This window comes from Tachypleus tridentatus, chromosome 8 (genome assembly GCF_004210375.1).
Source record: "Tachypleus tridentatus isolate NWPU-2018 chromosome 8, ASM421037v1, whole genome shotgun sequence".
NCBI classification, from domain to species: domain Eukaryota; kingdom Metazoa; phylum Arthropoda; class Merostomata; order Xiphosura; family Limulidae; genus Tachypleus; species Tachypleus tridentatus.
In genome coordinates this window covers 103573076-103681961 of record NC_134832.1, presented here as the reverse complement: position 1 = coordinate 103681961, position 108886 = coordinate 103573076, and the positions used below count along the sequence as shown (strand labels likewise).

The 108886-nt window shown below is 33.4% G+C and overlaps 2 protein-coding genes and 1 long non-coding RNA gene across 4 annotated transcripts; 1 reads left to right on the top strand and 2 right to left on the bottom strand.

Moving 5' to 3' along the window:
• Positions 1–15697: 15697 nt before the first annotated feature.
• Positions 15698–69606, bottom strand: LOC143223103 (voltage-gated potassium channel subunit beta-2-like). Of its 2 annotated transcripts, none has more exons than XM_076450551.1 (16): positions 69451–69606; positions 51458–51590; positions 38007–38132; positions 36152–36195; positions 35650–35687; positions 29226–29305; positions 27928–27972; positions 27234–27278; positions 27067–27110; positions 23228–23314; positions 21760–21845; positions 21044–21164; positions 20523–20614; positions 18907–19033; positions 18444–18532; positions 15698–17746 (listed from the first exon to the last, which is right to left on the bottom strand). In XM_076450551.1, exons 2-16 carry the CDS (start codon positions 51505–51507, stop codon positions 17660–17662), a joined length of 1161 nt encoding a protein of 386 aa, XP_076306666.1. In that variant the 5' UTR covers positions 51508–51590; positions 69451–69606; the 3' UTR covers positions 15698–17659. The 2 variants fall into 2 exon arrangements, with proteins under 2 accessions (XP_076306666.1, XP_076306667.1); XM_076450552.1 differs by having other exon boundaries at positions 38007–38126.
• A 25443-nt stretch (positions 69607–95049) lies between these two features.
• Positions 95050–98403, bottom strand: LOC143223102 (uncharacterized). Its single transcript, XR_013012657.1, has 3 exons — positions 98328–98403; positions 96392–96521; positions 95050–95696 (listed from the first exon to the last, which is right to left on the bottom strand). It is a non-coding gene; the product is annotated as an uncharacterized LOC143223102 (long non-coding RNA).
• Positions 98404–99334: 931 nt separating this feature from the next.
• LOC143223101 (uncharacterized) lies at positions 99335–106073 on the top strand. The gene is made up of 4 exons (XM_076450550.1): positions 99335–99456; positions 100626–101479; positions 103854–104002; positions 105704–106073. The coding sequence occupies exons 2-4, from the start codon at positions 100629–100631 to the stop codon at positions 105835–105837; spliced, it is 1134 nt and encodes a 377-aa protein (XP_076306665.1). The 5' UTR covers positions 99335–99456; positions 100626–100628; the 3' UTR covers positions 105838–106073.
• The last annotated feature ends 2813 nt before the right edge of the window (positions 106074–108886 follow it).

The window sequence follows — 108886 nt, the reverse complement described above, 5'->3', positions numbered from 1 at the left end:
CTGGTATCTTGTGTAGAATGTCATTTACATGCATTTAATTATTCTCCTAATGGAACCACACAAGATTAAAACAGAAGTCTGAACCATACTGGAAGATTATGAGCTCTTACCGACCCGGCAATATTCTTGTTTATACAAGCTTTAGTTCGCAGTCATCATTTATTATGTTATTTTCTGTGTTCAGTATCCCCGCATATATATACATACACACAATATATATATATATATTATTTAATTCCCAGTAATATTTTCGAGCATCAATTACACTAAAACAAATATATATATATATATACACTATGGAAGCCATAACTTGTCTGTATAATTAACGTAGCATTTACTTACGTCATTCACATATGTAAAAACACTCTTCAGCTTGTTAAGATAATTAAAATTTGTCATTTTTGTGAATTGATAACACCTTAAGAAAATTAAATAAGCCCAGTAGAGCTTTCAATTACCAGTTACGAGCCTTTAAAATATTTACTTTCTGGTATTTATCCTATTGGAGTCTTCTATTGGCAAGCTGAAGTGAATCAAGTCCGAAGTAAGTCCCGCAATAACCGGAGATTCGTCAGAGTTGTCCAGAAAGTTTGTTATTTAACAGGTAGCAACTAGTATAACACAAACAAACATCAGGTTTTAGCAAATAGCAAAAACTTAACTGGTTCAAAATAAAGAAGTAGAAGTCAGAGTAACTATAAGTAAAGTTATAATGACAATTTTTACAAAATGAAACAGTTAAATACTAACAAATTTAGATCGATATAGATATAGAAGTAAAATACTTTCAGACAAAGCTACACACCTTCAACGTCCAAATACACTGCTGGCCAATAAGCATAGAGAAAAAATATGCATTTTGCGTTGTTAGATTCAACCACTTATTAGTGTAGAGCTTCGAAAGATGAAAATAAGAAAAGGGAAAATAAAAACTTAATAAAAGGTCCTGCCATGATAATGACTACACAGAATCATGATCGTAAGAAACTTACAGAAGTAAAAATAAGCTTGAAGGTGCATAGTTGAAATAATATTATACAAGTCATTTTAACAGTCATGGCTATGATGCATTCCATGGCTTAGTACACTCAATGTTATTTTACTCACCAAGATTAGGTCAGGATCAAAATCCAGTTAGAACTTCACGGATGAGCTACTTCAGTCACTTCCAAATTCTGTTTGATCAGGAGTTCAAGTTAAAATGAGCTTTATACCTTTAAAAAATGAATTATTAGACGACTAGATGCTGAAACACAGAATCTATCCTATGGGAGTAAAATTACTTTTTTAAAACAATAGTGAGATTCAACGGCATCAGGCACTACTAATTATTTTCTTACTTGACATCTAAGTGTGCACCTTCAGACTTTCTGTAAATATTATGTTAATCTTTGGTTCTCTGCAGGAAAAGTATACATGAGCTACAGCAAAGTAAAGGAGACAAGTAATAGGAAAATTAATTAAAGGGGAAAAAATATATAACCAGATAATTAAATTAACATTGCTCGCGGTACAATGGAAATGCGTTGCTGTTCGTTTCTTAGTACAGTCGTGCGTTACTTTGCATTCGTAACATTCAGCATATCCAAGATAAAATAATAATAATTAAACCATCTTAGAATGTGTCTAACCTGTAATTAAATTTCATTCACTGAAGGTATCTTATGTGCTTAATTGAATTTACTTCTATCAGCACATTTCATTGGCACTTAAATATCTCAAGGTTTAGGAAGTAATGACTTTTTAGTTATTTCGGTCAGCGCTCAGCATAATAATCTAGTGATCAACTGAATTTTACTCAATAGAGCAAGCAAATGAATCTTGGGTAGGTCTTGGAGATAGTTCTAATATTAAGTGACCTTCTATGTTGTTCACGTAAGCGTATCTCCATCATAACACCATCGTTTGTATAAAGGCTCTCCATTACTGCAGCTATGTTTATGATAATGCCGTCAATACTGAGAGCTGAGCCACTTGTGCAGAGGAGTTGGACGATGCAACTCATTGCAGTCAGTTTAGATCTTTTTAGTGATGCCAAGGTGATTAATTCTCATATATCTAGTCTCAGAAACGTGTTTTAGCTTTATATATATATATATATATATATATATTTTTTTTTTCGAATCCAGTTACATATTATTCTATAGTGAACTGGAACTGTACCATCAGCACACTTGTTCTTCCATTCAGAATTTACCTCTAAATTGAAACTTATAGGTTATACAGAATTTTTTAGATAATTGCATAAAGAATTCACTTCAGGATTTTTGTACAAAAATATCATGGTTCTAATCAGAATATGTGTGCTCTTTAAGTTAAAGAAAATTTAATAAAGAAAGTACGAGTGTTCTTTGCTATATGAATTATTCGTTAATTTACAAATCTGTTGAAATTTCATAAACATAAAATGCATGAAAAACTATTCAAGAAAAATATGGAATTTGGTAGATCTTAAAGACCTTGTCTGAAGTTACAGAAAGTTAAACAAAATCTTAACTTTTGGAATAAATGTGAGGTCTTTAAAACCATTCCAAAAAGTTTTGTGCTTTAAAACGGATAAATTCAGATAGGCCTTGTAATCTGCTAGGAAAGTAGAGAAAACCCAAAAATAAATCTTAGCAGCTGAAGTTAAATTTAAAGGAAAGTATGTAAGCTTTAGGAAACCAAGTGTAAATAAAGTCTCAAGGAATCTTTAAGTCTAGCATATTTCTTTCATTTATGAAGTGATGATTAGAAATAATAATAATGTTTTCAAAACTAGACTGGTGCATTTAGAAAAAAGTTTTTTTAAATAAAAAAGAACTAAATTAAGAGATGCTTTTGTTAATAATAACGTATTACATAAGTTGTCGGATTATAGTTTAACTGGTCCAAAGAAGAAAGTGTTAGTTAGAAGATTTACTTAGTTCACTAAGGATCTGAATTATTTATTTCTAATTATTTTTTAAAATTTTGTTGAATAATTTTTAACATTTTTGAAGTTTATATGAAATCTAAAATTAACTTTAATAATGTCATAAACCATATTAGTAACGTTGGGTTAACGTTATTACAAGCTTATCCTGCTAACCAAAAAACGTGGAATTTGAGAAGTAAAGAAGATGAAAATTTGAGTAATAATAAAAATGTTGTAATTACTAAACCAGATTAGGATGTAAGTTTGTTATTTGGAACATGAATGAGTGTAATAAAAATCTATGACATCTAAAATGACACAAACAAGTTTATACGAATTGAAAAAGTTAACGTTAGAACAAGAGAGATATTTATTGCAAAAATGAATGATAAAATCACTGAAGAAACATATCAAGAAATCGGACATAAAGGAATCTTTCATGGACTTAAAAAAATCGCAAAGAAAAAATGTCCTGTGATGCTTATTATGTCAAATAAATATTGAATGAAATATTCACTATATGACCAGAAGTTTAAGTAATAGAGAATCATTATTTATAAGCATTCCTTAAAAGATGAAACACAATGAATGTCTGTACTGATTTAGTTTATGGCGATAAGAATGTTGTTCGTGACATGCCCAGAGAGGGAGTATTTTTAGGAAGTTGATGAAGAAAACAACAACTAGAGAAATACATTTCATTTTCAAAAATAGAAAACTCAAAAAGGGAGATGCGAAGAGCATGGGATAGAGTCTAACCCTAATTAAGGTAAACATCCTTCTTTGCCATTTTAAGAAGAAATGAACTTGAAAATGTCGGGTTTCTTTCAAGCTCCTTTTTTATAATAGATGTGTGAAAGGCTCTTCTATAATTTTTGAGAAATCAGAGCAGTTTTTAAGAATGTCGAAATAGTTAGAATTCAAATGTAAAGTTTACTATGGAGATCCAACAAGAACCGATGTTACCTGTTTAGGATAATGCTGTTAAAGATAAATATTTAAACAACTTTTATCTGGTATTTTTATTAACCTATTTGTACTGGCTCATATTTTAATTGGATTGTTTTATTCCAAACAAATTTTTAAAAACTCTGTTGAATTTTTAACATACAAGGTGTATCACTTAGCTAAGAATTCACAAGTGTAGTTTCCATACCTAAAACTTTAACTATCAATGGTTTACATGGAATGGAAATAAAAACAACAACAACAACTGAACAGTTAAATCAATAAGGTTTACACACAAATTAGGCTTATGAGTATCTTTGAACATAAAAATGATAAAGAACTCAACCCGTCTATTGTAAGTTACCAGTATCAATGCTCCTGGTGTCGAAGATGTTAATATTTAATTGTTTTGAAAAAAAAGAGAAAAATCTATTTAAAAATTATATATCTATGCATTTCATCCAGCTTCCTGTTGTTGTGTAGCTGTTGAAGCAGAACTTTGATTTTTCTCAATTTGTATCAACTCTAGTTACGTCAGGTTGTATGTAGTTCAAGGGGAAAATCCACCAGTTCCTAAAAGTTACTCAGAGCTGAAGCAAGTTTCATAAAACAGACCGTCTAAGTGAATATCACGAAAAATCATTACAGCCTAATTGGTTTTCAGTGTGCAGTGAATTTGTGAAACGGCAAGAATTTCACTGTTATAGGCTTAGCTTGGTCACGTGGCAGCCACCAGATACAAACGACTGTTGATGTCTTAAGCTAGTGGAACGGAAACACGATCACTTAACTTTATTAGTACACTGGTGTTTATGCTAAAAAAAGAAACGCTGCTACAGACTTTTCATTCTAACAAAAGCTGAAAGACTTTCAAAGGATTAAAAATAAGGAAGTTAAAACAAACCAACAAAAATAATACATTTCTTTCTTGTGCCATTAAGTGATTACAGGATTAGTGTTACTTATACTAAAACAAAATTAAAAAAAACACAAAAGACAATCCAAAAGACACACGTCTTACCTCAGTCTGTTATTATTATAAAATTTTGTAATCTGAAGGAAATATACGCTATTGAAATCTATTTTTTTAAATATAATGTTCCTTAAAGTGTTTTTCAAATTAAGGTAATCACATTTATCAGGTCCATAAATCTTACGTAAGTGTAACGTGAGGTATTAGGCTCTCTTTTAATACGAAAGATAATAAAGTAACATCAGTATAAAAAATGTCAGATAATATTTGTCTTATATTAATAACTAATTTTGCTTTTCTTAGGGCTTTTATCCCACTGTCTCACTCTCAGTGGTTTTACTTTTGTTGTTGTTTTTGTTAAAACTACTCGCTCATGACGTTTTGAAGTGCAACCTTTGATACTTTAAAATGAAGCAAAATAACAGACATTTTTATTCCGAAGTTTTTCTTTCCTACACACCTTACAAGGTTGTTGTCGAGATGCACAGAAATCAGACAAAGCATTACCAGACGTAGTGACATGGACTGTAACGATGTATTGAGACCCCAAAGTTTTTAATGTAACAGATTAAATCACTGTATAATGAATACAGCAAAAGTATGTACAGAGAAGGAATGGATGAGCTTCACATATTAGTAAGCAGGTATACTTGTAGGAAAGAAATTAAAAGATAATGTTAGTCAAACTTTGGACAAAACTATTTAATTTAGTCATCATTCAACTTTATTATCCTACATCCGATAATGAAGAATTGGAAATCTAATGCTTTGTCAAGATGATGAGGAATTTCTGTTGTCACCACATTCAGAAGAATATGTTATAATAATGGATGATTTTAATGCAATGGTAGGTGAAGGTGGAAATAGTGCACTAGTTGAATTATATAGGTTTGCAGAACAACATGAAAATACGTTAGTGCCGTTTTATAAACACAAAAGGTTAAAGAGAATTAAAACTTGGTGTATGCGTGTCTATACTTGAGGTCACCAGATGGTGAAAGGATAGTGACTAGTTCTCAGCCAAATTACATTTAAAAAACTTTATTCCAATAGTTAGAACTTATATAGGTTTAGACTACGGCTAAATTACACATCCCGATATGAAAAATTAGACTAAAAACTGAATAGAAATAACCCACACATGGAAAATGGGGTTTAGAATAATTTTAAAAAAACAAGAGAAAAATGTCAAAGACTTTGTAATGGAAAACAAAACCAATTTGAAATATTCATAAGGAAAAGCTTGTAAACAATGATGTTGTGGATTAGTGAATTAATTTCAAAAATATATTCTAGGAAGTAGAAAGAGCAGAAGAATGAATAAAAACAAACTATAAATGAATGACAAACCCTAAAAACATAGGGACAGAAATAACATCAGTAAGGAGGAGAACAGAAATACAGGGAAGATAATAAAAAAATCACGTCTTTTGTAAAGTAAATCATGGAGTATTTGAAGAAATAATGACCAAAGGGGTAGAAGAGAGGTAAAAGAGCTACAGACATACAATGATACATTTATGTATACTTCACAACTTTTTGAAGAGATTTTGACAAGACGAATCACAAGATTGTAGTGGATATCCTATAACTGATTGGGGTAGATTTATCAAATATCGGAATCCCGAAGAATTTATACTAAAGTCAGGAATCAGTAGTTCATATTGACGGAGAACTAAGCAATTGGTTTACAGTTAAGAGAGACGTACGGGAATAATATGTGTTGTTACTGACTTTGCATAATTTGCGTACAAATTGGCTGGTGAGAGAAGTACTTATTGATACAGAAGTGATGAAGGTTAAGGGAAAAAGAATGCATGATAATAAGAATAGTACAGCACCTATGAGAGAACCTGAGGAAGAAATAGAATTGTTATTTGACAGGCTTGTTTAGAAAGGGAAACTGAGGGCTGAAAATAAATATCAGTTTAACTAAAACAATGGTACTTTCATGATATAAATATTAGTTTAACTAAAACAATGGTACTTTCATGATATAAATATTAGTTTAACTAAAACAATGGTACTTTCATGATATAAATATTAATTTAACTAAAACAATGGTACTTTCATGATATAAATATTAGTTTAACTAAAACAATGGTACTTTCATGATATAAATATTAGTTTAACTAAAACAATGGTACTTTCATGATATAAATATTAGTTTAACTAAAACAATGGTACTTTCATGATATAAATATTAGTTTAACTAAAACAATGGTACTTTCATGATGAGACAACATACATCAAGTCCTGTTCTACAACGCGGGAAAAACATGAATCTTATATGTTAAAACAAAATGAATGTTATAAGCATTTGAAATGTGGTGTTATAGATGAATGACGAATATCAGCCACGTGGAAAGTAAAACTAATAAAAGAACTACTGCAATGTGTAAAGGCAAAAAAAAACAACAACTGTTAAATAGAAACATAAGGTATTTTATTTTAGCCAAGTGATTACATATAAGAGAAAGTTTGATGGGTACACTTGAAAAACGCAAGTGACGCGAAGGTGGACTGGTTTAGCTCAGATACATCAGGAAATGGATTGGAAATAAGAAGCTTGAAATAGAAAGGTTGGTACGGACAGTGATAAATCCAGAACAATGAAAAACCACAATCATAGTCTGGTGTTTGTCTACTTTCTTACTGCAAAGACACATCGGACTATCTGCTGAGCCCACCGAGGGGAATCGAGTCCCTGAATTTAGCGTTGTAAATCCGTAGACTTACCGCTGTACTAGCGGGGTGGCTCATAATTTGGAAAGACAACAAAGCTCATGTTAGATAGAATGTGAAAGCTATTGTATATGGGAATATGATAATATATTGAGGAATGACAATGTTTGCACTCTATAGATAACATAATAGAATAGATATTTGTAACCCAATAAAGAAATGAAAAATCAAGTTAATATAAACTAAATGCATCACCATAAGAAGAATATTAAAAGTCAAAATTGTGATATTTTTCGAACAGCTTAAACATTTTTACAAGTTTTTAAAAATACTATTCTGAGCATTTATTTGATTAACAGAAGAAACTTCCACAGTTTTAAAAAAACAGGCATTTTTTATTGTGTTCCAATTCGTCATATTTTTAATGGGTTGGTATGCTGGTGGGTCAGCGGTAAATTTATGGAGATACTAGAAGAAAAGCTATAAAAGTTTGGTTTTAGTTTGTATTTATTGGTACAAAGAGAAATATATTTAAAAAAACACGATAAAAGCTAAGGAAGATAGAACGGAAGATGTTTTGTAGTTTGAGCCCATAAGGCACACCTGAAAAATATATTTATATTTTTTAATTTCGTGAGTGCTGAGTGCGGCTTAATGATTGGCGTCCTCCGACTGTGAACCCAAAAGATAACGGTTCGCGGCTGGTTACCACAAAGTTATATTTTGCATATTGTAGACATTAAGGCAGGACGTTGACAGTTATATCTCACTATTACTTTCCACAAGAGTAATCTAATTCTTCTAAAGAAATTACTTTCTTTCTTTTAATAATAACATTTCCTTTGTATGTTTTTTACTTTTATTACTGTATGTAATAAAATCATAACACTTATTTCTCAGTTTTAGTCTTGATGACGAGAAACCCACTTAAAATAAAAATGTATCTCAGAACGGCTGGTATGGGTATTAACACTAACATTTCTTAACCTCAAGATCATTAGAACTGATATGCAATTCAAAACAGAAATCCACAGAAAAATCACTTATACTGGATTAAAAATCCCTGTACTCAGCACGTAAAACAAGACAAAAACTCAACATTTTAAGAAACCAAATAAACACAGCCACAAAACTATGCTCACCTGATAAAATTAATGATGAAATCAACAAAATAAAACAACACTTCATCAAAATCAACACATTTCCTACAAAAAATGTGGAACAAATTATACACACACACCTAAACCAACAATAAATCCCAAGATACAATAAACTACAAAACCTTATACTACTACATACCATATGTTCCCGACATCAGCGAAGAAAATAAACAACATTTGGATAAACTTATAACAAAACACAACATTCCAGTAAACACCAAATTTATTAAAAAAACAGATACAAAACTAAAGTCCATAATATGTAAAAACTACACTGACAAACACAACACCAACATAATTTATAAAATACATTGTAACAACTGCCACCACTTTTATATTGGAGAAACAAGCTGAGAAATGGAAATGAGATTCAAAGAACACGAAATAAACACCTTCACACGTTTTTTGAAAACTGTAAATCAAATAAACACAAACACAACCATAGAAAACACCCAAATACTGAGTAGGGAAACAAATATAAACAAACGCAAAATCAAAGAAGCTCTACTTATACAGCAACTAAAACCAAAATTAAACCAATATAAAGGAATACCTTTACACCTATAGTAATTAATAACCAGACTTCCAAGAGCAACGCCAACAACAGTCCCGTACCCATTTATACTCTCGTCCCTAAGACGGTCAGTTGCAAATACTCAGTTTTAGTCTGTTGTTTATCCTACCAAAACTTTATGTGCTTATTTTTGTTAACATTTTTTGGTGAAATAACATCTAAACTGGAATGTTTGGTTGCTTACTTAAAAATACAATAAATGACCTTCTGACAGTGAAGTAGCAAGAAGACAAAGTTTTCAATCACTTTAGAAAATACCAGTCATAGTGGAGAAGTAATGTAGTTTTAGAACTTTAAAACTCGAACTTAAAGAGCTGGAAAACCTAAAGCAACAACAAAAACAAGACAACAATCTAAATTAACAATTTCTTACTTTCGTTAAAAATATATCATTTTGTTGATTGAACTATAACACATTATAACCACATTTATACATATATGTATCTATTGTTTATATAAGACTCCTACCAGTGTCTAAGGGTAAATCTCAGACCTTACAAGACTAAAATTCTTGTTTAGATACTCGCGGTTTACAGAACTCACATAGACCATTGTACACCTATACGCCTAACAATAAAACACTTAATGCAATTATTCAAAGTTTTCATTCCCAGTGTTCCTAGTATATATGATATTTATATTTTTTATTCATGAGGTTAGATTCTAGAGCAAAAACATACAATGAGCTATTTTCAATCTGTCAATCGTGGAGAATCAAATGTCGAATTTTACTGTAGCAAGTTCGTAAACTTAAAGTTGACTACCCAAGTCACAATGGGATATACTCGCATTGCCTATAATAGAGATCAATCCCGGAATTTTGGCGTTAATAGTCCCTTAGCTGACCGCTGGTTCATATATTTTTCTTTTCGTCAAAGGTCTGACCGAGGCCTAGAGGTTAATGTGTTAGGGTATGTATTGACAACTCTGGGGTTTGAGACGGGTGTTGCTCAACACACTCCGCATATTCAGCTGTGGGCGCGTTATAAAAACAACAGTCATCCTGTTAGTCGGTTCAAGGAGTCATTCAAATTCCTTATTCTAAAGAGTGGGTGCTGACTGGCTGTTTTCTCTCTGATCAGTGGCTAAAGATTTAGGACAATTCTTACTGAAACCCAGTGATTTTTTTACTTGTTCGTTTAGCCTACTTGCGCATAAGATGCCATCTAGGTCTAATACACAAAATTATTTTCGTGAAAAATAAATAAATAATAAATCGATTTCTAGGCGTTTTCTCTTCTGGATATAGACTCGCAAAAGCCGATACTCGCTGATCTTGTGTGTGTGTGTGTGTGTGTGTGTGTGTTCTGATTCAGTCTAAGACTTCGCTGGTTTACTAATATAAGTAGATAGTAAGTGACACTTTGAGTTACCTCCAAAAGATACGAAAAATGAGTGCACATGAACATCATCTGTGCATACATATATTTTGAATTTAATTTTTAAAAGGAAATTTTTCTTTAGGAGGTTTCACTTTGTAATTATATTTACAAAATTTTGATGGTTGCAGTGAAAAATTAATAAATTAAATATAATTTGGTAAAGGTTTTGATTCAAAGTAAAAGTGAAAACAGAGATATAGAAAGAAAACTGTATCTAAATAAACGCATATTTTACTTAACTCTACAGTATTAAATGTCTTATATATATATATATACACACACATACAGAATGAAGATAGGATCAATCCGATATACTTTGTGATATAAGAGAAATAAAGTGACAATCTACACAGGAAATGATGAGATGAAAATGTTATTTATAGGATAAAACCTATACAAGCAGTAAAGAGTGTATCAGAAAAAAATATACACTAAACCACGCTTAATTTCGCACACTTCAGAACATGTACACATCAGATCATTTAGTTGTCGAATACGTTACCACTATTCTTCAAATGAAAAATAAAGCGAAAAATGTAAACACTAACAGTACAGTTTCTTTCCAATGAAGAATACATTATTAGATAAATACGCTTTATGAGATTAAGTTCATAAGATTATCATTAAAACGCATTAAATCAACTAATTTTGACAATTACAATATTTGTTTGATAGATTTTTACCTTTCTATTTGTTTATTGTAAAAAACAAATTATAGCCCTAACGTTGTTGATGTCGAAATTTTTGTAATATAATCCAGAAATAATTGTTCTAACAAGACATAGATCTAAAATTTTTACAAAGTAAATTTGTGAAGTCATATGCAAATAGATTTTAACACTATACCATACACCATTCAATTTTATCACTTGCTAACAAATACATAAAAAACAATAAGTACCTTCTACGTCATTGCTAAATTTCATGAGATTATTTTTCACACACTCATGTCCTGAACTCGAAACAAATGTTGACCTGAACATATGAATATATTATTAAAATGATAATAACAACATCTTGTATAAAATGGCGCATAATAACTTTCGATTAAAGACAAACGATTTTAAAAATAAAAGAAATTCAATAATTTTCAACTTCACACACATTCTTAAAATACATATTAGCTCACAAGTTGTATTCAAATCGTTTGTGCTTCATTCAAATCCAACATGGAAACAGTTATCCGCTACATTTAGAAGAGAGAGAAAACCGTGAATGATGTTCTGTGAAATTGCTTTAAGCTAACACAAATGTTTCATTTAACACTGGGAAATAAACAACGGTGTTGTCACGGAAACGTTATACGCGAAATCATAGGTCTAACACTAAGTATAACAAATACATTTCAAAATAATTATGACTGGCTTTTATTTTATCATATAACAATTAACCACATAATAATTTAACCACAGGCCAGTTGCCACAATAATCTTTGCTTGTTACTGGCCATCTATGGACGGTTAGTAAAGTTTTCAATGCGTGTTGAAACAAAACAAAAAAAACATGAAATTTCTATAACAAGCTGGGCTTTATATTTTAAATTCATAACTTGGCCATTTATTGAGGATAAATAAATGCCACTTTTCAGAAACGTTTAAACCACGTTAAATAACAAATCACAGGTTTCGATACTTGGAAAACATTAAACTCTCTTAGTTCATGAGGGAAGATTTCAAATCAGTGGTACAAAGAAGAAAAATGAAAACAGGTAGTTTATCAATATTTACAATGGCGACATTTATATCGAAAGATGCAATGCGTCCTTTGTTAAATTTCTCTAACAATTAAAAAACATACTGTTAGCAAAATATGCAAAACCTGTTAGACATCTTTCAGTAATAAAATTAAAAAAGGCACTTGATCAGATCCAATTGAGCAAAAAAGCATTTGATATCGCATTGTTTGTACTAACAGAAAAAACTCGAATGCATTATTCACGTGTTTTTTTGTTAAATGTTGCTGTTTCACAGTTATAACGATGAATATCTAATTGCAGACAATGCGATTATTTCTTAATTATTTAATTTAGAATATGATATTATCGGTTTCTTTTTACTTATTTTTCTATGCACTAAATGTTTACTTTATTGTAATTAGTTGTAAATGTCCGAACTTGCACTGAGCTGGAAACTCAAACTTCTTACCGAATAGGCTTATAAAAAACAAAACGCAACTATCAAAAACATCCTTCCACGCCATTTACTTTTCAGTGATGTCATACTTTTTATTTTGCAAATAAAAACCATAACAATGAAAATCATGCAAAACAGTTTAATATGTATTCATCTTGCAACGCTTCAAACTTACAACGCATACACTATTGTTATACGCTTGGCAATAATATTAAGGCGAATAAAAGTAGGGTACTCTTTAAACTAGTAAAACTGTCATTCATTAAAAACAGATTAATATAAGTATATTAAAAAACCTATGCATTTCATAGCACAAATAACATAGTATAGAATAATAGTGCATGCTCATCTCGTTATTGCTTCTCGTGATTAGAGCATTCTTTTGCTGTATAGACGTAGTTGAATGAGCGATTTGATGATGGTCTGTGTGAGAAAGATGAATACTTATTAAAGCATGGTTTACTTTATTCTAGTTTTTGTGTTTTTGTTTTCATTTAATATATATATTAAGACTTCCGTCATACGAGTCCGTTTGTTCAAATGATGCTACTTTAAACAATACCACATCATGTTTAAGTCCGTTTCTCAACAATACCGAATCTTCTTCACGTGATTTTCAACAATGTTGCATTGCTTACGTGCATTACAACTTAAACTACCGTCTTCTGTTTTTAAACTCAGTTCACGGTGGGCAACACAAGTTTTATTAGGAGTATGTCGTGTTAAAGTAGCCTTTATTTTGTGCTTATTTTCTCTAAAATTTCACAATACAAGACTGCATAATACTGTATGCATGTCCATAATATCGTATCTTATAATTCATCATTTCAGTCTTTGAATTTGCGCATGCGCCGTTGTTTTAAACTGTACGACCTGACGAAGAGCGCTAGTTCGAAACGTCATCATTCTTTTAATAATAATAACAAACTTGGCAATTGCTCAACCTCTTGTTTAATTTTGTTATTTTGTCGCCTATGCGGTTCTAACTATATTTGTCTTTGTTAAAAAGTCTTCCTGTTTGACTAAATGCTGACTGAAATAACAACAAAGAGTTTATATAGTATTCTAAAGCTACGTTTAAGCGTTAATAATAATGTCTCTACCTAAACGATGCGAAAAAAAAGAACATTTCAAAATTAAAGTACTACATAATCTAGAAACGAATAACAATTGCGAAGCCTTTATCAGCTTGGTTTAAACTGCATGTTATATCAATAGAAATAAATACGCTTGGCTATATAGTAGACGTATTAGCTTGCTAATAATAGCGTTTCTGTCAATACTATTCCTGTTACACAATCTTTCAATAACAGCATTAACCTATCAATAATAGTATTTATCCTGCTAGTATTAAATATCGTTTCCAATAATACTATTATTCTAGCAATATTATTCTTAACAATATTACTATCAGCCTACCGATCACAGTATTGGCTTGTCAGTAAGAGCATTACCCTACAAATAACAACAACATCTTATCAGTAATTGTAACACAGAAGATAAATACGTGCTGATTGTCTTTTAAACAAATAGTGCAATATTACCTGTAAAAATACATTCTAGAAATATCTATGTAATCGCATCGTTAAACGTCATTTTTTTAGCTTTACGTATTGCCTCAACTAACCTAACAGTTCTCTGTCGCCGTTAAACTCAGTACATTTATAGTACTTACGATTTATTTGAGATGCTGGCAAAAGAATTAGAATAACGTTATTGCATGCACTAAAAATATATTTTAGCAACGAATATTTTATGTATAATATATACATACAAGACGTCCCGAGTCTGACTTTCCGCAGCTAAGTCAAGGCAGCAGATATGCAAACTAAAACCTACTTTCTTTAATACGTAACGGTCAGCGAACCACTGACGCTCAGTACGATGTGTCAATTTTATATTATTGAGGCTCAAAATATCCGCAACTTGTCTCCGTTACTTTAACGCAACGGATATTTGCTTTTTGACTGCTTTTATTATCTTAGTAGCAAAAGGGTACTGTATGACAAATGAATAAAAAATAAAATAAGTAGATTATTCACAAAGACACACATATACTCCAACCCACAACTGGTACCAACAAAAGTGTTATTTTAAAACACCGTATACCGTAGATAATAACAGCTAATTTGGTTAGATCTGGGTTTCCTGCATCTCATGAGAACCTATACACTAACTATAATAACTAACCACGTAACAAAGAAATAACATCGTCCCAGTAGAACTGATAAAATAACATCGTCCCAGTAGAACTGATAAAATAACATCGTCCTAGTGTGATTGATAAAACTTTTTCTTGATAATAATCAGGTTCAAAGGATCTTGATTCACAAACTCTAATTTCTTAAGAACTTATATAGCTTGCTACGTAAACCCAGTTATAGCTAGGTTCTATGATTTTTCTAAAAATACACAATATTTTCACCAAAATGCTTGGTGCAGTGGTTGTTTTAAAAGCCTATACAATGATTCTCCAAAGCCGGTCTAGTAGCTGTACAAAGTAATTCTGAAAATCTATATAGCGAATCTGAAAAGCTGGTCTTTTAGTAATCCATGTTTCTTTTGAAAACGTATACAACCAATCTGAAGAGCTAGTCGTTTAGTACACCGTGTTTCTTTTGAAAAAACTATACAACGAATCTCAGGTGCTGAGCTAGTAGCAGTCCATAATTATTTTAAGAACGTATGTTGCTATTATTGAGAGAGCTTGTATAGTAGAGTCTGTAGTCTTTCTGAGAGCTTCAACAGTTATTGTTAAAAGGTGGTTTAATAATAACCTGTAGTTTTTTGATAACTTATACAACGATTCTCAACAGCAGGTCTAGTAGCGATAAGTAATTCTCCTGAAAACCTATACAACAATTCTCAACAGCAGGTCTAGTAGCAATAACTGTTTGTTTCTGAAAACCTATAGAACGATTTTCGAGATATTGTCAAAAGCAGTCTGTGGTTTTTATTAAACTAGATTATGAGTCTTCATTAGTTGTTACAGTGGTTCTTAATAACTTTTATTGTGACACTTAGGTTTCATGGCTCTTGTAAATATTTATACAGTGAGTTGCAAGAACTGGTTTGGTAGCAATCAAGTTATATATTTGTCAAAGAATCTAAATAATAATTTTAAATAGCTGGTCTGCTAGTAACCAGGTTGCATTAACCAATAAAATATATTTTTTTAAAAACTGGTCTGGTTAAAACAGCTTCCACGGTTCTCCTGAGAACCAGTACCATTCTGTTAAAGATGAATACGGATGGAGTAATTTGCAAAGGCAACTAGAAAATATTATTAATTACATCTAAGCTTATAATGTAATTCTAAAGTTGACAAATTTGTGCTTTACTACTTCAGAAGTTGGACTCAACCCTACGTTAATAGTGAATTAAGGGAACCTGAATTTATTTTCTAATAAAACTACGATAAAGTATTCAAGACAAGATGAAGTACTATAGAAAATCAGAAACAATGTATTAATATTATTTGAACTCTAAGCTTATGTAACGTTTCATAGAGACCTTAAAATTGAAGGCCTACGGTTTTCTGAGACTCTGTAGTTTGTTCATTATATAAGTAATAAAAACTTTTAATATCTACACGATTGCACTGGTTTCGACACTCCCATGAACTCATAAATAGTTAGCTACACAATTAAGATCATTACCTAATTGTTTGCTAGAATATACAAGAAGGGTAAAATATAAAATTCGTCATTTAAGCAGTTCCTATTACCTCTAATGAGTGCTTTACTTGAAAATGTTATAAAAGATTTCCAAGGCTGGTTTCAGTTGAGTTACTTTCTGACATCCTTGTTTAATATTTCATGTAGTTTGCAAATGGAATTAGTATGTAAAAACACTGTATTCCGTAAGAATAATGATTGATTTTACTATGGGTAAAATTTACTTTCATGCAGTTGATGAAATTAAACATTTTATCTGTATTGGAAGTTAATACATTTTTCTGTTCACTAACCATTGCATGACTGTGATGTATCTTTTAAAGAAGTGCTTTGATTCTGTGGTCAAAAATTAAATTAAGGTATTACGATTAAAATGCTACTTCCTATTTGATAACGTACAATTTCTAGTTGAAGTACGTGGCCTTAAGGAATTTGTAAAAATCTCAATTTGAAAATTCCGTTAAACAGCTACTGAACAATAGTTGAAGAATTAGAAAGAGATTAAGATACTTTTCTAAGATATTCATTCTACAAGATAACAGTTTGTTACTGAAAGACAAACTTGGTATTGAAATAGAGCTACCCTTACGTTCTAGTTCTAACCAGCAGATGAAAAGTTTTGAAAGTAAACAATCACAATGATTTGTTACCATCAGAAAATAAAACATTTCTGCAGCACAGAAAAACAATCTCTTCAGTTAGAATAAAAGATGGAACAAGATGCTTGTTAGACCATAAAATATTATATCCGAATAAAGTTTAAAAGACTCTTTTATGTTCACTCAAATTCTTTCTTTATAAAGCGTCAACTGCATAAGTGTCTGGAACTAAAGTTAATGTGCTTTTGTGATTTTATCGCTGGTACCATCTAATTTTAGCCTAATCCTGAAATAGACAAAGCTATTTGGAGATAAAACGTTATATAGAAAATAATAAGACATTACAGAGTCAGTAACGCCCACGATCGTTTGATGCATCCACATTAGCAAAGTGGTTAAGTCTATGTCTCCTCTCTAGCTTATAAAGCTACCATATATTATTACTCTAAGTTACTGGATGGAGCAAGCATTAAGAAGTCCATCTAACAGTCCATGACCCCCCAGACGATGGAGTTGTGGATCTTCGATCGAATTACTCCTTTCCCTTTCCCCTGCTCCTCCACCAGGAATGTCCTCCTCCAGCAAGTCTTGCCTGAGACCCTTACCTCCGCAAGGATCCCTGGGCAGCCCTAGTCACCTGGTCACTGGCTGCCGAATAGGCTTATTGCTAAGGATCCTTTCAATTTCATTCACAACATTTGTGTTCAGTCGAGGCAACACCTATTAATAAAAGAAATTCTATCGAAATGTTTTATGTGAAAAAAATCATAAACAACGTAACAAATAAAATAATATTTAAAAATAGATATTTATTTTCTTTCTTGCCAAACCTTTCCCACTCTTTGATTTGAATTATCATAAAAATTAGTTAACGTGAAATACAAGGTAAGTTACAATAGAACGAACAATGACATACCTGTATACTTTCAAAAACCACATCATTGTCATTAATTTAGTCACAAGTTATTCAAGTAGCAAGACCAGGTACAAAAACACATCTCTTCAATACACATTCAAGTATCATATGGTCATCATTACCTTTGTTGCGAGTTACTTAAGCAGAATATATTATTTTAAGTCAATAAAAGTTCATGTTCATTTTTATAGCATGTCAGTTTTAAGCTCGAGACAAGGAAACAGCGCCACTTACTAAAAGCTATACCTAACTTACTACCTTCTTCACAACAGCGGGAGGTTTCACAAAACAGATTCTTTATAAAATTACATTTTTGTAAATATTTTAGGTCTAATTCATCCAGAGAGCGCCACTATACACTATACCTAACTATATATGAAAAATGATATAGCTATGTAAGATTATTTTTTAATATTTTCTCCAAACAAATATATTACTCTGAACTGCTTCTTGTAACATAAATAAATTATACCAAAGAGATATGTTTAGATAACCTCTTACCTGCAAGGCATGAAGATGATCAAATAGTTGTCCCACAGAAGAGGCTCCAACAAGAACACAGTGGACACAGTCATTCTTAAGGCACCACGCTGAAACACATTTAAATATTAAACCTTTCTCTGAGAATTAAATATCTCATTGTTATTTCCGCTTAAATTCAACTATCAAATAATTTTATTACATCATTCTCCGTTTCCTGGTTGAGGCCTTTGAGTAATTCAACAAATCTTATGAATAAAAATGAAATCTACGAAGGGAAATGATGTATTATCTTATTATTTATATATTTCTAAAATTGAATATAAAAAAGGTTCACCATAAAGATCTAGACATTTTGGCCATATCAAGTTTTGAGACAATCGGTCTTCTCAACTGTCATTTCTCAGAAATGTTATTTGTAATAAGTGCCCCTGCAGAGTGGTAAAAATGTAATTTAGTGAGATATCAATTACTGAAAGCTTACCTATGTATAACTGTGTTAATGTACAACCTAATTTTTCCACCAGGAAAGAGAGTTGGTGAATTTTAGCCTGATGTCGAGGACTGCGATTCTCGTCTGATGCAGTTTTGTCGGAGGTCCCTGAATAGTTCTGTTGATTAGAAGTTAAAAACATTTAGTACTACCTTAATGTGTTGGCCAACAATTTAATATTTTTCACTTTCTAATCCTTAAATACACAGGACACTGTATAATATTGTAGATTGAGAACAAGTTATGTTCAAGAGTGACGCTAGGGGGTTCTGGAATGGGCAGTGCACCTAAAACTTTCACTATGGCTGACATATATGCATGCTTCTTAGCAGTTTAAAAATCATATTATCAATTAAACACATATCGCTGTATGGTAGCCCCACAAAAGACCACCCTCCAAGGGAGAGAAACAGAAGAGCCAATCTGCTGGATTTGTTCTTTGTTCGCTTATTGCAAAAATGTCTTCATTAAATAATCGTGAAAATAAATATACACGATACTTACGCAGATAGGTTATCTAAATTATTCTTAGGTTTAATATATTATTTACATTTCACTTGTTAACTTTTCATGAGTGTAAATTTAAGTAAAACGTAATAAAAGTAAATCCTCAACTCCTCACGAAATACGGGAAGGATGATGTGTGCCTTCTTCATAACACTGAATAACAAATATAAAAATTAAGTTAGTAAATTCTGAAGTCCTCACGACAGGGGTTGTACACTATACCTAACCATAAACTAAATAAATTTATAACCACTGTTATAAAATAATGGTATTCACTGCTCTTTGTTCTCTATTAATAAATTATATGATCTCAAGTTCGTTTGGGGTAGTTTTACATCTTCATAGTTCATGGCGTTTCAGTTCAGTACAGAGTATGGAAATCAGATAAAGCAAACCTGGTATGGACTTTACTTGCTTAAATTAAAAGTGTTGATAAGGTACAGAGGTATTCTGGACTACTTATTTCCAGAACAGTTCTAGTACCTGGGATGACTCTACAAGAGCCACCTCAAGACGTGAAGAGTCTTCCAATAAACATATCATACATTATAAATGAAGGTAAAGTCCGGTGGGTATACAGGACGCTACCCTCGGTCAACCTCTTACTCCTCCTCTTTCCATCATGTCCTCGTTAGGCTAACGCAAAGTGACAAATAACACAAGCCTGTGTGAAACAATTATGTACATATTTAGAAGCTAATTCATCAACCAGCTGCATTGTAATTCACATCGCAGATCAACAGATACGGAAGTGATCTAACCACCTTACAGCAGCGGTGTTACAAATTCCGAGTACACTTTTAGATTGCCATGAAAACATAATATACTCACTGATAGAGTTCCATGGAAGTAACTGAGCATTATATTTACTACAGTTAACCCTCTGTGATAGCAGTTCAGGTTAAAACTTCGTGAAAGCATGACAGGTTGGATAATTAGATCTTGCACACTTCCATAAGAGTAAATTACCATGAAATTTATTCTAAAATATATCCCGTGCGAAAAGGTAAGTCCAAATAAAGACCTAACAACAGATGAATGCAACATGTGCACCAACTGACTGGCACGTGTTCGTGATACCAGATTAATATTTTACTTACCCTGATAGATCCTCGCGAAATCAGATGAATCCCTTCATCAAATCTTCCACTCAACCCAAAAGCCTGAGGAGACCAAGTCATAGTGCCGACACCTGGTGTCAAGAAATATTAACATAATAAAGCTAGAAAAGTTTATAAAACAATTATATTGATATTTTGCTTAAAACAAAACAAAAAATTGCATGTTTAACTAATATTACAGTAACATATAGTTTTTAGTAATCAATTCGTATGCATGCCACGGACGTGCTGTATGTGAACTCTATACTAATCAAATGCTTCATATATATAAAATATCTTATGCAGGTCACATGCTGCTCAACTGACTCTTCATAAACCTGTCTTAGACAAAAAATTTGATAAACTTTAGATGCTGGCAGATTTTATACTTTTACACGCTGGGTTGTTAAATTATGGCTATACTGATTAACAATCATGTATTGTACTGGGAAGTCTTGTATAAAACGTGTCATTGAATTCTATAAATTGATCTTATATACCTATTCATGTGCTACACTGACCAATCTTATGGAAAAGCTCCGGATGAGAGAGTTCAACTTTATCTCTTTGGAACATATGGTACTCTGTCTCTTCCATGACAGGAGGAATCTGGTTAAATTGACGAGCAACTGTGTACGCTTCCTGAAGGCAGAGAAAACGTCTTTTGTATATTCTATTATCCTTTAATAATAAACCTAATTCTTAACGTCAAGAGATATGTTCAATGCTTGAAAAGTCACCCGTTTTGGTCAATGATCCCCTGTCCTTTTAATGATTTCTCCACGTTACTAATTCTCTTTATATCTATATTGTTAGCAATGTTTAAACCCCTTTCAAATTAAATAAATTTGTTCTATGTCAATAACTGAAGCTTATACGTCATTAAAGTACTTAATGTGATTAATTATAACTATCTAATTAATATAACTGTTTTGTAATTTCCTTTAACTGTTTGTCAGTGCTGGCATCTTTGTCTTTCTGTGTTCATTTATCGGATGGAGATATTTACAATTACAACATCAACAGTTAAAATAAATGTTTTTATTGCTTGAGACGTTAAACCTCTATAAATTTACCATTCTTTAAGGTTTTTAGGAAAATTCAATGTATAGTAAAAATATATCACTTTAATAAAACGTAATGTATATAAAGAAAGAGAATGAAATTAGATGAAAAAACACACATGTATGTGAGAATAAAGAAGGACATTCCAAGGTTTGCTTAAATCTGATCTCACCATTACTTCCATTGCTGCCCATCGAGATGTACCCCAGTACAGTGCCATCCCTTGATGAATACAGTATGTGCAAGCTCGAACAATCTCTAGAAACAAACACAAAAGTAAAATGTTTATATACTCATTCTATCTGAGAAACCAGAACTTTCAAGAGTTGGTTATACCACTGACAAACAGGGTGTTAACTTCTCAAACATCTTCTAGCAAACACAAGAAAATTACCTAAACCATCCAAACTTTGGATATTGTTTTAAGAGCTATTGTTCAGAACAGTGTTACATTATAGTTACAAGATATGCCGGAACTGCTATTGCTAAAACTATTGTTGTTTAAGACACTATGACAACAAGTTTCATTCCAGAACTGCTAATATTCTAGACACTATTATGATGTGGTTATAAGTTTAAAGCCAAAGAAAATATTGTTTAAAACCATTGTTTTTCCATAAAAGTCTAGAACGTAAACTGCTTTTGTTAAATACTCCATTTTAGTTACTTTTCTTTGGAGTGAATTTCAGGGTTGTTTTATCCAATGGGCAAAAGGGGCATTTATACAAAAACCTATGCTGTCAGGAGAACCACTTCACTTTGCAAATATAATAACAAGTAATAAAATATGAAATGTGTAATAAAATAACAATACTAAACCTTTGTTTGGAGAAATATATATATATATGTGCATTAATATGGATTCTGTTTAACGCAATCTTGAGTTTGTTACAATATATGGTTATAAACGTAAATAAAATAAAGACCTATGGCTCCAGAATGTAACGTTATTTACTCAATATTTCTCTATTACAACTTCGACAAGACCTATCAATTTCCAACCAGTTCACTAATAAGTTCAGTTTATCAATTTCTATGTTTTTTAAAAAGTGAGACTAAATGGGAGGGTAGTTTATAAGAAGTTTAAGAATGCAGGAACTGTTGTATTGCATAATATAGACACGAAATGTTGGTCAAACAATTCTATATAAACCAAACGAGGCCAACAGTGTTTTAGCATTCTCCCAAAGTTTCACAAGGCACATAAAATTAACATATTTTAACAGCCGACCAGTTTCTCACGTGACACATACTAGCTAGATTTAGGTGTTTACTAACTAGACACACACACACACTATAGGTCAAATATTTCTCGTAGTCTACCTATCTTCCATGAAGGAAATGGGGCCATTGTAATTCATGTGAAGAAGTGAACAACTTTGATTACTGTTATACTTGCTTTCCATTTGACATAGATGACGGTATTGACCAGAGTGTCTCTAGATACCTCTGAACACATGTGGTCAACATTGCTTTCTAATCTTCTTATCTTCCTTAAGATACATTGGTTCAGTTTTGTTTTTGTTTATAGTTTGCATACATTCCTTGGAACACACATGGCCAACTTTGATCAATAACATTTGTACCTTTTATGAAATACAAGTGACTATCTTTATTCATAATTTAACAAAGCTTCTTACCTTCCATGGGACACATGGAGTCTGCCTTGTTCACCAAAAGAATGTCCACGTAATTCAACTGTAGCCTTTCTAGTGAAGCTTGAAGCCCTGTGGTTAGATAACATAACCATTTGTGTCACTGTACTTTAAAACAGTAAAGAATGAATTAAAGACATACAGCCTGTAAGACCGTATAAGGTAAAGAAAGAAGAAAAGATTTCATTTACAAATATATTTCAATATGGAATCATAATATCATAAACATTAGGTTACAAACTTTATAAAAATGAGCAAATAAAAAATCAACAAACTGAAACACATATTTATGTTTTTTTTATCATCTCATAGTTTCAATATTTATCGTTTAAGGTTAAATGGAGATGGAAACATGTCTCAAATATCAAGTGAGAATGATCACATTTTCTACATGTCCTAAAATTGCATTAATAAGTTCAAAGTAACATATTTTACAGTTTTTATATAAAGCTATTCTCAAAAGATTTAAAACTCTAGTCCTCAAGTACACCCTCTGTTTAGAAGATTATACGTGTCAAAAGCTTAGTGGAATGATATACTAACCAGTCTGAGAGAAAAAGTATCAAATAAGGTAACTGGAAGGATGTACTAACCAGTCTGAGAGAAAAGGTATCAAATAAGCGAAGTGGTAGGATGTACTAACCAGTCTGAGAAAAAGTATCAAATAAGCTAAGTAAAAAGATGTACTAACCAGTCTGAGAGAAAAGGTATCAAATAAACTAAGTGGAGGGTGTACTAATCAGTCTGAGAGAAAAAAAAAGTACTAAATAAGGTAAGTGGAAGGAAGTACTAACCAGTCTGAGACAAAAAGTATCAAATAAGCTAAGTGAAAGGATGTACTAACCAGTCTGAGAGAAAATAAGTATCAAATAAGCTGAGTGGAAGGGTGTAGTAACCAATTTAAGAGAAAAAAAGTATTAAATAAGTTAAGTGGAAGGATGTACTAACCAGTCTGAAAGAAACTAAGCACAGGAAAATGTCAATCAACTCAAACAGGAAGAGGAAGGTGGCAAAACAAGTATGGTGAAGGAAGGTACTAAAACGAATTGAGTGGGGAAAGATATCATATATGTAAAGGAAAGTTCTAATTATGTTGGGTTAGGATAGGTTTTAACAAAAAGTACTAACAATATTGAGTGAAAGAGGATATCAACAAAATTTATTAAAGAAAGAATCATATGTATTGATTGCATGAGTGAAAAAAAAAGTCAAAACAAATTGGGTAAAGGAAGGTATTTAAACCAACTAGAAGAAGAAAAGTACAGAAGTAAAGAAGATGGATAATGGTGCAAGAAATAAGCTGGCTAATATACTAAACTAGTTACAGCATAATATTAAACCTAGCGAAGTGGAGAAAGATACTAAACGATGTTCAGCGACGGAATATATTATTGATGAGGGAAGTTATTAACATACGTTTACTGGGATAATGTAAAAATGAAATTAAGTGAAGCAAGTTTACTGAAAGAAGAAAAGTAGTAAACAAACTAAGTGAAAAAAAACTAAGTCAGGTGAATAAAGATATTAAAACAGAGAAGAGGGAAACACTAAATAAGTTAGGTGAAGAGAGATATTAAAACAAAGTAGAGGGAAATATTAAGTCAGGTGAAGGGTGATATTTAAACAGAATAAAGGGAAATACTAAGTCAGGTGAAGGGTGATATTTAAACAGAATAAAGGGAAATACTAAGATGAAGAGATATTAAAACAAAGTAGAGGGAAATACTAAGTCAGGTGAAGGGTGATATTTAAACAGAGTAAAGGGAAATACTAAGGTGAAGAGATATTAAAACAAAGTAGAGGGAAATACTAAGTCAGGTGAAGGGTGATATTTAAACAGAGTAAAGGGAAATACTAAGGTGAAGAGATATTAAAAGAAAGTAGAGGGAAATACTAAGTCAGGTGAAGAGTGATATTTAAACAGAGTAAAGGAAATACTAAGGTGAAGAGATATTAAAACAAAGTAGAGGGAAATACTAAGTCAGGTGAAGGGTGATATTTAAACAGGGTAAAGGGAAATACTAAGGTGAAGATATATTTAAACAAAGTAGAGGGAAATACTAAGTCAGGTGAAGGGTGATATTTAAACAGAATAAAGGGAAATACTAAGTCAGGTGAAGGGTGATATTTAAACAGAATAAAGGGAAATACTAAGATGAAGAGATATTAAAACAAAGTAGAGGGAAATACTAAGTCAGGTGAAGGGTGATATTTAAACAGAGTAAAGGGAAATACTAAGGTGAAGAGATATTAAAACAAAGTAGAGGGAAATACTAAGTCAGGTGAAGGGTGATATTTAAACAGAATAAAGGGAAATACTAAGGTGAAGAGATATTAAAACAAAGTAGAAGGAAATAGTAAGTCAGGTGAAGGGTGATATTTAAACAGAGTAAAGGGAAATACTAAGGTGAAGAGATATTAAAACAAAGTAGAGGGAAATACTAAGTCAGGTGAAGAGTGATATTTAAACAGAGTAAAGGGAAATACTAAGGTAAAGAGATATTAAAACAAAGTAGAGGGAAATACTAAGACAGATGAAGGGTGATATTTAAACAGAATAAAGGGAAATACTAAGATGAAGAGATATTAAAACAAAGTAGAGGGAAATACTAAGTCAGGTGAAGGGTGATATTTAAACAGAGTGAAGGGAAATACTAAGGTGAAGATATATTTAAACAAAGTAGAGGGAAATACTAAGGTGAAGATATATTAAAACAAAGTAGAGGGAAATACTAAGACAGATGAAGGGTGATATTTAAACAGAGTAAAGGGAAATACTAAGGAGAAGAGATATTAAAACAAAGTAGAGGGAAATACTAAGTCAGGTGAAGGGTGATATTTAAACAGAGTAAAGGGAAATACTAAGGTGAAGAAATATTAAAAGAAAGTAGAGGGAAATACTAAGTCAGGTGAAGGGTGATATTTAAACAGAGTAAAGGGAAATACTAAGGTGAAGAAATATTAAAAGAAAGTAGAGGGAAATACTAAGTCAGGTGAAGGGTGATATTTAAACAGAGTAAAGGGAAATACTAAGGTGAAGAGATATTTCAAACAGAGTTGGGGAAATAGAAACTAAGTCAAATGAAGAAAGATATTAAAGTCAGTGAAAAAGGACTCTATCTACGTCAAGTAGAGAAATATATCAAAACCAATTTGGTGAATAAGTTTAAAAGAAAAGAAAAAAAAATCTGAGCCGAGAAAAATATTTGTACAAATAGTTTTGAGGTGAAATAAATTCCGTAACTGATTTCCATTATCTGGAATTTGTAGATTCCATATTAACAAGAAAAATGATACAAATATTATTAGAATATCGATTTATAGTTTATTAAACTTTGAAAAGCAAGTTAATATTTCATCTGCTTTTCACATTTATATATCTAAACAAATCATATCGTAGCATGTATGTTCAAAATTAATTAGTAATTGTTTGGAGTTACTGAAAGTTGATAATTAATTCAAAAAAACAAGCAGTACTAGGACAGAAACGATCTTGCAGAATAATCTGCGCCATCTGGTTCATGAGTTATATCACAGGCCACGTCATGCTAACTACGTCATAGATCGTGTGAGACAGTAAATCGTTATAACATTTATGTCGTAATGCGTAGTACTCCATGCTCAGTTCTACGTTATAGATCACGTGAAAAAAAAATCATGCTAAAAATAAGTGAGAAATCATAAGACAAAAACTGTTGTCTCATTACGAACGTTATCCAATAAAGACAAGCACACGCGGCAGGTATATTACGTTTAACAGAGGACAAAGGGTCAATAGCATGCGATATGAACAAGCAGAAAAAGGGTGGAGTTATTGGACTTGCCTTCAATTATTTGTTTCCTGGACAGCCCTCTTTCAATGTCTGATCTAGCAACATCAAAATAAATAAGAAAGTATCACTGGAAACCACTCCACGACAGATATTTTCACAAAAGACAACAAGAACAACAAAAAAATATTTAAAAATTAGAAAACAGAATTGTTACTTACTTTCCTGTCCAAATTAGTTTTGTTGCGATGATGTAAGTGGATCGCCTATAGGAAAAATATTTATAATATATAAAACATCTTTCTGAATAGAATGAGATCTAAAGCAACGTGGTCGTAATTGAGCACTTATGTAGAAATAAAAACATCTTGAACAAAACTATATTAGATATACTGGACTTGAAAGTCCTTTAATTAAATTATACGTTATGTAAACAATCTTTCAGTTTTCTAATTTTAAAAGTTGACTTAAATACTACCAAAAAGTGAAGCTTATTTAATGAGTGCATCAATCTTAAAATTTCTCAAGCTTTCAGAATTTATTAGCAAACATGTTTGCTTATATAAGTAGATAACTTGAAATTGTTTCTTTTGCTATTTACGAAAATAATTTCGGCAAAAAATAATTATTTTTCTATATAATTTGTAACTTGAGGGGATAGTTACGAAGCTTTAATAAATCCATTACTTAGCAGCTACTGCTCAAAGACCTAAAAACAAAACCGGCAGCATTTATAATTACACCATTCTTAAAGATTTCCTCATGTATTAACTAATTTCTCTTGTAAAGTTTCGATTTTATTACGAAGTTTGCAAACCAAGGCAAGTAATATATCATACAATGAAAAAAATGGAAGAAAAGTATTTTTTCTCATTCTTAAGTGAACTTAAAAATACAAAAAATATTACAACCCACCTCCAACCTTTTTTCTTTAGAATTTTTCCAAGCATAATTTCTGCCCTAAATAACAAAAGAAGTACACTTTTAAACAAAATTTGCAAAATAATAAAACTAGAATATATTCTAATAAAAATATACTATAGAGGTATTGTCTGTTCTTGGTTCAGGAGGAAAACATTATATGTGATCTGATGGATATAAAAAAACACACTTTAAGTTTCACTTTCTTCTAACTTCACCAAAACATAAAAAAATTTAGAGATGAGTATTTATCCTAGGAAAGGGGTTTCAGGTGAAAAATTATCCACAAATTTTGTGTTACAATATAAAATATAACTTTATACAACACGTTAAAGATCGGTAACGAAACAACTTAGACAAAATTACGTTTTAAAATATCGAAAAAACAAGAGATTTCAAATGCAGATTTTTTCTTAAGGTAAACAAAAGAAAACATGAGGTAAATTTAATTTCAACATAGTATATGACGAAAATTATATAATTACACTTAACGATGATATAACAGTTTCAAACAACAGCTTGACATAGCCTAAATTATAATAATTTTAAATATAATGCTTAATAATAAAATTGTAATTTCTTAGTGCAAAGCTACACAATGGATTATCGGACTTCTGTCCACTAGAAACAATTAATCCTCGGATTTTGGGTTGAAAGTTCGTAAACTTACTGCTGTCTCACAGGTGTATAATAATGATAATAATACGCTCGTAAAAAATCATAAAATATGTTCTTTGATTGGTTGTTGTTAAACGCAAAGCTACACAATGGGCTATCTATTCTGTGCTCACCCGAGATACCGAAACCCAACTTTTAATTACAAGCCTTCAGACTCACCGCTAGTATAAAGAAAAGCATGTCATTAATATTTTGAATTCGAAAATCGCTGTTAATTTGCACTTTTGTACTTGTATTTTTAAATCACAAATTAATAGTAATCAATATTAAATAGATATTTAAATTATTGATGCGTGATAATCAAGTTTTAATTTTTGAAATAAAACAATTACTGTGGTTATTATACAAAAACATTATAGAAATATTTGCTTTCCGACAGGACTGCGCTTTCTCATTGGTCTACCGACTTTGTTCGTCAATTAGTGAGCCAAACTATATATGAAAAAACCTTTGAAAACGTAATTAATGGAATTAATAATAAATGTTTAAAATTACAGTGGTAAACAACTTTCAAAACAATTTTTTCAATTAAATTTATATGCAAATATCCATACATTTATTGCGATAATAACTGAAATTACACAGAACATTAAGGAAAAGATGCCAAAACCTACTTTCCACCACCATACAGATCAGCTGTATCAAAAACATTGATTCCACTCTCGTAGGCAGCTGTCAAAATCTCCTCTGCTGTCTTGATGAATAATATAAAATTATTCCATAAATTAATAATAACAGTAACGAACTGCCAAAAGATAATTGTGGTAATTTTGTTTGTTAATAATAACAAAATATTGAAAGGCACAACTAGTAGAACACTGCGGTAGAAATTAATAACAGTTATCCAAATTGTCTGAAACAAATAGCAAAAATTTAACACGTGGTGTACATACATACAAATGTAATATTATTTATTATTTTTGAACAACGAGCTCATATAATTGTGGTTTTACTTACTTGTTTTCAATATAAATATTTTGCAAAGAAATTAAAATATGTGATTTAATATGAAAAAGGCACTTTTGTACACAACTATATACGACTTAACATTATTTTACCTGATTCTTTTACAAGAACAATTCTACATTAATAATGATTGCGGTATACGTTTCTGGAATATCGGTTATTCTAATGAAACTAACATCTACGTTTTTATTACGCCACTTGTGTATAAATTTGAAAATATATATATATATATATCTTTATTTACAAAAGATAGCAATATCTAAGAAAAGCTCAAATCAACTAATGATTAACTGGAGAAAACAAATAGATCGAAAATGCTATTTCTTTACACACCTTTTATTTCGAACGTGAAATAGACATTACATTTAAATCAAACAAACAAAAAATTTGCAGCATTTGTGATTTTTATCAGAATTGTTAATCAATAAAGTAAGACGTTAAGTTCGAAAACTAATTACTTCAAACACTTAAATTTTTAACAGATTTAAACTTATCAGCACCACTTGCATGTGTATTAATCTAAAATGTAGCTTCTTATTATTGAAATAAGATGTTTGAAAACTCCATATTTTTTAATCCTGTCATTGTAATATTACTAATATACGATGCTTTATAACCCGAGCGCTTTCGAAAGATGGAATTTGTTTTCTCCAGTTTGAGCCTGATAAAGAAAGGTCCCTCTTTCGGAAGAGCTCGGGTTATAGGGTATCGTATCTTTGTGTCATATTGATTTCTTGAACCTAATTGTTTTAACATCATGACAGTAATATCACTGTAATTCCTTTGTTCTTTTCTATGATATTACTTTGGTGATAAGCGAATTGCAACTTTCTGTGTAAATTAAATGCATCTCGTGTTTTAAAGTGTAAAGATATTCATTGGAAGTATTCAAGCCCATTCGTGCTGTGAAGGATTTTTACAACCACTCATTATCTCTGACGGCAAAATAAAAGAAAAAAGACATTGTCAATAGGCCTAATATTCATGATAAAAATCATAACAAACACCAGATGTTTCTTTTGATAACACAGACCTGCGAATTTAAACTTCATAAAAGTTAATTTGATTTTATTAACGGATTTTTCATAATTAAACTGTGAAGATTTAGAAAATAATATTTATTTCCTATCACGTAAGAATTTGTGTAGAAATCGAAAAAAAAAACATCAAAGGTAGATCAAGTTGTTTATTTTATCATAAAGAACATTTTTATTCTTATGCTTCACAAAAATACAAACAAAATGAAGAAAACGAAAAAAACGTTAGTGTCAAACGAATGTGTACGTTTATTAATCGTGGTACTTTATGTGTGTAAAGTCTACATCTTTTAATCTCAGATCCACCTGTTGTATGACTTGTAAGTATTGTGTGTAGTAGCTTGTTTCAACGACCAGCAGTAATCAGCTATTACGGTGATGCTCCGCCTTCCTAGATACCGCCTCGCGATTTACTTGACGTCTTGGTGAAACCTTTCACATTTTTCCTCGGTGACGTCATCGAGATTTTTAGGAAAACAGTTAATATGTGACAGTAAAAAATGAACTTTAAAGCTCGTATTTCAACCCCAGTATTTGTATTTATTGAGTATTTTATTGGTAATATTTTCGTAATTTGGGGTCCTTGTTGTTTTCTAAAAATTTGTTAATAACATCTTTCAAGGCAACCCACGCTTCTTTTTTAACTTTACTCAATGTCCTTTCGAACTGTTTATCAGAAACAAATTTTCTAAGCACAACAAAAATCTATTCTTCAAGTTTCGCTTCTCAAAGAGTTGGGAAATGGCTACATAGATACTTGATGCAGTCGCCATCTTTGTCTATGACCTTTAAAAACTGCTTTATAAACTCTAGTTTTAAATGAACTTTATTTGTGTCAACCAAACTTTCACTTTCAATATTTTTTTGATCCCGGTATCACACTGGCCCTGCGTAGCTATTACTTCTTTGTTTAGTGCTAATTTCGTGTTTCGCTGGCTCAATCACACAGAAAATATGAAAACTTTGTATAACCGGATTGTTGACTCAACAACATACAAAGGTATTTTAAGTCTCCACAAAGTAACCAACCATGCTTGTTCGTATTTGATTTATAAAGAAGAATTTTGAGATTTTATAATGTTTTCTTAAAGTGAGCCAAATAAAAAATACGAGGGCTGTTCAAAAATACGCGGACTGACGTCATAAAACAAAATGTACTTTATTTAGAAGTTACAGGTCTGGGACCCCTTCAAAGTACTCTCCTCCCCAACGCACACACTTATCCCAACGGTGTTTCCACTTGTTGAAACAGTCCTGGTACGCTTCTTTTGTAATGTCCTCCAGCTCCTTCGTCGCATTTGCCTTAATCTCGGGAATCGTCTCAAATCTTCTTCCTTTCAAGGGTCTTTTGAGTTTAGGGAACAAGAAAATATCTCAAGGAGCAAGGTCAGGTGAGTAGGGGGGTGGGGAAGAACAGTGATCGAGTGTTTGGCCAAAAACTCACGAGTTCTGAGGCACAAATTTCGCAGCAATGCGGTGCATCTTCAATTTTTCGGTCAAAATCTCGTAACAAGATCCAACTGATATCTCACACTCTTCAGCAAGCTCCCTGACAGTCAGACGTCAATTTGCCCGCACCAGGGTGTTGATTTTGTCGAGGTGTGGGTCGTCAGTTGACGTGGAAGGACGTCCAGGACGCTCATCATCTTCAATGGACTGTCGACCATCCTTAAAACGTTCATGCCACTTGAAACATGCCGTACGCTTCATAGCAACACCACCGTAAGCCGTGTTAAGCATAGCAAAAGTTTCAGTTGCAGAGTTTCCAAGTTTAACACAAAATTTCACAGCAAGTCGTTGCTCCTTCAGGTCATTCATTCTGAAATCCGCCAAACGAAAAAATCGCACTTCACTTACAACCGCGTAGTTAATACACAAATGAAGATATCTGCAATCGAGAAATGGCGTCGTAATCAGCTGATCTGTGCAAACCTAGCGACACCAAGTGGATTCCCCTGGAACCAACTGGAGCCGCGCAATTCAAACAGTTCGCGTATTTTTTGAACAGCCCTCGTAGGAACAAATGCACATTTATATTACCACTGTGAAGGAGAACATATTTTAAGACTTCTTTTTAAGGAACCAATGAACAATTACCACTCACTTGATTCATATTGTGCAGCTCATAACATTCGTGTTAATTTAGCAATATTGTTGCAATAAACCAGTGAACCAGTAAAATGACGTTCACAGAGAATGTTAGTTCTTAACCCGAAGTCTGGTCCCTAAAATCTTGAATATACCTTTCGAAGTTTCAAGTCTCTAATCAAATCATTAAATTTATCTTGTGTGAAAAGTTGTGGCTCACTAGACGTTTTAGGTTGAAAACAATCCCCATCATCATTTCTGTTTATATCAGATTCACAATCAGATGAAACAGTTTCCTGCGGAGGAGGTACAAATATATCAGAACCATGAACAACAGGTCTTATAGCAGACTGAAGGTTCGGATAAAGCATTTCCCTTTCATTTAGAATGTTGTATCTTTGCATGTTACAAGAGCTAAAACAGATTTGTACTGGTTCCCAAAATAGACGTAATATGTTTTTTTGACGAATTCTCTAATATTTTGCCCTTGTTTCTTAACCAAAAGCATTATTACAGACATAACAATAAGTTTGTGTCATTTATACAACCTCTTCATAGCAACGAATAACTAATAATGAAAAGAAAAACATAATGTCAAAGTGTGCACACAAACAAGTACTATCCAGAAATGATTCTTTATGCTGCCTGTTAACCGTTTATGTACTAGCAGTGTGTTATCGTGGGTTCTAGAACGATCAATAAGACTTTCACGACGCAATTTGTCCATGGAAACCTATAGTCAGTCCAGTTGTTGTCAACATTTTAAGCATAATAAAACATGATCCGATTTCAATTAAAATGAATCACTTATGTAAAAGTGCATATGACGTTTTGTGGAAAATCTGTACGTGTTGGAGAAAAATGGATATCACCTTCGTATTCTGTGTTCAGGAATTACTGTAAATAAAACACGCAAAATTTTCCAGACAATAAAACTATCGAAGGTTGTGTAATCCTTTGTTTAGTTTTTTACAGGATCCATGTTAAATCACACTTATTCAACGTAATAATTTGAGTATAGGAGTACTAAAATGCTGTTTATTTTGAATTTCGCACAAAGCTACACCAGGGCTATCTGCACTAACCTTCCATAATTTAACAGTGTGAGACTAGACTCACTAGAGGAAGTCATCACCACCCACCGCCAACTCTTGGGCTACTCTTTTACCAACGAACACGGTTGAAAGAGCGAGTATGTTTGGTGTTACGGGGATTCGAGTGTGCGAATCTAGGATTATGAGTCGAGTGCCTTAATCACTTGGCCATGCCGGGCCATTTAGTTTAGCAAAACTATTCTAACGAATATTAGGCCTGTTGATTCTGTTATTTTGTCATTTTATGGCGATACACATCGTTAAGGGATACAGGGATACTTTTCCTACACTTGATGAAAATAAATATATTATAATTTAACAAAAGGTACAGTATTAATCGCTTGGTAAAGAAAGAATACTCAGAAAAAATAATGTATCATATTTCTTACAAAGAAAAGATATTAAAAACATTGTTTCCTTCATCCGACAGAACATTTCCTAAAATTTAAGTTAGACATTCTTTACTTGGCGGAGAAAATCCTTTTTTACCGTGTAACATGTGTAGTAAACTTTGATTTGTTACAAAAAGGATTTTTAAGGCTTTTCTTTATCCGATGAAGAAGAAATATTTTATTCATTGTCTTTTAGGCAATACTGTAGATCAAAGATATAATGTTAATCTGATTAAGGATATAATGAAATGAGATCTTCTAATAAGGCTCTGACTCAGGGTATAAAGAATGAAAAAAGAAGAAGAAAAATAGGAACGCTGAGTAAACATAAGAATTACTGTGATACGTAGTTAATCCAGTCATGTTCTATTCATGAAATAGTATTTCCAAGTACCATAAGTGTAATTTAAAATCACATAATAATTACAATACTTTCATACGCCAATACACACTACAGAAATTAAACATTGCCAAATGTTAAGTTTATGTTCGCCAATTTTCAATTGAAGGCTATTACTTTTATTTATAAATATGTGCCAGGTTGTTGTTGCGCTTAGGAGTCTGTGACTTGTTGGCGATAAATTCAAAGATAACCAGACAGCAATCTCTCCGCTTGTTTTCAAAATAATATATATATATATTCGAACTAGTTAAATGTATATACAACAAATTCTTTACACTACAGAAATCATGGGAATATAACAAATACTATATATTTTTCTTTTTGTTGCCAAAAGTTTACTTAGGCCTATTAAATTATTTTAAATTTAAGCTGACGAGCCGATCTACTTTTTCCCTATTTCCCTAGTACTCTGTGTAGAATTCACTTACAATATTAGTGTGAGTTATCGCAGTTGTACACGCTCTTACTGTGATCGTTTGGTCTTCTTTCTTCAAAATAACCTTTGTTCTTTTTGTTAGAGAGCACTCAGGCTGATTAAATTACTATAGAACCACGCTATGACGAAATAAATTGTTCTTCTTTATCTCCTTTTCTGCTGTAAGTCTTACTGTAACATATTAAATGTTAGGCCTACGTTATTCGTTAGGCCTTTAATTTCTACTTCAGTTAACTTCACGCCGGATTCTTCCTTGACCGTGACTTGTCTTTGTTTGTCTGCTGTTTCCTGCTCACCTAAACTATTTATATATTAATTACTAAACCGTCTGCTCGTTATATTCTCTCCATTAATGAGTTACAAACACATTTCCCACAATAGTCTGCTTTTAAGTATTTTATAATAAAAACAACAATCATAATATTATCATTCACGAAATAAGCTAAATAGTAATATCTACCCCAAACATTTTTATATCCTGACAAGCATTATAATAATGTTATTGTTACAAAGAGAGTTGTATTGTTAATATTAAAAATAACACATGTGACATGTCTTTGTATTTTGAATTAAAGCGAAAAACAACTTGATTCTTATGGTAAGAGAGGAATTATTTACTTACCTCTTCAGAAAGCTGAGTTCCAAAATTCACCCACGTACCTGTAAATTATATAGCTTTACTTAGTTTTACTATTATTTTCTTAAACAAATCAATTAGTTAATTCAGTATAAAAAATCTAATGTAACAGTCTAATAGAAGGAATGCAAAAATAGCAATTTAGTGAAATTACTTTACCGAATATTAGGCCTGTTAATACTTAATAGTGTTGCTTCGCCATATTACTACAATTTTAATATCAGGTATTGTGTTTAAGTACATTACTGAACCATAAAGCTATCTCACTTAAGATTAACAAAAATAAATGGATAAATAGACTGACATATTGTTAAGACAAACAGAAAAACAGGTGAATATGGTATAGAGTAGTGAAAGGAAACACCAACAAATAAAACTAAATATTTAATAATAACCCTTTCCATATCAGTGATATGCATGTCGATCGCTGATAAACCTAGATGTAAACTCAGAGGTTTGAAGAATATATAATAATTTATATATTTACCTAAGCCAATGCAGGAAATTTTCAGTCCAGACTTTCCAAGGTTTCTAGACAAAAAATAATTTAATTATATATACTAGATTACAGCAACAATAAAGTTCCATTCTCTATTATATTGTAATTAGTAGCAGACTCGCAAAACTTCTGTGGTCAGTACGTATTTAAACATAGCATTTCTAGAATAGTACAAAAAGAATTCTAATCGCAGAGAGCTATATTTGTAAGTCCATTTGTCTCAGACCTAACATTAGTTAAGCCTTCATTAAGTACGGGCCTGCCATGGCCTAGCGCGTTAAGGCGTGCGCTTCGCAATCCGAGGGTCGCGGTTTCGCGCCCGAGTCGCGCCAAACATGCTCGCCCTCCCAGCCGTGGGGGCGTTATAATGTGACGGTCAATCCCACTATTCGTTGGTAAAAGAGTAGCCCAACAGTTGGCGGTGGGTGGTGATGACTAGCTGCCTTCCCTCTAGTCTTACACTGCTAAATTAGGGACGGCTAGCACAGATAGCCCTCGAGTAGTTTTGTGCGAAATTCCAAAACAAACAAACAAAATCATTAAGTACGTCTGTATTAGACAAGAAATAAATTAATACTAACTTGTGGATGTGTTTTGCTTTAGTTTAATTAGGGCTAAACTTCACTGTACTTAATGCTATCAATAACTAAACTTATAATGTTAATGTTATTCCATGATCTAACGTCAGACCTTTTTAAAAACCTATAAGTATGTTATTGTACAAAATGTCAACAAAATACATTTACCTCCTCTCCCCCTTTTATTTACTTCTATGGAAGTGTGCATGCATGCGCATTTATAGAGTAACGAGCGCGCGCATTTTCAAGACAGACAAAACTGAGTAATATTATAACAGGAGAACCAGTTTAAAATTGATATTATTGCACATTAATCAGTCCATTTCAACAAGGTAATGGAAGGAGGAGGAGGTCTGATGTACCTGACCCTCCTGGGTATACAAAAATATATATACCCAAACACCAGAGAGAGAGAGATTATAACAGATTTGTAAATATGGTAGTTACTGGTGTATTGAACCTTACAACATTCATTAGGATGGTTAACACGGTAATGTCTAGGTCATTCAAGTGAAAAATATATATATACATATCTAAAGAATATACGTTTCTGTAACTAGACACTGACTAATACAGAGATTTGATATATTTGAACAACATTGTTCAAATGTTCAGCCAACGACTGAAAGTATTCCAATTTCAGTGACGAACGTTTGTGTATGTATGATTCCATGATTTGTCTCGTGCTCGTAACAATGACAGCTTTTTTAGAAGCTGTAAGATAAAATATAGACTGCTGTATTGGTCTAGTCTAAAATTACAAGACTTTTATGTCCTAAATTTTGAACTATAGATCAGAATGAAGGAAGCCAGTTCGCAATAACAGTTGTCACGAGAACTTTGTCAGGCTCTTCAAATTGTATAACAGAAAGGTTTGTCTAATAACAGTTGTCACGAGAACTTTGTCAGGCTCTTCAAATCGTATAACAGAAAGGTTTGTCTAATAACAGTTGTCACGAGAACTTTGTCAGGCTCTTCAAATCGTATAACAGAAAGGTTTGTCTGATAACAGTTGTCACGAAAACTTTATCAGGCTCTTCAAATCGTATAACAGAAAGGTTTGTCTAACTTTTATTGCGCACCACAAATGAGAGTGCAGAGTGTGTTCAGTGTCATTGTACCTTAAACCTTGGACTATCCGACCCTTCGCCTGGCACGAACCCCAAACCATGTCAGACTTGAAATTACTTGAGATACAAATATTTTTTATAGATTTTACAACAATCTACCTTTGACAAACCAACTGAATACAAATTCCTACCTACCTATAACGCATCCCTGCGGCCCAGTGGACAGAAGTCTGTCGACTCGGGGGACGAGTGGTCATTGGACTCTCGCTGGACATGGTGCTTTCGTCCAGACATTCTAGGCTGGCCATAGGTGCTCTGAAACTATGAACATATATTTACTTTGGTCTAGCTTCGGTGAAGGAAATTAATAGATACTTTGTTTCAAAAGACAAAGAAAAATAAAGGATAAAATAAATATGAGATAAAAAGATAGAGAAAGAAGAAATAGAAAAGAAAAAGAACTGTTTGTGTCGACATTGTTGGCGGAATTCTACTGACAATTTAACCAAGACATAAAATAAGAAAATGACAGCTAAACTTGGAGCAGTAGAGTTCATTATTTAAAAAAAACTTATGAAAGCAGTTTTGAGCAAATAGTTAATTACCTCATGAAATCATGAAAACAGTTTGAAACAACGTTGTTAAAACCTTCAAGAAATTATGAAAAGAACTTGTAGCAGCATAGTTAATTACTTCAAAATATTGGGAAAGCACTTTTCAGCGACATAGGTAATTACCTCTAAAAGTACGAAACTAAAATAAATATAGTTAATTATCTCAAAGAATTATGAAAGTAACTTACAGTGGCATTGTTAATTATCTCAATAATTTTTTTTTTATTATTTCAGCCATGAATTCACTCAATTTCAAGAATCAATGATATAGAAAATTCAAAATATTTAGCTTATAAGTAAGTAGGCAAGACTCAATTTCACGTGAAAATCACCTAAACATATTTATTAAAAATCCGAATTCATTTGGCACATCTCAGTATATCAGAAATTAAATGTTCGACACATGCCAAAACCAACACCTTTGGAAAAATGTGTTTCAGTGACAGACTGAAAAATCGTTCTCCGGCCTCTACACTGCATTACCCGGCCTGAAACTTTATGTGTGTCAATGTTGGCCTTAAATACTACCAAGAGTTGGTTGGTTGGTTTGGTGTTTTATGGCGCAAAACAACTAGGCTATCTGCGCTACTACCAAGAGTAACAGTAACTTCAGTATTTGAGATTTTAGAGGCCGTTCTCTATTACATTCAACTAAAAAATGTAAATAATTCATTTTTATTAGTTTTTAAAAGTCTTCAGTGCTGAATGACGGATGGAAGCCACATGAAAGATAGGAGACAAACAACTTCAGAGAACTTTTCTGTTGACGATTTTTTTCGAATATCTTTGAACGTCATAGGTTATAAATCTGTGTCAACTTCCTTGACGTGAAATTAACGGAATCTTTTCTGATTCAACACAAGCATCATTCTATTAGAAAAATACGCCTGGCGTTAGTGTAATTATTATTATTACATGTGAGTTTTATTTTACTTCATTTTTTTATCTTTATTTCTTTGTTTTCAGCGCAAATATACACAAAAGGCAATCTCTGCTCTGCTCACCGCAGGTATCGAAAGTCAGTTTTAAAATATGTCATTAGATTTACCACTAAAGCATCAGAGGTTGATTTATTATTGCGTGTGGAATTAAACACAAAGCTACAGAATAAGCTATCTGTGCTCTGGCTACCACGGGTATCGAAACCTGGTTTTTACCGGTATGAGTCCGCAGACATGCCTCTGTGTCACTGGGCGGTTTATTATCTCGATCAACAATTCTAATTTGTTTGTTAGAACGCTTCAGTGTGTTCCATTATACAATATTGTTGTAGTCTCAAAAACGACGAGTAAAATATAAAAAAATAAAAACATTTATTTGAAGTTGGTCGTCGTCTTTCTTGAATAAGTTTTTAACTTAGCTATATCAGTTGCTCGCATAACATTGTTTGTTTGTTTTGGAATTTCGCACAAAGCTACTCGAGGGCTATCTGTGCTAGCCGTCCCTAATTTAGCAGTGTGAGACTAGAGGGAAGGCAGCTAGTCACCACCACCCACCGCCAACTCTTGGGCTACTCTTTTACCAACGAATAGTGGGATTGACCGTCACATTCTTATGCCCCCACGACTGAAAGGGCGAGCATGTTTGGTGTGACGGGGCGTGCCACTCGTACTCCGAGGGTCGCGGGTTCGCGCCCGCGTCGCGCTAAATATGCTCGCCCTCTCAGCCGTGGGGGTGTAATAAAAAAAAATTGTTTATCGGAGGTTCATTTTTCTATACAAGAATCTATACAGTGTATCACTCAACCTAAGAATTCAGTTGTTAGGTTCAGCACTGTATCATTTAGCTTGATAAATTGCTCTATAGATTTTATGACCTACCGCTCAGCCTGAGATATGGTTCGTGATATTCATCACAGTATCACTTTGCCTGAGAAAGTTTGTATTTTATCTTTAATGTAAAAGTGTGAAATTTTACTAGATGTACTTGCTCAGGATCCCTGAAAGTGTAGAGTAAATATAATCAACATTAAGAGTAACAAACATTTTTATTTCTGCCAGCTCATTCATCTAAAACTCTTTTAATTTCAAGTCTGATCTTAATCAACTTAATCACAAAGCCTTAATGGCCAGTTTCGATGTTATATCCCTCTTTACAGAAATTCCAACCGCTGAAGCCTGCGAGATAGCCTTAGAACTCTATATCCGAGACTTTAACCCATCTACAGACATTCCCAGCAACCAATTAGCAACTCTCACAGAATTCACCACGATGAAGACAAATTTCATGTTCAACAACCACAAATGTATACAAACAAATGGCCTAAGCATGGGCAACCCAGTATCACCAGTTCTAGCCAATATTTTTATGGCACAAGTTGAAACACAAGCAATTAACACAGCATTACATCCACCACTATACTGGTACAGATATGTAGACGACACGATTGCGGGATTCAGATCTACAGAACACACACTTAATTTTTTCAATCACATTAACGCTATACATCCCAACATCAACTTCACATGTGAACATGAAGGAAGCAATCAAATATCATTTCTTAACCTCAAAATTACAAGAACCGATACACAATTTAAAACAGAAATCCACCGAAAAATCACCATAGTGGACTTTACATTCCTTGGTACTCAGCACATGAAACAAAACAAAAACTCAACATACTAAGAAACCAAATAAACACAGCCATAAAACTATGGTCACCAGATAAAATTAACGATGAATTAGACAAAATTAAAACAATATTTCATCAACATCAATAATTTTCCTCCACAAACCGTAGAAAACATTATACGCACACACCTAGACAGAAATCAAAATCAACCAACAAAAGTAAATATATCTCACGAATCAAAAAATCACGAAACCATATATTGCTGCATACCATATATTCCCGACATCAGCAGAAAAATGACCAATATTTAGCAAAAACTAGTAACAATATATGACATTCCAGTTAATACCAAATTTATTCAAAAACCAGGCACAAAACTGAGGTCTATATAACGTATGTAAAAACTACACTGACAAACACCACACCAACATTATTTATAAAATACAATGTGATAACTGACACGACTTCTATATTAGAGAAACAAGTAGAAAAATGGAAACCAGATTTAAAGAACATAAAAAGTCACCTTCACACGTTTTCGAACACTGTAAGTCAAATAAACACAACATAACCATAGAAAACACTCAAATACTAAATAAAGAAACAAACATAAACAAACGCAAAATTAAAGAAGCCTTACTTATACAACAACTTAAGCCCAAAATAAACCAATACAAAGGAACACCTTTATATCTATATTAAAATATAATATAATAAATAATAATAAAAATAATAATAATATAAAATTGTATATTCAACATCTAAGCCCGCCCTCTACATTCCAACACTCATTACACAACCCCTTTCAAACACGTGGACAGCTTCCGAACAGTTATCTCTCACTTTCTTTGTGAACCTGACGATAACCGAAGAAGGTCAAAACGTTGTTCACTCCTCTACGTAAAAAAATTTCTCAACCCAAACGAGCCGTTTTACATATATATTTTTATTTCTTTGTTTCAAAGAAACAATACATAGCGTCATGCTATGTCATAGCCTGCCGAATACATAATTCTTTTCGTGATTCATGGCATAGGTATTTTTACTGACATCACGGCAGTACAAATTGTGACGTCACTTTAGTGTTCACTAACTCACAGAGAAGCAACACACTGCTGTATAATGATGCGAGTGGTTAAAATAGGTAACCCCCTCTTGGCGACCTTCGGCCCTATTTAGGGTAAACAACGTTTCACCCTTCTCAAGAATACACACACGTTTCAACGGTACATAAATCAACAGCTTTCTCTAGAACCTGCAATTTATAACGTAGCCTAAAAGCGTTCATTAGGTTATATGATTACATAGCCGTAAACCTCAGATATTTGATTTAAGATAATATTACTGAATTTGAGAAATCTTTAATTTATGAAATGTGTCACTCAATTTGAAGAATGTTCACTAGATTTAACGCAGTGTCACGTTGGCTAGCAGATATATTTCATCGAATTATGCGACGTACAAGGCGATTATAAAGAAAACTTCTCATTAAAAAAATATATCTTAAAAACTGCTTCTTCTGGAGCATGTTGTAAATCATGACTTTTGTTATATTGGACACGTTTGATAACGTTTCAGACTCTGTCATAGCAAATTTTCGAAGTGCTTTGCGCTATTCTAAATCACCATATCAAGCCAACCAATAAATGAAGCTGTTACAAACATCATCTGTTCTGAACAATACACACTGATACACATAACATCCTGCACAACGGCACACATCTTATTGTATTCACTAGTCCCATATTGTTAAGAAAAAAAGAAAGAAATGACAGCAATGCTAATGAAGAGAAAGAAAATACAGGTTTGCAGCATAATATTGTTTTAAAAACCGCGTTAGCAAACTTATGATTCTCGAAGTGTCTCTGGTGAATTGTTATTGCCTAACTACAATGTAGCCTATAAAATGTTAATACGTAACCACAAGTAGCCTTTGAAATGTTATTACCCAAATACAATATAGCCTATGAAATGTTATTACCCAACTACAATGTAGCGTTTGAAATGTATTACGTAACCACAAGTAGCCTTTGATATTTATTACTTAACCACAAGTAGCCTTTGAAATGTTATTATCTAACTAAAAGTAGCCTTTGAAATGTTATTACTTAGCCACAAGTAGCCTATGGAATGCTATTACCTAACTACAAGTAGCCTTTGAAATGTTATTACTTAACCACAAGTAGCCTTTGAAATGTTATTACCCAACTACAATATAGCCTATGAAATGTTATTACCAAACTACAATGTAGCCTTTGAAAATTATTACGTAACCACAAGTAGCCTTTGGAATGCTATTACCTAACTACAAGTAGCCTTTAAAATGTTTTTCGTAACCACAAGTAGCCTTTGAAATGTTATTAATTAACTACAAGTAGACTTTGAAATGCTATTACGTAACCACAAATAGCCTTTGATATGTTATTACGTAACCACAAGTAGTCTTTGAAATGCTATTACCTAACTACAAGTAGGCTTTGAAATGCTGTTTCTTAACTACAAGTAGCCTTTGAAATGTTGTTCGTATCCACAAGTAGCCTTTGAAATGTTTTTCGTAACCACAAGTAGCCTTTGAAATGTTATTACCTAACTACAAGCAGACTTTGAAATGTTATTACGTAACCACAAGTAGCCTTTGATATGTTATTACGTAACCACAAGTAGCCTTTGAAATGCTAAGTACAAAAGTTTTACAATATTGAATCATCTCTCTGGTCTGGAACTTCCTTGATGTGTTATTAATGGTTCACGAAGCAAGTTAATTTAGGTACAATTCACTTAACAGGGAGCTAACTAGCCCTGCGTTGTTCGCTGATCACTGCTGGAGTTATATAATGTCTTTGTAAAAATACCAATATCTAATGTAAATCTAATGAAATTAAACGGTTTGTAATATTCGGAATTTATAAACGTTCCTACTCAAATATCTGAAATTTCCAATTAATAAGCATCAATCACAAATATAGATTCCGAAGTTTATATCAACTATAGCAAACCAATAACATATACTGTCTCTTGGTGCGTATCATTATTTACATTTATAGGCGAGAGGGAGTTTCTAGAAATTTCAGCCTGCAGAAAAACATAGACGTTACACGAATATTTACACACACATATATATAGTTGAATCTTGCACTCGAGCATCTTCTACAACTCCAGTGAATAAGCAGGAATTTTGTAAAACAGATTCAACAGTATACGTTATGTACATTTCTAAATAAAAATTAAACTTGAACAAACATCAATATTAAAACAGATATATGGCAGTAAATCCGTCACAAGGTCAAGTCAAAGTTGCGAGTGTTCCATTAGTCTCCATTTATCGTTTCGTCATGTTGTTGCATGCTTGAGACTACTGTTTTTTTTGAAGGATGAATTCAAGCAGAAAAAAATCTACTTGTACCTGTTAGCAGTCGGAATGCTATCACATTTATGTAAATCTCCAACATTAGCAGAAGAACAGTTGAAATTTGTACAGGAACTCTAGTATCCTTCACTGCAAGTATTACCATTGAACAAACTGTAGTTGACTGTTATCAAACAATGTGAATTACGATCCACCTAAAACGACCCCTCTCCTCTAGTTTTGCTTATTCCATTGTTTAAAGCCTGATGCCCACTTCTCACATTGGTTTGATTATTCCTTTCAGGCAATGTTTTCTGAACAGCAACTAATCCATTGGGGCCACTTAGTGTCAACGTGTATTATACTATTCCGTATATATGGAAAACTTTCAAACCTGTAAATATAGCCAAGTCATTGGTAAGATCTCTAACGGATTGTCAGTAACACATAAAGACCACACTCTAACTTACTTAGCATCACTTTCAGAGTTTCCACCATGAGCACTTCTATTATCTACACTACTGTATCGTCGACGCTCTTCTGGAACACGAAGTTTCTCCTCATTTTGTTGCTTGGAGTAGCTTTAACCAACCAAAATGTGGAACTCTAGATGTTTGTCATGCAACATTTCTCTCCTGGTAGCCCTGAATCAACCTCTAAAACAAAACGTCTGTGACAGTATACACTAGCCACCCACCCACCCACCCACACATATATACTTATGTATACCCACCAATGTTTATACACGCCTTAACTGTAGCCTAAATATACTTTTTTCTTAGCGTGTATAAATAAAATTTTATGACGTAGTAACAATATTTGCTTTATACCACACTTTATTTTTGCCATGAAGTTTTCATTTCACTGAAACAGGTTGATGTTCTTATGTCACTGGAAAACCCGTGTTTTATCTGCTTTTTTTCAGGCTTAGATAGCAATTTATTTAGTGAAATAAAATACAAATAAATGACCAGTACCATTAATGTTTAATATAACAAGCATCCTCAACATAATCGTTCAGTAAAAATATTCAACTGAAATTCCTGCACATCCTGCTCTCTGCAAACGTTTTTTTTTTTAGTTTCTTTATAACTCTTTAGCTCTTCTACTGATTAACTTGTAAATCTGAACATTTAGCAATATTTTGTTCTTGAAAAACAGTTTAAAACTGATATTGATCCACTTTCAAGTATACATGTCACTCTCAAACAGTTTGTTTTAGAGCAAACCCACATTAGGCCAGCTGCTGTGTCCATAGCGGAGAATAGAACGTCGGACCTCAACGTTGTATGTTTGTAGCCTTATCACTGCCCCACCTGGAAACACTCTCAAAAGGTTACTAAACGTTTTAAATAAAATTAGTAAGGAGAAAAAGAACTAACAAGAAAGATTTTCCAACGAGATTCGTTACATCTTTTAAGATATTTTTTAAACACCGTGATAACCTATTTACTTCATTTCACTTATTTTAATGTACGCTTGTTCTGTTTGCTACAGGCCAACAGTTTGTTTTTGAACCTATGTAGAACGATAGTAGATCGTATTTACGCGTAAATTACTAATGGTACACTTCAAGGTGTATTAATATTTTCTTTATTGTGTGTTTGTTGTGTACCAAGGTATACGAAAAGTTCCTAGCAGTATAAGTGCGCAGACATACCATTGTTCCATTGGAGCCAAGGTGTATTACCAGAAAATTTGTTATTTTGATAAAGCACAAAGTTAGCGTTATTCTATAAATATTAATGATGTTAGTTACTTAGCCTGTTTATTGTTAAGTGCAAATGGGCTACCTTAATCTGGCCACTGCGGACATCGAAACCCGATTCTTAGCGTTATAAACTCAAAGACATATAATTAGCTCACCAGAGGAATCTGCTACTTTTCAAGAGTGTTGGCATTATTAGCTTTGTAACTGTATGCTTTTGTTGTTGTTTTTTGTATTCGTTGAGAATGGCTACTTGATAAAAAATCAGGCTAGAATACAACAACAATAAAAGAGGTTTCCTAGAAAATATACCCGCATAAAACACTTATGACCGTCTTAAGTGAATATTTTCTTTTATCAATGGCTCCCACTCCCCCTTTTAACTGAAAAATCGGTAAAATCAGTACATTAAAGACCTAACCGGTCGTGGATACACAGGTTAAATTTGTCATTGGAAAAGACGCCACTCAGCAAGGGAAACTCTCGTCTAAGGATCAGGAAGTCGAATCTTTTTTTTATCCTTAGTCATTGAAGAATATGTTAAGACGAGCTGAAACGACATGTTTATACATTCATTCGCAAGGCACTGTATTAAATATTACTAGTCTTTGTTATAGAATAAAATATGTTAACTTATACATTTTTTTAATATTTCTTCTTAAGCTTTCTTTGATCTTTATCCTTAAAACCGATCTTTGTTTCGACGGTAAGTGACTTTACGAAGAGTAATCAGGGTTAAAGGAGTAGCAGTGTGAGAGTGTCTAGTTTCAACAGTAAATATTATTACAATTTAACCTTGATATCGATATTAACTGTTGTTCAAATTAAATGAACCAGTTAACATTGATATCAGCCGTTATTAACATAGATCTTCACCGAAGTTATAAGTAGGTATTTATTCAGTAAATCTAACACTGATATTAACAGTCAAGTGGTCTTTCATTTACCCTAATATCAACATTAGCTGCTGTTCCAAATTGAATCAAGTCTCTAACGCTTATATTAACTGTTTTACAAGTCAAATAGAATTTTACCGAACCTAATATCGCTATTAACCGTTATTCATATGCTTATCATCATGGAAACTAATACTGATATTATTTGCTGTTTATTTTAATGGGTTTTAGTAAATAGAACAGTTATCTGTTATTGATTACAACTGTTCTTCAAGTTAAGTTTGCAGGAAACATCGTTGATAATAAATGCTGATTTTTTATCACAATCGGTTAGTAGAGTATTACTCTTAAAACGCTAATACATAGTTTGTGTCAGAGTTAGCTTACGATAATGACACATAATGATAAATTAAGAGGCTGGAGTTCATCACTTAAGAAGCAAAAACTGTACTAATATATATATATGTATATATAATAGTAGCTACACAAATAAGTTTATAAGTAAGAATTATATGTAAGTAATATGTGATTTCGTAAAGTTGAGGAAAGAAATCATTTGAAGCTTTAAAAGAAGCATTTTAACATTTATCCATTTAGATAAGAAATGTTTCGAATACAAGAGGATTCAGAAAAATATTTATTCGGTACTTGCGTGTGCTTAGGGATAAATGTCTAGGTATATATCTATATTAATGTCACATGCCCAAGATACATAGAAACAAGTGACCAAATTTGTATTTATTATTTTCATGAATACAATTATTTCAACAAAACGTATACGTGAATTCATCAAAACACTGTTATAGTGATGGTCTTCACCTTTCTCGCTAGAATACTGCTTTACTTCGGTAATGATTATTTGGACTAGGTATGTAAAACTTATAAGCTTAATTTATATGATATACATATGTTTATTGCTAGAAATGCTTTAGCTTTTCTATTTTCATAATTTAAGCATCTAAGCATACCTATCTAAGCAACATACTTATATGTAAGTTGCTTAGAGTTTCTGTTTTCTCCCCGCTTTATAACTGATAGAACGTTATTTGTACTTAGGCTGTATAGCAAGGAAATAAAGCATTTGTTTTGGTTTGTAAGACACACTTGCTATGTTTGTGTTAATAGTTAATAAACTAGATAAACATTTCATATGTTTAAATAATATATAGTTTCATTAAAATGTATGTTGATGTATTTGGTACATTCTTGTGTCCTATTCTCAGGAGAAACACTATTACTGTTCCCGAATTCTTAAAGGTAAAAAAAGTTTGGAGTGTTTACGAAAACGTCTGTAATTTTTGGGTTTCACACTAAAACTGTATTAGAAAATAATCATAAGAACTGTTGTACTCTTCCGGATTCGCTTGATAACATTGATATAATTTATATTATTCATTTTTGCTCCTCCATTCTCAGTTCACAGTTACCAAAATTAATCTTTAAATATGTCAGTATTTCATTAAGTGTATATACTTTTCAGGTTTAACAAAATCTATCCAAGCACTGACAGTATAGAGTACCACACCACGTTGTACGTTCTTGTGATTGATATAGTTCTCACCCACCCTCAGTGGCACAGTGGTGTATGTGGAGACTTACACCACTAGAATGCGGGTTTCGATACCCGTGGTGGCAGAGCACAGACAACCCATCGTGTAGCTCTGTGCTTAATTACAAATAAACTTTGATATAGTTGAACTATCTGAGTGCGTTTGAAGAACACACACTTACTGTTGTTGTTTTGAATTTCGCGCAAAGATACACGAGGGCTATCTGCACTAATCGTCCCTAAATTAGCAGTGTAAGACTAGAGGGAAGGCAGCTATTCATCATCACTCACCGCCAACTCTTGGGCTATTCTTTACCCAACGAATAGTGGGATTTACAGTCAAATTATAACGTCCCCACGGCTGAAAGGGCGAGCATATTTGGTGTGACAGGGATTCCAACCCGCGAACCTCAAATTACGAGTCGAGTGCCTTAACCACCTGTCCATGCCAGGCCCCACACTCACTCAAGAAGAAATATATAGATATAGAGCAGCCACAGTTTTTCTTGCCTAATGATGGGTTTATTTTATAGAAGCATCGTTTCGTTTATTTTTCATACTTATCTGGATTTATTACTTTGCTTGTTTGATGCAGTGTAATAAAACTGTCTAACTTATACAATAATGAGCGTTGGGCATTTTTATATATTTCTGTAAGCATATTATTTATATTCAATTGAAATTTGCTGTGTGTCAGTGTTTTTTTTTTTTTAATTTTCTTTAACTTGCTTGCTTTTCATTTCTTTACAGAAGTAGTAAATATATTACGGTTCAAGCTCTGTAAGTCTTACATGAGATTCCCAATGTGTCATATGAAACTAGCTGAATACCATATGACATTAAATTCTAATTCAATTTCTTCGGAAAATTGACAATATAAATAAATCTTTTCTGAACATGTTTTCTTAAAATGCACTATATTATAGTAATAACATACGTATAAAGAATGCTTGTTATGATGAACTTTGTAGAACGGACGGCAACTTGAAGAAGAAAGGCGGAAGACTTTCGAAACGTCGTCCTCTACACTTGTGTCTCCACAACAGGCAGTTGTCGTCCATTCTACAAAGTTTCATCACGAATGCTCTGCCTAAACAACTTATCAAAGAATAATGCTTATTATTTTCCTATATATTTCGTTTTTTGTTTATATTTGGCCATCTTCTGTAAGTGGTCCTTCATTAAAATTTTGACTTATGTATATATGTTTTTATTTTATGTTATAATTCGCTTATTGATAAAATATTATACATTAAGTCCTGCCAAAAACTGGTTCTTGAAGAAATATTCTTGCATGGTCAAATGTCTGACGCGATTTATTAGTTGTGATGGTGAAGGCAAAAAATATGAAGGTAAAATGGAGAAATGCATAACTTTTCATGAAAAAAGGTGTATAAACGTTTCGTCTACATTTTTAAAAACCTCTTGCCCGAGTTGTAAAACAATGATAATGTATTGTACTGCCATCTGTTGGATTGAAAATATATCTAAATAGTGTTTGATACAGACACTGGTATTTATATGCAATATGATATGATTCCTGATTTAATCTGTAATTATATTCCTATTTGTACAAATATTCAAAGAGTTTACTGTAAATACGATAATAAATATTTAAAAATAACGTAAAATCCCGACTGGAATTTGAAGGTGAGGCTTCCATACTATGGTCGAACACCATAATTACTGTGACACCTAGTCTTTGTAATCGAATTTTAACCAATAATTTAAATATTTAATTTAAACCATCATATTAATCTAGTTTTCCTAATATTGTATGATCTTACTCTAAAAAATGATGAGTTAATAATTTAAAAAGTTACAACAATACCCGCTGGACTGGGATTTAAACACAAGTCTACCGCATTCCCCTAACCGATTGTAAACGTTACCAACAAAGAGAACGTTACGAATAGAGGGTGACTTATATTGGTGTGGATTTTCTCTAGTATCTTTAAATTTTGTATCCGAGCCGAACTTATACGAGACGACGTGTCAACAACATGAGGTATACAACACTTTTGTTTTCTTTTAAAATTTCCGCGCAAATCTACTCTAGGCCTATCTGCGCATAACCGTCTTTAATTAACTCGTGAAGGAAGGCAGACACTCAACAACATACACCGTCAACTTTTGGGCTAGTCTTTTACAAACAAATAGTGTGATTGACCGTCACAGTATAACGCCTTCACGACTGAAAGGCGAGCATGATTAGTATGACAGGGATTCGAATCCGCGACTTTGAAATTACGAGTTAAGCGCCCTGACATCCTGGCCATGCCAGGCCCTGGCTGATATGCAACATCAAAATATAAATTATTTTATTGTTATCCTTTGATTTACGATAATGTTTTTTTACACTAAGTTTCTGTTGCATATTACAGAATTATATGTTATTATTATCCAACACCATAAAAGGTGATGCCTTTCTCACATTCTGGATAGTATCGTTTAACTTGTATTCACTGGTTAGAAGTGACATCAACGGGAATTAGGAACATCGATAAATAACAGGGCTACTGTAATAATAACTAAGTTTAGATGAAAACTAGCAGATAACTAGTGAGGTTGGTTGGAATTAGATGGCCCAGAAGGGTAGAAAGATGTTGCTGTTTCTGATAACTATTGATGTAGCTGGATGAATCTCCAGGGGGTCGCTTGTAAACGCTTTATGTATCTAACGACAAGCTCATTAACAGATAATAGTCTTCTGCCTTCTTCAAGGAACAGTAAAAAGTTAATTATCTATTCATTATAAAAGTACTATATGCTTATTTAGAGAAGTATACATTATCATATAGCTATACCAATTTGTCGTGATAAATTATCAACTTTCCATAGAGAACTATTATTAGATTTAACTTTTCTTTTTGTGTTTCGTACCATGTTAATATGGAATCACAAATGTTAAAAGATTTTTCATAATAACCAAACAGCGCATGACATAACTCGAGTACTTACCTATTCTGAATGATCACATTGGTCTTGTTGTGTTCACTTTTAACACTCATCTGGACTGTATGAAGATTCAAAGGTACAGAACTATATCAAGCCACCAAAGACAACAACAGTAGCAGGAAATATCGTCTAAAAACTGTAAAGAAAGAGTAACAGTTGTTTTAACAAAAATCATTATATGAACCAAATGTTTTGCAGCCACAAAACTATCAAGATGAACAGTTTATTTAATAACCATGCATAGTTTTGGCCAAAATGTGTTTACATTTTGATGATATTTTGTGACAGATAAAATCACTATTATTAAAGGTGGAATAAAAATACACTTAGCAAACTGAGAAATGAATGTTGTATTAAAGATTTATATATGTAATCTAATCCAACTCACTTTTAGTGTGAAACAAAAAGATATGGCCAAAAAAAGATTGAATGTGTGACTTCAGGGAATGAACTCAAAATTGGCAGCCAAACTGGTAGCTATACTTATAGCGTTGATAATATTTTTACAGCAACTATTCATTGGTTAGCCAAACTGTGAATTTTGGTTCAACTTGGAACATAGTAGCGGGTAAAACAAAATACGCCAGTTTTGATTTTATTCCAGTAAGTTGCACACTGAGTCTTTTTGGTCGCAAATTTTACATACATAAGGCGTTATCAATTAGATATCATTAAGTTTTGTCAATACACATAAACAAGCACAATAAATAAGAAAGTGACACTCGATAATAACTCATACTAGCTTCAGGATCGTATTCCTATTATTTGAAACAGACATTTTTATTAAACCAACTAGATTATTTAAATTATATGGTGATAGTTTTCCTCTCTAAAACAGTGTTATTAGCTTAATTTGTAGCAAAGCCATGGAATTTAGATTAACAGTTTCTTGTCATCACCCGCGTGCAATCGGCACACCCGTGTCGAGAACCATTATTGAAGTTAGTATCACGTGATTAGTAAACGGTCTTTAGTTTCGATGATGTCATAAAATATAGTAAATTTGTGCTAAAGTGTTAGCAATGAATAATGAGTAATAACAGTCTGCTGGTATGATTCTTTGAAAATATGACAAGAAACTATTAATCTAATTTGTTTGGCCTAACCAAAACTTATCTAATGTATCTGGACCTCTTTTCTCCATACAGTGTTACTGTTCTAAATTTAAATTATTTAAATTGATATATTAACTTTAATTTTTCCTGTCACTGAATACGGGTATTTGTGCTTGTTTAAATAATTTCATGCACTTTACAAAGGTTAATTGTGTTCACTGTTGGTTTGTCTCAGAACCAAAGCTCTAAAATACTTGTACGGCCCACCGCAAAAAGTAATTGTTGAGCATTTCAGTCATGCTAACAGCTACTCAACAACAACGTACGGTAAAGCTACATTTTTTATTTTTTAAGAAACGTCACATTTTGAAACGTGAATTATAGTGTGATCGATTCCTAACAATCTCATGAAGAATATCCTGCTTGCGAAATAAAATTTGGAATCAACATTGTAATGTAGAATTTTGCCTGCGTGGGTAGCTTTTCAAACGGGAGACAGAAAACGGTCTGACAAACACCACGGTTCATAACATGTATAAGATCAAACTTCTTACATTATTCTGAAGCACCGTGCAAACCAGTTTTATTGCGTTACGTGTCGCAGAAGAGTGGAAATTTTAATATACGAGGTCTGATCAAAAAGTTCTAAGACTTCTTCTGTTACAGGTGCCACTACAGAAGCAGTGAGCCTCATTAAAGTGTGTACAAAGTTCAAATAGTGATCTACTCTACGAACAAGCCATTTTTCAGACCTTATACCCATGTTGCGAAAAACGTGTTTAAAAACAAACATATCTCTTGCTCTTGTCGTGATAAAAATAGAAGAAAAGAAGAGTAAAGTGTTTACATCAAGTTTTGTGTGAAAAATGGTAAAGGAGGAACAGGAATCCTCGAAATGTTAAGAACTGTTTTTGGTGATGACTGCTCAATTAATGTTGTCATTTATCAGTGGATAAAACGCTTCCAATATGGCCGGGAATCGGTCAAAGATGACCCACGTTCTGGGCCACCGTCGACACCGTCCACTGATGAAACGATCGCTAAGGTGAAAGACAGTTAACCAGGCCTTTTATAAAGAGGTCTTAACTCGTTTGAGGGAGAAAGTTAAAAGAAACCGCCGTGAGCTGTGGGAGAATGTTCACTGGTTTCTTTACTATGACAACTCGCCTTCACACACTGGTGTGTCTGTTCGAGAATATTTGGTCTAAGAAAAATATTCCTGTGATACCACACCCCCCATATTCTTCCGACCTTGCTCTGTGTGATTTTTTTTTCTGTTCCCAAAAATCAAAATTAATTAAAAGAGATTCCAACCATCCATAATAATGTGAAAGCAGAACTTTGTTTGTTTGTGAATTTCGCACAAAACTACTCGAGGGCTATCTGTGCTAGCCGTCCCTAATTTAGCAGGGTAAGGCTAGAGGGAAGGTAGCTAGTCATCACCACCCACCGCCAACTCTTGGGCTACTATTTTACCAACGAATAGTGGGATTGATCGTCACATTATAACGCCCCCACGGCTGAAAGGGCGAGCATGTTTGGCGCGACGGGGATGCGAACCTGCGACCCTCAGATTACGAGTCGCACGCCTTAACACGCTTGGCCATGCTGGGCCGCAGAACTTACTAGCATAACAGTTGAAGACTTCCAGCATTGCTTCCGAAAATGGCAGGAACATTTGTATGTTCAGAACAAGTGTGTATCAGTTGGGGGAGATTACTTTGAAGGGAATATCATGTAATACTGATGCATGTATATTATTCTTCGGAATAAAAGTGAAGTCTTAGAACTTTTTATCACACTTCGTATATTACGGAGTAAAACTGTAACCGAGCTCAAATACTGATTTTACAAAATACAAAGTACTACTGTTGCAGACACAATTAAAAACGTGACCTGTCTTAACCTTATTCTCACTAGATGTCGTTTACAAATGCAAAGCTTATATTCAAAAGTGTCCAAGCTCGAATGATAATCTATCTCATATTACGTCTGGTTGGAGAAATTCTTCATTTGATTTTTTTTAACCATGACATAGATACATCCTTCAAAATTAAAATCAGCCATATTTATGGTTACACACACAGAGGTTGTATATATGTAGTTTAAGTACAACTGGTCTTCTCTTAGGCCAGTTGGTTCCTCTTTATTATCTTTGTTTCAGTTTTATTGACAACTTTTATTTTTTAGTTTTATTGTTCTTTTTGTATATTTTACGATAAAATTAATTGATTCTTTTCAAAAATATAATACGGTTCAGTTTCGCGAAATTTGACAAGAACATATCTGTAACCTCTCGGAGGTTCTCAAACTATCCAATAGTATTTTCAAATATATAATACATTTACATTTCAAACATTTGTATACCTACTTTCAACTATTAAAAACATCTAAAACTTCCGTGATTGAAGCTTCCATTATTAATAATAACTCACGAACTACCTCGATAGTGTTATCCACGTCAAACGGTTTCCATGGCAATATAATGCCAACGTCTTTCGGGACACCAACAACTACCAGACTTTTCCAGTGCGTTCTAATTGGTCAATAAAACCAGTAACCTTGACAGAGACTTAAACGTTTATGGTGTTTCTAGAAATTGAAAAGTCTTAACAGCAAAAATGTACAGAATTTATTAGGTTCTTAGTGTAACTTAGTACTGAGGTTTGTTATTAACTATTAAAAAGTTCATACATGCAAAACGTTAGGGGTGTTAAAGGTGTAATGAAACACTTAAAATGGTTTCTGTGTTACTTGTTATAAACGTATTAATATATGTTTTATTTTCTTTACACTTTAATGATGAATGTTTGTTTTGCAACGTTCAAACAGAAACTGCAACCAGACCAAACGTGTTACAACTCGAGTATACACGGGTTACATAACGCAGAAGAGCTTCCTTCAACCTTCACTTTTCTTTTTTGAGCCCACGAAAAAAACAAAACTAAAGTCTATCTACGTAATACACAGTAGCTGCACGGAAACTTTCTAGTACAGTGAATAACATTACCTTCAAACTACCAAGGTAGGCCCAGTAATTGTAGTATGGTTGGTGCCTCTATTCACGAGAAATTACATATACATTCAAATGGTACCAGCTGTCATATTGAGTTGTTTCGTTTTACTTCACGTGTATAGGTAATTAGATAGTTACTCGTAGACAGGTTTAATATTCTTTTTTAGACAGGTTAATATTCTTATTTTAAAAATTAGGTCCAAAAGTGAATTTACACAGTATACATTATCTTAAACGATTTTGAATCAACACTAACAGATGAGTTAAAAATAATTAATTAATTAATAACAATTTTATCATATTATTTATGCATAAATATAAGAAGTACTTGTAAAATTGCTTGTTTATTTGTTGTTGTATCTTTAAAAAATACTACGTTTTGGCAAATCACTTCTGCTAGTACTTAAATATGCAAAAACGGCCCGTTTGGGTTGAGAAAATATTTTACATAGAAGAGCGAACAACGCTTAGTAAATGTCTCGAGTAGCTTTGCGCAAAAATAAATACAAACCGAACCTGTCTTGATTGTTTTGATTTACATTTTATCTCTTTAATACTTTTCATACGTTTGTATAGTGCCTGAATTTCGCGCAAAGCTATACAAGAGCTATCTGCGCTAGCCGTCCCTAATTTAGCAGTGAACGACAGCTAGTCATCACCATTCAACGACAACATTTAGGCTATTCTTTTACCAACGAATAGGGGGATTGACTGTCACTTTATAACGCCTCCACGACTGAAAGGGCAGACGTGTTTGGTGTAACAGGGATTCGAACCCCTTGACCCTCAGATTATGAGTCGAGGTCTCTAACAACCTGGCCATGGTGAGAAAAACCTCCTCTTAGCAAAATTAATATAGAGTTAATTATGATTTAGGAAACAGATAAATAGAGATTCCTTATTCAGTTCTCGTTTTTTTCAGTTTTGCACGAAATGTCCCTCGCTGGGACTGCGGTAAGTTTACGTGTTTACAACGCTAAATAAGGGGATTCGATTCCCCTCGGTGAACACAATAGATAACCAGATGTGGCTTTGCTATAAGGAAAGAACCACACACATTTGCACAAAATATATATAGTTATGTATTCACCTTATAAAGCCTAATAATTTTGTTCGCATCACTGCATCGAAGTTATAATATATACATATATATATTGTCTACCCGCACATACTTATCATATCAGAAGTTTCTTGATCAAGCAAAAATAACTTTTAAAATTTTTAAGTGAGAAAATTTCATATTAGACATTCTGATTCTGTCACTTTGTGGTAAGTGTCGCAAGAAGGTAAATTTTTCTTCATGATAACCAACACAATTAAAAATATCCATACTTAATACGAACAGGTGAGTCTTCATAAATTATAAAATAAAAATATGCTACTGAATTAGTAGTTGTGTGTTTCTAGTGGATCACAAAGCTACACAATGTGCCAACTGTGCGGTTCCTAGTATTGAATTAGTAGTTGTTTGTTTCTAGTGGATCACAAAGCTACACAATGTGCCAACTGTGCGGTTCCTAGTATTGAATTAGTAGTTGTTTGTTTCTAGTGGATCACAAAGCTACACAATGGGCTAACTGTGCCGTGGTTACTATTACATTAGTAAAAAAATTCCTGCTATACTGCAACCCTGACAAATCTCCATTTGTTAATAGAATCAAATATATATGATAGAACAGCGTAAAAATAAACTTTAACTACAAATTTGTTTAAAAAATTTTGGTGTGAAACATATTGTTACGTAAAATTGAAGAAAATAATTATTTGTAAATACACATATTTTCATGACATTACTTCTGTACTATACCACGAGTACATATGTTGATGAAAGGTAAATCATAGTTTTACTCAAAAAGTAAATACTTCTCTCTATCAGTTATGAGCTTAATCATTTTACCGTTTTCAACAGTAATATTCTATATATGTGTAAAAATATAATAACACATTACATCTTTCAGTTTCAAAAAGCCAATACACTTACTTTTTTTTAACTGCTCATAGTTCACCCCAGGGACGGATATTTGTGAGGCTTTAATTTGCGGTGGTTGGAATTTACATGGATCTACGCCTTGAATCATAAATAACCACTTTACATGTTTTGTCATGAATCCAAGTTCCCAAATGCATGTTGTCCCAGCCGTCCAATCACGTACGTGTATGTAGTGCATGCATATACTAGCAAGCAAGGTCTATAGAACGTGTTGATTGGGTGTCTTTCTTTAAATTTCAGTTATGGAAGTCACAGTTTGTGCGAAATCGTCGTATTGATGTGTATACAATTACCAAATATCTTTTAAATGATTTCTCAAGCCAAAGTTATAAAATATTTACACTAAAAACCTTTAATTACTATCAAGTAGATATATTATAAAATTATGTCCCACAAATTTGGGTTCATGAAAGTTAAATTTCATAAATATATAATACCACACAGTTTTAGTCTGTTAAAGTTTTATTTGGTCTTGCACTCCCACCAAATTTTGAAATTTCGGCCACTGCTTTGAGCTACCATGCGATTAGATTAATATTAAATTAATTAGATGAAATACGATTAGCATTTTTGCATATATATCACATATATAAAGTTTATGTCCATTCTTTCAATAGGATCAAAGCTATCAATATGTTTTCATACAAGGACGTTGAGAACAAAAGAACAAAACGGTTGTGCGCATGACATGGCAGTTTTCACACAAAATACCAGAGGTTTACGAAGTAGTAACATCTTTGTTTGTATGCTGGCCACAAAATCAAAGAATAATTATAAAATTAACTTCAAATGTTGTCTCCAAGTAACTGGTCGAATATGAATGTGCTCCTAGATATCGACCAATCAAGTGAGTGGTTTTCGTAATTTTACACTAACTTAGCTCTAAACCAATAATATAGAAGTAATTATTTTTTGTGGTTTGACAAACTAGATAATGAGTAAAGTATTTCCATTCCCTCCTGTCTGATAATACACTACTACCAAATTCCCAATGTTTCCAAACAGGAATAATGAACTTTCGGCCGTTTTTTTCCCACTGATGGCCCGGCACGGCCAAGCGTGTTAAGGCGTGCGATTCGTAATCTGAGGGTTGCGGGTTCGCATCTCCATCGCGCCAAACATGCTCGCCCTTTCAGCCGTGGGGGCGTTATAATGTTACGGGCAATCCCACTATTCGTTGGTAAAAGAGTAGCCCAAGAGTTGGCGGTGGGCGGTGATGACTAGCTGCCTTCCCTCTAGTCTTACACTGCTAAATTAGGGACGGCTAGCACAGATAGCCCTCGAGTAGCTTTGTGCGAAATTAAAAAAAAATTCCCACTGATGTTTGTTTCTGAATTTCGCGCAAAGCTACACGTAGGCTATCTGCGCTAGTCTTCTCTAATTTAGCAGTGTAAGACCAGAGGGAAGGCAGCTAGTCATCACCACCCACCGCTACCTCTTGGGCTACTCTTTTACCAACATATAGTGGGATTAACTGAAACATAATAACGCCCCCACAGCTGAAAGGGCGAGCATGTTTGATGCGATGGGGATTCGAACTCGCGGCTCTCAGAGTGCGAATCGAGCACCCTAACCACCTGGCTGTGCCGGGCCACTTATGTTAGTTTGCTACAAGTAGAAAGTACACTAAATGACTTTTTAATAACTGAAATATAATTTATTTCGAGCGTGTTTAACTTGTAAAAAGAGCGTCAAGCAGAAAGTAGATGAGCCTAATTTTCGACATTTTTGTAGGATCAAAAATTAAATATATTTAACTGAAACATGAAATATTACTCTTAAATATTGGAATGGTATCTTCAGCTAATCTTAAAACATCAACAACAAAATTTTGGTGGCCAAAATAAGCACAAAGAGGTTAATTGTTTTACTTTCTTAATGACCATTTTAGTCCTAGAAGTAGATCTTACTGAGACTAAATACGAATATTAGGTAAAGAGCTGAGGAATTAAATTTGAAATAAAATTATTAATTAATGAACAAATATTTCATTTCCTCAACAATAATAATGTATCGTATTCAATTATTTATCTAGAAACCGGATTTCGGTACCGGTGATGAGAAAAGCGCAGAAAGCTAGCTCATTGTGCAGCTTGTGCTTAACTTCAAACAAGCCAATAAAAGTTTTATTTAAATACACCTCAGTGGGACAGCGGTATGTTTGCGGACATATAACGCCAAAATCCGGGTTTCAATACCCGTAGAGAGCAGAGCATAGATGGCCTACTGTGTTGCTCTATGCTCAACTTCAAACAAACAAATTATTTGATTGTTTAATATAAATAATATATTCGTTTCTATTAACTTTACATCTATGTTGCCCCATAGGGTGGAGAACATTGTATTTATTTCCTGCGTCTCTTTTTATACTGCTTCATATCTTTCCCTTCTTTTTAATTTTCTGTTATTTAGGCTCCTGTTCTGACATCAAATGTTCAAAAAGTAAACACTATAAAACATATTTTCGCCTGAATTTCCCTTACATTTCTAGAAACCCAAATGAGACTTTGTATATAGATCGCTTACGACAGACTGAAGCAAACAGATATGAGAGTTGTATCTTTTTGGCAATTTTCATAATGGTCAAAGATTGAAATATTTCGTAAAATTGGTATTTTTGACCCGTAATGTTTGTACATTTTGATCAACCTAGTCGTGACTGTACATAAAGATACCTTATGATGACTTCCATAGACTGAAGCAGAAATATTTGAAATTTGTGCCATTCCTTTGAATTTAAAGGGGTCAAATTCAACCAAAATAGCAATGTATGTAATAGGAAACTCTGAAACTAGAGATATTGTATGGATACCTGAACGTTACAATGATTTGTTGGCAATGCAGTTTTGAAAGATACTTGCAAAGTTTTGTCATTGTAAAAAAAATTATTTACGAAGAAAGGGACTGTCTTATGTATTATATGATCACAATTTACTGTGCTCCAAGAGATTTTTCTCACAAAGAAATCTCGACCTGATGATCTGTCCTTTTGAAGTATATATGTTGTATTTCACGCTTATTTTCCTTATCTTTAGTGGACCGGTATGGCCATGTGTGTTAAGGCGTGCGACTCGTAATCTGAGGGTCGCGGGTTCGCATCCCTGTCGCGTTAAACATGCTCGCCCTTTCAGCCGTGGGAGCGTTATATTGTGACGGTCAATCCCACTATTCGTTGGTAAAAGAGTACCCCAAGAGTTGGTGGTTGGGGGTGATGACTAGCTGCCTTCCCTCTTGTCTTCCACTACTAAATTAAGAACGGCTAGCGCAGATTGCCCTCGAGTAGCTTTGCGCGAAATTCATAAACAAAAGCAACATTATTCTTAACATAATTTTCTCTTGAAATGTATTTATTGCATTCGAAATACCTTTTCAAATAAGGTTTATAGCGGAAGACCATGATTTTCTAATTACATATATATATATATATAGCTTAATATGAAGATTAGTCTAGATTATTAGCTTAGTATAGAGGTTAAAACTAACCTAGGTCTCTTAGGATGGCCAAATTTCATAAAATATTATTGGGATTACTGCCGAAAATGTCAGTAACCATTATTATAAATGCGAACAGTATATTAAATTAGCTATTTACGTAACTTGGTTAATGCTTAATTCTAACCTATGTAAACAGTATGCTTTGATTAGAAAATGAAGATTCTTTCACTCACATATAGTTTTATTTATTATAATTACATGTTTTAAATCATTTATAACAGTTAATTAATATAATTTTTACTCTTTCTGTATGGTTTCGAAAATATCTTAAATCTTTTACTGATTCTTAATTTTATATGAGTTTCTTCGTATAGTTTTATTTGTGTTTTTTTTATTGACGAATATATTAACCAATAATGAATCCTTGCAATTCAGCTAAAGAGATAAGTAAAAAAAACAGTTATTTTTACAATTAAATTTTTAATCCTTTTAAGTCACATAATTTAAAACATTCATTATTTTAATGATTTATTGACTTAGTTTAACCAATTTCACTACATGTAGGAAGGCCAGCATAGTCAGGTGGTTGAGGAGTTCGACTCGTAATTTGAGTGTCGAGGGTTCGAATCCCCGTCACACCAAACATGCTCGCCCTTTCAGGCGTAGTGGTGTTATATTACGACCAATCCCCCTATTCGTTGGTGAAAGATGTAGTCAAAGAGTTGGCGGTGAGTGGTAAAGACTAGCTGCCTTCCCTCTTGTCTTTCACTGCTAAATTTGGGGCGGCTAGCGGAGATAGCACTCGCGTAGCTTTGCGCGAAATTCAAAATATTAGGTTGAGGAATAATTCGTGAGCGTTTTTAAATAATTTCATTTAAGCATTACATGCAAGCCTGTACAATACTTCAATGCATGAACACATTACATCCAAAGCATTTATTATGATACTTTATTTCATGTAATACCTAGGTATATAGTATGCATTGTTTTAAACGAAATTGCAAGAAATTAAATGCGAAAAGCAGATGGTGTCGAAAATGCTCGATTTTGTCCACTTGACATTCCATTTAATGAGCTGAAAATGAAAGCAAAAAATAAAGACATATGAAAATCAAACACACCATCTATTAGAGCAAAATATTATTTACCAAATGACATGAAATATTTTGCGAAAGCGTTTCATTTATGAATATATTTTTTAACTTGAAAAAACGCTCACGAATTATTCCTCAAACCAATAAATAAACATTACTTAAAAGTTACATTAAGTCTCTCTATTACAACCCTTTGGTCTTCCACTAAAAAAACCACTTAAATTACAACTTTGACCCAAAAGAATGGAGTGTTTGGTTGGTTGTTAAGCTTACAGTTACCCAATGGATACTATACTCTGTGTCCACCGTGGAGAATAAATCAAACAAGATATTTTAGCGTTATGAGCCCTTAAACATTGGCTGAGCCATCGGGGACTACTAATTACTGAAAGAACATAAATAAAATAGTCGGATTTGGTTTGTTTTGAATTTCGCGTAAAGCTACAGGAGAGAAATCTGCATTAGCCGTCCCTAATTTAGCAGTGTAAGGCAAGAGGGAAGGCAGCTAGTCATTACCACCCACCGCAACTCTTGGGTTACTCTTTTACCAACGAACAGTAGGATTGACCATCACATTATAACGCCCCCATGGCTGAAACGGCGAGCATATTTGGTGTGATGGGGATTTGAACCTGCGACTCTTAGATTAGGAGTCGAATGCCTTAAAACAAAAGTGGGGAGAAGAGGTAATGGTCTCACGACGTGTACTCTATGTTTTAACACAGAAAATGCCATACTTCTCTAGCATTAAATTTTAATGTCGAAACTTATATAAAAAAGTTGTAATTTAAAAGGTTTTTTTTTCAGTTTACATTATTCAGAGTTCCCTAATAGTATGAAGTATATACTTCGACTCTTGGGGATTTATGGAATATATGTCAGGAAAAATATAAAATATTTGAAATCATAATAAAATATTTATAAAGGGGTTTCTTAAATACTGGAAATTATATATGTATATATCCTGTTTTCACTAAGTGGTAACTTAAATACCCTTAAAACCAACTTCAGAGAATTAAAATACTGTGAAACTTGGCATTATCATCTTACAAGAATCCTTGCCCCATATGGTGGATGTGCAGCATTATCAGGTGAAAATGATTAGCTTTAGCGTTTAGAAACACTCAGGATGTTATCTACCTTTTAAAACAAATCAAAGGGTATAACATCTACCAAAAAATGTTTCCCTCACAATTACTCCATCTCCAAAAAAATCATATGCGTCAATATTATATGAGCATTAAAAATCAAATAATAAATAAATTGACTTGAGTATTTCGATAAAAGCTGTTTAAAGTAAAAAAACATACATGTTTTAAGCAACTTTTAAAATCCTGTTTATGTGTACATGCTTAATTTTTAGCCGCGGCATAGTGGCTCACACAATGGATCTAAAATTCTTTTCAATTAGAAACCTTTAGCTTAGAGCTCTATCTTAAAACGATTTGAAATCTAATTACAGCCGCAGCTGCTGAGGATTTCCTCTTGTTTATAACTTTAAATGACATGTGTATTTGTCCAAACACCCTGACAGCGTTACGCACCTCTATAATTCCAAACACTTGTGATAAAAATCGATAGTCTCTTCCGGTTAGTAAGGCCAGAGATTTCAGTATTTAATATTTTCGTGTCATAAATGTCCATAATTTCTGTCAAGACCAGTAAGGGACAGCTATTATTAATATTGTAGAGTTTCGTTTGATATAAATCTCTAAATGTCTTCTCTTGGCGTAGAGGGATCGGCAGTTTCTCTATCCCAGATTTTCATATTAAGATAACAGCAACCTTTATACTTTAATCAGATATAGGGAAGGAATCTACAAAGTCCCAGACTTTTGCGTAGTCCATTCAGATCGGAAAAAAAGCAACATTCTTCAGTGTTCAAATTTTCCCATTAAGGTGTAACTTTAATTGAACATTTTTTTAAAAAATTTTCTCTCTCTCTCACACACAATATATACGTTTGTAAAAACTCCACTTATTTGGTATATAAAACAGAGCGATTGCGCGGCTGAAAACTTTAAATAAAAAGGCCATCAGTCTTAAAGACATTTACGTAGCGATTAAGACACAAACTCTGAAAGTTGAATGACAACAAGAATGCAATATGGTATAATGGTTATGTTCCACCTCTTTTTTTTCTTCCTCTTACTAATGGTAAATTAACATAATGAAGTGACGTAGTTGAGGCATATAATTTTGTTGGAAATGGAGTAATTGTGAAGGAAACATTTTGTTGGTAGATGTTAGACCGTTTGATTTCTTTTAAAAGGTAGATAACATCCTGAGTGTTTCTAAACTCTGAGCTAATCATTTCCACCTGATAATGCTGCACATCCACCATATGGGGCAAAGATTCTTGATAATGCCAAGTTTCACAGTATTTTAATTCTCTGAAGTTGGTTTTAAGGGTATTTAAGTTACCACTGTTATGTATCTTGACTACCATAACAACCAAATTTCAGTCTGATTGAAGATCTTTGTAATCAACATGAAAGTCACATATACCACTGCAATTCTAATGACATGTGCTTATGTCGACTAGCGTATAGACTTAGATGAAAAACACAACATTAGAACTGCAGAGTCTAAGCTGCATTCAAACAATTATTGTGGCTAAAGAAATACAACCCGGTAGTAGAAACTATTAAGACCATTTACCAGACTGTTGAGTAATATGAACCATTGAATTTATGAGTTTTTTTGAGGAAAGAAACTTTCAGTTTTTCAGACTTACGTCTTATAAGGATATGGAAAATGTATTCAGATCTAGGAAAGTCGAAGTCTTCCGTATCTCAAGTTTTTCTATGATGTATTTCAAAATAATTCTTTTCTGGCCGGTAAGATAGAGTATAATTTAATAAATCGGAGTTTTAAGATTCTATACAAACAATGATTTGGTAACTTTAGTAAATGTCAGTAAGTTTAGATCCTCATATTATTCAAAGAGTACAATATTAAAACTACTGAAATATCACAAGAAAAAGAAAAAAAAAACGAATTTAATATGAACGATAAATCAAATAGTTACAAGAAGGTGTATTTCACTGAAGTAAATGAGGAAAATGTATAAATACACGATACACTAATGATTTGTACACTTAAGAAAAACAATTTTTCATTACATAAAAAAATTAAGAAAGCATGATGAAAAAAAGGAAAATATCACTCGTTAATACGTGTGAAACATTTATTTTGTATGTTTTCATTCCACAATTGATGAAAAATAAAGGTAATTTGAGATTCCCAGAAATATGTAGTTACACAGAAATATCTAATGTTTGGTATACAAGTTGAGGACTAAATGGTCATAAACTTAAGTAGCACAATGACAGAAAGCAAGGTTGGTTAAGCGTAATTTAAATCTAGACAGTTTTTGACCAGCATATTGAAGAACTATGTTATCGACGTTTCTGAGAAATACCAGAGAGAGAGCGACTCGATACCAATGATCACGTGCTCTGATCAGTAGTAGCATTAGGCTTAAAGCTTAGGATATTTTGCTCTGTAAATGTACATTATACGAAAAATTGAACTTAAGATCATACGAAAACTGTTCATCATTGCAATTAAAAATACTACCAACACTCACACACAATACTCTAAACATTTTCACTACGAAAATAAACAAACACACATAAAATCGATTCAAACTGTTTCCTTGAACAAAATTGTGTCAGAAATTGCGTAGGTTGTATTTTGTGGTCAGAAATTGTTATCGTTGAATATAATAAACGTAATTAAACGCTGTACAAATAATATGACCAGGAAGTATATATAATATTTAATGTTGGTGATCCTTTCAAAGATTTTGTATTCTGAGCAAGTGATTAATGATATCGAACAGCACTCGAACCCGAGACTCCTAAATACAAGAAGTGTACTTTACTTATCATGGGTACGGAACGACTATTTTAGGCCTCTTTCTGTGTTTGTTTGTTTGTTTTTGCACAAAGCTACTCGAGGGCTATCTGTGCTAGCCGTCCCTAATTTAGCAGTGTAAGACTAGAGGGAAGGCAGCTAGTCATCACCACCCACCGCCAACTCTTGGGCTACTCTTTTACCATCGAAAAGTGGGATTGACCGTACATTATAACGCCCCCACGGCTGGAAGGGCGAGCATGTTTGGCGCGACTCGGGCGCGAACCCGCGACCCTCAGATTACGAAGCGCACGCCTTAACGCGCTAGGCCATGCCAGGCCTCTTTCTGTGAGATCCTAGTTCGTTTGTTTGTTTTGAATTTCGCGCAAAGCTACACGAGGGATATCTGCGCTAGCCGTCCCTAATTTTGCAGTGTACGACTAGAGGGAAAGAACCTAGCCATCACCACCCACCACCAACTCTTGGGCTACTCTTTTACCAACAAATAGTGGGATTGACCGTCAAATTATAACGCCCCCACAGTTGAAAGGGCGAGCATGTTTGGTGCAATGGGGATTCAAACTCGCGACCCTCGGATTACGAGTCGAGTGCCTTAACCACCTGGCCATGCCGGGCCCTGTGAGGTCCGAGTGACAGAAGTTAGTTTATTCATATTCCTTTGTTTTCCAATGCAATTTAGTATAAAAGATGTCACAGTCTTGGAAACTGTAAGTAGCATATCTTATTCATCTAAGTTTGAATTATTTGCATTGGAAAGAACTCCCACATACTTTTTCAAAAACGATAAAGTTTCGATGGCATTACGAAACGCAGAAAGAAAGTATTTCTGACATATGTCATTTCACTGCGGCTCTATATCGGTTGCAGATATCACGTGACTTGCCGATTTGCATATTCAAATAATTTTGAATTATGGTAATCAACACTGTAGTCCACGAAAAGTTGCGGAGTTCAAGACGCAGTTGTTCAGTTTACTAAACCATCGATCTGCCTAAGAAGAAGCGTACGTCCGAGTCTCGTGAGGCCTCGATTTTCAATTTTTCACAAACAATAATAACAACAACAAAAAGAAACAGAGCATGCAATCACATAAAAGAGAAACAAAAAGTTAAAATGTTTCTTGTTAAAGAATAGAAACCATAGCGGCAGGTTTGAGTTTTCTATAATGAAGATTTTATAATCTCGTTATTCAAAGTTTAAAACTCAAACAATGTACTTTAGTTCTTTGATAAATGAACACTTCGAAAGATGCTATACGGTTTTACTAGAGTTTTGTAATAATAATAATTTATGAGGGGCCAAAACATTTATGTACCATACAGACAAAAAAAACTAAAATCTGTTTCAGAGATAACTTTAAAATAACGACCACCTAAACTATAGTACAGGAAGATGTAACTACAAATCCAACTATCTTCATCAAGTTCTAAGTTAACTTTTTATATGCATACATTCGTCAAGGAGACAAGCTTAGTGATTGATTAAGCAATTAAGAACTTACACAAGGACCCCCTTCATCAGTAATTGAGGCTTACCTATGTTACAGACACTACCCCTACTATGAAAAAATGAATAAATAAAGAGTTCAAAATTGCAAAAGATCATTTCAAAATATATCCCATAATGCCTCAAATGAACAATATTTTTTTCAGCCTTGTACCAATGGATTTAATATCCATACTCCTATTTTAAACCGGTTACGATTTCATTTTATGTAGTCCAAACCACCATATATCGGATGTGATAATTAATAATGATTTATTTTTACAATTAAACTGTGACAACTATGTAGATAAACCTCCCTAGTTAATTATCCTCTTGCAGGCTTTTTGTATGGAAGGACTTTATTTTTTTCTTCTTAGCATGGTATTCTGGTATAATTTTGTTATCACCACTGAATATGTAATGATTCCCGAATCCCGAGTGCTCTCTGTTAGGAACCACGCTTATATTTTATGTCTACAATTTTTAAACACACACACAAATTGTTCATAAAATTTTCTTTGAATAACGTTTAGGATAAAATCGAACACTAAGAGAAGTCGATCTCTGTCATACGGTTAGCCGCTCTTAAAGACACTTAAAAGTTCACAACACTCGACTAGTAATCAGAAGGTGGCGGGTTCGAATCCCCCTCAGACCAAACTTGCTCGCCCTTTCAACTGTGGAGGCGTTATAGTGTGACAGTCAATCCCACTATTCGTTGGTAAAAGAGTACCCAAGAGTTGGCGGTGGGTGGTGATGACTAGCTGCATTTTCTGTAGTCTTACACTGCTAAATTATGGGATGGCTAGCGCAAATAGCCTTCGTGTAGCTTTGCGCGAAATTCAAAAAACAAATAAACAAATATTTATCGAACGAACATGCAACTGAAAGAGCAAAGGTGAAAACGTGTAGACGAACTTTACATGCAAATATACGAAATACAATAATGAAAATACTTTCTAGAAAAGGAAGGACGACTTTGTTATCATATTTCAAGAAAAGGTCTGCAAGCGCTAAAATCCTCTAATACAGCTCTGACAAAGTAAAATACGTGATTATGAAGCTTTCTGCCACACTCCATGACTACCAGTCTAGTCTTCCCTCTATTTCCTCGAGAGGGTTATTAGTTTGTCTGTGAAATCACTGTGTGATTGCAATACAAAATGAAAACCATAATTCATCTTTTAAATTAATTATTGAAATAGCCAAGTAGGAGTTAGAGGGTTTAATTTTCTTGCTTTCGATATATAAAAGAAGTTTTGGAATAAACAAAAATGGTACAATACGACCTCATACAGTATTGTATTCTCCCAGGGGTTTCCTCAAAAACAAAATTATTAAAATAGAAGTCTTCTGGGTGAGTGGTAAAGGTAACAAATGTTTTATAAACATTCCTCCTCCCAGTGGCTCCGAAGTAAGTCTGCATGTTAACAATGCTTAAAACCAGGTTTCGAAACCCGTGGCGGTCACATTGTAGACGGTTTATTGTTTGGCTTTGCGCTTAAAAACAGCAAAAAAATAAATTTATAAAAATAATAAATTAAATCTGTGGATTAAGATGGCCGCCAGGAGGAGAGACATGTGTATCAGAAACCATCGAGGGAAGTTTGCATTACAGTAAAATACAAATGAAAGTGCTTAGGTATTTAATTTGTGTGTAACATAATACCGAAAATTGATTTCAAGATAAAAACTTTAACTAACAAAACACGTCAAAAATTAATTTAGAAATTACTGTATATTTAAGAAAACGTTAGATAAAGTTTTAAATATTTATATGTAAAAATAATACGTAAATAATGATCAAAGTTAATTATATATCACAAAACGTGAAGGAAGGAGTTACGGATACTTAAAAACGATACCGTGTCTCTGTGGAACAACACTGCAGCGGGACTTAGTCACCTACAATACTAATAGCAAACCGCTGCGGAAAGTTGCGGATATTTATATGATAAAACAGCATAGAAATATAGAAGGTTTTTATAAAACACCATGGAAACGTTTAGTGTGTATCTACAGAGTAACAGATAACTTACCTCAGTAATTCAAGGACTCCATAGGTGTATTACCCGTATCCAGCCCGCTATCAATAACCATACGTGGTTAGACTGTGCTAAGATGTATGTTCTCTGCTGCGGCCGTTTGCCTCTTTCTCTCTCGAGCCTTGCTGGCGCCACTACGTCACAACACAGTCGTCCTAGGCTAAGTTCTGGAAACTCAACGACAGTTTCGATTATGTGCGTGCATGTATATTCAAGCATGCGTACATATATATCACGAAAAACGCAATACTGACGAAGTTTCGCAAAGCTAGCGTGCTGTCTTCATTATCTAAAATTAATATTAAAAAAAAAACATATTAATGAAGATCGTTTATTGTGCTAAGAATTGGCGTATGTAACACAGGTACGGGGGCGTAGACACGTTCTTTGTCCGTTTAGGCAAATCATTTGGGACTCAGGGATTTCTAATTATCCGTTTAAGTTAAACTTGCTCCTAACTTCGATAATTACCAAAAGGCATTTGTAGATTCCCTTCGATTTTCTGACGTACCTGCAGTGCGTAAAACACCTTCCATAAGAGTTGTTTTTAAGAACGCAATTTTACCGACTTTAAATCGAAATTAGCATGCACAACAGCTACTCGACAGCCAGATAGTTTAATGCTTTCTCACTAAAAGAAATGATATATGCTGATTAAAACCACATATTCAGTTTCTAATCTTTTAGCCGTAAAACCGATATATTTCTGAAAACCTTTTTGCTAAAAAAAGTATTATCCTATCTTATCTGTGTGACTGATAATTTATTTTAATTAAAAGAGTTTTTCATTACATTTCTAAACATTATCAAACTCGTGAAAGTTTTTATAACGTTTGTGGGTGTGATCAAATAATTTAACATAGATTTTTACTTGTCTTATTTCGAATTTTCACGAGGCTACTTGAGGGTTATCTGTCGTAGGAGGAAGGTTACTAGTGAACACTACTCATCGTGTGTGCTTGGGCTGTTCCTTGCTAATTGATAACGCCCCACAGGGGTGAAAGAGCAAACATATTTGGAGACGGAGTTCGAACCCACGACCCTCAGATAATAAGTTTAGTGTCCTAACCACAGGACAGTCTTGACATGGTTCAACGTCACCTCTTCTAATATGTTTGCTCACTATGGTTCGTGCATACAATCAGTATCATTTAATTTACTCTTATTATTTTACTTTTCTTATTATCTTGAATTATTTATCATTTATCATCATTTTAATCGCACAGTCACCTCTTACATACTCACTCATACATTATTTTTTACCCTTCAGTTGCTTTGTTGTTGTTTTTTTTGGATTTCGCACAAAGCTACTCGAGGGCTATCTGTGCTAGCCGTCCCTAATTTAGCAGTGTAAGACTAGAGAGAAGGCAGCCAGTCATCACCACCCACCGCCAACTCTTGGGTTACTCTTTTACCAACGAATAGTGGGATTGACCGTAACATTATAGCGCCCCCACGGCTGGGAGGGCGAGCATGTTTGGCGCGACGGGGATGCGAACTCGCGACCCTCAAATTACGAGTCGCACGCCTTAACACGCTTGGCCATGCCGTGCCATGCTCTTCAGTTGCATTTTTTATTTTATCAGCCATATGAATTTCTCTTATCCTTTCACTTACACATTTATTTTCCACTTTATTTAATTGTGGTTTTTCTTCGCCATAAGTACAGTTTTAACATTGAAAACAGTGAATTCTTATCCTCCTAACCATACTCACTTCAATCGTCAGTTACACATTCTGGTAATCGTTTTCTTCAAACGCATTTCTTCGGTTACAATCCACGTGCCTCTCACTACACTTTCTCTACGCTCTTGGTACCTGATCATCTAAATCAGGGGTGTGCAACATTTTTCGTCGGTGGGCCATATAACCAACTTCATCAATCAAGCGGGGCCACTTAAAAAACAAGCTTATTCGTGTACATGCACAATAAATTAAAAAAAATTCTCAAAATGCAAGCAATAATATTTTATATTTTTGCATGAGTGATCATTTTAGTGCGACACTTGAAATTTAGAGTCCTTGCAGAGCTTGTCAATATCAGCTTTGACAGAAGTGGTTGCCACTCTTAACTGACTGGTCAAATGTTCATCAGTCAGCTGACTTCTACATTTGGTTTTGATGAGCTTCATTTTGGAGAAAAATTGTTCACAGCAGTAGGTGCTACCAAAAAGGGAGGCAATTCTTTGTGCATGACGGGACAAATTGGGAAACTTTTCACGTACACAGAGTTTGTAAAAGTCTAGCAAACTGTTTTCAGAGAATTTCCTTTTAGTGTCCATGTCAGCCTGCAGTTCAATGAGTTCCATTTGGCAATCATCAGGACTGTCTTCCACTGCCAAATCAAAGGTTGAGCGAACAATTTCAATCTAATTTCAGTTTGTCTGAAATCTGGAAATCTGTTTGCAAACTCATCACGCAGCTTTTGTACACTGGTTCCATATTTGGTGCAATCCAGATTAGGAAATTCCAGTTTCATGGTTGCAAGACATGTAAAATGGGTCAATATGGCTCTTCTCAACTGAACCTGGAAAAGTTCCAATTTCTTCTCAAAAGCACAAATATGCTCAAACAACTTATTCACAAGTTGACTTTTCCCTTGTAGTTTTAAGTTTAAATCAGACAGATGCTGTGTAATGTCTGTGAGGAATGCTAAGTCATTCAGCCAGTTCTCATTGCTCAAGAAGTCCACATTCTGACGTTTGCTCTCCATGAAGAACTTAATCTCCTCTCGCAGATTCCAGAATCTCTTCAAAGTAGCAGCTCTACTAAGCCAACGTACAGCAGAGAAGTACAAAACATCTGAATACTCACTGTCCAGCTCATCTAAAAAGTTTTAAATTGTCGATGATTTAATCCTCATGTTCGAATATAATTTACGCATTGGACGACATTTTCATGACTTCTGCAAAATCCAGAACTTTGGTGCACAAGCTCTCTTGGTGAATAATGCAATGGCTTACAACTACGTCTTGTGCTCCAATTGCAGTTAGAAATTTCTTGGTGAATCCATTTGTCCTACCTGTCATGGAAGGAGCACCATCTGTTGTAACACCACATAATTTATAAGGATTCAGTTCAAACTTTTCTACAACCTTAAGCACTTGTTCACAAATATCCTGTCCTGTGGTTGTGGAGGAAAGGCTTGCCATATCTAAAAACTCTTCGAAAACATCAAAGCCTGCAGTAACAGCTCTGATGAAAATGACAAGTTGGGATGTGTCATTGATATCAGTGCTTTCATCCAAAGCCAGACTGAAAGCTTCACACGAATTCAATCTCTCTTTCAAAGTTTCTTTGATGTCCTCTGAAAGATCTTTTGTCTTGCGTGAGACAGTAAAGCGGGAAAGGCTAGTTTGCTCCACCAAATATTTTTTCTCTGGACATGCATATTCTGTGAATATTGTTAAACAATTTTTAATAAATTCTCCATCACTGAAAGGCTTTCCCTTTCTGCCATACATTCACAAAGCTTAAAACTCAGTTTTGTCACCAGTTCTGAATTTTTCTTGAAAGTGGTAAAACACCTTGTTGCTTTTCAATGGATGTTTTAAATGTTCAATTTTGTCCTTTCGTGCCTGACCAACAATTTCATCAAACTGGGAGGAGTGCTTAGTTGCGTAATGTCGCTTAATATTGTACTCTTTCATGACTGCAATTGTAGTTTGACAGACGAGGCAGACAACACCTTGATTATGTGAGACAACAAGATATTTTGTGCACCATTCACTGTTGAATAATCTTCCCTCATCATCAATTTTTCGTTTCTTAACTGCTGACATTTTACTAGCCCTGAAATCAAAACAAAAATTATTCTCACGAAAATAGCAAAGTAGAAAAAAACATAGAATTTATTTACACATGGAACCTCTTATGGACAGAAACACATGTTTCTAAATTGGCATCCCGATCATAGCCTTCCGGTACTTAAATTACTTGAGAATAGCAAAATACAGTGTGACCTCGCCTATTCGCGGTTCGCCATTCGCGGCCCCGCATATTCGCGGGTTATGCGCGAACTGCGTTTTTTGTAGGTCACAGAGACTGAAAGGGCTTTTCGAGGAGATTTCTGTTGTATTTACTCAATCAAGCCGTTTTTATCAATTGTCGTCTTCACCAAACAAGATTGGACTGCTATTGGCTGACTGCCTCAGCTTCCCCAACAACGCAAACGGCAAAGCACAGCCCGGTAACGCACGGTACAATTTAGTGAAATACAAAACAGTATGCAATATTGCTACATTATTACTGCATCAATGAGTATAAGTATCATTAGTGTTTGGGAAGCATTACATATAGTATATAATCGCATACATATACGTTTTAAAACTGCGTCCAATATTCGCGGTTTTTCGCTATTCGCGGGAGGGTAAAGAACGTAACCCCCGCGAATAACGAGGTCACACTGTACATAGAATCAGATGCATCAGATGTAGTAACTGTAAAAAGGTAATAAAATTTTCACCAATAATGAATGACGGACAGCAGAGGTTAGGGAAAATTGTCGCCGGCGGGCGAAGGCGAGGTTCAGGACATGACGTTGAGTCGTAGACAATAGTGCTAATGCACGTCACCTATTCATGCCCTAAAGAGGCCGACCAATCGAATTCGGCCTGCTCCTCTCTAGCAAAGATAATTTTAGAAGTTTGTCGAGTCGAAGCCTGGGAATCCCGTAGGATCGATGCTTTTAAAAATATTCCATTTGCGTTGGATTAGAGATCAGACCACATGGTTAGATTACAACAACTAGGGCCACACTAAATGGCTTGGCGGGCCGGGTTGTGGCCCGCGGGCCGCCTGTTGCACACCCCTGATCTAAATTCACAACATACTTCTCGCCTCAAACAATTGTTGTATAAAACATTATTTGATCAGTGACCACTGACATTTGTACGTGATAATGCTGCACTTTTCTTATCAAAGAAAAATTCACAAAAGTTGTTAGTGACATTTTCCCTCATTTTTTCTCTCCCTCCTTTTTTTTTTTTTTTTTCGATGGTGGTACAGTGGTAAGTTTACCGATTCATTACAATAAAATCAGTAGTTCGGTTCCCCGCGGTGAACACAATAGAAAGCCTAAAACAAATAGGCTACTTCTCTCTATCTTTTTTTTTTCTCTCTCTTTTTGACGCAATGGAAACATCAAATTATATATTTGATGAATATATGAATTATATGAATATATAATTTTTGTTCAGACATTTTCTGGTCACAGGTTGTAGACTAAAGGACTAGACTAATGAAAAGGCATAAGAAAATAGATATGCTGACTTGTCACGTGGGAGTGCTCGTAATGTTCTAATTAATTATGCCGTGAGCTTCACTAACATTTAAATGAATTTGCTGCTAGTGAGGCTGTCTAAGGAAGTAAAGCTTCTCATAAATTGGAAAACTAAATGTCTGTATCACAGTCTCCTGTGAATAATGGTATTTTACGTGTCATTAACACACGACTGGGAAAGGACACAATTTCTTGTAGATGATGGTATTTCATTTGTCGGTAACATGAGACTGAGGGAGAACACAGTTTCCTTATAAATAGTAGTATTTGTTGGAATAAGCGGTTCATGAAGGATTCAGTTTCCTGTAAATAGTGGTATTTTATGTATCATGCAGCTGAGGTAAGATCTTTATTTACTGTATTTTATATGTCAGTATCGCTCAGTTGAGGTAAGAACTTAGCTTTCTGTAGATAGTGGTATTTTATGTGTTAGTACATACAGCTGAGGAAGGAACTTAGTTTACTGTAGGTAATGGTATTTTATGTGTCACTATTATGCAACTGAGGCAAGAACTTAGTTTACTGTAGATAGTGGTATTTTATGTGTCAGTATCATGCAGCTGAGGTAAAAGTTAGTTTACTGTAGAAAGTGGCATTTTATGTGTCAGTATCATGCAGCTGATGAAGGACCCATTTTACTACAGGTAGTGATATTTTGTGAGTTAGTTTCATGGACCTGAGGGAAAACCCAGTCGCATTAATCTTAAATTCTGTTCGTATTTCTTTATATATTCTAGTTTTGGTAAAACTTTATTCTATCATTCATTTTGTCTGTCTATCTATGAGCAGTATTTGTTGTTGATACAAGATGAAAGTAACTGGAAGTCATATGATAATTATAAATACTTGATAATTCGGAAGTGATCAGGGGAGAGTGTCTGAACATTTGAACATAAATTTCCAAGTTTAAACTTATTAAAGTATCACGTAGCAGTTTTAGTAATGCTGTCCGATACTCCGCCTTCTTGGCTTTTTTGCCATAACGAGAAATTTTAGGATGAAACCAGCTTTAAGCAAGTCGTTTGTCGTACTTTCGTCTGACATGTTAATGTAAATTTATAACATCATACGTTATTAACTCTGTGAACGTTAAAATCCCAAAGTACAATTTTTTGTAAAAACTGCTTTGAACTGTAGTTTCAGCAAAGTGCTAGCTTCTACATTTAAGAATATTCTAAGAAAGACATATGCTCAACCAATATATCTTCTTGTTTTTTGAGGTTTGCATTGTTTGTATTAGTTATTTACTTGGTTATATACACATTTAAAAAAAGTAATTTTGGGAAAACTGATAGGTATTTTAGTAATAGAACAAAAGAGATTAAACATAAAAATGTGGTGCATTAAAAAGAGGAAGTTATTTTAAAAACAAAAAATTAAGTATTATTGTAGTGTCTGTAGTGTGTATAGAGAAAATGTTAGACTTGGAACAAATTAGAGAACACCTTTAGAAATATGACAACACAAAACAATATAACACTAACTTCGATGCAAGACATCTATATTCTGAAGCGTTGAGTTATTTCTCATAATTCGAATGGACTTTTGTTTTATTTGTTATTGAGCACAAAGCTTAATAATGAACTGTCTGTATTGAGCCCACTTTCGGAATCGAACCTTGCATTTTAGCATTATAAGCTCTTAATCATAAGCTCTTAAACGCTGAAACACTAGGTGGTCTGTTTCGAATGGAATTTCTTTTAAAACAAACACATCTCAATAATCAAGCCTTTGCTATTCCATGAGGTTGCTAAATACAGTTCTTGTCATGATCGTATTTTATTCAATATATTTATTTGCAGTTGAATTGTATTGGCACGTATTTTAAGCAGCTCGTATCCTAGCCTTCTTCCGTAGTAATTTTACCTAATTTTGCACCTGGTGATCTCAGTTGAAACATCATTAAAAAAATGGAAAGTTTTATGTAACTAAAATCAGATATGAAGATTACTTATATTTTGACTTGCTTGAACGTTGTTGAACGTTTTTGTTTCTAATCACAGATTACATAGTGTACTAATGGTAAAGTTGTTCGAGTAGATATCAATCATTATCATGATTAGTAGCCTATATAATAACGTAAGTTTAATTATTAAATAGTAACTACATTTTTATGTAACTAGTCATTAATTACTAACTACTTTATTCTAGAGTTTGGCTGCTAATGTTCTGCCGTCTTCAAAGTGGCCATGTAACAACCACCACAGTAGATATAAATTATAAAGTCACGGTGGAACGGAACGTATCAGAACTACGTTTAGGGATTGTTTGGCATTCGTAGTTAGTGTGATGCCACAGAAAATGTATAATTTTGAGAAAGGTTATGCAATTGTCCTTCCCAACCTAAAATATTTATAGAATTAGACCATTAATATATGAGATTTAGAACTTCCAATACAGGAATATCCCATGTACTTAATGATATATGAAAATAAAGAAACGTGAATCAACTTGGAAAACCCGGACCATCCAGAATGTTACATATTATTGTTTTTTATTTCGGCGAGTTTCCGATTTATTATGTTAGTATGTTAACGTATTACTATTTCAAATAACCGGAAATTTTATTTTGAACTTAGTAGTTAATTAAGTGTTACTAAGTATCAAATTTATGTAATTGGCCAACAACACTGATACACATAATTTTCGTTTTTAACACAAATAAATTTTAACATACAATTATAAAAACAATACAGTTTATAATAACGATTATTACTAATAGTTAGTACAAATTATGTCTTATATTTAAGAGTTTTACAAACTTCCAATAATACTGAGTTTTATATCCGGTCTATAACTGAATATTTATCGAAAATCTGGGTCCACAACGAGCAAATTAATTCTGAGTTGATATTGTTACACCTAACTTAAGCTAACGACGTCTTTTCTCCGCTAGCCTCATACCTTCACAAGTTGACTTCTTCCGGCGGTGAAGATATTTCATGTCCTCGTTAACGTCCAAAGTTATTTGCTGAAGTTGAACGGTTTGCAATGTTCAAAATCTATAAATGCTCCTGGTCGAATTATATATTTATCCGATTAATAGACGTAAATCACAATTATAGCTTCTTAGGCCTATAGCACACTATCCACAGCTGTCCAATAATATATTTTTCGCCCGTCTCTCAGCTGGCTGCTTTTTATACAAATCACACGAGACTCTAGAACCTTCACCAAATCTCGCGACGGTACTGCTAAGCCTTAGTATTACATGCACATTTAGTACATTGTTGATTCTTACGCATACGAACGTTAAAAAAATTTCAAGAACAGGCGGGACTTGCAAAATACATAGTCAGCAATATACATCTCATGCAAAAAGAAAACTATACTGAAAGTAGCGTAGAGATTAAAATAAATGTAGAACAGTAAATCTGTTACAAGATGAACACTACAACAACTAATATTCGTATCCCACACATGGTAAGGAAAGTGCATCTCTTTATAAAAGATGAGGATCTTAAAACACAGATGTCAGTGGCAAAAGCCATTTATGTACCACAGGCAACAGTACGTAAAATAATCAAAAAGAATATCCGTCTAAAATAGTAACAAAAGTCTTGTGTATACAAGCTATTTCAACAAATATACCTTTGTAAAAAGTTTTTCAATAAACGCTATGAAACACAAGCTTGAATGAAGGTCACATTTGCTAAATAAAGTTAGCTACAATAAATAGATCCATTAATGATAATGCATAAATAAATATTAAATAAGATATATTTATTATAGAATACTTCATATTTCATATATTCATAAGATTTTATTTTACGTGTTAAATGTTCATAATGTTTTATTTTAAATTCGTCTATATATTATAAACAGAATTTTTCAGGTTCATAAATATTCATTATCCACTTATTCAATGCCATTTTAATATAAGGAAGATCAAGATTGAGTGGCCATAGGAGAATGTTGATAAATGCCGACGGTTTTGATATGTGAAAGCTTGAAGCCGTGATATCATGACCACTAACACATCTAAAAACACATCACTCGGTGTTGTTGTTTTATCGTGATTGGAAACCTTTCCTGTATGCAGGGGAAAAATTGAAATTTTTCTCATAAGTAACAAAATATTTTCAACTGCAAAGATTTTTTATGCTATATTAAATATTTTGTTGAGATAATTTAAGTCGCACAGTATTCTAATGAGCTTGCTTTCGGCTATATAATATTACACTTAAAAAAATAACTGTGCCTGGGACGGCACAAACAAGTCATTTCTAGTAAAATGGAGATTTAGGTTAAGTTTACACATTTTACATGGGGTAGAGTGACACACGTGACAAGCAGTCCCACAATGAGGAACTTGTGTGTATTTTGTACCCTCTTAAACAAACATAAATATAATTTAAAAATACTGAAATAAAATTTGATTAATTTTAGTTAATATTCTGTTGCAAATTAATGAAAATAACTAAAAATTCTGCAAATTCGTTATTACATTATTCTGTTTTCATTATCTTCCTGCGATATATATATATATGTTTGTAGGAATTATGGTGAAAATAGTTAAAGGTGTTTTCTATTTCATTTACTGAAATGCGCAACAAATATATTGATATAAATAAACAACTGTTGTAACTGTATTGTAACTCTTAAGTTGTCAAAAATGTACCTCCTCACCAGGTTATATTATGCTGTAGGATAGAATCACGTCAGGCAAAATGAACAGTTTTCGCTAGTTTACGCTATACACGTTTTCCATATGCTAAGATCTTACTGCAATATTTTTTTCGTCATCTTTAAATTGCACTTTGCAACTAAATATATAACTTATTATTGTTTCAAAATGTTTATTGTAACGCGAGTTTTTTGTAAAATCGAAATAATTTGTGTAATATTATTACAATCTAAAAACTTATATTTCATTTGCTATAACATATTGGGTTATTTTCGATTATTAATGTTTAACATTCGAAAAACATCTCATATAAACTGTTTTTTTTACACTTAAACGTAAAAGGTTTGATGAAATAATTATATATTCTAAATCATTGTCTATTTTTTACAACATTATTGTCAATTGGTTTGGTTGGTTATTGTTCTTAAGCACAAATCCACACAAAGGGCTTTCTGTGCCCTCTCCACCATGGGAATAGCATCGTTATCAGAATTTTTATTATAATTTAGTTCCTAATCAACAGCAAAACTGGTTATTTCCTCATAAAGCTTACTTTCACAGAAATCATATAAATAAATTAAAGTCATAATGGACAAAAACTTACCTTTAAAGTACTTCAGAAATAGTACTTTTATTATTACTTGAGGTTGAATTACTTGCAACCAATAGTTTACCATTTAATCTATATGATTTAAAACAATTTAAAAACAATAATCAATTTTCGAAGTTGTAAAAAAGTATCAAAACCTTTTGATACATATAAAATCATATATTAAGCTATCATCATTAACAGTACATTATGCAGTACATCTTCTGCATTCATGTGGTTTATATACAGTAACTATAACGTTTATAAATATACATTTAATTACTTTTTAAAGAAAATCTAATATAATTGATAATAGAGCAATTGATCTGTAATTATTTAGATCAATTTTACTATCTCTTTTAAACTGCTGTATAATAACATGTATTTTTAAATTTCTGGACAAATTCCTTTTATCTTTGGTGTATTAATTGATTTAGTTATTGTTGATGTTAACTGATCAATTTTATTTTTTAAAATTTTAGCTTTTCTACTTTTTCAGAGAATTTATAATTTTCATAATTTTATTTATTCATTGGTATTACATACATTAAAATGACAATTATATATTATTTATTTCTTTCATTTGAACTCGATTCAGGCAGTTATCGTAATTTTTATTTATGATTAGGACTTCTCTAGTGGGACAGTGGAAGGTCTTACAATGCTACAATCGAGCATTCGATTCTCTGTAGTAAATACAGCAGATAAGTCTATGTTGCTTTTCTTTGAAAGAACCAAACTGTATAAATATTGCTGTTTCTTAAATTTAATTTTTAATTTTATTTTAGCTGTAAATGTTTAAGTAACGTAATACAAGTTTGTATATTTCCATGTAATAACGTCTACCACAAGGGTAACTAAAATTTACACAATAATAAATATTAACAGGCAAACTGCAAAAACTTCTATGACCACTCTGCTCTAGGTTATGAGTTGGGTACCCTCCCTCTAATGGTGTTTTCTGCATTTAACCCAAAACACTCTACTACAGTGGGGTCCATGAGATACTGTAGGGGATACATAAGCCATATTTTAAATTTCTTTAAAATAGTTTTAAAAAGTATTATATATGCAATAGAAAATAGTTTTAATAAAATTAAATTTATATAAATTAAAATTTCTAATTTTGGAATAGAGCTTTTCATATACATATAACATGTTTTTATAAACAAAAACATTGATAGATTTAGGGGTTCGCGAAAAAAAATTCAGAGGGGCCTTTGGGTTAATAAAGTTTGAGAACTGCTTTTCTACTATATTTATGCCACCTATACACTACTAAAATATTGAAAGCGTTAATTTTATACTGTTATGTAATACCATTTATTTTGAACGATTTATTATGCTACGTATATTAGAATGTCACTATTTCAAATATCTAAAAATTTGAATTTGAATTTAGAAGTCAATTAAATGTTAATATGTATCATCTTTATGATATTTGCCAACAGGATTGATACACATAATTATCTTTTTAAACACAAATATATTTTAATATACAAACTGAAACAATACAGTGTATAATAACGGTTATTACTAATAGTTTTTACAAATGATGGCTTGTATACAAGAACTTTACAAACTATACTGAGTCTTATATCTGGACTAGAAGTGAATCTTTTATCGACGTTCAAGGAGACCCAATTAATTCTTTGCTTATACACCTGTACACTTCTTTTGACGGTTAGCTAGTTTGGAACATCCATAAGCTTTTGCCGACGACAAAATTAATATATGTTCTCTTAGAAATATTAACGTCCAAAGTTATTCACTGAAGTTGGATGTTTTTTTATAATGTTCAAAATCTATAAACACTCCTGATCAAATTCTGTGTTTTTTTCAATTAATAGGCGTTAATAGGAATTATAGCTTTCGAGGCTTATAGCACATTGACTGTAGTTGACTAATAATAATATTGTTCTGTTACTGTTTCTCGGCTGGCTATTTTTATATGAATCAGGGGAGCTACTCAAAGATTCAACAATGTTAGAAACGCGCTAGCGCTTTCATAAAACAAATAATGTTGATTCTCACTCTCAAGAATATTCTACAAATGTAGAAAACAGATGGTACTCGTGCAATATACAGTCAACAATACATGTTACATGGAAAAAGAAAACAATACTGAAAGAAGTGTAGGTGTTAAAACAAACGTATAAAATCCGTTACAGTATGTATAACGTATAAATACTAGCTTCACATGAATATACTTTAAGCTTTCTAAATTACTTTCGGTTAAAGCTATTAATTATGCTTTAACGCATTAGAAAAATTAGTAAAGAAAAATCAATACTTAGTTTCAATATTTAAAACTGTTGCTCTGAAATACTTTTTTTGGTTAAATCAACAACTTCAAGATGAATAAATAATTTATAAGCAGTTCCGTTTAATTCTGAGGCAGTACTGATAAAACACATATTATCTTTAGTTTTTTTCCTCTTCAGTCAAGTTCTTAAATTAATTATGCCACTTAATTTATTTTTTCTTTATAATGAAACGTGCACACAGAGAACAGAAAGTTGTAGTCAGAAATGATTATACTGAACAGAATTGTATTTGAAATTCAATAAAAATACAAGTGAGAATACTTCACTGCAGATTTATTTAATACACCCCTTCTACTCAGTTTTAATTACACTAATATTAAAGAATCAGGAAGTTTATGTAGTAGAAAACTAGTTCAGTTTGTGAAATAAATTAAACATATTTTGAAACAAGCACGTTCCAAAAGTTTAAGAATTTTAGATAGAACTGAAAGTAACACATAAATTGCATTTCTAATTTACTGACATCACTTTTCAAACAACATCAATATTTGAAACATGTAATTGGGTAAATTTGAAAATTATTAGTATAATAGCACTACCAGGGGTGTAGATACTCGTTACAAGCAACATTTGTTTGAAAATACCAGGAATGTGCAGCTAGCAGCAATATCTCAAAGATCACCACGTCGAAGTTTATATGAGAATAAGAAATGAGTCAGGGGTTCTTAAATGGAAAACATAAATATTTAAGAATGCCGAAAATAATTTTATATACTTCAAACGTTTTGTTATTATTAAGCATTTCCAGACTTTTGCATTTATGTACAAAGGAAAAACTTTTACCCAGACTTAAAACCGTGCTCACTAGGAAGCCCAAACTTGCATAGGTGGAGTATAGGGCATGGCTGGCTGATTGCTCAGTTCTGGTGCAGCCTGAACAGCTGGTAGAACTCCCCACAAAAACTCTATTCAGACTTGATCTAGCTTGACTACTGCTAAAAACCTATCCTGACTTTATATCATATTTGTTTTGCTTGTTGCCTGAAGCATATGAATAATAATAATTTGGCAATCAAAACTGGAGATAGAGGTGTTCCCTTGACTACAGCTCGGTGGTCTTGAATGTAAATGTTCTCTTGACACGTCAAAGTGACGTCTTTACTTTTATCTTAGGTTGCCACCTGTACTGTAACGTACATTAAGTGCATTACTATCCAAGAGATAATAGTTTGTCATTATTTTATTATTGGAGTTATTCTGACTTTATATCACCACAGGTCTCGTTAATTTATTTTAAACTTGTTATAAAATTCATTAACAGACAGTCATGAAGCATTTTACAGTATACAAGTATTTGATACTTCGTTCTGTATTCTCTGGGGTTCCTCACCCTTTTAGCCATGAGGGCGTTATGATGTGTCCGTCAATCCCACTATTTGTTGGCACAATAGCAACCCAAGAGTTGGCGGTGGGTGGTGATGACTAGTTGTCTTACTCTAGTCTTACACTGCTAAATTATGGACGGCTAGCGCAGATAGCTCTCATGTAGCATTGCGCGAAATTCAAAAAACGAACAAAACTGTATTCTCTCATTCGAAAGCGCGTCTTGGAATAAACGTCTTAGTTAAGCATCAAAAGTCATTCTTGCAAGTAGAATAATACTTTTATATGCCTATGCTGTTGATTAACTATTTCTATAACCATGTTTTTTATAACACTTAAGCTTAGTTATGGAACAGAGCATTGCATTCCCAGCTAGAAATGAGTATGCTTATGCTCACACATGCGCAGGTGATTATTTAACCAATCTTATGACGTTTCTTATAACTAATGTTTTCTCACGATAAACGTATATAAATAACAAAATGATCGAATTTCGTATGGGTTACTCCCAGAAATATATTAAGAGATCACACCATGTTTTCTTTTTTTTATCATAACATGAGTTTACGGTTCAACATTGTTTTTAATTACTCCAAAAGATGAACTAAGAAAGTCGAAACGTTGTTCTGTACATTATTTTAATTAAAGTTTTAATACCCATACCAGCTGTCTTTAGAATACATTTTTACTTCAAGTCGTTTTGCCGGTATCATGAATTACTTTATTTTTACCGAGTTTCTATACTTTACCTCTTCTTATGTTTTATGCTTTTTGCAATGTGTCGTGTTTTAAAATAATAATCCCCATACTGGTCTTAATACTCATAAGCTTAATTATATTAACAAATATTACGTATTTTCTAATGATATTTTTCAATCACCATCATTAATTTACATAAGAAAATACAAACGCTTGAATACTAAACCATACTGGCTCGACAAGGCCATGTGGCTAGAGCGTTCGACTCGTAATATGAGGGTCGCGGGTTCGAAACCCCGTCGCACCAAACATGTTCGCCCTTTCTGCCGTTTGGGCGTTATAAAGTGACCCTCAATCCCACTATTCGTTGGTAAAAGAGTAGCTCAAAAGTTGGCGGTGAGTTGTGATGACCAGCTGCCTTCCCTCTAGTATTACACTGTTAAATTAGGGACGGCTAGCGCAGATCGCCTCATGTAGCTTTACGCGAAATTCAAACCAAACCATACAGCAGTTTACTGGTAACAAAAATCCAGTTCAAATGAACTCAATTAATAATAGTCCTATCCATCAACAACTACTATCCAGTTAACTATTTTTTCTAACTTCTAATAATGTGATTTTCTTAGCTAATTTTCTGTATGACATTTTATTAGAAATGTTTAGAAGATCTACTTACACTACGTCAAGATGACAAATAACATTTTTTAAATAAAGATAAATTAATAAAACAAAATTTCCCTTTGGTTAATTTCTGTTTTTGTTTTGTAATATAGTATTTAAAAAAATTATCTTGTAAAGCTTCTTCTATTTTAGTCTCTAACATTTTTCCACTACACAAGCAAGACCAACCGGCCAATAATTTTCATGATGATTCTTGCCATTCTTTTTAAAATAATGAATAATATCAGCACCATACAGATCCTCACACTACTACACACTGTCTACTGACTTACCAGAAATGAAAGAAAGAAGTTTTTATATCTGTTCTTTAACCCCCTTTAAAATCATGACGTCATGATGTTCTGTCTATTTTTAGCCTCTCTATCCTTGTTACCAATAATTGAAACCAAAATGATTCAAGTCAATTCAAATAATTTTTATAGAGCAATTAGGACTAGAAATATTACTACTATTTTACTGTGAAAACAGAAAAACCCATTTAAAAAAAGCACAGCAATCTTGTAGTTCTCAACAAATCTCTTGTCACCAGCAATATATTTAAAGCTACCCAAAAATTCTTCCCACAAAAGTGAAACTCATCTCTAGCATATAATACCTCTTACCCATAAAACTATCCCACAGGGCCAAATTGCCCACCTATTACGCTGCTTATTTTCGATATGCTCCTTGTATCTTGCTTGACAGTTCACGCCCGTCATTGGCACAGCGGCATGTCTGCGAACTTACAACACTAAAACCGGGTTTCGATACCCGTGTCCTGCAGAGCACATATAGCCCATTGTGTAGTTTTGTGCTTAATTCGAAACAACAACAACAAGGTCTCGTATCTGTTTGGTTTCTTAGATCCCTATATGATTTCATTATAGTTTCGAAGTAGCTCTTTGGCCCGGCATGGCCAAAACGTTTTAAGGCGTGCGACTCGTAATCTGAGGGTCACGGATTCGCATCCCCGTCGCGCCAAACATGCTTGCCCTTTCAGCCGTGGGGGTGTTATGATGTGACGGTCAATCCCACTATTCGTTGGTAAAAGAGTAGCCCAAGAGTTGGCGGTGGGTGGTGATGACTAGCTGCCTTCCCTCTAGTCTTACACTGCTAAATTAGGGACGGCTAGCACAGATAGCCCTCAAGTAGCTTTGTGCGAAATTAAAAAACAAACAAACAAACAAACAAGTAGCTCTTTTGATTTACAGTTTTCGCCAACATTTACTTTCTCATGCATAATAATAAAGAATATGTTCTTTTGTACAAGCAACTAAGTTGTCAAGAAACTATTATACTCTGTACCTTAGAACCTGACAAGCAAATTCTATTTTCTAGTCTTTGTTTTCTTCCCATTACAAACAATGTAATCAGTATACTTAATGACAAAGTCTCCGCTAGATAAACAAATCTCTTTGTCATTGTTTTCCCTCAATGCAAACAGCTAAGCCATTGGTAAGCGATAAAACTAGAAAGAAAAATTACAAGATCGTAAACTTTGCAAAAAAACTAATTTTGAAAACTAGCGTAACTTACATAATAACATAATATCGTACTTGTATAAGGACATGTTATATTACTAGTATTAGGGATATACAATAATAATTTAAACTAATAAGAAGTAAACCCAAAGGTGGAAATCACGTTAAAATGGTTCACTTTTACCATATGCAATTTCCAAGGAAGTAAAATGTGGACATAGAAGTTTTTAAAAGACCTTGATACTGTCCGTATAAACTTTCTAAATCCTTAACCAATAGCAAAACTATTCTTGAACTTCATACAAAACTGAATTTAGTGAAATTGTTAGTGAAACTGACGTTAGTGTTCAACATGCTATATATAAGAAAACTTCATTTGTAAAAAATGAAAGAGAGTTTACGAGAAATATACCATTACAAGAAGTTTGTAATGATGAACAAGTTATATCCTATCTAATACGCTGCGAACAGTAGTTCTTGTAACATAATTTACTTAAAACATTCGTGTTTGGAAATGTAATGTTTATGGCTTCGTATATGTTAAAATTTCCATTTTTTGAAAACTGGATTAGAATGTTCATATCTAAGTCCCAGTGCTGTGCTTTGTTTTAGCTATAGTGGATAAATTTGTTCGGCGGTTAATAGAAAGCCTTGTTACAAAAACATATCTAAAAGCTCAACTGATGTGAAAAGTTTTTCTCCAGCCTGTTTTGCCAAGAATAATAATATTAACTCCTGAATAGAGTAAACTATATGCTCAGAAGAAAACTAAAAAACTTAACCTGGCAGTTAGTATAACTAATTAGATATATGTTTCTATTTATAAATGCTACAACGCATCTGCACCTTGTAAACTGAAGTCATCTCCCATTGTAATTCCTTATATTGTTTGAACACGTTGGCGTAATTGCACAAGCGTGTTGTCAAGTAAAAATATGAGCTCGCAAGAATTCATTCAATGTGAAGCATTATTAGTTTTGTGAGTGACTGTCATAGAAACTTTTGTGTTTACTGACGCAGAACTTTGAATTACCAGTTTTATTAAAAGTTTTAGAAATTGCTGATACAACACTTTTAATTTTATTAATAGGATGGAAAGTGTAAATGTTATTGAAATAAAATGTTTTAATTATTACAGCTTCAAAACCTTTCCTTTCATGCATTGTGGGCAAAGCACAGATAGCCTTTTGTTTAGTTTTGGGCTTAACTTCAAACAAACAAAAACTTCATTTCTCTTGCCGAGTTGCTTAACCAGTAGCTGTATATTTAACTAAAAGTTATTTATTTCACAGTTTACAGATTAACATAACACTAAAATCCACTATTCAATAATACTATATGTTACTACTGCTGTGTGCATGAGGTTCATCAAACTTATAGCCACGCACAACTAATTGGTGATTTATATTATTCACTAATGAATTAACGTTTCAGTTACTAAGACTTAATAATAAAAACAATAATTTATATTCTAAGATTTTGAGACAGCAAATTCTGTATTTTATTACTATAGTTGTGTTTATTGTCATTTATTATTTCCTTCTATTGTTAAGTTCCCCTCGGTCGGTGGACTCAGCAGATAGCCCGATGTAGCTTTGCTATAAGAAAAAACACACACACACACACTATTGTTTAGTTTATTTATGAATTTTTAACTGTATTAAAACACTGACTCACATTCTACGTAATCATTTGATTCTGAACACACACATATATATATACATGAATGTATGATGAAAGGGACACCAGCTGTCCCCAGTGGCACAGAGGTATGTTTACAGATTTAAAAAGCTAGAAACTGGGTTTCTATATTCGTGGTAAGCAGAGAACAAACAACCCAATGTGTAATTTTGTGCTTAATACAAACAAAGAGGCTTTTTATAACATTTTTTCGAAACAAATCAACATTTTTTTAAAACTTTCTCTGTAGTTGATGTATAGTCATACCTCATCATGTACCAAAAGTCACAAGGCATCAAACTATTTGAATGTATAGAAATAGCATAAAGCAAACGGACATTGCTAGAGCATTAGGGTAACCCAATGTTCTGGATTCAGAATCCTGAAATGTCATCGGACTACAGGAAACTTTGCTCCAGGAATGTCTACTGGTAGATACCAAAAAACTACTGCCCGATATGACCGTATTCTGAGCAGGTTAACACGTCAAGGTTGAAAGAAGTCTCACAACACCTTACAACAAGAATATCATGAAAACATTCATTCCAGAGTATCTAGAAGAATAGCGAATAGGAGACTGACCAAACAAGGTTTTCTGCAAGAAGGACTATCTACACACCTATATTAACAGCATATTAATTTACAATGAGGACATTGGCGATGTATCATATTTTCAGATGAGTCCTATTTCTGTTACAGCTGATGGTAGGATTCGTGTTCGTCGTTTGCCTGGAGAATAGATGAGGAAAGTCTGTATTTCCCACGTGGAACACACGGGAGGTAATGCAGTACGTGTTTGGGCAGCTATTCATCATGGCAGAAAAACTGTTATTCCAGGGAACTTTCAGTGGCACCTCCTACAGGCATCACATGGAGAGACATTTTCGCCATATGCTAAGACAATGTTTCACAACAACTTTGTGTTCCAGGATGACAATGCCACTACCCATAGTAGGATATTGTACAGAATTAACTCGACCAGGAGGACGTTATAATATTTCCATGGGCAGCAAAGTTTCCACAGAACTGAGCTGGAACATTGCTTACCATAAGTGTAGTTTAATTGCAGCTCCTTCTACTGACAAGCTGGATGATGTCATGAAGGATTACACTGATAACCTCATCAACAGCATACCACGTCGCCTTGCGGAAGTTACTAAAGCACTAGAAGAATCAACCAAGTATTGAATGTTTAATGTGTACTGACACAAGGTTACAGATGCAATCCATAATAATTTGATGTCATATTTTGTCATTTCACGTGTTTTGGTAAGATTTGTTTTGATGGGTAAAATGCTGAATTACATATTTTTCTACAGGTGTCTGATAAAACTGTTTGCTGTTCTAATAAGTCGTTCATGGTGTCCATAGAATCTGTCTCGTTATACAAATTACCTGTGTAGATATTCAACATAACATTCATTTCTTAGGTTGACAGTGTCAAGATTATTTATATTCCATCTTAGAAACAATTATCTTATTTTTTACAAAATAAGCAAACACTTTGACCAACATTGTATCATGTTTTGTAATTTAACAGTGATTCCACGGACCAGGCACCAACATTTTGCAGAATATAATATTTCAAGCAATTCCAGATCGTTAGTTTATTGGCTAACTCTTTTACCAAAATCTAATTGAACAAAAAGAAGGCGACTGCCGCGCCCTAGGTGAAACCAAGTCTACGGTTGGCCACGAAACAGACATCAACATTATATCGACATAAAGTGAGAAAGTGTATTGATCTTGTACTGATACAACGTTAATAAAGGAAAAGAAGAAAATAGCCTGTAAGTGTAAGTATGTACGTGCAGTACTTATAGGAAATGTCTTCGATGTCAGTGCGGATGCAACAGTTTAGACCCAGTGATAAAAATGATATGAAAAGCAGGTGGGGAACAGCCGCAGAGGCAAATTAAAAGATACAAAGAAAGAAAAAAAGGAAAATGGATTGGATACTTCTTACAATCCTTTGAATTTTTCGACACCGAAGAAACGACTCAGATCATCCAAAAACTCGAGTGTGAAAGCAAGGCGTTGTTGTAGTACTCCAACAGGACGCGGGGACGATGCCTATTTTATTCGTCAGTTTTCTGATATCGAATCAACAGTGACATCAAACTTTCTAACTGGAAAAGCCTAACGTGAGGCATTAAGTTTCAGTGCTCTCGATAATAACAATTAGTTGCTTGTATTCTTCATGACTGTGTTAAGGATTCTATGGAGTATGTTACTCCTGGGGCCCGGCATGGCCAAGTGTGTTAAGGTGTTCGACTCGTAATCCGAGGGTCGCGGGCTCGAATTCCGGTCGCACCAAAAAGCTCGCCCTTTCAGCCGTGGGGGCATTATAATGTGACGGTCAATCCCAATATTCGTTCGTTAAAGAGTAGCCCAAGAGTTGGCGGTGGGTGGTGATGACTAGCTGCCTTCCCTCTAGTCTTACACTGCTAAATTAGGGACGGCTAGCACAGATAGCCCTCGAGTAGCTTTGTGCGAAATTCAAAACAACAACAAGTTACTCCTATGATATCCAGATGGTCTTATAAACGTGATTCGAAACGACATTTGTAAGAAATCTGATGATACAAAACTATTCTCATCTGCCAACAATGTGCAACAAACTCTGCCAGAGAAATGTATTCAAAGATAAGTTATACTTGCACTGTTACATACGTATATATGCATGTGTGTATTAGTCGAAGACATTAAAAGAAATGAAAAAAAGATTGAAGGTTGGATAACAAGTTTTGAAACAGCTAGATGGCACTTTCGTCGATTGAAGTCTGGGTTTCAGCGAGAACCTACAGTACGATCTGTCCAGCATCACTGTAAGAGAGTTACACTGAAAGCGGTAGAGACCATTGATCAAAGTGATGAGAATTATATCACTGACGCCAAGGTCAAGGTCTTCGTATCCACTCTGAAAGCAAAGAACAAGAATGCAAATAAATAGCTAAGAACACGACAAATTATACATTATCTTGGCCAGGAGGCCGAGAGGATAAGTCATTACCACAATACCACATGTGCATTTTCTAAGATGGACGTTCCCTAAAAAGACTGTTGTGTCTATGGGAGTCAAAAACTTGCTACAGCGTTACTATATTTGCCTACCATGGGTATCAAAACCCAGTTTCTAGCGTTATAAAAATGTAAACAAACACTGGGGGTGAGAAGCAGCAGGAATGTAGAGGGTTAAAAGTGTTAAGTGTAATAAATTAGACCCTTACAATAATCAGATGCGTAGAAATAATTTAGTTCTAAAAGCAATCATGTATTGCATAAATTTTCTAAAGTTTGCTGGTCACCTTATTATTAAAAATCAGTATTAATGTAAATCGTTTTTTTTTATACTTAACTGACTTTGTATAGCAGTGGCTAGCTTGCTGAAATACGGATCAAAGGGTCTTGGGTCGAGTCGTGAAATGCGCTGAAAACTTCCAGCTGTAGAGGTGTTATGATTAGAAGCAGCTACATAGGTGGCGAGAACTGCTGACTGGATACCCTCTTTCTGGTCAGCATTTATAAATGAGAAATACATGTATGTACGAACCCTAGGAATACAGTCGCCTATCGCATGCTTGACTTAGGTACCATTCAAGTTAACTTTTTGTCGACTTTTTTACACACGCGCAGTATTTTGGCGAGCTACGCTGTATTCGGCACACTCGCATTCAGCTGCTGGAGAGAACCATATCTTATAAAAGGAATCAGTAGACAATGGGTTAAAACAAGCAAAAAATAAAAGTAGTAAAAAAGGTGGTTGAAGAAAGAGGAACTTGTTTGTTTGTTGTTAAGCGCAAAACTACACAACGGCTATCTGTTCTGTGTCTGGCAGACAGAGAACAGATAAATGGTTTTAAGCAACGTTAGCCTTCAGGCGTATCACTGATCTACTGTGTAGTCTGTTTACGCATTAAACGAGTACAATAAGTCGTGTATGAAATTCGAAATAAGATATGTTGTTGTGCATGATGTATATTGCCATATAGTAAAACAGTTCTTCAGACGATGACAGTTTAAAAAAAATCAAAGTAAGCGCACATTGTATAAAAAACTGAACACTTGATCTGCTTGCACATATGTATGACCTAGAAACCCTTTCTTCAATTATTAATTACTAGATAGCGCGCAGATTTATAATCGGTTCAAGTTTGATGGGAAAAATTGTGTAAACGTCTTCAGTATTATATATTATTTCTAGAAAGTTAAGAGACGCACTTTTTTTACGTGGAAATAAATACAGAAGTTATGAGTACAGCCAAGATATTGGAGTAGCGCTCCACTAGATAAACTTTTGTAGGAACGGGTAGAGGGCACGATGGCCATTTGAATCTTGTACTCGAAATAATCAAATCTGACTATTGGAATATTATTCTTAAATCGAAGGTATGTCTATACATATTAATGGTCTGCTTTCGGTCTGAACTCTTCCATGTTACTTCATTGTAGAAGGGATGTCTGTCTGTCTGTCTGTGTGTTCGTCTTTCATGGCTATAGTTTTGAAAAATTTCAGCCTGTCTTGGCATGTGTCCTTAAAAACTCGAGAATGACGCAGAGAGGTCATTTTCCAGATCAGTGTCCTTGTGTAACCCCCAGAGCTCTTTGCGTGTTACTTGTTCTACTGAAGTTATTTATATTGTAATTTTATGTTGCAAACAGTTTTATTACCAGTTATCATTTGCTTTCCTGAAGTTCTCAATGGTAAAATCTACACCAATAGCAATTATTGTCTTTTATGGAAAATAAAAGTCAAGTAAGCCTTTTCATCCAAAAGTTACGTTCTACTAGTCACAAGTGTTTGGGGAGAAGATGAGTTAAACATCATAAACTGTAACGGACTTACTAATGTATATATATTTTAATATACATTTTTGTTTCAGTTTAATTTATATTTAGAAATGTGTGTAGCGTGAGTCCGGCCTGTTTCCTTAAATTTGTAGAAGATTCTCAAGAGTAAGAATCAACAATGTATACTTTACAAAAGCACTAGCGATACCTTCGAATATTGTTGCCAAATGAATTTTCGAGAACCTCGCCTAATGTGTATAAAAGCTAAGCTGTCGCAACATGCGAAGAGACAGTTTTAGAATACTGTTAGTCTACTACAATCAGTATACTATAAACCTCGGAAGCTTTAATTTTTTTTTTTTTTAATTTCGCACAAAGCTACTCGAGGGCTATCTGTGCTAGCCGTCCCTAATTTAGCAGTGTAAGACAAGAGGGAAGGCAGCTAATCATCACCACTCACCGCCGACTCTTGGGCTACTCTTTTACCAACGAATAGGGGATTGACCGTCACATTATAACGCCCCCACGGCTGAAAGGGCGAGCATGTTTGGCGCGATGGGGATGTGAACCCGCGACCCTCAGATTACGAGTCGCACGCCTTAACACGCCTGGCCATGCCGGGCCACACCTCGGAAGCTATAACTGTGATAAACACATATTAATCGGAAAGCTACATATATTTGACCAGGAATGTTTATTGATTTCCAACATCAGGAACTGTTCAACTTCAGCAAATTAACTTAGGACGTTAGTAGTTCTACGAGGACATTAGATATTTCTCTTCCTCTGTGAAAAGCAAACTTGTAAACTGCGTTAGGCCAAACAACAATAGAGATAGCTAGCATTCCCGGGAAGTGAAGTGTATCTGTGTGTGAATATAAAATTAATTCCCTCGTCGTAAGATTCCAATTTACAAAACCGATTTCAACACATATCACACTGAAGTACACATTTTAAGCATGCTGTAATACTCTTCACGCAATTTGACTTCCATGCCCTCATTCTTCCCATGTGTTGAATGGATATATCAGATAATATCATTTATTTTATTTTTTCCAAGTTAATATATTTTAGGTTAAAAACCGATACACAAAAAGGTTTGTCAGGGACTTACATCCTGGACTGGTGGTTAATAATTTAAGTGCTCTACCACTGAACTATCTAAGAATATAAGCCGTATCCGTCAATTTGCATTTATAATGCTTTTCTCTATGAGTTAGGTCTAAGACAAGTGGATCTAGAGATTTAGGTATCTGTGATTAGAATTCTTACGTAATCTTCTAGAAATCCCATATTCAAAGAATTATTCTCGTAATAAAGATATAAACTTAACCGCAAATATTTTATAGGCCATTGCTAGTAAATAAATAAATAAGGCTATTTTTTTCATTTATAGATGAAGAGGTTCATTGACACTAATTGTTGATGGATACATAACAAATTGTCTATTTTTGTGTAATTTAGCACTTCAAATTGTTAAACGCATAAAAAAGTTAGGTCACGTCTGTCACCTGCCATTTACATGTGAAAATAATCACATGAGACGAACTGCCGAGGTGTATGTCTGAGTTTGTCAGCTGATTTGTTAAATTAACCTCTTTCAATCACTTCTGTGACTGCGTATACGTCGACGAAATTCCTGTAAAATACTTCATTTACACTGAAGAATTGATGGTTGCTTTGCGTACAAAAATACAGGACATTAGTAATCAAATCAAGCGCAAACTAAATATAAATTAGTTTTAGTTCCACTGTCTCTGATAATTTTATTATTCAATCCACTTTCTACGCTGTCAGAGCAAATGACTGAAAGAGTACAGGCGCGGAAATAGAATTGTTATCGATTTTCAGTTCCATCAGAATGTTGCATATGAAATGTCAGATTTTTATGTGCAAATTTAAAACTCGACTTCTAGTGGCTGAAAGAGAAGCATTATAATAATTTTGTTAGAATAATATAATATATTGTCTGGTTCATTTCACGCTCACTTTATTTTTCTTATTTGAGAAACTAACTCATATTTACATTAATTTTTATTACCATGGATAAAATTTATATTCGTATAATTTTCTTGTATGAGTTCAAACTTGATCACAATGCGGCGACAGCAGATTGTAATATAAATCATGTATTTGGTGATGACACAGCTAATGAGTGCACAACACAGCGTTGGTTTAGAAAATTTCGTTCTGGTGTCACAAGCCTTGAAAATGAGCCTCGGATCGACATCAGACAGCTATTAATGAGAAAGACTTGAAGGTCTTAGATCTATCAGATTCTTTTCAAACCGTGAGAAGACTTGCCGAGCAATTGATGTTCATTATTCAATAGTCTTTCGACATTTTGAACCAACTGGTAAAGTGAAAAAGCTCGACAAATGAAGGCCTCACGAAATGATTGAAAACCATCAAACAAGGCAAGCTGAAATTTGTTCCTCAATCCTTACTTGCAAGAAAACCGACCCTTTTTACCATAGAATTGTCACCTGTTATGAAAAATGGATTCTTTACGACAATCTATGACGATCTGGATAGTGGCTTGACTCTGAAGAAGCACCAAAACCAGATCTTTACCCAAAGAAGATTACAGTCAGTGTTTGGTGGTCGTCAGCAGGTGTGATTCATTATTCATTCTTAAACTTGGAAGAAACAATCACAGTAGAGAAATATTGTTGTGAACTTGAAATTATGCACCAGTTATCACGGAGACATCGAACAATATTCAATCACAATGGACCAATTCTGATTCATGACAATGCTCGTCCTCATGTCTCACACGTTACTGTCCAAAAACAAAATGAAGTTTATATTGAACTTTCCTCTACAGGTTATAACTTTTTAAACATTTAGACATTTCTTAAAGGAAAAAAAAATGTTTGCAAACCCAAGGCCAATTAAAATGGCTTTGAAGAATTTATTACATCAAATGACGTCCAATTATTTAAAGATGGTATTTATAAACTTACAATCTGTTGGGAGAAGTTTAGTCAGTCTAAAATAGTTTGTTTTGATTAAATATATTAAACAACAAATAGATGTTCTTGTTTTACTTTTTCCTTTAAAAATTCGGCATTTCGTATACAACAGCCTGATAGTTCAGGCTACTTCAAGTCGTAATGCAAGCTTCAACAGTGTATCAATGTTTTTATATAACTGCGATATGTTTGAGTTCTTAGCACATTGTAGATTATATAATCATAGCACTTAACACAATAGGCTATAATGATCCAAAAGCTACAAATTAATTTGGCTGCAATGAATGTTTCCGACAACTAAAATGCCAGCTGATGGCAGGAATGTCCTATTTGATGCTTCCCTCAGTTTTAATTACAACTCAAAATGAAGATTTATAATCACAGAAATTATTGCAATGTCATATTAAGTTTGCTCAGGGAAAGCAGGCGTAAATTCAAATAAAATTAATCATTCGGAATTAATAAAAAGAACAATTGATAAAACCAAAACCAATGTGCTTACCTTCGCGCCATCTAGTGACTTTTCAATGCACAATATATGGCAGTGTGTGGAGTAGGAGATGAGACAGGAAAAAACGGATAACATGTTATTCAGAAGAGTCATTACGAAGCAATAACTGTTATTTACGTACCTATACGAATGATTTAGTTGTTAATTCACTGATATATTGTTCAAAGCAAAACATTAAAATAGTATTTAAAGTATTTATAAAAAGGACACTAAAATAAATATTATAAACAGCCTAAAATAGCATGCTTGTTTTTAAAATTCGTTAAATTTGTATATAGTACGCTGTTTTACACAAAAGTCTATCGTTGGCAATACTGTCACGTTAATGAAGGAAAAATTAAAGTCTCAGTTGTTTCTATTATAGTGAAGTGTAGGTGATAAGTAAGTTTCCCTTTCCATTTTTACCAGTAGAGTAGCCAACAAACCTCAACCATATCCCTTCTCCTGCTGGCAGGATAACCAATCAAAAATTAACTATATCCCTTGTCTTGCAGATAGAATAACCAACAAACCCTAGTCATATCCTTTATTCTGCAGGAAGGGTAACCAACAAAAACTTAAACATATCCCCTATTTATCCCCTAGACAGAATAACAAACAAATACGTTAACAGTATATTCGCTGTTCTCCACAAAAGAACTGCAACAAACTTTCAGTTGTATCTCCTTTCTTGCAGACAGTATTATATATTATTAACAAATCTTAAACATATCCCTTCTCCTGCGGTTGGAATAACACAGGAATTTAGCGTTGTAAGTTCACCGCTGTCTCACACTGGGATTTGGTTTAGGTTTGCAGAACAAATTTTAGAGTTCGCGTGGTTCAGTATCTGTAATATTCGGTGGTAATGTATAGACTTGTGAGTTAAAAATACAAGTATACAACGAGTGGCTTATAAAAGGGCATAAAAACTTATATAATAAAGCACCTTTTAATTATTTGTAAGCTTCCAAATTTTTTCTCATAGTAGCTGGATTTTAACAAAGATCAGATAAAACCGAACCCGCTTCCGTTAATCACGGTAGTTTTTCATGATAGGTTTAGAAAAGCTGTATAAATGTAAATATATAAATAAACGAAAATCTATGGCACATTTACTTACTATTACGCACACATTTTAGGTTATAAAGGTCAAAAGATAGTGTTACTCATTTTATACAGCTAGCTACTGACACCTAGGGGATGGGTGTTGTGGGCGTCATCATGTACAGTGTAATTGTAACCATCTTAAGTAAAGCGGACATTATGTTTGTTTTAGTTGACAGCAGATCCTGTTTCATACCGACGAGTTAACTGTAGTTTTGGTTTCGATAGTGACTTGTCTGTAGTCATCATGAGTTTCATTCCTTACCCAGTATACATAAGACGGTAGACATTATTTACCCCTTAATTGAAATTTAGTAAAAATAGTCTTGGTGTAGGTTTTAATTGTCTCTTGCTTGTGATTTATCTTCTTCAGTGTATTTTTCCTCTGTTCATCTCACGTTATGTCTGTGGATTTAAAACACTAAAAATCGGGTTTCAATACCCGTAATGGACACAGCACAAGATAGCTAGCTGCTTGTGATGTTTTGTATTTAACTGCAAACAAAAAAACGCCCCATTTTAAAGTGTATGTATTATTTGTTTTGGTCATATGTTAATTTTCTTTGTAAAGTACATAAACCAATTAAAATGTTGAATTTTCTAAAAATTCACCTTTTAAATTCTTATCTATTACACACACGGTTAGAGTTATTTCTCTAAATATATTCATTTTAATATATCTGTCCGGTGCATATTAATCGTTTAAGGAATTTCAAGTTTATGAAGGACAGTAGAAAACTGTTTGATGATTTCTTAAAGACTCAACTGAGCAAAAAATTGTTTTCTAAATATATTGATCAACAGAATAATGTATTACGGTCTAAAACAAACTTTGAATTACCCTTCGGTTTCCTAAAGGTTCTGATCAACAAATATTGCAACATAGTCTCCTAACTATTTTGGGCAACAAAAGCGATACTCTGTAAGAAGAAACCATAAATAAACATGTAATCCATCATTATTTTTCAATTTTAAAAACCATATTTTAAAGTTATCTGTAAGTTTTGAAAAAAATTAGAAGCATTTTAAAGTTTACTGTCATATTTACTAAATTCATTGCTAAACCGTTTAAAAATAATTTGACAGCAAAAACAGAGCGTTACGTAATATTAACGGAAAAGATGTTTAAACTTTTATTCTTATATATAGATGCGTTTTCTCCACTAAAGGTTAGCGCTATGACCCAAACCATGCTGATTACCGGATCGAAATATATATTTATATATATATATTTAGTTTACGCGGATAAAACAGTTAAATAGTTTATGCCTGGAATTCGAAAAAAGAAAAGAGAGAGATAAACCACTGAAACATGTAATAAAACCATATTTATATCTTAATTAACCATTACTTTAAAATATTTCTTGAAAGGTTGAGTTCACATAAAAATATTTTATAAGAATTAAACATCAAGTAAAGTGACAGTACAAAAGGCTTGAAATGAGCGATAAATCATTTATGCAGAATAACTGTTCATCTAAGGGAACTTCCATGACGGCCAATCCCACTATTCTTTGGTAAAAGAGAATCCCAAGAGTTGGTTGTGGGTGTTGATGACTAGTTGCCTTGCCTCTAGGCTTCCTAGTGTAGCTAATAAACAGACCATTCAACTGTTCAAACACTGTCAGAACCAGAACTAAACCTTCCTATTTAATTATTACGAAACTAGATACATGCATTTCTTTTTAATCACAGGATGTATCTAAGCACAAATACTTGTAATAAAATTAATAAAAAATGGCGTGTTTTCCGGTCTTACTTACCAGCCTTAGTTTATACAAATGGTTCCTTCTTTATCTAGTTTCGGTTTTGATTCAGAAGATCACGTGAATATATCGTTTTCATACGAAGCATGCTACGTTTTTATAAATTACTATCCTGCTTCAAGTCTGACACTAAAGTTCTGCTCCCGAACTCAGTACTGAACAGCCTTTTTGGGGACAAGACAAGTGGATGAAATAGAGAGTACCGTAAGCTATAGTTAATGTTATTGAATATAGTGAACTATGTAGATTTGTAAACTATGTAAACTTTGATATACTCTATTTTTGGTATAGTAATTGTAAACACGTATATATATAGGAGGATAAAATAGTTTTTATTGGAAATTACTAATGAAAACTTATACAAAATAACCTTAAATCATGACATAAGATAATTAAAACTTGCGATAGTTTTGTAGTAATTAGATGGTAGTGAGATATAATAATAATAGCACTTACGAACAGAAATATGATTATAATTTTATAATACTTAGATTACAGTAGAATATAATACAGTAGAATATAATAATGGAACTTATGAAGAATATGTAGATATTCTACTTTAATATAATTCTAAACGTAATGCAGATAGATACTTTTATTATTAGCCATAGTCGCCTTCAGTAGCTGCTCAGTTCGTCATTACTTAATTATAATTGACAATAATAACATCTACTGGTAACATTAATTACCTTCTTGTAGTCAACAAGGTACCTCCATTGTTAGCCATAACACAAAATAAGTATCTTTTTGCTCAACATTTATTGGACTAGATGTTGTCATTAGTAACAATGTCATGCTGATTAACTTCTAAGTTCACCATTTACCAACAAATTTCTTAAATATCACCTACACCTTTTATCTAAACACCTCTATTTTCATTCCTTTTTACCAATTAGGTATCTACAATATTAGTCGTGTCACATTTCAGATTTCCGCTATTTATTCAATTCAATGTCACATCTTAATGATGCCATAAACTAAATAGGTGTGCATTGTTCCACACTTAATGAAGTAGATATATTCGTTGGCTTCTCTTATATGTGCAAATTATTTATGTATTTCCATTCATTTTTCATAACGTATGCTAAGTAATTGTAAATTGTTTGCTCTTCCATCATTTGGATGCTTCAGTTGTTAATCGTTCAGTTAAATATGTATATTTGTTTTGCTAAGAATATGACGAAACGTAAATATGAACAATTAAAAGTAAATCAAGCTAATATTCCAAGCATTGTTTGTTTTCACTTCCCTCTTTACTTCTACTGCTTTTTGGTAAGAATTTGTATTTATTTCCTAGAACTTACTGATATTTTATATTTTGATTTAATTTTGGTCATTATGATATATTGTATTGTAAATATGGTGTTCTTTAGGTAATGAAGCTCATCACGTCCGTCCTTTTGATGGCGTCACTCGTCAACCGTGGAACAGCTGGGTCTTCCTGTCCTCCTAAAGAATACCTTAGTCCATGGTTCTGTATCAAAACATCGTCCTCCATTCAAAACTCTTACACCATTGTTGTTTGCAACAGACCAGACTGTAAGGACCACTTGCGCAAGGTTAATGGTGCCGCAGGTCATCTGGTACTGGACAAAGTGATTCTATCTGACATCACAAGTAATGACACAGAAAAAGATTGGAGTTTGAAGCTTCCGTCACAGTGGTTATTGGTATCTCGCGTCCGAGAGTTAGAAATCCGAGATACGACACTGTCAGACTGTTTTCTCTGTAACAATCCTTTTCAAGGGCAAGATCAGTACCTGAAAAAACTTGCTTTTTCAAATTGTTCTCTTAAAGGGAATCTATGCAATGAATGTACAACAACAATAAAGACATTAGTAAGAACAACAACTACTACTACTCGTAAGCCTAGACGTTATGGATTTTATTATGAAAATACTGATTTAACCAATTCTCAGCCCAAGTATGAATATACCAAAATAACAAAGGGTATCCGCATAAATGGCCTGAAAAATGCTAAAAGCTTAGAATCACTGGATCTATCTTTCAATGCAATTGAAAAAATCAGCAGCGACGCTTTCCCTTCTGAACTGTCCAGATTGAAAATACTGGTTTTGTCTCACAACAATATCTCGATGATTTCCAGCGCCGCTTTCACACCACTAACTTCCTTGAGTGAACTAGATCTGTCCTATAATAAACTGGAGAACCTCAGCAGAAACATTTTCGACTCTCCAGACACCAAACTGGAGGTGTTAAACCTAAAGTAAGTTACTCATTACTGGCACTAGCCAACCTGGGATTAAAAAATAACTTTCAATAGGACCTTAAATCAATAGACCTTTACTGACCTGTTTGTCCTCCTCAATTTTTTATTAATGTTAATAATAAAAAATTATTGTTTTTCATTTCTTTTTCAACGAGTCTATGGAAACATATAGAAAAATCTATGTAAAATCATATAAGCATCGTTATTAGGTGATGGCTAGTATATGTTTATAATATGGAAACGTTTTTTTCACAAATTTTCATATAAACACATAACAGAGACAGTGTCATAACTTCTCTCCACTAGAGGCTCAGCAGTAAGACTTAAGGTTTATAACCAGCGTATCTCAAACTTTCTCGGTTCACGGCGCCCTTAGTGTCTTAGCAATTTTTTCAAGGCAAGAAAAAACAAACCTAACAGTTCCGTTTATTAAATAGTTAGGTCCAAACAACTTAATATTTAATAAGTATTTATTTCCTAACAATTTAGTAGCCGTTTGAAAAAATAATACACTTACGTCGAAAGTAAAAACAATATTTTTATTTTATTTTTTAATAACCACAATTATAATGGGATGTTTGCTCCTGTTGAGCACTGCACAACTTCTCAAACCTTGGAATCAGATTGGACACCGACACCCTCATTTCCTGTTCCACATTGAATTTTGCTCGGTACTTGCTTTATATCACAACAACCGTCGAAAACCCAGCTTTGCCTAGACATGACGTCGCAAATGGAATTAGGATTCCCTGAGCTTTAGCACTTAGCAACAGATATTTATCTTTTACTGATATCCAAAATTCAGTTAGTTCCATGCTGCCATATTTTGTTTGTAAAATCTTGTCACAGGACAGCTCAATAAGATTTTCTCCTTCTGCAGAGGTAAATTCAGATGGGTCCTTTAACCTTGAATGGGTCTTGGATCCATGAAAACTTCTCCATGTCTTCTGGAAAGTAATTTTCAAACCAGTCACTGAGCTGTGTTAGGTCCTCCTCAAAAACAGATTTTAGTTCGTGGCTCAAATCAACTTCATTGGATGTAACAATTTGCTGCAACAGGGAGAAACAGTCTTTGCCACCATCTTCATTCATTTTTCTTCTCTGACCATGTGCGTTCTGCCTTGGACTGCATTCTGCAGACACCGTGGTCATGTTTATATTGATAAGTTATCGTTGTTCTTTTAATGACACTCCAATTCCCTGTTTTAAATATGGCGTTCCCGAATAGCATGGTAGTATGTTTGTGGACTTACAATGTTAGAAACTGGATTTTGATATTCGTGTTTGTTTGTTTGTTTTGTTTTTTGAATTTCGCACAAAGCTACTCGAGGGTTATCTGTGCTAGCCGTCCTAATTTAGCAGAGTAAGACAAGGGGAAGGCAGCTAGTCATCACCACCCACCGCCAACTCTTGGGCTACTCTTTTACCAACGAATAGTTGGATTGACCGTAACATTATAACGCCCCCACGGCTGAAAGGGCGAGCATGTTTGGAGCGACGGGGATGCGAACCCGCGACTCTCAGATTACGAGTCGCACGCCTTAACACGCTTGGCCATGCCGGGCCATTCGTGTTGGACAAAGCACGAATAGCCCTTTGCGTAATTTTGCGCTTAACTACAAATGAGCAAATTAATCACAGCTCAGCCTGTTTTTTATTGTTATTATATTATATTTATACTATAAAATATATTTTATAAAACGATTATCATGTTCTTCTGCTTCTCAAAAGGTCATACCCAAGGTCAAACTTTATAATTTTGCAGCAAGAAATTGGAGACTTTTTTAATACGTCGCATTAACTACACACCATAAGATTAATTTTTTTCGCTCACATATTGAAATTTTCCCCAACTGACAAACAATTTACAGCTCTTTATTTAGGTTGAAGGTTAACTTCTAACCGACAAGTAAGTCCTCCGTTGATACAGAGGTAAGTCTACGGATTTACAACGCTAAAATCAGGGTGTTGGATTCACCTCGGTGGACTCAACAGATAGCTCAATGTGGTTTTGCTATAAGAAAAATACACATATACACCGACAAATAAAATGCAAATCATTTGAAGACCTTAGATAAGTAATAACTTGAAATCCAAATGAACAAAAAAAAAATAAGTTGTATCGAAGACTATGGCAAAGAATCTCTGGCACGAACCGTAAACTTTTCTAACAAGTAATACACACAAAACCTAAACCTAAAATAAAAATGGATAAATATAAAACATTTATAATATACCATTAATCAGATTTACGTTCTATTTGCAATTCTCACATGTGATATAAAATAAGAACTAAAATTACAAATGTAAAACAGTATATTCCAATGAAAAATTATGCCCTATGAACTTCTTTTATTGTCTGTATTTACAGATGGAATAGAATTTCAGTGCTCCAAGAAAACTTTTTCTCACTTATGCTAGCACTAAGAGAGGTAAATATCGCTCACAACTTTCTTCAGTATATCCCGGCAGCAACGTGGAACCAGGAGCTCAGCGTTATCCGCAAGATAGATTTTAGTGGTAAGACTTTTGTAATAGTGAATATTTCAACTTCTTCAAGTATTTTCAGTTCCATATGTTCTGAGATTTTCTGTTTAGATAGTTCAAAATAATGTTTTTAATTATTGATAAATTATAAGTTTAAATTTCAATATTTAAAACGTATGATATTACATTTTTATTGAAATTAACACAAAAACAACTTTTTCAAACTTATGAATTTTCAAATAATACTTTAATTAATTAGTATCACGCTTTTAGGTGGGTGTAGTTTAGTGGTGAGCGTGTCGATTTGTGAATAAAGAGATCTAAGATTCTGATAACTTTTATATCTTTGTGCGAGTTGATAAAATATTCAGTTCAAAAAAATTACACAAGGCTTTGAAATTAGTGGGTTGTACTCTTTCTGATCAGCCTTTCAAAATTATTAATGGTTATAACGGAACAATTAAAGTATCTGATCAGCCTCTTTTGTCGCGTGCGCATAAGGCACCGCTCACCTTGAACATATTTATTACTACGTTATTGGTCACGATAGCCAACATATGATAAATGGAAGAGAAGTGATGTTAGATGCCACCAAAACGAAACTTTTGATCATCCAATTAGAAAGACGAACAAGAAAAGTCAGATATCGAAGATATTTTCAAAATTACAGTTACTTATAAAATTCTAATTGATTACATATCATAGAAACCCTCATTGGCTCAGCAGGAAGTCTGAAGGCTTATAAGTCTAAAAACCTCGTTTCGACACCAGTGATGAGCACAGCACAGCCCAACGTAAGATTCTGCGCTTAAAAACGACAAATATGTCACACGCACAAGTGATACATATCTTGTATATGTAAAGTGCTTAAAGATATCGGTGAATCAACTGAATACATTACACCAACTTGCCAGTGTTGTTACAGCAGTTTCAGTTATCTTACTCCAACCAACAAAAACAAGTTGATATATTTTAAAATAAAACAAAATCCGCAGTGGTAGCTTGGTTATATTATCGTGTCAAAGTAGCGATATATGTGTTTTTTTAACGTATGTGAACTCCAAGAAGAAATGGTTGAAACTTGATCCGTTAAATCACTACAACAGTTATAACCAACATAACAACTCTCCTTCCCGTTATGTTATTTATTACAAAGCTCATATGGGGTTTGGAGGTGATGTGAGTTATGCAGCGATATAAAACATAGTCCATAGGTATGTATATATACACCGAACTGAAAACAAACACCTGGCGGAAGAGAAAAAAGTACCATAAAAAAGGTAAGAAAAAAACAATAAAATCGGAAGACAACAAAGTCGTTTTTGAATAATTTGATACGTGACACACAAAAACGCTGCGTCATGAAGATATGAATTCGGAAAAAGTTATATGTGTAAGCGAATCTTTCCATCATGGAAATTGAAAAACACACTCTGAGAAATGAAGTTTGTAAGTTGTGTTTACAAAATAAAAATGTAACCAAACATTTAAATAAATGTTTCCATAGAAATGTAATTTCATGAAGTATTTTGACCTAAATTATGTATTATTTCTTATATTTGTATCTTAGCTACATTTTATTTGGAAATTATATTAAATGACAATAAGACACAACATAAAATGATAGCAAGACTCTTTGTTTCTATATTTCTACATTTTTGAAATATGATATGTTATACAAATATGATATAAGTTATACAAATGTGTTCTAATTCCTTTATTTGATATCTCAAGGGAACTTTCTTATCTGTGATTGTGACATCAAATGGATATTGGCTAACGACACTGAAATAACCGGATTGTGCAGGGCTCCTTGGGAGTTTGCATATCAACCAGTGGTGCGGGCTGCAGCTACATTGATTTGTTGAGATCACAATGAACAATAATAGCTTTTGATATTTTACTATAATGAACTTAAACTCTTAAATATATAAAGAATTTTGTAAGTGTGCCATTTGAAGCTTACTTTAACATACGTTATTCAAGTTGGGTTTAACATACCAAAGTTAAGTAAACGTTGTATTTGTTTTATTACATAAATATGTTTTGATAATTATTAAAAGTGTGTGTGTCTCAGTTAATAAAATGCGTTTCGTTGTAAGCATCTGTGTCTTATGTGTTGTTTCGAATTTCGCGTAAAATTACAGAAGGACTATCTGCGTTAGCCGCCCCTAGTTTAGCAGTGATATTTAGAGAAAAGGCAGCTAGTCATCACCACCCACCGCAAATTTTGGGCAACTCTTTTACCAACGAATAGTGAGATTAACCGTAACATTATAACGCCCCCACGCCTGAAAGGGTAAGCATGTTTGGCGCGAGGGGGATGCGAACCCGCGACCCTCAGCTTGTGAGTCGCATGCCTTAACACGCTTGGCCATGCCGGGCCTCTTCGCATAAGGAATATCTTTATCTCGAATATTTAAAAAAGTTACTAGTAAAACTTTTCCACGTTTGATGAGTGTCTCCAAGTAATCCAGATAACAAATTCACAACAAGTAATTCCTACTACATTCCTTCAAAACACCATTATTCCTTATTTTCATATCCACCAAAACATTTAAAATTAAAACAAAGTTCATTAGTTGTCGAAGTGAAGAAAATGAAAGAAGGATAATCGTTACAAGTCATGTCGTTACTGCTAAATTATCGAAAAATAAAATAATCGAGATATCAATGATCTTTAGTAAATACGTAAGAAATAACAACTATAAATGTATACCAATTATAATCTTCTGTTTATTCAGTACGTATTAGAATTCTTACCAAGTTAACCTGTACTTTTTGTAAGCTTCTCCAAAGAAATGGCTACAATAACTATACTGATTACCTTAAATATAACTTCTATATGAATACAAACCACGAACTCAAGGGTTAGACGCAATTTTGTATGCGCTTTTACATAAAACATTTTTAATTGATTGGTGAGAAATAAGCACAAAGCTACATCTAAGGATATCTATTCTTTGCCCACCACGGGTCTCGAAACACAGTTTCTAACAGTGCGAGTCCGTAGACATACCGCTGTGCCAGCGAAGGACTTAATTTTGAAAGATAAATGCTACTTATGTAAAGGATGCTGTTACTGGTCGATACAATAACGACCATAAACTTCTATTTGGAGCATCGGTGACGAGGTTAAACAGCAAACAGTCATTCTATATAAAATACAAAATGAAAAGAAAAACGATACGCTAGGTTTCTAACAAAAACATAGAAGAAAATAATTTCTGTGAGAATAATCAATTCAGTACTTGGCATCTCCGAGCTGCCCCCAGTGGCATGTCTGCGGAATCACACCTCTAGAAACCTCAGCAGTTTAAATGGGTAGATATGTTTACAAAACTTTAAATATTAAATGTTATAAAGGTTAAGACAGAATATGAAAAAGTCAGATTTCAATTAGAAGAATGTTTTGTGCTTTTTTTTAATTGTGTATTTTTAGCCGCGGCACAACGGCTCATAGAATGGCTCTGTGTTCATCAAGTACAAACATTTAAGTCATAGTTTCGTCATTCCTTGACCGATTACCACTTCGATTCATGTATTTGACCGTATTCAATGCCATGTGGGTTAATTTACTCCAATCCTGCTTAAAATTATTTCGATTTGAAAACAGGTTTCAGACATCTTGATGAGTAATAAAATTGAGTCGTATACAAGGAGTACAAAAATATAGCTAATAAAAAAGTCTAAAAGGCCTCATAGATTAATTCACTTCCTACCTAAAAGAATTTCAAGTGTTGCGGCTATTGAGTATTCTCTCTTATTATTCACAAATATACATTAGATTACAATCAAGTTAATTTTTTTCTGTAAGCACTAGCAATTATATGAGACCAATCTATATATACGTGTGTGAATGTGTATTACTAACAAAAATCTGTTTCATTCTTCCTTTTAACCTTCACAATTATGTAAAATTACTTACTTTTTACACAACCAGTTTTGTAGTTTTTACTTCTGTTGAGCTCTACTTATTTTCACTTTAAAACAATATTAGTTCCTGAACACTTCTGTAACATATATCATAATGGAGAAATAATTGCTGAATATGGCAATACGAAGCTATCATAATGTAATAGTTGTTGTGGAGCTCTACCCTGGTAGTTGTTTATGAATGCTTCCGTGTATTCATGAAGTTATATGCAAACATATCTAATTACAATAACATTTTTTATTAAGTTAATCTCTAGTTCTTATCTTGCAGATAATTTGCTTTGCTCATAACACATTGATAATATAAACTAATAATGCATTCTATCAAATGCTGGTGTTCTCGCCTGTATAAACAAATAAATATTCAACATTTGACCTGACAGCTTCTAACGGTTTAACTGAACGGATAACACCTGATAATAAATTCTGCTAATGAGTTCTACCACTTGCATGATATTCTGACTGTTTAACCTGTTAACACAACGGTATATTGAACTTACAACGGAAAACGAGTTGTTTTAATTAAGATATCCGAATGACTTCTTCAAAATATCACACACAAATAATAGCTCAAAACTTTGTATTGAATTTCTGAAACTAAAAGTACCAAATATTTTTAAAAAATGTAAGTGGTAAATTCCAATAAATAATATCTCAAGATACACAACCTATTTAAAGGCCGGGCAAGATCATATGGTTAGGGCGCTCCACTCTCAACTTGAGGGTTGTGGGTTCAAAACCCCTCCCACCAAACATGTTCTTTTTTTCAGAGTAGAAGTGTTAAAATGTGAATGGTCAATCCCACTATTCGTTGATAAAAGAGTAGCATAAGAGTTGGCGGTGGGTGGTGATGAATAGTTGACTTCCTCCTACTTTTTCACCGCTAAATTACGGACGGCTAGCGCAGATAGCCCTCTTGTAGCTTTGCGCGAAATTCAAAAAACAAAAGAAAGAAACAAGTTTTTCTAAAGCTATTAATAA

Coding starts and splice junctions, on each gene's coding strand:
- LOC143223103 (XM_076450551.1), bottom strand. CDS start 51,507: ATGAGTGTTAAAAGTGAACACAACAAGACCAATGTGATCATTCAGAAT. Junction 27,973..29,225: donor GATCTGTATGGTGGTGGAAA/GTAGGTTTTGGC, acceptor TTTGTTATTTAG/GGCAGAAATTATGCTTGGAA. Junction 17,747..18,443: donor ATCATCTTCATGCCTTGCAG/GTAAGAGGTTAT, acceptor TTTTATTAATAG/GTGTTGCCTCGACTGAACAC.
- LOC143223101 (XM_076450550.1), top strand. CDS start 100,629: ATGAAGCTCATCACGTCCGTCCTTTTGATGGCGTCACTCGTCAACCGT. Junction 101,480..103,853: donor CTGGAGGTGTTAAACCTAAA/GTAAGTTACTCA, acceptor CTGTATTTACAG/ATGGAATAGAATTTCAGTGC. Junction 104,003..105,703: donor CCGCAAGATAGATTTTAGTG/GTAAGACTTTTG, acceptor TGATATCTCAAG/GGAACTTTCTTATCTGTGAT.